This window comes from Onychomys torridus, chromosome 10 (assembly GCF_903995425.1).
Source record: "Onychomys torridus chromosome 10, mOncTor1.1, whole genome shotgun sequence".
In the NCBI taxonomy this organism is placed as follows: Eukaryota; Metazoa; Chordata; class Mammalia; order Rodentia; family Cricetidae; genus Onychomys; species Onychomys torridus.
In genome coordinates, this window is record NC_050452.1 from 31,374,844 (window position 1) to 31,517,308 (window position 142,465).

The 142,465-nt window shown below is 49.6% G+C and overlaps 3 protein-coding genes across 5 annotated transcripts in view; 2 read left to right on the forward strand and 1 right to left on the reverse strand.

Annotated features, from left to right (window-relative positions):
- Positions 1 to 14,302: 14,302 nt before the first annotated feature.
- C10H4orf50 (chromosome 10 C4orf50 homolog) lies at positions 14,303 to 76,134 on the forward strand. Its single transcript, XM_036201668.1, has 7 exons — positions 14,303 to 15,662; positions 21,581 to 21,754; positions 24,646 to 24,702; positions 25,855 to 26,037; positions 32,799 to 32,850; positions 34,342 to 34,463; positions 73,025 to 76,134. The coding sequence occupies exons 1-7, from the start codon at positions 14,463 to 14,465 to the stop codon at positions 73,109 to 73,111; spliced, it is 1,875 nt and encodes a 624-aa protein (XP_036057561.1). The 5' UTR covers positions 14,303 to 14,462; the 3' UTR covers positions 73,112 to 76,134.
- An 8,664-nt stretch (positions 76,135 to 84,798) lies between these two features.
- Positions 84,799 to 139,341, forward strand: Crmp1 (collapsin response mediator protein 1). Of its 2 annotated transcripts, none has more exons than XM_036200561.1 (14): positions 84,799 to 85,290; positions 110,858 to 110,946; positions 114,995 to 115,179; positions 119,420 to 119,584; positions 123,123 to 123,184; positions 124,362 to 124,442; positions 126,054 to 126,122; positions 126,901 to 127,021; positions 127,751 to 127,907; positions 130,124 to 130,265; positions 131,338 to 131,508; positions 133,616 to 133,795; positions 136,148 to 136,313; positions 138,320 to 139,341. In XM_036200561.1, exons 1-14 carry the CDS (start codon positions 84,910 to 84,912, stop codon positions 138,409 to 138,411), a joined length of 2,061 nt encoding a protein of 686 aa, XP_036056454.1. In that variant the 5' UTR covers positions 84,799 to 84,909; the 3' UTR covers positions 138,412 to 139,341. The 2 variants fall into 2 exon arrangements, with proteins under 2 accessions (XP_036056454.1, XP_036056455.1); XM_036200562.1 differs by lacking the exon at positions 84,799 to 85,290 and adding an exon at positions 88,599 to 88,926.
- A 2,730-nt stretch (positions 139,342 to 142,071) lies between these two features.
- Evc (EvC ciliary complex subunit 1) overlaps positions 142,072 to 142,465 on the reverse strand; it is a 41,354-nt gene continuing 40,960 nt past the window's right edge. For both annotated transcript variants that reach the window (XM_036200924.1, XM_036200923.1), the window contains exon 21: positions 142,072 to 142,465. This exon is cut by the window's right edge. The gene's annotated coding sequence lies outside the window, so the exon portion shown is untranslated.

The window sequence follows — 142,465 nt, forward strand, 5'->3', positions numbered from 1 at the left end:
AGTGCTCAGAGAGGTGGGCATCTCACTAATGTTATCCACCTGCCATTCTTATCCATCATAAGAAACCTTCCAGCAGGGTAGATGATTCAGGGCACACCAAGGAAGAAATAGCAGATGGGTCTGGATCTCTGCAATGGTACCCTGTGATGCCCAGGGCACGCAGCTTCAGGCATAACACTTTATTAAAGCATAGCTTCTGGATTTTGAGATTGTAGGGTGCAGCCCATTTGTGGGATGGGGACTCAATACAAACAGGTGGTGCCTGCACTAAAGGGGGTCTTGTTTAGCTGTACCTTTGTGTGTGCACTGACCTATGTGATGGTCCTGTGGGTCTGTGACAGTGGGCTGCCATGGGACAGCCTGGCAAGGAGCCTGACTCAGCTCAGTTCAGTCCTTGGGTACTAAGGGGTCAGTACTCTCGCCTTTCCCTGGACCGTTGGAGGCAGAATCACGTTAAATCGGCTCCTTGGCTCACAAGCCTTTAGCTTCTCAACCCCAGGAGAGTCTTCCTAGCAAGGTAGAGGCTGTGGCTGTGCCCTGGGGACATGTGGTTTCTCGGAGGAGACTCTGTACGGGTTTTTGAACCTTGCTCTTGACACACCTGGGATTTGCCAGGGGAGTCAGGGGGCAGTCCTACACGGAGATGCTTATAGCGTGATGGAAAAATGAAGGGCAAAACGTGCCATGTAAACTAGTTGTGTCGTGGGATGAGGGGTTCTGGGGAGCCTATATGCTCTTTCCACATGCTTCCCTGTTGTCATTGCTGTCTTGAACAACACGAATGCATTCAGACAGATCTGTGAAGAACCCTCTTTATAGATTCAGGGGCTAGGTCAGGGTCACATGTGGCCCAGCTGCAGCCCAGCCCCCACCCAACCTTAACCTCTAGGCTTTGATGGTTTTGGTGGAGATTTTGGCATGAGGGGGTCAGTATTGCAGGGTGTGTGAATAGGCTTTTGTCATCCTTTCATGTCTGATCTGTCACTGATGGCAACTTTGCTCTGGTCATATTCCCAGGAAGCAAAGAGGCTTCATTTCTGCAGTGAGCTCTGGTCATCCTGAGAGGTGCCAAAGGCCCACCCACTCATGCCGTGGATCCCCAGGCACGCAGAACCACACAGATACCCACTACAGAATTCACACCATCGTAAAGCCGGGAGACTTTACATCCAGGAAACACATCCAGTTTTTATTCCCTTTCCACACCCAACCAATAAACTACCCCACAGAGCCTGCCTGAGACGGCCTTTGCTTCCTTTCCGCTTTGCTAACTGTTCCTCCCATCTGCAGGCTCTCTGGCAGCAGAGGGTGGCAGGTAGCTGGTAAGAGAAAGCTCACCACAGAGGCAATGTTCATCTAGACAGATTGTGAACGCTGAAAACCCCTGTTTTTTTCAGGGTGGTGTTGCACCCCAGTCCAGTTCACTGTATGTGGTAGGGAGAAGGCGGGGGTCCAAAGATGGAGTAGTGTTCCCTGATCAGGCCGATGGCCGAGGGACAGAGGGAAGCCCTTGAGTCAGACACAAGGCTGCCATGCTGTGGCCCAGAGCTGGCTGCAAGAATTTTAGCTGTCCCACTATACAGGTAACGTCTGAGTGTGTGGCAGGACTAATGACAGCCCTATTGGGGGCATTCATAGTTGTGGACAGCTGCTGTGGTTTCCTGGCCCCTGCTCAGCTCATATCACTGAAATAAGAAGTTCTGGAAAGTTCTGTGGAGTTTGGAAATTGGTGTGGACTGTTCAGACTGAACAATTCCGGAGACCCTCTGCAGGGTGTACTGCCCTTCCAACGCACTGCACACACACAGACTTAGGGAACTCATGGAGTTCCTTGAGCTCAGACTAGGGTGAGGTGAAGGTGACTCTTGGCCGCAGTGCCAGCAAACTCAATAATCAGCATAACTTTAAAAATGTTTATTTATTTTGTGCGTGCCCATACGTGCCTCACAGTGGAGGTCAGAGTCCAGCTGGTTCACTTCTACCACGTGTGGGTCCTGGGAGACTCAACTTGGGTCTTCATGCTTGATGGCAAGTGACTTTATTCTCTGCACCATCTTTGGTCCCAGCGTGACGTTTTAATGCAAAATACCCACCAAGCACAGAGTACGGGAATGTTAGGAAGAGAAATCAGAGCGAGCAAGGCGTGTGGGATTCCCTGACGTCCCCATCACTACAACTCCTAGGTGCAGGAGGCGGAGAGCGCAGCCAGACGGCAGCGAAGGCTGCAGGAGCGGCTGCGGCACAAGGACGAGGCTCTGGCAAGGCAGGCGGCAGCCCTGGAGCGCTGTGGGTGGGCGCAGCGGCTACAGCTGGGCCTGGTGCGGGAGCAGGAGCGCGTTCTGCGGGCGCAGGTGCAGCGGCTAGAGCGCGACGTGCGGCGCCTGGGCCGCGCTGCCGGCCTCCTGCTGGCACAGCTGCATGCCCCGGATCCGTTACCCAGTGCGGGCAGCCCCCGGCCGCAGATCCTGGCCGGTCCCCTAGGCGCTCCCGAGGACACCGAGCTGAGCGCACTGCGGTCCAGGGCGGAGAGCGCGGAGCGGGAGTGGGCGGAGGCGGCGCGCAGGCTGCGGGAGCACAGCGTCACCGAGCGGCAGCTGCGGGAACAGCTGGAGGAACTGCGCTGCTGCGTGTATGGCCTGACGCTGTCGGAGATAGGTCTGCAGAGCCAGGTGGAGGAGCTCGCCCAGCAGAACAGGTGCCTGCGGGCCCAGCTGGGGCGCGGTAGCCCGGTAAGTGGCCGGAACCCAGGACAGGAATGACCGCTTGCCCTCCCTCCTCTGACTCCTGTCCAGCCACTTGATCAAGGTCGTTCCCCAGGATCCTCTCATCATTTATGTGAACTAGAGGCTGGTCCGTCCTTCACCATACCCAATCTCCGTCCCCACCATCTAGACATACAAGGTCACCACTGTCGCATGGTCACTCACTACCCATGTGACCATCTACTCATCTGCCAACCATTTGAAATCTACCCACTTGTCCACGCACTTGCAGACCCCCATGTCCAACTACATACTACACCCCACAGCCATCTTCTGTTGTTCTTCCCCTCACCCACTGTTAAGGGTTCGAATGTGCAATGGCCCACCTCCCCCACAGGCTCATATGTTTGAGCCCTTGGTCCCCAGCTGCTGGTCTTGTTTGGGGAGGTTGTGCAACCCCACTTAGACCTGACAAGCGTGCTCAGTCTGCAGCCCTTGCAGTCTCTCTGGGAGAGCTATGAAGGCGGCCATACCCAAAAGCTGAGACATACTATACACCATGAGGTTTTTAAAAAGAGCAATCATGTGATTCTTGAGCATGGACTTGGTAGCGAAAATATCGGAGTCACAATGCTGAAAGGTTAAAGACACCTGCTGGGAGGTGGGGCCTGGGTGGGCAAAGTGGGTTGCTGGGACGACTTGTAGTTCTAGCTCAAGGTTTCCACCTGCTAGAGGCTGAGCTGTGAAGAGGCAGAGCCCAAACTCCTTCCCCAGCAGCTCCCAGCCCCAGGCCTTTCTTACCATTGTTGTAGTCTCTACATGAAGAGAGAAAAAAAATCCTTCATCCTGGAGGATGCCTTGTCCAGCCACAGTGGCAAGAGAAAGAACCAGTGCATCTCCACCCCAACACGAGTCTAGCCTCTCACACCCAACGCAAGGCACCCACAGACTCAGGGGTAGGAGACCTGGTTTGTAGAGGGTACCTTGTGGCTGCCGAGTACTCACCTGGTGGAAGGGGCATGTACCTCTATAATGAGAGTGATGGACCACCTATGAGTTGTCCATTCCTACTTAATCACCTCCTCACATTATTGCCTGGGTGATTAGATTTCACAACATGAATTTGGGAGCACAAGAAACATTTGGGCCTCGGCAGCCGTCTGTCCACTGTCACCTGTGCTTCCGGGTGTCGCCATTCATCTATATCTTCCCCATCTGTCCACTCATCCAGCTGGTTGCCAGGCAGCCAGTTGCCCCTCATACCCTTCACGGTTAGTCCTTCTGTTCACCTATCTATTTGACACTGAGTGGGTCCCTACAGTGTGCAAACCCTGTGAGAGACAGATCCTCAACCCACAGTATAGGTCTCCTCTGACCCAGCCCCTTCCCAAGAGCACTCACTCCTTCCCTGTCTTCCCTAGTGGTCATTCCAGGCTGTGAGCAACTTCCTCCCCTCCTGCTGTGAACTTCCGGGGCAGGTCCAGCATCCACTGGTCTTTGCATCCTCCATTCCTACCAGCGGCACACAGGGGCCCAGGGCTGCCTAGGAGAAAAGCACCATGGGTTGGGCTTTTTCTGGATCTCTCCATTACTATCTCTTTAAACGCGGGTATGTTTCTTACGCTGGGGCAAGAAGAATGGACATTTATTTCCTCTTTAGTTGACGGAAGAGTACACGTGTGCATTTAATGTCTTCCTGCCATGTGCCAGATGTGTTCAGAGCTTCCTCTCAAAGCTTGTGGAGATGGGGGCAGCTGCTCTCAGCATCCTTGCTTCCTAGAGAGGAAGCTGAGGTTCCAGGCAGTCATGTCTTATCTGTGCTCACACATAGCTGTTGAGAGACAGACCTGGAAGTTGGCATCAGGGCAGGTGGCTCCAGCTGCATCAGCCCTGTGTCCCTAAAGTCATAGTAAACTCAGTTCCTTTAAAGAAGAGGGGACACTTGGGAGATAGAGGCAAGAGGATCAGGAATTCAAGCTACATAGAAAGTTTGAGGCCTCCCTGGGCAGTGGCAGACCCTGCCTCAAACAAAAACACAATGAAAACAGACACTACAAACCAATGGGAGTTGCTCATTTAAAAATTCAAACATATCTTTTAATTGGAACCTGGAATGCTCAAGTTCTCCGGATAATGGCCCTTCTCTTGCCTGGGCCAGCTTACCGATGGCGTCTGTGTTCTGTTGTGCATTTCACTGCTTTATCTCCCACCTGTCCCTCCCAGGCACCTCTTGTTCAGCCACCAAGAGGAAAACAAAGTGTACACTTACCATTGTCTCCTTGTAATTCTGAAAATAAATGATGCGCACACGGAACTTGTCACTTAGCATCTTTTCTGTGATTGCCGTACATGTGCTTTCGTTTAGGCCGTTTGCCTGAGGCTTGTCATCATCCTGAGTGTTGGGACTCCCTGTTCCTTCAAAACACTTCTCTGAGAAGAGTGGGATCCTAGATGCCTGGCAGGGTCTTGCTCCTATTTGTCCATTTCCCGTTCTCTCCTTTAATCCCTCGTGTGTTAGGGGTTGTTCCCACAGGGCTGATGGAGGGACTGCCTAGGAAGGCACAGACACCAAGACAGCATCAGGACCAGCAGGGAATCGCACCTCCCTCTGCTGTCCTTCCCTCTGGATCAGGGGCAAGAGTCAGTAGCTCTTTTGGGATCTGGGCTCTTCAGTGGCTGGACCAGGTAGGGTCTATACCCTCAGCTGGAAAGCCCTCACCAGTCATAAGCATCCACGACCTCACTGCTGCATTCAGCAGGCCCTGCAGCCCAAGGAGCTGCATTGTATGTAGGGCTTTGACTATCAAAGCCAAAAGATGTCTACTGAAGGTCCCCTATGTTGTCCACAAACAGTGGTCTTATGTATGGAGCAGAGGGAAAAACAGAAGCTGCTCTTAGGAACCCAAGGGACATGCACCACTACTCAGCAGGGGGAGTTGTGTGCCGATATGGGGAAGGTATTCCTATAGGGAACTGCAGGGGGATCCCACTTAGGGGCCAGTAGTGATCCAGGCTGGCGAGGATAGTCTTGGGCTTCTGTGCCTCAGCATCCTTATTATGAGATGGGACTGACACCCACAGACTGTGATGCTCAGTGAATGAGCCACTCAATGAGGAAATGATCACAAGAAGCCACTTCCCCAGTCATAGGGACTGTCTTCATGTGGCTGTATTGCTATAAGGAACAGAGGTTGGGAAACAAGAGGTATGGAGTGAGTATGTATAGGGACCTGTGCAGCAGTCTTCACAAAGCTGCCATTTACAGCCAGCTGATGAGAGGGTGGAGTTAGTAGCCCTCACTTTACAGGTGAGGGAGCTGAGGCAGGTGGGGAAAGTCATGTGCTCCAGCAAATGGAAGGAGCCTCGTTTGAAGGGAGCACAGGCCCCACTCTCAAGAGGGCCCTCTGCTTAGTCCATCTGATGGACTCTGGGAGCGGAGCTGTGAGCTATAGGGCGGGCATTATGAGAAGACATTTCAGTTGCTGCTTAGCCACGAAGCACTGGTCCTGAAAGGCTCCCTTAGATGTTGTAAAGCAGCCAGGGGGCACTAGTGCCTCTGTCCCTACGCTGAGTCTAGAGGAGTGAACTCCATTTGCCCAAACTCAGAGAGGCGACAACCTTCAGATAGGTTGCTGACAAGCTGAGTCACCAGAGGAGTGGGCCACTAGAAGGATTTTGGGGAAGGGCTCCTACAGTAAAAGGAGCCGAGGAGGATGGTGGGCGGCAAACTACCATTTGCCTGCTGGCATGTTGGCTTGGTTCTCTGAGAGTGTTCATCGGGTTTCTGCAGTGTCCCTGGGTCTGGAGCTGGAGTGTGTGTGTGTGTGTGTGTGTGTGTGTGTGTGTGTGTGTGTGTGTGTGATCTGAGTATGGCCCAGCTCTTCAAGAGTTTGGAGGGGAGATAGACACAGGAACAAGCAGGGGTGGTCCCGGCTTCTAAACAGTGACATCAGAAGACAGACCAATGGCCATGAGATGGCCTGGAGGGTCACTGAGACAGGCTTATGCATAGAGGTGAAAGTCATGTCCTCTGTCATCTGGGAGCCGAGGAGCTGGGGTGATAGGCCTTGCTGAATGTTTTCCCTGTCCTGCAGTATACATAGAGTGAGCCCTACCTAGCAACATCTGTGGGGATGTTTTCATTGCTGGGGAAGGACCCCTGCCTGCACCTCTGTAGGACAGTGCCACCACAGGTTTGCTGTTCACTATAAAGCAAACAAGGGCATTAAGAAATAGAGTCAAAGGGGCTAAAGAGACGATTCAGTGGCTAAGAGTTTTTGCTGTTCTTGTAGAGGACCAGGGTTTGGGTCTCAGCACCCACATGGAGTAGATCACAACTGCCTGTAATCCCAGCTTCCGGGAATCCAATGCTTTCTTCAGAGGGCTCCTACACACATATATTCCATCATTTACTCAGGCACACATATATACACAAAAAATTAAAATAAATAACTCTTTAAAAAAGACACTTGATCAAAAGTCAAGTGATAAAGTACTTGCCTAGCATGGGTGAGGCCCTAAGTCCAATTCCTAGCAACACACACACACACACACACACACACACACACACACACACAGACAGAGAGAGAGAGAGAGAGAGAGAGAGAGAGAGAGAGAGAGAGAGAGAGAGAGAACAGAAGGAAATAGTCAATACATGCAGCTATTAAAGGAGCCACTGCTATGCAGGGTTTGGGCCTTTGTAGACCTAAACCTTTGGGCAAGGTTGTCAGTCAGTGATCATTAAATGCTGTAAGAATGCCTATACTCACTATGTGACTGTGAACCTCCGTGGACAGGTGTTTGCTGTTCTCGTTGTTGTGACTAAACACATGAGAAGAAGCAGTGTAAGAGGAGGAGGGCTTATTTCAGCCCATGACTTGGGGGTACAGTCCGAGCATGGCAAGACAGGCATGGCAGGTATCAGCGACATGAGGCAGCTGGTCACATTCTGTTTGCACTCAGGAAGCAGAGAGTGGGTAGGACATGGGGCCAGCTTATCAAGTGTGTGCTACCACAAGGCCTGCCCCCCAGTAATCCACTCCTTGGGACCAAGGCTTCAAACACATAAGCCAGTGGGGACGCTTCACATTAAGACCACAGCACATTTTGAAGAAAGGAGTTAGCAGCTGCCAAGCAGATGTGCACAGCTGTCTCCACCTTAGTGCTGTTTGCAGCTGGCAGAATCCAAGGTAAGCCTCAGAACCCCATGAGATGGAGCCTGCATGGTCTCGCTTAAGCTAGGGTTTCTCAAATCGCTCATCACACATATCGCTTAAGACATTTTCCCACAACATAGGTATGCCAGCATATAAAACAGATGCACAAGGGCTGGAGAGATGGCTCAGTGGTTAAGAGCATGTACCCCTCCTCCAGAGGACCCAGGTTTGATGTTCAGCACCCACATCAGGATGCTTACAACTGCCTGTAACTCCAGTTCCAGGGGATCTGGTGCCCTCTTCTGGTCTCTGCACATACCCCCTCCTCCTCCTCATCACGTGCATACCCACACACAGACATCCAGATACACATAAATATCATTGTATCACAGAGGAATCACACACCAAGGCACACCAGAGTCCAGGCCATTGTTCCCTCAGGCTGAGCAGAGCACAGTGCAGGGAAGGATCAAAGCCACCTCTTCTCCTGTTTTCCATTTGACTTGCTGTGTGACCTTAGACAAGTTGTTCTCCCTCTCTGACTACTGATTCAATCACTCATGAAGTGTGTGTGTGTGTGTGTGTGTGTGTGTGTGTGTGTGTGTGTAGACCAGATAAACTATCATTTCAGCATCATAGCATGTAGTACGCCCCCTAGAGGTCTCCCTGGGGCAGAAAGCACATGCCTTTTCTGTGGCTGTGTCCCCAGCCACGGAACCAGGCCTGGTCCTTAGCTAGGGTTCAGGAAGCATTCCTGAAGCCATCTGAGCAGAGAAGCATGGTGCAAGCATGCAGTAAGTGTCGTGGTGAACGTGTGGCCTTGGCGAAACATGACAAGTGTCTCTGTGCTGACTCCAGCCTGCCTTCCTCCACCTGCCCGCTCCTCCTCTGCTCTACCCTCTCTTCTCCTCACCCTCACCTGGAGCTTGAGTCTTTCTCTGCTCATCCCTTCTTTTTTCCTGTTTCATTTATATTTTCTTTTCTGGTCTTTCTCTCCATCCTTCCTTCTCTCCATCTTTTTCAACCTTCCTACATCTGTCTCTCCCTTCATCTTTCTGATCTTCCATCTTGCTTTCATGGTGATTTTTAAGCCGTTAATTCTGAGCAGGTGAGAACCGAGTGGACAGAGACAGAGGCAGGTGATGGGGCCATGAGCACAGGTGACAGTGGCCTGTCTCGCCAGGCCTGTCTCAATGCAGCCTGTTGTCTAGTTAGGGTGTGAACTGTTGCCTGTGTCCTCTTGTTGCTATTGGTTGGGTGCTCTTGTCAATCCTTGTTGAAAGCTTCTAGAAGAATCTATGGTACCGCTGGGGGGCTGTGGGCCCTGACTTAGGAGCAAAAGGATCCAGCACAAACCGTTGCACAGACAGATAAGAGGTCGCAAGCACCGAGTAGCAGAAGGAGGGGCCGTGGGGAAGGTGATGAGGACTTGACTTCTGAAAAGGTCGAGGAAGGCAAGAGAAAGCCTCCTGGGGACTTGACCACTGCTCTGCAGGACACTGAGCCTTATTTACTACCATCTTGCAATGGCTTGCATGCTCCAAAGACTGAGCTGTTACAAAACTGATTCCAGGCGAGAGGCTGAAGTTTACTGTGGTGTGGTTTTGCCCAGGGCCAATCAGGTACCCCTTGGCTCAACCACAGCCCTGCCCCACGCCCTAGGGTCTACAGTCCCTGGCTGGAACACAGAACAAGGTGTATGTGTGAGACTGGGAAGATGGGATTTTTATCCTGCTGGACAAGAGCGAGAAGCGGGAAGCATCCTGATCTGTTTTGGTTTCCAGTTTAATTTTCTGGTCAAATGTTCAGTGGGGTGGGGCCAGGGCTGGAAGCCAGCTACAAAGAGGCCTGTATGATGGTTGGCTGGATGTTAGGACCCTTCCCTGCCTACAGTGGTCATGACAGCTGAAGCAGCTCACAGGTGGCCTCCAGAACCATGTTGGGCACGTTCCTCTCTGCTCACACAGCTGGACCCTGCAGGTCTGGGGGGCACTTTCTAGGTCACTGGCTACTGTCCCCTTTAGGACTTGCTCACACAGCAACATTCAAAATCCCTGGGTAGATGCCAGCTTTCCCTAGAGAGACAGAGAGATCATACAGGAGCAAGGCTGAGACCCCCAGCCCCACCCCCGACATGCACACAGTTTCTTGTCTGGATGGACAGTCTACTCCAAGGATGGACTGCCACCCTTATAACTTACTGAAAGAATCCCAGGAGTCAACAGAAACACTGTGGCCTGATAAACCCATGGCCCAGGTTAAGCTCCATGGCTTTGAGCTCACTGCTCTCTGAACCTTAGTTTGCTAACTTTGGAGAGGTCTGACCATTGCTATGAAGGCATCATAGGCATGGGCTTGGAGTGGACACTTCCACCAGGGCACTTGTGACTGTTCAATTCTCTGTCTCTCTCAAGGGTCCCTTGGGCTGTGCTCAGAGTTATTCTCTGCCCTCGCCCAGAACAGAGGTACCGGATCCTTGCAGCATCCAAGGCTGCCACAGCGATGCTCATGGACTTCAAGCCCCAGCAGGTTTGTGGATGCTGTGGTACACAGAGGGGCCACCTGACATCCATCTGATAGGCCAGCCCACTTAGTCCTCATGTTATCCTTACAGTGTTGGGCAGGGTGGTTTACTCCTCTTACAGACAAGCCAAGGCTCAGAGAGGCTTAAGGTCACCCAGCTGGTCAAGGCAAAATCAGGGTGTGATGTTCCAGGGGCCATTAGCTTAGGATGACTGGACACTTAAACTTATGCAGTCAGCTCTCAAATGGTGCCAGCCAGCTGCAGGTTAGATGTGGGGCCTTGTCCTCACAGAGACGTCTATGGGAAGCAGGGGCTTTCCTAGACACCTTCCACCCCAGACAACTCCTTGGGTTGAGGATGAGACTTGTGACTGTCGGTCTGAGAACTACTGGGCTTAGAGGTCCCTGGTCTCTAACTGTCAGACATAGTTTCTTACCTCCCTGCTATAAGAGACCCTGCTTGCTTATCCTCAGCCCTCAAGACATAAAAGCAGTCCAAGTCTCATGATACCTAGGGCTGCTGGTTGCAGGAGGAGGCAGCTGATGTCTCCTCAGTCATGTCTAGGGATCAGAGCTGTTGGGTGGGGCAAGATGGGATGTGACTTGGTGGAGCTGTTCCTGAAAGCTGTGCAGGGTGAGGATATCACCCTGTTGACAGATGGGGACCCTGAGGGTCCAAAGACTTCATGAGAATATTCCGGCTGTGGTCCATGGAAGTGTCTTGAGAACCAGTTCCTCTGCTCACAGTTGGTGGTCATTCATATCTTCCAGCCTCAGGTCCTTGCCTGGCTCATCAGAGTGGGGCTCATCAGGAGCCACCGTAGGCTAAGAGACCTGAGTCAAGAGAGACATCCGTCTGCTGACATGGCTGTTGGTCATTGTCATTGATCTTCCAAGAATGATTTTAACCTCGGGGTCTTGCTGTTCTAGCCCAGCTCTCAGAAGAACCCCACAGCTGTGTTGGAGATAGATCAAGCCCCTTCGTGGTGGTGCCAGCAAGGACCATAGACAAGCTCCAGGGAGACCTGCCAGGGTCTGAGCATAGACAGGTGAGGCCAGAGGGTTCTGTAGATATGAGGATCAGTGTGGCCTTGGTGGCCCTTGTATGTGCATGGTGATGTGGCCACCTGGGGAGGACCTACCTTCTTGTGAGGAAGCTCCAGATTTGGAAGAATATTCTGGAAATGATTGAGAGAGAGAGGTTTGAGGGGATGGGATGCAGTTCGCTGAGAGCTAGCCAAGAAGTACAGTAGGTCAAAAAGAAATCCAGCTAAGTGCCTGGGCTGGTTACCCCAAGACACTCATGATGCCTTAATGAAGCCCCCTGACCACCCACAGAACAAGTACTGCCTCCCTATCTAGAAATGATGAGACCCGAGGGATGCTGGGACTCCCCAGCTCTGAGGTGCAGAGCCCTAGTCTCCTTCTCTGTCACTCCAATGGTCTGATCTCAGGAGCTGGATCTGAATTCTTCCTGATACTGTGGCAAATCACTGACCTCGGCTTCTGCCTCTGGTCCTAAAGAACAAAGCCAAACTGGGAGTGGTGTCCTGATACGGCTTTGTGGTTCTGAACCACATACATACATACATATGTACATATATAAATACATAAATACATACACACACATACACACATACATACACACACATACACACACATACATACATACAAACATACATACAGATATACATACACACATACATACACACATGTGTACAGACATACAAACATACATACAAACATACATACATACATACATACATACATACATACATACATACATGCATGCATACATACATACATTTGCTCATTCATTCACTTCCTGAACCATCCCCTCATGCAGTTTGGCTCCATGTAGTGGAAGGAATTCCACACAATCCTTTGTCACTCTGAAACAGCATGTGCTCAGCTTCAGTGCCACATCCATCCCTCTGCTAATTCTGTCTTCTCTAATCTCATCACCGTGTTAGAACTGTGTTGCCGCTGCCCTTGAGGCCCAGGCTAGATCTTTTAATTTAGGGATATCCAGTTTACAAATGCAGATGTGTGACTCCAGAAGCCAAGCGATTCCCTCTGGATTAGAGGCAAAGTTTAAGCCTCTTCCTGCTGGTCAGAGTCCCTGCCAAGATCCTGTCCACAGTCCCACAGCTCCCTCTAGCCCCGGGAGCCTGAGAAGCTCAGGGGCTGGTAGAGAAGTTGACAGGAGCCCAGGTCTGTCACCCATTCTCCTGCATCTTCCTTTCTGGATAGACACGTGCTATAAATGACTATAAAGACATTCAGAGTGGTCTAGGGAGCCTCTCAGGTGCGCTTGGCACTGCTCCAGGCCTGGGACAAAATAAAGGCCAGCCCCTATGCCCCAGGGGAATAGATAGTTCACATAATACTGTGTATACTATGCCACAGGGTGGCTCATGCTCCTGCAGAATCGGACTTCACTTATAACTTCTCATTCTGTGGTGCTCATGGAGACCATATTAGATAGAAAAGAGCAGTGGGAAGTGTGGGCTACCCTATCGACATCTGTGTATGATCCGTTATGGTGTAGTATGCAGAAGTTAAGTGAGGGTGGCCAGGAGGTGCTCCAGGGGGTTGGGTCTCTGTGAGGAGGCAATGTTTGGTTTGAGATGAAGGGGTTTTTCTTGAGGGTATCTGGGAGAAGGAGAATCTTGGGCAATGAGAAGAACTCAGGCCGAGGCCCTGACGTGGAAGAGCAGGACATGTGTGTGGCTGTGTGAGCGGGTTCCGAGAGCACTGGGGGGTGGGACATGATCAGAAGTTGGTGGGGCTCTCAGCAGGCAGAGACGGTTGCATACCACATCTCCTCTCTCCACCTGCAGGGTGCTCTTGTCCATCCCTGTCTAGAAGGACAGACTCTTGGGTTGCTGTGCTGCTGCCTCCCAGAGCCAGGCATGGATGAACCACTCTGCTCCTTGGAGCTGGCAGGAGTTTTGGAGAGTCTTCAGGCTGCCGGAGCCCAGAAACCCCTTCTCTTGTTACCCACATCCATGCTCCCACTCTGGGGACCTGCTGGGGAACCACAGCTCCTACTGTCCCCTCTGCTCCAGGATCATCTCCTACAAGAACTTCAGACCCAAGAAGAGCTGGACAGCAAGCCCTCACATGCCCCTGGGGCTGTGGCACCCCCTGGCTGGCCTTATAATCTGGCAAGGAGCCATGTCACCTCCCTCATCCAGGAGTCCCCACTCATTTCAAATGGCCCATTTCCCACAAAAGGGTCCAAGGAGCCCAGAGACACGTGGGAAGAGAGCAGTGGACCTCCATTTGCAAGTGCAGAGAAGTGGGATGTGACGGGAACCTTGGGAATGGTAAGATCAGAGCTTAATGACAAGGCCCTGCTAGACCAGGAGAGCAGTGGGAAGCTGATCTTGGACACAGAGGTCCAAGCCCCAGAGGGCATGCAGGAAGGGAGCAGGGCTTCAGAGACCCAGTCCGTGGCCCACTGTCCTCGGCTCTGGCCAGAATGTCTCATACCGACTCTGCAAGGAACAACCTCTAGGCCACAGGAGGGTCCTGATTCCTTAAGAAAGAGAGGAAGTGTGGAAGGATGTGGCTGGGAATTCTTGGGAAAACTGTCACCAGAGAAGGAGGAAGAGGCCAGGGCCCATGAGACCAGAGAGCCAGAACCAAATGGTAGCCAGCTTCCATCAGGAAAGGGCAAAGAGGTCTGGAAGAGGGCACAGGGCAAGCAGGACCACCATCTGTGCTTGAAAGACACTCATCTGCAGAAGGGGAGGTCTGGGGATGAAGGACAAGAGGAGGAGAAGATGCAGCTTCCCAGTGGCACCCAGCCTGGCTTCTTTGGGAGTCCCTGAGCAGCCTGATGTCAAGGCTCATGTGGGTCAGGAACAGTGCCTAACAATGGGTGATCAAGATTGGCTGAAGTTTTCCAAATGGGCCCCAGCAGGGTGCCAGCAGTGAAGGTCCTTGCTCCTCACAGGCTTTGGTCACAGGACAGGACAGGTGCACCCTGCAGATAGATACACTGGAGAGGGAGGTGGGAGCCTGCTTCCAGCCGCTGAACAACCTGAAGCTTGTCTGTGGAGATCCCCAGCAGATGTCAGCATCGACGAGAGAGAGTGAGAGTGTCACTCATGCATGGTTGGACACTGAGGGGTGTGTGTGCCTTCAGCAGGCCTCAGGTAGCCAGGATCTGAATGTGAAATCCAGCAGGAATGGTGAGGGAGGGAGGCGGGAAGAGGATGTGGCCCTATGCACTGGAGAAGTTCCTCCAGGAGCAGCACTTGATGGGGATAAAGCCAACTGGGGCCCTGCAGAGCTGGGTGGGAGTCCACTCCCCACAACACGGTATACCCTCAAGAGGGTGGGGAGCAGGTCCCATCAGCTCCTAGCCACCCTGAAGAAAGAGAGAAGTCAGGTTTTGCTTGATGATGCCAGGCTTCAGGAAGCCCAAGAAGGATGTCACCATGAAGGACGCCATTGTGAAGAAGAGCTGGCCAGAGAGGCAGCCAAGGCACTGAGGCTGGAGCAGGCGAACCACACACTGCAGGGAGAGCTGGTCCACCTCAGGCACGAGCTGGACCAGTGTCTGCAGGCTGTGTCCGACCTAGAGGACTGTAACGGGAAGAGTTACTGCAAGATTTCCCAGCTGGAAGAGGAAAATGAGAAACTGAAGGGGGACCTGGCCCAGCTGCACAAAGCCATGTCCCAGAGTGTCAGGAAAGCCGGAGGCAGGATAAAGCATGCCACCCAGGAAAACAGAGAGCTCAGGGCCCTGATCTCAGAGCTCGGAGTCAGTTACAAAGGGCTCATAAAGGACACTGTGCTAGGGATAGAAGATATGGTCTGGGCTCTGCAGGGGGAGAACAAGCACCTTGTAGGCAGAGTTCAAGGCCTGGAGCGGGAGGTCCTGCAGAGGAGCAGGGATCCAGGGGAAGAAAAGCGTTGTTCCCAGGGAAACTCCAAGATGGCAGGAGACGAAGGACACACTGAGGACAAAGAGGTCCAGGTGACTCCATTTTCAAGACAACTGATCACAAGAGCCTGTGGGCCACCCTGGGATGAGAAATTAGGTGTGACTTGGGGTCAGGCAGGACCTTCCTTAGATTTGGAAGATACCAGATGCAGGGCTGTTGCTAGTTCTGCCCCATCAGTTTGCACAGTCCCTTCAGGGCCCCAGGAAGCACACACCAATGGGGCAAGAGGAGACAGAGATCGGCTGCAAAAAGAACAGGAGACACCATGGTGTTCCATGCCACCAGGACAGTCTCAGGGGTCCCTGAGCAGAAGCCTCCAGGTAGGTTGACTTGCCTTCCCTCCTGTATTGCTGGCTCTGCAGTGGGGTACCCTCACCCCAAGACCTAGGTATCCCTATGGCAGCCTTAGGAAGGAGTTAGACCACAGCCCATTTTGACAGATGAGAAAACCAGGCAGAGAAGTGAAAGGGTTTGTCTGAGGTCACCCAGCTAGGGAGGGCTGCAGTTGGGATGAACCCAAGCAGGCTGACTCAAGGTCTCCCTACTGAGCGGCCAGGTAAGCCTGGCCCTCCCCGGGGATCCAGAGAAGAAAGGGAGGAGGAGGGGCTTGCACTTTGAGGTCATACCTTGGATTTTCCCAAGAGAGAAATAGCCCAAACAGCCCAAGGCATCACTCTTCAGGTTGGGTCTTAAACGTTGTTGCAGAGTAATCATGGGAGGTAGCACAGCAGGATGTCATTGGGCCGGTTCTGTAGAGATGTGAGACTTTGGTGCAGACATGCGATTGCCCCCTGCCCCAGGACAAATCTCAACTTTTATAATTCCCAGGGTGAAACGCCCACATTGTTAATGTCTGAGGACCCTTGATGCTGGGACCCTGTATCACTCCAGCAGCCTGCCACTTTCTCTCCCTTTCTGTGTCTCCATCTGCTCCCTCCCCCTCACTCTCTATTGCTGGCTCCTGCTTCCCTCTCTCTCCTCAGCAATTCTAGTCACTATCTCAAAGAACAGCTTTTGGATTTTTACTAGTTTCCTTTATTGTCTGCACTTCATCTTATTGGTATGTGTGTATATGTATATGCATATATATATATAATTCTTTCTCTTACAATAGCTTGTATACTTTATTATTATTGTTCTAGTGGCCACTCTAGATCAATTATTAGATTAATGCCTTTGTACCATGTCCCAAATCATGCAAAAATATATTTCAGTAGCTTAACTTTGCTAATTGTTTATTAGCTTGTTATACATTGCTTCAATGTATAATAAGTCTCAGGAGTCATTGTTCCTGCTGATTTGAGCGGCCATTAATCTTTCTTGTAAATATATGCGTGTTTTGTGGTGTTTATTCTTCCACAAGAATTTGGAGGAACAGGTTGTTGATATTTCTCATAGTGAGAGTTAGCTGGTGACTGACTTTGTTTTTCTCTTTATGAAACATTGATTCCCCTAGCGCTGAAGATCTCTTCTCTTGGATTCAGAACAGTGGGTCGGCAGCTTCCCTTCACACTGCACACTGAAGGCTGCCTTCCACAGCCTCCGCCTCTCACCAGCTCTGCTCAGAAACCAGTTGTCATTATTTCTTCCAGCCCCGGAAGAAACTTATGTCATCATGTCTGGCTGCTTTGAAGATTTCCTTTTTATCTTTGATTTTTGATGGCTTGATGGATCTAGCTATGGTTCTGTTTGTATTTTTTATACACATTTTCCCAAGCTCTTTGAACTTAAGTATTTATGTCTTTCTTCGGACTTGAAAAATCTTTAGTTATCATCTCCTTAAAATTTTTTTCCAGGTTCAGAGGTGCATATATGTGTATGTGTATAGTGTATGTGTGCTTGGGCATGTGTGCTGTTGTGTGACTGTGTGCGTGTGTGTGTGTGTGTGTGTGTGTGTGTGTGTGTATGTGTGTGTGTGTATGCAATGCATGTTTGTATGCAATGAATGTGTATGTGTAATGCATGTGTGTGTGATGTGTGTGTGTAATGCATATGTGTATGCAATGCATGTGTGTGCAATGTGTGTGTTTGTGCAATGTGTGTGTGTTTGTGCAATATGTGTGTGTGTGTGTGTGTGTGTGCATGTGTGTGGTTACCAGAGGTCAACCTCCACTGTCATTCTCCTGGAGCTATCCACCTGCATTTTTTTCCAGACAGGGATCCTCTGGGACCTAGGGCTCACCAATTAGGCTAGAGTGACTAGCCAATGAGCCATAGGGATCTGCATCTTACACTTCTCAGTGTTGGGATTAGAGATGTGTGCCACCACACTTGGCTTTTACCATGAGTGTTGGGCATGGACTCTAGTCTTCAACTCCACAGCAAGCGTGTCAGCCAACGAACCATCTCTTCAGTCCCCTGGTTGTCCTCTTGTCAAGTATTTATTGTCTTGTTTTTCTTTCACCTTCTTGAATTTTTGACGGAATCTTTTATCTTTGAAAGAAATTTGTCTTAGTCTTTCAGGCCTGTGCTTCTGTTCTCTGTTTTCTATTGACTTTAATTTTCTAACTGTGTGTTCTAGTGTGACCCACCTTTTGATAAATTTACCCAATGAGCTCCTGATTCATTGTACTTTGTGCATCTAGGCTACCTATTTTATTATTTACAAGGGAGAGATGCTGACTGTGTGCTGAGATAGTTAATCTTCTCACCTACTCAATCTATCTTTCAAATGTGGAAATACGTAGCCCCTGCCACTCTGCAGGTCTCGTCTCCACTCTAGCGTCTGGATCATCTCTTAGTTCCTGTTGGTCTGATTTCTTGGCAGATGTCACGTTTCACAGTTTCTTCACATATCCAGCCATTCAAAGAGCTCTGTGGTGCTGGACCTGCATGTGACACGTGGTAGAGGTCCCCGGTCACCTCTTCCTCCTGCACTGCTGTGTGTGTCTCTTCCTGGCCCCTCACAAGGTGATTTCTGGTCATCGTATTCCCACACAGTCTCTTTCAGTCCTAGGGTATGCAGTGACTCTCATGGTGTGGTACTTGCTCCTAGGACATCCACCCTTCTGTGATGTTGGCTGAGTTCCCAGAGTGTTCAGCAAGATGGCTTTACCTTGGCTTAGCCCAAACACTGCCACCTTCTCAGCGCTGTGTGACCCTGAGGTCCTGGTGGTTCGCCCTCCCAGCGAAGGGTGGAGGATGGCATTTCTAGGTCACCATTTTGTTTTGTTTTGTGTGTTTGTTTGAATGCAGCTCTCTTTCCTCACGTGGCTGTCCTTACATACTTGAACTCCATCCTCACCCTTTCTCCTGGCCTTGCTCTCGTGTTGGAACTAATTTCCTGAACTGTGGTCTACAATGTTTCAGTGTTGCGGAGAGAAGCCTGGGGTTCCCGCATTTGGCTGCGTTTCATCCCCCGAACTCTGCCGTTCCCCCAGTCACTTTCCAGGGCTGGCAAGGAACTATTTTTGTGTTTTCTTCCTGGCTTTCTTAGTTTTTCAAGAATAGCTATTCTGACTTGACCAGGCGAGAACTGGACATCCAAGGAGATGAATATAGAGAGTTTTCAGGGCATTGCAAGAGGGCTGCCAGGGCTCTGATGCAATGAAAAGCCAGGCTCGTTGAAAAAGAAAGCCGAGCTGGTGTGACCATCACAGCACCCAGGGCTGTGGTGTGGGTGTGATGGAGGATGAAACTCTGTTGAGAAAATGTCAGAATTAACCTGGGGTTGACCCTGCCTTGAGGTGGTGTGTGTGTGAGTGTGGTGTGTGTGTGTGTGTGTGTGTGTGTGTGTGTGTGTGTGTGTATGTGTGTGTGTGTGTGAAAGAGACAGAGACAGAGAGAGTTTGAGGACCACAGAGGGAGTTTGGGGATCCCAGCTAGGGGGTGACATACAGTTGAGAAATGCAGAATTAATAACTAGAGATGACATCCACAGGATTTAGGGTTGATCAGGGACAGAGGGTAAAGAAAGGTCCCTCTTTCTGTCACTCTTAGGCCTATAGCCCTCTCAAAGCTTCCTGTCATACTGGACATAAACCCCTAACTCTTATAGTAAGCGCACACACAGCTGAGAGTCTCCAAGGCTGCAGCTGCCGCTGTCTACATCCCACCGGCCGTACCCTTAACTGCAACGTGAGTTCTTTGCTTCCTTCACTGGCCTCTCTGCACATCCCAGCTTTCACCTGGGAACTGCTACTGACCTTTGGGTCTCATGTTCAGGACAGCCCTGCATAATGGGCTTAGGGCAGAGGGGTATTGGAGCTGCCTCAGGCACAGCGCTTTGCAGTTCTGCAATCATAAGCATCACTGTGACAGGGATTTTTATCACCAGAATTCATGAATGCTACAGATTGGTACTGGACCATAGTGTCCGCCGCCACTGCACAGATGGGGCCAGATACTCTGCTCAGAGCCTCCGAATGGTTCCCAGAGCCCCTGGACCTCCTTTTACCAACTGAGTTGAATGACCTGTATCTGTCACTCTCCCTGTCAACCAGGACTCTTGTGGGACAGTGTCCCTGCTATCCCGAAGCCCAAGCACAGCAGGCAGTCATCAGTGTAGGACAGACTCAGGCAACAGGCAGGGTTTCCCCTCCACTACCAGATCACATTGTGGGCACTCTCTTAGGACTCATGGGGCAGAGCCCTTGTCCAAGCCAGCAGAGGTAGGAGGTGGCAACAAACCTCCAAACTTCTCAAAAGGCCACGTTGTTTTGGAGTCTGGAGCTAAATTTTATGGAACCATCCGGAGCACCCATCTGTTCCTGACAGGCCCCAGCCTGTGAGTCTCAGGCCTACGCGGCAGGAATTTCTATTAATTAAGAAAAATATTACATTCTGCTATTGTGGTCCTTGTTCACAGGGAGATGTCCGATCAGTCCCAGAGTCACATGGACCCTGCTCCCTCCTGCTCCACACTTCTCCTCCCCTCCTCCTACTCAGAATAGCTTGGGATCCCTTCCACCCTCTCCCACTGGAATGTGGAATGGTGGAAGTCATGAGATGAACGAGTTGCTTTGAATAAAGTGAGGGACAAGGGTGTTTGTGAGTTTCTGAGCTCCCCAGTCCCATCCTTAGTGTTATGATCAGGGTTGATCACACCTCGCTCATGGGTTCAGAAATCCTCCCACTGTGATCTCAGGTCAACAACCCGCAGGCGTGAGCCTGTCATGGACAAGGTCTATCTCCCCATAGCATTAGCACAATCAAGTTGAGTACAGCTGCAGATGGTACCCCAATACTAACAGGGGAGATGCACATGGCACATGATGGGAGAAAGAAAAATGTAGCCTGTATCCAATTTCATAGAGGAGCTGGAGAGATGGCTCAGGGTTAAGAGCACTTACTGCTAGTCCAGAGGACCCAAGTTTCATTTTCCCCAACACCCATGCTAGGCAGCTCACAACCACCTGTAACTCCAGCTCCAGTGGGTTGACGCCATCTTCTGGCTTCCTTGAGCGCTGCACTCATGCGTTACACCTTCACTTGGACATACACATACATTAGCATTTTAATCTTTGAAAATGTATAAAGAAAAATATGTGTATGTGTGCATATGTATGCATATGTAAGTTAGTAAAACAACGAGGACTTACCACACAGGACCATTTGGGGGCAGCACTGTCCCTACTGTTGAGCCCACGTCCCTGAGGGTTGAGCAAGCTCCTTTCTCCCTGCATCTCCTGGTATCCCTGTGAAATCTGTTACCCTGGTGTTCCATCGGAGAATAAGAGATAATTTGGAGCTGGTTTAAACCAGTACTCATGGGAAATTCAGCATTGTCTGCCCTATCTAGTCATGGAGCTTTAGTGGAATGAGTGTCTATTTGTGTGTGAAATTTCATCCATTTCTCTGTGTTTCCATACAATAGTGACTGACCGAGATTAAACAGGACCCTGGTTGATGGATCCTATTTTGCATATTTTTGAGAATAATATTCTGGGATGTTGTTCTGGGGTCATATACTCTCCCAGCCCCTCTCAAGTTATCCCTCACGACCCACACACTCATGTGTGCACATCGAGGCACTAAGGGCAGGCTATGTCAGAAATGGATGGTAGCAATCATAGGCGGGGATACAGAACTTGAGATGGTGGGTTGCTCCTTTCTTCTCTCTCTCCTTTCCTGCCTGCATCCATCCCTCATCCCTCTCTCTTTCACTTTCCTCTCTTTCTTCCTTCTACTGTGAGAAAAACAAACAGGACAGACAGACAGCAAGACCATAGAACAGGTCCTGGTCATTGGCTATGGCACATTATCACCTGAGAACTTCACCCACACTTCCTTCTCTCAGCTCCAGACCCCCAAGACCGATGTCCCCGAGGAAGACCCCAAACTGTGCATACAGCGGCTCCACCACCAGGTGCGGACTCTACAGTGCCAGCTCAGGGACCAGGGCTGGGCACTGCGGGAGTTGCAGGCGGCTCGGGATGAGGCTGTGGGCCTCCAGGAGAAGCTCAAGGGAGAGGTAGGCTGGGCCAACCCTTCTCGCCCTCCAAATGTTTCCAGACCTCAAGGAGAAAGTACTAACAGCTTGATGGTGTTGGCTAGAGATTTAAAGACTAGAGTGATGCGTGGCAGAAAGGCAAGGGATCTGGAGCCTTGCCAGGCAGCTGTTCTCCATTAAAAACAACGTGTATATATGGTTTTTAAAAAAGCACCAGGCACTGTCTTAGTTAGAGCTCGTATTGCTGTGATGAAACACTGTTGACCCAAAAGTAAGTTGGGGAGGAAAGGGTTTATTTGCCTTGCACTTCCATATCACTGTTCATCATTGAAGGAAATCAGGACAGGAACTCAAGCAGGGCAGGAGCTGATGCAGATGCCACGGAGGGGTGCTGCTTACTGATTTGCTCCCGATGGCTTGCTCAGCCTGCTTTCTTATAGAACCACTAGTCCAGAGGTGGCACCACCCATAACGGGTTGGGCCTTCCCCTGACAATCACTAGTTAAGAAAATGCCGTACAGCCAGATCTTGTAGAGGCATTTTCTCAGTTGAGGTTCCCTCCACTCAGATAACTCTAGCTTATGTCAAGTTGACCCACGACTAGCCAGCACAGGCACATTTAAATACTTTCGAGAGGACAGTTCAGTCCTTTCTCTGTAGGAAGACAGAGAATCTCTGGAGGACATTTGGACCCACACGGGGCTTAGCTCACACAAAGTGGCGGAAATCCTGGCTGTGCTGACTTCAATCCCCTCTTCCCCTGCAGCTTTGTAAAATGTTCCCATTGGAGGAAACCTGATGGAATGCACAGGGGCTCCTCACCTGGTTTCTCATTATGTGCCAGCACTTAGTTCTGGCAGTGTTAGTGAATTAATTTTAATCAATACGTGATACTTACATTCATAATTGATTACACTGAAAACCCTAAAGATCCCCCCAAATATTATAAATAAGGAAAGACTAGACACATGACTTGAAAATACTCTCTTCTAATCCTCAGCTTTTCTTTTTACTCTCTTCTCATCCACTTAAAAAGTCATTAGTTCTAGATGGGTGGTGGTGGCTCATGTCTTTAATTCCAGCACTCAGGAAGCAGGGACAGGCAGATCTCTGGGTTCAAGGCCAGCTTGGTGTACAGAGGGAGTTCCAGGATAGCCAGAGCTACACAGAGAAACTCTGTCTTGAAAAAAAAATCATTAGTTCTTTGATACTCTTATACAATGTGTCCCGATTTTATTCACTCCTCTGCCAACTCCTTATAGATTGACCTCCTCCCTTCCCTACCCAGCCAACTTTGTATTTCTTCTTTATTGAATTCATCAAATACAGTTTGTGCTGCCCATATACTCTTGGATGTGTGGCCTTCTACTGCAGTGTGGTCCACTCACTCGGGCCTACACTCTTAAAGAAAGCTGAGTCTCCCTCTCCCAGAAGCTAAATTATCACTATCCCCTTGGCTAGTGGTGGGATCCGTGCTCATTTTTCTTCTGCTGGGCTTCAATCTGACTTGAGCTGGCGTGGGTCTCATGCACACTTTCACAGACACTAAATTCCTATGTGCAGCTGGCCTGCTGTGTCCCTAAAACACTCTTTCCCTGGAGTCATCTGTCCCCTGGCTCTTCCACTCTCTGTTTCCTCTTCCACAGTGATCCCCGAGTGTAGGAAGAGATGAAGGGTGAGACATGGATGTCCCATCTAAGGCTGAGCTTTCACTTTTTAATTGCAACTGTCCTGTGCTCATTTCATGGAGACACATTCAAGCTATTTCCCAGACTGAGGCAGGGAAAGGTTACATCAAAGCCTGTATACACTGAATCCCTGTGAATACAGGTTAGTCAGCCTGAAGCTGGAATGTACACTTTGACCAGTCCTGGACAGTTACACCAAACAGATACACAGAAATACTGTTTGTAAAACAAAGAAACAGATCAATAGTACATATTCCCATCAACAGAGACCTGCTGAGAAAATTCACACTACAGCTGCATGAGGAGAGAGTGTACAAGATTTTAAAGGGATGAGGCCAGTTCGTTTGCCTGAAAACATCACCAGGATTTTCTATTCAATTACCAAAACAGGATGTGAGACATTCTCCATGTAGCAGATTTTCATGTGCCTGTGCACACACACCCTGATTCGTGTGAGTGTGTAAGGTTGACAGAAGAAAAAAAAAAGATGGGTCAGAACTGGTCAGGGGTACAGGTGGAGGGTTTATTTAGGTCACTACAGACAAGATAGTGTGAGGGGCTATCTATACAATTCCCATTTTCATACATTCTATGGGACAAGAATTCAGGCAGAATTTGGCCGAACAGAAGGGAGGTCCTTTGGTGGATGCGGGGCTAACGTGGAAAGTCTGAGGTGACCTTACACAAGTGCCTGGTGCCTGCTCCTGGCTCCTCCCTTGCTGTGTCGGGTCTCATACTTGGTCCTTTCCAGCAGGGACTGAGGTCAAGTCAGGAAGGCACTCCTGCTGCATGCCCAGAGCTGAGGGCTGGGATGTGCCTCCCATCGGGAACTGGAATCCATGTTGCTAATTTGCCCCAAGTAGTAACAGAATACCATGCCTGGCACTAGGTGCCCTGTATCAGTGAAGCTTCATTAGGACCCTCAGCTTGGGGTTAACTGTCACTGTACCCCACTGCTCCCCACCACCCCCAATGCTCAGAAGACACTAAGTGGGGAGAATAAGTGACTCACAGGTCACCATGGGCAGCTGGGTCAGGATTATGTCTGGCTCAGGGACCCAAGTTTCATACCAGATTGTGTCTCTGTGGCTCCATCTCCGAGGGATCAGGATGGCTGTTCCTCGGCACCCCATCTCCACACAGGGACAGGTTATGGAGGCCGGCACCTGCACTTTCCCCTAACCAAATCCACACTACTAATCACAAGCATGCTTCTCCTTTCAGCTTGAGGAGCTCCGGGAACAACAGCGTGAAGCGTGCCTGGCCGTGAGTCCCCTGAAGGTAACATACTGCCTCGTCCCTGTTTTGTTAATATTAGAGTGCTTAGTATTTTATAAAAATACCTGAGAGTGCCAGGGACAGATGGCATCCAGGTCCCCACGTGAACAACGCTCCATATATCGTCATCTGGCTTCTCATGTGTTCGAGATCATCCTCGATGGCATGTGTCCTGATCCCACACGCCGTGTCCCACTTTCTCCTTGGTGCAGCCTAGAAGGTGGATGGGTTTAGAGACCGCCGCTTGGTGCTCAGATTCCCACCCTTGCTCCACATCTTCCTCTTCTCATCTTTTCTTCTGCCTTTTTCTCTCTCTTTCCCTCTCTTTCTCCTCTCTCTCCATCTCTTCCTGTCTCTTCCACTTTCCCATTACCGCATACACACCAGTACATGTTTCCTTAGGAAGATTCCCCATCTGTCCTTTTATATTTATATTTGGGACACACCCAGGAATGGCCCTTGGTGTTCCACATGGTCTTTGCTAGCAGGAGAAGGTGACATTTCATCCGGGCTTGCATTTGGGAAGAGGCAGACGTTCACCCCGAGGTCCTGGTCTCTGTGTGGGTGGACGAGGAGGAGCCTTGATTAAACAGCCAAACACCACGACCCCCTAGGACCCCTGTTTCTTGTCTTCTCCTGTGGGCTCAGTTCCCTCAGCTGTTATGTCAGAAATATGAACCACGTCCTCTCCCATAGTTCCTTGTCTGCCTTTGTGTTGGGAAAACAGAAACTTTGAGAATTCCTGCTGAGACTCTGAGATGCCATCTGGGACACCATAAACAGCTCAATGAACCCCATGAAGTCAGGACCATGGGAGTGCCCTCCCACTAGGTTCACACTTTGACAAATCCCTCTCACCTGAAGGAAAACTCCAGGACTTTGTACATTACCAGTGAGAAATCAAACCAAAAGGCAGGGCTCTACCAGGTGGGTCCTGGTTCCCTCACAGTGCATTACACAGATGAGTGGGTTGAGGTGTGGACAAGAGCCTTGTCACAGCACCACAGCACAAGAGAGCCTGAGTCTGTATCGTTGTCTCCCTACTGCTGTGAGCCTGTCGCCTGTCAGTAACTGGTGTGGGGGAGGGAATCACGCCAGGAATGGGGCACTGCCTTGGCTCCCAGCTCAGCCTATACCACATGCCCCACGTTCCAGGCCAAGCTGGCTTCCCTGGTCCACAAATGTCAGGAGAGGAACCACCTGATTGAGCAACTACTACAGGAGCTGCCAAGACAAGAGCCCAAGAACCACATGCTCTGTGAGCTGGCACAGAACATGCTGGATGACGTGGCACTGGCTGAGTATACCGCCACCTTCCTGACCCCAGGGGTCCCAGAGGTAAGTTGCCATGGACAACCCTGTCCCTGCTTATAGGGATCAAGAGTTGATCCAGCCCAGACCACCTGATACCCTGTGCTGTCTTGGCTACAGACCCACCAGTCACCCTCCCTGGTTCCTTCTCTAGGTGGCATCTGTATTCTGGGTGCTGTGAAAAGTTCTGGGGGTCCTCTGCCTCTGAAGTGCTTATGATTGTGGGAACAGACATAAATGTATCACATAAGCACCATCATGCTGCGTCATCAGACATTCTTGTCACCCACACTGCATGAGCTCTGTACATGTAGCCCCCTCCGCTAGGATGCTTGATTCACCGGCAGCCTTCCGACCAGCCCTCAAGGCACAATTCCAAGTGCCTATCCCCAGCAACTGGTCTAAATTGCAATGATCACAATTCCCCTCACACCCTTCTGCCCTCCACTGTACGTGGGCATGCATGATAAAGCGTACCTACAGGAGTCAGCCATGTCTGCACCAACACAGGAGGCCTTATTTCTGGGTTTGAGCTGGAGCTGCCTCTGAGACTAGCCAGGCTACTGATGGTGCGTGGTGGATGTAGGTCGGAAGGTAAACACAGAGAGCTGTTTTCCAGGAACATGGCCTAGGCATTGCTCCTGGCTATACAAGGGTTGACATGCTCAACCCTTCACAGCCTGCAGGTGTACCTGGTCCAAAATTTCCATGCAGCTGAGGAGGTGAAAACCCGAGGCCATGGGGCTGCCCAAGGTGTATAGTGACTTGGTGCAGGGCCAGAGCTCAAATCTAGAACACCAGATGCCATGTCTAGTGCTCCTCTGTTTCTGTGGCTATAGAAAGCAGAGAGAGAGAGAGAGAGAGAGAGAGAGAGAGAGAGAGAGAGAGAGAGAGGACTCTAATTGAAGTGATTAAGACAGTCACAGTTTCTGGGACACAACTGGTGCCTAAAAATTGTGGTGAGTGAGGCAGGACTGAAGCGAGGAGGTATCAATTACAACATGAACACTGGGGTGGGATAGGCTGATTTCCAATAACCAAACTCAAAGAGGCTGATGTCTAAATCAGAGCATAATTACCTAAGAAAAACAGAACTAGTGTGTGGCCTGGCATACTCTAGTGGATGGACATACCAAAAACGTGGGCACATTTTCCCCTACAGTTATCAGAGAGGCAAATTCATTGATGTGTTCATTTGTTGGTCAGTTACCATCTGTTGTCAGAAGGTCATGTGGGAGCTGAAGAAAAATGGGGGTGTGGGGTGGGATGGGGGATGGGGAGTGGGATAGGGATGGGGAGTGGGGTAGGGATGAAGAGTGGGGAGTGGGATGGGGGTGTGGAATGGGATGGGGGTGGACAGTGGGTGTTAATGTGTTCCAGGCTGGATGCTTCCATCTATAAGGAGATTTCCTGGGCCTGAGATGCCTCCCCTTGGCCTGGGGTGTAGATCTTGGGGAGGCCACACAGCAGGCATAACTGTCCCCGATGGTCAGCCTCTCTGTCCTGCATTGTCTATTCAGTGTCACAGCCCTGGCTCTGCTCCTGACTCAGCTTGGTACTACCCCCAGCTTTGAGGGTATCCTAGTTTGGTTTCTGTCACTGTGATAAATGCTGTGACCAAAAGCAGTTTGGGGAAGACAAGGACTTATTTGGCTTACAGATCACAGTCCATCATCAGGGAAACCAAGGCAGGAACTCAGGGCTGGAACCTGGAAGCAGGAACTGAAGTAGAGACCATGGGGGTGGGGTGCTGATTACTGGGTTGCTCTCTAGATCATGCTCAGATTGCTTTCTTACACAGCTCAGGACTTGCTAGGGGATGGCGCTGCCCACAGTGGGCTGGACCCTCCCACATCCACAGTCAAGACAGCAAGACAGTTCCTCACAGACAGGCCAGTCTGATGGAGGCAACTCCCCAACTGAGATTCTGTCTTTGTAGGCATGTGTAGGTTTGTGTCAAGTGGGTAAAAACCAGCCAGCGTAGAAGGTGACTCTGAATGTAACCTGACTGGATTTTTGGAGTTCATCCCTGTGCTGTGTTCTAAAAATTGCATCAGCCTGCTGTGTCATTCCTGGCCAGGAATGTTGACAGAGTTCCTGCCACCCTGAGGTGTAGATCTGGGTCCTGGGGGAGAACCAAGTAAGCCAAAACATAGCAAACTAACCAAAGGGTCAGGAGAACAATGGGACTGACCAGGGCTCTGACCAAGGCTGGTGTACACATGAGTGGCTCTGAGTCCTCTGACCTTAGTTCACTGGTCTGTACAATGGGAAGGGCACAGTCTGATCAGTACAGATGCTGAGAAGCCAGAACAAGATAACCTGTCCACAAGAAGCTGAGATCAGAGGTCCAGTGTCACATCTCCACTCCACCACCCTCTGTCCCTTTGACTTATGACTATATGTAGGTGATGTTCTAAGTGCTTGCTGCAAACTAGTGGAGTGTCCATTATCCCACAAAAATGGCACAGTTCTCCCACATTCAGAACACAAAAATGAAACTCAGAGAGGGTCTTCCCTGCCCAAAGACTTGCATCCCTATGGAGCTTTCCAATTCAGTCCTTTCCTTGCCTGTGTGGTAGAGGGGGGACTTGAAGCTGATGTGGGAACCTGAACACAGCAATGGTCACTACAGAGATGGGTAGGTGGGAAGAAGTTGCTGGTTGCAGCTTGGGTCTGGCACCCACTGAGACAGTCCCTCTTGTCACAGGAAGGCCAGTCTTCAATGTGTGGGTCTCTTCTAGCATAAGGAGTAAAAACTACTGAAATGTGTTGTGAAGACTAAGAATATTCCAAGGGTGCCTTCCCTGGCTCCTGGGCAGATCCTGAGACAGGCACACAGGAGGTATGGCTGACTGGAGTCCGTGGTGTTTGCACTGGCTTCATTAGCTCCCAGGAATGGGAGTGTGGTGTGTTGGTGCAGGATCCCAGCAACTCTAGAGAGACAATTTCCTTAAGAGTCCGCTAGACAAGTCCCCTAGGCTGAGGTCTGAGGAGCTGGCTATGCACTGTGTGGCCCTGTGTTCCTCCAGCAGTTTGTTCTGAGCCATGATGACCCTGGTGGCCAAGTAGTGTCTAGAGAGGGACACTGAGCTTTTCCTTGGTGGTGGTGACAGCTCTTCCCTCTGGCAGCTGGACTGGAAGCTGGTCCAGAGCACTTGGTTTTATGGACATTAGCTGTTGTATCAGGGAACACAGATGGGAGTCCTGATGGAGGCCTTTGGGCTTTGGCTGACAGCCGAGAGGGCTGCCTGGTGGCTGAGGAGTTGCTGATGGGCTTGGGCTAGGCTGTGCACAGCATCAGGCTGGCAAGTATGGAGATGATTTGTCTGACAGAAGCCTTCTGGAAACATCCCTGGAGAATCCAAACCCTGAGGCGCCCACCAGCCCTTCCTTGGAAACAGAGAATATGGGAATGGGACATAGGGTCCCACCTAGGCAGGCCATCTGTGTTTTATATCTGGTCATGTACCTATCGTGCCCTACAGGCTGCCACTCCACAGATGAATTCACTCAGTCTTCCCACATCCCCTTTCCTGAAGGAGGGCCCTAATAACGAGAGCTGTCAAGGCCTGGAGCAAGGGGTGGATACTGACCCCCTCCCTTCCCAGAAGAGGGGTGTGGCCTGGCACCCACTTTCCATCATTGCAATGGTGGAGATGCCTCTGTTGGCTTTTCTGGCTGGGAGAGAGGGGTGGAACCCATCTTTGTCAGCCCTTCTTTCTGGTGCACCATTGTGATAGCCAGCCCAGTGCACCTGCACTGTTGGTGCTATATCTGGTATGCAGCTTCCCCAGAACAACAGATACTATACATGTGGTGTCTCCCAGTGGGACCCCTTCCTCCAGCTCACATGTCCAGGATGGTGGTAGTGGGTGTCAGGTCAACCAGCTTTCACCGTGGCTCTGGCTGGGAGTTCAAGGTCTTGACATTTTCCTGGCTTTTAGATGGGGATAGGAAAAAGAGCAAGGCAGATTCCCCACTCCTAAATCCACCTTATCCTTCTGACTCATCTTGAGTGGGCCTGGCCCAGGGAGATTAACAGTTCTTCTGTATCCTTTTCCATCTTCCCCTAGCCTGGCTTACATCTCCTGGACTTAAGATGTTGACGTTCACAAGTAAAACTAAGTCTCTTCTTCTTCTTCTTCTTCTTCTTCTTCTTCTTCTTCTTCTTCTTCTTCTTCTTCTTCTTCTTCTTCTTCTTCTTCTTCTTCTTCTCCTCTTTCTCCTCCTCCTCCTCCTCCTCCTCCTCCTCTTCCTCCTCCTCCTCCTCCTTCTTCTTGCATGTGGCTATGTTGTCCCCATGATCTAGGAAGCTTGGATATCAAAGAGGCTGGGGGCTCATCCCTGAGGTGACCTGCCTGCTGTGCCACATACTCCTGATAGCCTGGCCGAGACTCTGCTCAGCAGAGGGAAGGGTGGTTCCAGCCCAGGGCTCCTGAGCCTCCTGTGTACATATAGATGCCATAGTCATAAGGAACACAATGTTGGACCCTCACCTGTCTAGGCTACTTGTGTTTTGAGTCAGTAGGGTTCTCTGTCCCCCATGAGGCTCTTTTAGGATCAAATGACACCCCACAGAGCCTAGTATGACACCTTACAGACTGTGTCGTAGTTACTTTCTTTTGCTATGACAGACTATCCCAACAAGCATAACCAAAGGAGAGCGTTTATTTTGGTTCACAGTTCCATGGGGATAGAGTCTTATCATGAAGGGGAAGGCATAGCGATGTCATAGTGGCGGCCAAAGCTGGAAGCTGGCTTGTTAGCATTTTTATCCACACACAAGAAGGAGAGGGAGTTGCTTGAATTTCTAACCGGTCTTATAATAAAAATCTGGGGCCAGACACTGGGGTAAGTATCTGACTGGGGCAAAAATGCTGAAAGATCAGAGAGACAAAGGAACAAGCCACTGCCACGTCTCACCTCACCAACTCCATGAATCCTCTGACTGGATGTCTCTGGGTCCTCAGTCAAAAAGGGTCCAGTCGAAAGAGCTTCAGCTGAGAAAGCAAGCTTAGCCAAAAGTCCTGTCTCCTCATGCCTTATATACCTTTCTCTACCTGGCCATCACTTCCTTCCTAGTGCTGAGATTAAAGGTGACTCCTGAGTACTGGGATTAAAGGTGTGTGCCATCACTGCCTGGCTCTGTTTCTCTCCTAGACTGAGTCTCCTGGACTCATGTAGTCCAGAGTGGCTTTGAACTCACAGAAATCCAAATAGATCTCTGCCTCCTGAGTGCTAGGATTAAAGGTGTGTGCCATCACTGCCTGGCCTCTATGTTTAATCTAGTGGTTTGTTCTGTTCTCTGATCTTCAGGGAAATCTTATTAGGGTACACAATGTATCACCACAAGAGGGAGAAAGAACAGGAAGAGGGGGGAGGCTATAAATCCCCAAAGCCTGTCCCAAGTGACTTACATCCTCCAACAAGGCTCTAAAACCTTCCCAAACAGCTCCACCAACTAGGGATCAAGTGCTCACATACGTGAGCTTATGGGAGACATCTCTCATTCAGACCATGATAGGCACCCAGTAGGGGATAGGACACCATCCGGGAACACTGAGGTTTCATCTCCTTGGGAAAGCCAGGGCCTTGGCAGTGCTCACCACAAAGACACCGGGGCACGCACAGGCAGCTGTCTTGGAAAGTAGAAGAGAGGAGAAGGCGAGCTGAGAGGAAGCAAGCATGCACTTGTTCTCTTGGTTCACGACTGCGGATGTCGTGTTACTAGCTTCTGGAGCTCTGCCTTGACTTCCCTGAACTGATGGACTGCCGTTTGGGATTGGAAGCTGAAATGGACCTTTCTTCCCCTGTTGCTTTTTCTCAAGGTATTTGTCACAGCAAACACAATGAAATAGAACAGGGACATCTACTAAGCACAGCAGCAGAGCAGGCATCATCATGCCTGGAGCACAGGACTCCTGCAAGGTGGGGAGGAATGGGTTATGACCAGAGCACAGCTAAGTCAAATCCAGGCCTTGGTTACTAGTTACTGCCTCAGTCTGTCTATTTTGGAATCTGTCACGGAGCCCGGCTGTCACATAGATCCTGGTCAGGGCAAGTAGCAAGGCAGGTGGCTGAACTATGTCAAGAGGGAAGGTGATACAGGGGCTATGACATTTGAATTAGGTCTTGAGGTTCACACAGAGGTTTGCCAATGAAGGAAAGAGGGTGGGGCTTCCAGGCATGATGATGGGCTGTGCCGGTGCCTGGAGCATCATGACGAAGATGGGGGAGAAGAGATGTCACAGGGTCACCGCACACAGGGCCCCGCCCCACAGAATTCAGGCTTCAGGCCCCAACCTGCCTTGAAGATCTAGCAGATAGCTTCTTTTTAGCCGAAAGGGGCTGCTGGGTGGAATGTGAGTTCCTGGGGCTGCCCTGCTGCCTACAGATGTAAATGGTCATTGCAATAGTGCTGGGGTAGCCTCAGGCTCAAGGTCCCCTCATTATCTGGGATGAATCCGTGGCCCCTGGCGGTACCCGGTGCCCCAACTCTTTAAGTTTTCTCTTAATGCATTTTTGAAGAGACACTTTTCTCTGCATGTTGAATCTGAGTGAAGGAGTCTGAATTGTCCCTGGCATGTTGTGTGTTACCCTTGAACAGACCTGTCCTGGTCACCTGTAAGGTGGCCAAGGAGGGAATGTGGGCTGCACATCACCACACCTACCTTCCAGTGCAGATGGAGCTCAGCTGCCCAGGGCGGCTAGCCTCACTCTGGTCCTCTGGGGACCTTCACATCCTGTTCTACACAGTCTACCCACTGAACTGTCTTTTCTTCCAGACAGTCTGCCACCTGGATGTAGGCTCCAAGGGGATGACAGCTGGAGGAGGAGGTCAGTGCACCTGCCAGAAAAATTTCTGTGTGTTCAGCAAAGGTCAGGGCTGGTGAGCCAGGTGCAAACTGCCCAGTGTTGGAGTTTGAACCGTGAAGGGGACTTCCTATTTCCTCCTTTCCTTCTGCTGCTCAGCCCCACCTTCCCACCTCATAGTGTCAGGACACACCAGAAAGAAAGAAGAGCCCCAAATTCCTCAGCTCTGTTCTTCATTATGAACCATTACATCCATGGACATCCATTCCCCAACCCTGGACATTCATCTCACATAAGTAATTCCCATATAACATTAGGAACAAGCTCAGGGGACAGGTGTGCTCACCCTATGCCCTCAGTGTTGTGAATTAACCTATGTCCTCTGTGGAATGTAGCACAGCCACTAAGGTGGCTGAGAATGTCATGTCATAGTGCAATGTGATGATATTGCAGTAAATTCAAAGACGGTAGGACATGGGATGTTTGATACTGCCAGCTGTATCATGAACACACATCCACGTGTGGTCAGCAGTGCAGCCTAGGAGATGGAGTAAAGATTAACTGTGGCTGCTCAGAGAGAGGGACATGTTGTTCTGTTGTCTTTAATGTAATAGAGAAACGAAGGTGCAGGGGACCAGACAGACTCTCCTCTCCTCGGGCCTTAAGTGCCCTTACTAGCAGTGTGGGGCTGGTTTACAGGCGTGGGCCCGAACAGGGTTTCTGAGGGCTTGTTGAGGCTGCGCTCACAGAAGGACTTAGCATTCTCCATGTCTGTTTCCTTCATGGCTCATCTACTAGATTCTGTTCTTGCCATCCCTGTAGCTGCGGATGAGTTAATCAGCCTCTCTGAACCGCAGACCATTTCTAAAAGGAGGAAAATATGATGATGCTGTATCGTGCCTGGTACATAACAGGATGTCAATACATGAGGAAAAAGGCTCTTCTCATTAGCTGGGGCTGCCCTCTGTACCCTCACTGCTCCCCCTCTAGCCTGAGCTAGCATCTGTTTCCACAGCTGGAGAACTGTGCATTCTAATGGCCCTCACTCTGCCGCTGACTTCTAGCAGTCTGCCTTCTCTGAGCTCAGCCTTCCCACCCACTGCAGAAGGAAATGCTTGTGATTAACGGGGCTGTTTGTACTAGGTTTCTGGAGGCTGCCTGGCGCCCCCTGCAGGTGGTGCACACTAGGTGTGGGAGCTACCAGAGGGAACATGGGGGTGGGGGTGGGGCATAGGGGTAAGTGGGGGGATAGCCCCACCCTGGAGGGGCTGGCAGCTAGCAGGGCATTAAGGAGACAGGCAATGGTCTGAGGTGCCCCAAGACCATGATGATACTGTTACTAAGTGTGGTGCTCAAAGAATTCAAAGGCACCAAGAGACCCTCTGTTTCAGAGATGGCCATCTGGGAGCATCTGTGGATAGCAAGTGAGTGGAATCATTATGATAAAGTTTAGGACCTGTCAGTTTTAAAGATGGATGCCTAGCCTGGGGCCTGACTGAGGATTTTCTCTTCCAGCTCATGAGTACCTGCTTAATTCTGAAACAGACAGTATCCTTCAAAGCCTGTGGGGTATGGAGTCTTGGTCCCTTCTGGAGGCTGAGTGGGCATCGCAGACTGCTCCACTCAGTTCCCCAAAGGTAAGCACACAGCTTTACCTCACTTCTGAAATGTGGTTTTAATTGAAAGTGGAATACGTTCACAGATGTGCATGCTCGTGTACACACACACACACACACACACACACACACACACAGATATACAGAGAGGGACAGAGATAAAGGCACAGAGAGAGACAGAGACAGACAGACATACATGAGTGCATACACATACACAGAGAGAGACAGACAGACATGAGCCTCCTCCTGACACATACATGCATGCATGCATGACAGCCCCAATAAAGCCCACCAGTTTAAGAGCTAAAATGTAACCTAGTATCTATTATCTGCTTTTCAGTCTTTGTTTATACTGACATCTCAGCCATGTCTTCTTATTTGTCTTGAGTGATGATGGCCCTTGTGTGTGGAGACCGGGCACTCTGGTGATCTCTGCCTCTGCTTCCCTTGCTCTGATAGGCTGGCCAGGGCTGGCCAGTGCCTTCCTCACCGGGGGCTGATTCAAAGATGATGCCGCCAGAGCAGCTCTGCTTTCCATCTGGCTCACACTCACTTCTGGGCACAAAAACCTTTAGGGTCCTCCAAGTCCTCTCCCATGGTTCCTGATGTCCCATAGGCTATGAGAGCCCTGTCCAGCATCCCACCTTCAAGGCTGTCTGGACCTCCCATAGACTGCCACTGCAGGGAAGCCATTGACACCCACTGGACTTCATGGGACCATATCCCTGCTGTCAGTCAGTGTCAGCCCCATAAAGCTTCCCAGGCTTGGTCCATTGCAGATCCCAGCTGACATTTTTGTTTTTACCTTTTGTCACGATTTTCTAGTTGTTTCTACTTTGAAGCATCTGAACCAGTTTTGACTAGAAACACACCACTGGCTCCAGACAAACCATGTGATTTATTAAATTTGGGGCCTGGCTGACCTGAGTTCAAAGCTCAGTCCTGTCCTTGTTAAACCAGTATGGTGGGGATCAAAGCCCTTCATCCGTTTGTGTGTCAGTGCCCTTCTGTTTAAATGGGAGTGGTGCTGCCCAGTGCTGTCATGGGAATGGAAGCCAGTGTGTGGCGCCCTGTGTTTGCAGGGAGCCCGTAGGTCTCACAGAACAACAGAAGAGCAGAGAAAACAGCTCTCCTCCAAGGCATCTCAGCATACGATTTATTCTCTTCTGTCTTCGATTCTTGGGATGCCTCGCCTTCCTCACCATGTAGATTACATTTTTATCGTAAGCATGAAGACAGGACATTTGCATGGCGGGGGTCTGGGACAATTTGATGACCCCACATCTATGAAGTGTTTGTTAGTTTCCAGCCCAGGAGAGGTGCTCACAAGTGTGCTCCCTGGGCTCAGCGGCTTTCATCAACTTTCTGCCTGGTGGCTTCACTGCCCGTTACCTGTGTAGGTTCCATGCCTAGAAATAAGAATGCCTTCCTACTTTTCACCATCTCCTGGGAAAACCACCTCTGGTTTGCCTTGCTCTGACCTGTCCCATGTGACCTCCCCAACCTGGAGGCATCACAGGCAATAGTAGCCTTCGTTGTGTGTCTATGGAGCAGGTGAGCAATTGCAAGCTGTATAGACATTCACAGGAGTGATCATGGCTGAGCATATGGAGATGAGCAGAATAGAGACCGTGAAGGGAGGAGTCCCTACATGGAGTATCCTCTTCATTCCTATGGGATACAGGGACCCCATAGCAACATCATACCCACTCTGCCTCTGAGGAAAGGCAGGAGGTTAGAAATGGCTCAGGCTCACCCAGGAGACCCAGGCTGAAGGCACTCACAGTGTTGCTGTGTGGCTGCTCCCCATCCCATCCCTGGGGGAGTGGAGGGATGGCTCCAGTCTGCTGGTGAGGCTGGAAGGCAGATGCATGACCACATCTGGAGGATGCTGGAGAGGCAAAAGAGCTTCCTGCTGCTGTGCTCCTGTAGCTGGTCCTTCCTATGGGTTTCCAGAGGGGAACATGTTTTCAGAGGTGAGACACTGATATGGATTGTCTTATGCCCAGGAGTGGCTGATGGAGGGCTTGCAGACAGGGTAGAGGGTGAAATCACATGGCCCTGAGTGATGTGGAGTTAGCAGCTTCACAGCCACATATAGTTACAGAAGATGTCTGGGGTCATCAAAATTGCTTGGCTTGTCCCATTGTGCAGAGCCCTGAGGCAAGCCTATGGTATAGATACAGTGCAGGGAATGTGGTATGCATTTGGAGGGCCATTGGGGACACTGGCATGAGACTACCATGCAGGAGACACAGGGACTTTCTGTGTGAAGGGCATGTTCTCCTGCCATTGAGAACAAAAGCCTTTGCTTCCCCTCTGCCACCAGCCCAATGCCTGCATGTCATCACTTGCTCACTGGCTGGGTGGGACAACCCAACTGGTCCCCATCTCCATTTCCTTGACTATGACTTGATGATGATGGCCTCTTAGAACTGCCATGGGAGGAAGTGAGCATGTGGTAAGTGCTTAATAAGCATTAGTTGTCATTGTTATATCTTCCTTGAATAAGAGGTGTGATCTGCAGTCCCATAATCAGGGGACACAGAGACCTCCTTTTGTTTTCTCTTCTCCAGCTGTCCCCATCTTCGGGCTCAGCCTGGGTTCTGGACACAGCCCAGTAATGGAGAACCAGAGCTTTCCCCCACCATGTCTAAGGGGCAGAGGCAAAACATCCCCACCCCCTCCGCTCCTAGCCAGCGGTTTCTTGACACTCTGCAACTCCTGGAGGAGGCTGGCTTTCCACCAAGCACTCAGGCAGTGTCGGCAGCAATCCCCAAGCTAATAAATCACTGCAGCAAGAGTGAAGCTGACAGGGCCACTCACGCTCTGGGGCCACTTCACAGCCTCCATAAATATTTGAAGCAGAGCCTTGCGAGAGCACTTTAAGAAATCGGTCTCGCTCGCAGCCCTCGGTGAGTGGGAGAGAGCTTTTGTCTTTGGCTCAAAGGCCTGCAGTTGTGGGTGAAGCTGGAAGGATGCGGATGTGCCTTGCAGACCCAGTTCAGCTTTGGTAGATACAAAGGCAGTGACCGAAAGGGTTTGCTGTGCCTGGACCTGGCCACTGTGTCATAGCCAGCCTCAAGCTCACCCTTCAGGATGAAGCCTAGCAGGCCGCCCTGGGGTCCTTGGACCTCATGTCCCAGGCCTTGTTCCCAGCTCTTCCACCATGTGTCTTCTCTCCTCCTGAAGGGAAAGTCAGAACTCCCTGCCCTACTCCGTTCCTTCCTGGAAGAGAGGACAAAGACAAAAGATAAGAAAGTGAGGCACCTCAAGATGTAGGTGGAGCCCATGGGCTTAGTCTGGGTAAGCTTTGGCTTTCAGTCTGAGAGAGAATGAACTGAGAATTCCCATTTGCTCTTTCCTTGACTTCCCCAATATTAGTATCTCATGAAACTACCATAGCACGGATCTAGGAGCTGGTGGGTTTGATTTCCGGGAGAAATGGAAGCCACTGAAATGCAAGCAAGGCTTACAGAGCTATGGCCACTTGGCTTAACTTGGGGCTTGAGAGATGGAACCATGTCCAGGTTAGGTCCTAGAGAGGCTGCCAGTGAGCCCACATCTCATCCAGGCATCTGGCTGTGAGGGTGGCAAGGTGACCATTGTCTGCTGTTGTAGTGCTGGGGACACAAGAAAAGTGTTCTTCCTCTTGGCTTGGGGATCACTAGGCATCCTACTGGAGCCTCCCTCCAGATAGGAGAGCACTGTGATGTGAAGCATTTTACAGTTGTTTAAAGTTAGCTGTTAAGCTGGGTGTGGTGGTGTACACCTTTAATCCCATCACTAGGGAAGCAGAGACAGGCAGATCTGTATGAGTTCAGGGCCAGCCTGGTCTACATAGCAAGTCTCAGGCTGGCAAGACCTCATCTCCAAAATAAATGAATAAGTTACCAGTTAATGTGAGGTCCCATTTGGCATGCCAGCCATCACTTTTGATGATGAAGTACCCTGCAGAGCTGGGTGAGGATGTTGGCTTGGGGCCCCTTCTTCTGCTCCTCCTGTCCCTTTGTCTTGGGAATGCATCCTTATTGTCATGAGTTGGAGCATCAAGAATGTGATGGAGAAAGGATGTGCACCTGAGGTACAGGCAAGGGTTCAGCTCGTCCTGTGGGGGTGGTGCCACCTGTCTCCAGCTTGAGGCATTATCTGTCACCTCAGCTCCTTCCAGCCTGTGCCCATGTTCTGGGCCTTGGTGAGAGGCCATCCAGATGGGTTACTCCAGAGTGATCCCTGCTGCTCACCATGGTCATTGCCCACTAAATACACAATACTTGTAAACCAGCACCCCTGGGCTACGCTGAGGTCTCCAATTGGGGCTGCTTTGTGCTCTGACTTCTGATCACTGTTGCAATGGATACTGGCAGTCTCTGGCCTTGTCCCAGGCCTGCAGAGCTTTAAGAGGCACAAGGAGGCCCTGCCACACTCTCAGTCGGCTATATGTTATCAGAGGTCAGGGCAGGACTTGCATCAAGGATGTTGAAGGCCAGGCAGGAGCTTGGTCTGCAGGAGCTGGAGGCAGCCACCCCTCTGCCTAGGCCCCTGGAGAGGCTGACAATCAGGCTAGCTCTGCCACTGCAGCAGAAAAGAATTCATCAGTCAGTTGTCAGCAAGCCACGTGGAGCACTTCCCTGGGAGCCTAGCCAAAGCCAGTGAGGTAAGAGTGCCCCTCCCCCTGGCCATGAGGCAAGTCCATGGGGAGGCCTGACTTTGCTTGTATGGCCAAAGGATGGCTGTGTTGAGTGCGGTTTCTCTCCCTGGGGCCTCATTCATCTTCCTGTGAATCTGGGAGGTCAGGAGGGACTGGAGCTAGGTCTTCTTCGTCTCCCGCCAGCTCCTGCCCTTGGGCTTCCAGGCAGACAATGTGTGGACTGGGGCCCAGTGGCATAAGCAGGTGGGACACAGGATGAGACTATGGGGTAGGAAGCTGCCTGTGAGAATACCTGGCAGCCTCCTGGTGGAAGTGTGCACTGTGCTACACCCTGGAAACGTGTGTGTGTGTGTGTGTGTGTGTGTGTGTGTGTGTGTGTGTGTGTGTGTGTGTTGGGGATTACTGCCAGAGAGGGGGAGGGGTGAAAGTGGAGCATCCATAGGCGCTAAGTCCCTTCCCTCTCTCCCCAGGGTGAGCTGTTCCTACAGAGAGCATGGGGTGCTGTAGCCCTGTACTGTCATACTGTGGGACACGCAGTTTGCTGTCACAGACAAGCCTTGCCCAGGGGTATATTAGGAGAGGGAGGCTAGCGGTCAACCCCTAATGGCAATCAGACTCTCTCCAATGGTGACAGTTTCTCTGGGGTTAGCTGAGCACTGTGTGGGCTCATGAATTCCCGTGTATGAGGTAAGGGGAAGCTTGTAAAAGGAAAGTGAAGGGGTGCACAGAGGTGTTGGAACAGTAAGCTGCCATTATAGAGGCCCATACCTAGCCTGGTGCTGTCCAAAGTGGGCAGGTGTGAACCTACAGTGTTGTGCTGGCCTCTGCCCATGACTGCACCTCCAGCAGGCCCTGCAATAGTGCTTGGCACCAAGTGTGTGTGGCAAAATGTCCTCTCTCATCACCTCTGGCTTTAGTTACGATTGCTTTTGGTGTTTATGAGCGTGGCAGAAGTGACTCCATTTCTTCTGGCAGCTTTCACATCATAAATAGGTGTTTGCTTCTCAGTTCCAGCCATGGCTGTCCTGCTTCCACCTGCTGGGCACCCAGTTAGGAGGAAAGGACCACAGGGGATGCTGAGAAGTTGTGAGATAGCCATTGGGGACGGATGCTAAAGTGTTGGAGAGAATGTGTGGCCTCCGCTGCGCCCTGAGGAGCCATCATCTGACAATAGAAGAAGTGGTTGGCTTCGGGATCAGGCCAGTGGGGACCTGGAGTGGCAGTTCCATGTAGCACGGTGTTCAGTTGCTGTTTCTTTTGGAGGCAGAGAACCTGGTGTAAAACCACAGGAAGCAAGGACCAGGGCAGACAAACCAGAGTGTGTGCCCTGAGGACAGAGCCCTGTGCTCACCTTAACCTGGGCTAGCTAGCCAGCTGTAGCTTTCAGCAGCAGCCCTTGGAGGCCTGGTTTCCACCTGACAAAAAGCCTCAATGGTGACGTCATCTTCCATCATCCTTGCTGACACAGCCTGGTGACATGCTTCATGATGTGCCCCGAAGCATTCCTGACTCAGGCAGCCTCTCGTTTTCTCTGCCTACGCTGAGAAGCAAATGACTTAGGGGCTAAGCGTACCTAACTCCCACCCCATGCTTTAGATTCTGGTTGTGACCCTCGCATATCTCCAGGGTCCCAGTGTTCTGGCCTGTGGGATGGAGGTGTCTGGCTTCCAGCATGACTGGAAGGAGTGAGCCACTCTATGCCATACTCAGAGGCCTCAAGCATGGAAGAGCTGCAGTTTTCTTTCCTCTATGTGACTCTGACAATGTGATCTTTATAACCCAGGCATAGGAAACTCTAGGGTGTAGTGATGGAGAGGTGAGCAGGACTCAGCCACACAGGAGGCCCTTGCAGAAGAGGTTAGGTTAAAGTACATGTATTGCTCTGGGCTTTGTGTGGCAGTGTGCAAGTGTCCCCTGGAGCAGAGCTGGTCACACTCTTAGGACCTAAAGTGCCATATCCATGCCATGGTTGAAATGTATGGTCAGTGTGCCATGGAATATGGGCCACATCACACACACACAGGAGCCATGATCATTGGGCTCAGCACTGAGAAGCATCTCTGGAATCCTCCAGAATCATAATGATGATGAGAATAATCATAATCGGCACTACCATAGGCGCTCTTCTGGGCAATAGTGAGACTGCAGGGAATGTGGTTCTGGCCAGAAGAGGGGACCATAGGAAGGCAGGGAGAATCTGGGCTCCAGAATGTTCTTCTTCCTGCCCTGTGAGCAGTGGGAAGGCCATGGCTTGGGATGACAAGAGACTCAAGCTGAGTGCTAGAGGCTGTGGAGAGTGGAGGAAGATCAGGGTGGCTGATGTAAAAGTGGCTGAGGAACTGGTTTCCAAGCTAGGCATAGTTGTGCACCTCAGCACTTTTTGGGTGGAGGCAGAGAGATCTCTGTGAGTTTGAGGCCACATAGCAGGATCCTCTGTCACAGAAAGTTGGATGGGGAAATGGAAGGAAGTTTAAAACATTTTAGCATGAAAAATGTCAACTACTTACAAAACCAGACAGAATAGTAAAAGGTTCCAGTGTGCTCATCATTCAGCTTTGACAAAGATCATCTTGAGAGCAGGTTCCTTCATCAAGACCCGGCCCCGTCTCTCCTTCCACCACATTATTTGGAAGTAGGGCTAGACATGCATTATTCAATTCATAATCATCTCAGACACTGTCCCATTATCATGCCCCAAATAAGTGATAACTCTTTAATTTTATCAAACATCCAATTGGTTCAATTTTCTAATTATTGTACAAATTATATGGGCAATTTTTTTATGGTTTACTTAAAACTGAGTCTAAGTAGTGTCTCACTATAGATGATTGGCATGTCTTTTTTTGAGATAGATGTATGTAAGACAAACTTACCTCCTTAAACAGAAGTGTGATCACCTGCTCTGTGGCCATTTTCTCTGTCTCTCTCCAAAATATTTCCATCTTCCCAAACTGAAACTCTGTCCCCGTGTACCATGAACCACCTACCTACCCTGGTAATCCCCAGTCTACTTTGTGTCTTAAAGTGACAGTGACTAGGCCCCTCATATTGGTGGACCCTATGGGATTCATCCCTTTGTGCCTAGCTTTGTTAGATTTAGTACAATGCCATGAAGGTGTGTGTGTACAATAGAGTGTCATGAGTTCCTTCCTTTTAAAGGCTGAATATGCTTCACCTGGATAGACTTGCCACAGTTTGATCCATGTATCTATCTACCTATCTACTTTACCATTCATTCATTCATATACCCACCCCACCTATTTACCCACCTATCTATCCATCCATCCATCCATCCATCCATCCATCCATCCATCCATCCATCTGTCCATCAATCCGTCCGTCTGTCCATCCACCTATCAATCTATCCACCTTACCATTCATTCATTCATTCATTCATTCATTCATTCATTCATTCATTCATCTATCCACCCCACCTATATACCTACCTACCCATCCATTCACCCATTCATCCATCCATCCATCCATTCATCCATCCATCCATCCATCCATCCATCCATCCATCCACACATCCATCTACATATCATCCATCTGCCCACAAAAATGGCCTTTTATATCTTTTAATACAAAAGTTTTTCCTCCTCTCTTTTCATCTGTGGAAGAAATTGGGTCACTGTCCTGTGTTTTGCACAATGGGTCTCACTGGTGGGTCTCAGTGGTGTGGTTGGAGTCCTACCCTTCTCCATCTACCCTAGACTTCCCATCATGGTGATGGGAACATGTGCATCACTGTCAACTGTACAGATTCAAAAGGCCACAGCAATAGAGGAAGCATCCCTGGCTGTCTTGCAGCATTCACCTGTTCCCCCAGCACTAGGAAAATTGGCATCTAACGTTCAGTTCAGAGAGGTAGCAGGCTTAGGACAGAGCATCGGGGCAGGCATCCTTGCAGACATATTCCTTACACAAGGCTACGGATCTGGTAGGGTCTCTGTGATAGTTCCTGCTGGCAGGCTTGCATGTGTGGTCCTCTCTTCCAGCACCTCCTGGCTTCCTTTATTGTTGTTGGTTCTGTTGTATACTGTTAAGGTTCAGCAGGAGTCACTCCATTTTGAATCTGAGGGCTCTCAGAAGGTGAGGAGAGAGCTGTTCTTGCAACTGAAGTATGCTCCTAAGGAACTCAAGTGCTGCTGAGCCTATTTATGTTGGATGGAAAGTAAATTCTAGAAACATCTCTCCTCTCTCCATTGTGTTTCCCATTAGATGAACCAAACTGGAAGCCAGAGGCCAAGGAAGCCCTGGTGATACTATCCTTAGGGCCAGCCATTGCAATCACCCTCCCTGGTTGGCCTCCTGGGCCTTGAGAACAGATGGATCTACGGTCAATGTGCAGGAAAAAACAGATAGCTCGTGGTTAGTCAGGGCCTGGCACAGGGATCAGCATACATTAGATGCTCATGGTAAATTCAAGTCTCCTCCACACAACAGAGAGCAGTTCCCTCTGAGCCACCATCTCTCTCTCTCCAAGGTGAAGGTCTCACATCTGATTTAGCCTCCAGGCCCCTCCTGTGTCAATGCATTCCCTGACCTCTTTGCCCACTGAACACGTTCCGTGTGATAACTGAATCTTTAGATGCTCCATGCTCACTTTCATGAAGCATGTTTATGAGTGCAGATGGGATTTTCTCTCCTTCCATCTGAGAGATGGCACTTGGACCCAGCTCATCCAATGCAGCAGAAGACAAGGGAGATAAAGTGAGTCTGGTGAGATTTAGCCTCAGCTGGAACCTGGGTGCCAGTAGCCACTTAGTCCCCCGGGAACTTGTGCCAACCCGAGTTGTGAATAGTCCTGAAGGATGATGGATGGGGAGGTCCTGGCCTTGCATGGCTCTGTAATTAGACTGGTGCTGTCAAGGGACACCAGCTAACACACACACACTCTGGCTTCCCTTCACGGTGGGGGCTGGGAGTTGTGGGAAGCCCAGGGCCTCCTGCTTGATGGGAGGGCTGCACAGAGAGCCACTCCCTCCCCGAGTAGGGTCAAGAACTGAAGCCATAGGTTTCCATTAAAATTCACTTTAGAAACCTAAGTGCATAGCTCAATTGGTAGAGTGATTATCAAGCCTGCAGGGGGCCCTGGGTTTGAACTCCCTTCCCCCACCAAATAAATCATGCGTAGAAACACATGCCTGTCATCCCAGCACTTGGGAAGTAGAGGCAGGAGGATCAGAAGATCAAGGTCATCCTTGGCAGCATAATGACTTGGGGGCTAGGATGGAATGTGTGAAAGAGGCCGAGGGATTTGAGGATGGACTGTGTTTTGGTGGTGCTGGTCTTGGGAGGGACAGCATAATATCGATAGTGCTTTAAGCTGGTTAGAAGATTTCCGAGCATTGCCTGGAGACCATGGCCTCCTACACAGTGCCTAACCACTCCTGGCATCACAGATAGAAATAAGCATACTTTAAGCAGCATGCTTTTCTGTTTATCAAATCAAATATGTTTATTTGGGTGAAGTGGGGGAAATGCAAACAAATAAAGTAACAAACAAACCCACCAGGAATTCCTGCACTGAGAGATTGTGAATTTACTCCCGGGCAGCTGTACTTTTGCAGTCATTGAATTCCCACAGTGGTAAGGAACTAATGAACGGTATCTCTAACACTGCATGCTTCACCACTGGAGCACTTTGGAGAAGCGGGAGGGCGTGTTGGTAAAGACGGTGCATCCGGGAGCCAATCAAGCACTTCATAAATGTGATAGATGCTCTTTATCCTTCTGTGCCTCCCTTGTCCCATCAGCACCTGTCGTGAACGTCAGTAAATGTGTTCCTGTATAAAGGCTCAGGACAGGGTATGACACGCCGATGAACTGTTCTCCACAAGCACAAATGTTGAACATTTGGTCCCCAGCTGGTGGCACTATTTTGGGAGGTAGCAGAACTGTAGGAGGTAGGGCCTGGTGGGGGAAATAGGTCACTGGGGGATGTGCCTCCTAAAAGTATCGTTCCTAGCTCTCTTCCTGTTTCTTTCTTTCTGCTTCCTGTGCACCAGGAGGGGATGCTTTCTGCTATGATTAGCTTTACCTTAGGCCCACAGCAGTGGAGCCAGATGGACTATGGAATGAGAACTCTGAAACTGTGAGCAGAGGCGGTCTTTCTCCTTCAAGCTGTTTTTCTCAGGGACTGGTCATAGCCATGCCTCTTAGAGTTTCTATTGCTGTGAAGAGACACCATGACCACAGCAACTCTTATAAAGGAAAACATTTAATTGGGGCTCACTTACAGTTTCAGAGGTTCAGTCCATTATATTTATGGAGGGGAGCATGGTGGTGTGCAGGCAGACATGGTGGTGGAGGAGTAGCCGAGAGTCCTACATCTTACAGGCAACAGGAAGTTGACTGAGACACTGGGACTATCCTGAGCATAGGAAACCTCAAAGCCTGCCCCCACAGTGACACACTTCCTCTAACAAGGCCATACCCACTCCAACAAAGCCATACCTCCCAATACTGCCACTTTCTATGATATTATGGGGGCCAGTTACATTCAAACTACCACACCTTGAGAAGCTGCATCAGTACAGGCATGCACCCTCTTTTTACTGGACATCTGACATGGAGAGCATCTTCATTTGAATACATTATATATATTTATCCCTACTGTGTACTGACCATTTCCCCAGGTTTCACACATATTGCTATATTTAGTTTCCAAATTGACACCCACAAAATCAGTTTCACTGATAATTAAAGCGATGGAATGCTTGGAGCAGAGAAGGTGCTTTGCAAGTTATATAACAACTATTAGGTCCAGAATTTCAGTCCTTCAATCCAATTGGACCCCCAAATCCCTGGCCTGCTCCTAGATTGCTCTAATAGGACCCTCAAATCCCTAGCATGCTCCTGGATCACCCACTCCCAGTCTTGGCTCCAATAAAGTCAGATTGATACCCAGGGTGTCGCTGCCCATGTTTCTGATGCTGACCATTGCTGCTTGCTGTGGCTTGTGTGTGTGTGCCATGAGGCCTTTGTGGTTCATTTATGACCCACTCACTCCCCTCCAGGGATTTCAAACCAGCCGTGGTCTCTCCCTGAAGCATCATGATGCAGCCAGGGTGGGGCGTTCCCCGAGAGCCATTCCTTTCCCCTAGGAGGCACAGTCTGAAAGCTGGTCTTTGGGTGGGAAAAGTTGTCAGGGTGTGAGTGCTCCTTAAGTACTAGAAAGGGGTGTCACAGTAAATGGGGAGAAGTCTGTCTGGCACCAGGCCAATCTAGGTAAATCCTTTGTGATACTGAATGATTTTTCTGCCTCAGCTGTGACATGACAGGAAGGTGCTGCCTCCCCAGCAAGGCTACTGTGAGGAACTGGAGTGTGTATGCTCAGGTGTCCAGTGTGTGTCAGCATGGGTTGTGATCCTTTGGAGCAAAGGTACCTACTATGTTCTAAGAGTTGGCCTTCTAGGTACAGGTGTGAGGAAATGTCACCCAATAGAAAACACCCAACAGACACATTTGTGCCCCAGCTCCCATCATCCTGAGTGGAGTCCAGGGGAAGAGTTACAGCGTACAGGAAGATGGGACATTAGAGAAGAGAGAATCTGTGTGAGTAGTTATGATAATTCTAGAAACTGGAGCCAGTACACTGGTGTCCAGAACAATCTGGACATGATGGCCAGCACTGGAGTCCCATGAGACCAAAGAAAAAGGCCAATAGATAGGTGTAGGATTATGGAGTGCCATTTATGACAAGAGCATTGCCCTGGATTGGGGTCTGGAAAAGGTGCATTTATATCTATTAGGACAGAAGTGACATTATCTAAATGACAGTGTCCTTGGTTTACCTTAACATAACATGAGCAAGTACATTCTTGGTGCTGGGTCTCATTGCAGATTTCCACATAGCATTCTAGTAGCCTTATCTGTTTTGAATGTGCTGGGAAGCTATGTGGGCAAAACCCAATGCAGTTACCTGGGGCAATCACAGGGTTATAACTCAACATGGCTGTCCTGCTGAATCCACACAATGGAAACTATCTACCCGTGAGCCCTGCAAGCTTCAACAAATTACCTCCTAGGGTCTCCATTTCCTCATTAGCAAATAAGGAATATAACTATACTTAACTCAAAGGGTTACAGTTTTACACTCATTAAAACTGTCTGTGTGTGTGTGTGTGTGTGTGTGTGTGTGTGTGTGTGTGGTTACAGTGATAGTGATATGCATATAATGTGCAGGCCAAGTCATTCCTAAGGAGCCATCCATCTTGGTTTTGAGGCAAGGTATCTCATTGACATGGGGCTCATTGACTCATTGAGGCTGGCTGGCTAGCAAACCTGTATGTATGTCTGCTATCTCTGTTTCCCAGAATGAGGATTACAAGCACACATCACAATCTTTTATGTGGCATCTGGGGGATTGAACTCCAGCCCTCATGCTTGCTCAGCAAGCACTTTATAGACCAAGTATTTCCCCAGCCTTCATTTAATCTTTAAATAGATGCATCACCAAGCATGGTACAGAGGAAACACCTGATATGTGAATCTCCGCCATCACCACCATCATCACAACACTGAATGATTTGGAAAAAAAAGGAGGGTGTGTTGTTAAATATCATTGGGCTATTGCTACCGCAAACTTACCTCCTCAAAGCCCCCACCACTTCATTCACACAGCTGTAAGGCTTTGCTCTGCAGGGTGGTTTTCAGCTGGTCTCACCCTCATGCATCAGATGGTTCACTTGGGCTGTGGAGTCAAGCGGGGCCTTGTGGCTGGTGACTGATGGTGGCTGGTGCTAGCTTTTGGTGACTGTCTCTCCAACAGGGATGCTCCTCTTTTTTTTTTTTTTTTTTTGGTTTTTCAAGACAGGGTTTCTGTGTGTAGCTTTGCGCCTTTCCTGGAACTCACTTTGGAGACCAGGCTGGCCTCGAACTCACAGAGATCCTCCTGCCTCTGCCTCCTGAGTGCTGGGATTAAAGGCGTGCACCACCACCCTCAGCCTCGTGGTTACTCTTTCGGGTTTCTGCATATGGAGGTGTAGAGGCTGGGTTGAGAGAGAGCAGGAACTTGAAGGTCTCCTGGGGCACAAGCTTGAAATTCTCACAGCGACACCGCTTCTCTCTCTGGTGTGAGGAGATGTCAAGCTGCTCCAGACCTGAGGAGAAAGGCTACCTCTTGCCAGGAGGAGCAGGGCAGGTCCCACTCCAAATGGCTGTGCACACAGAGGTGGGAGGGATCTTTGTGTGGGACTTCACTAGAACCACCCCTCATCAGGACTTACATTCTGGGGACCCTGTTAATGGGCAGTGACATGGACTTCTGCAAACGCTGTCCATTCAGCAGTGCTAGCAGCCCAGGGAGGTGACAGCTTTGCTTTGTCACTAGCAAATTTTCAGAACCATGAAAAACAGTGGTGGTGGTAGGAGTCCTGCAGCACTCTGGGGCCAGGAGAAGGGCAGCTGGGTGCTTTCAGTGAGAGTGCAGGACTGTGGGGACACCCGTCACAGTGAACTGGGCTGTGGGTGAGAATGTACCTGCGGTCTTTGTGAGTAGATTCCCACCGAATGGTAGGTTTGAGAAGGTGTGTTGACTTTCATTTATGTGTCTACCAGCAGGGACACTGGGTTCTCATGATACCCGAAGAGCATTGTGTAGGTTTTGGGGGTGGTCTTCACTGGCAAGGGAACTAGCCTGCCTCTAGGAGACCTTGGGGAGCCAGCTGTCAAATGTCCCTGGTCTCACTTCTCCATCTGCTTATTGATTGCCCCTGCCTCGAAACTTCTGAAGCCTGCGAGTCTGGAGTTGAAAAGGAAGCTGCAGTTATGGTTACATAGAGAGGCATAATCACATAGCTATGCCTTCAGAAGGTGGCTGTAGAGACTAAAGGAACCATATGTGTGCCAGGGGAAGCCTAGTCTGGAGTTGAAAAGGAAGCTGCAGTTATGGTTACATAGAGAGGCATAATCACATAGCTATGCCTTCAGAAGGTGGCTGTAGAGACTAAAGGAACCATATGTGTGCCAGGAGAAGCCTAGACAATCTGGTGCCCCCCCACCATGTGGGGCAGGTACAAGTAAGAGAGTTGGGCTTGGTGATGGAGTTTGGGATTTGGAATGTTCCTCAAAGGCCCACATATGGAAGACTTGGTCCTCAGCCTAAGGTAACATCTGGAGGTGATGACTTCTTTAGGAGGTGTGGTCTGGAGGGAGGAAGTGAGTTCATTGGGAGCATGTCCTTCAGTGGGATTCTGAGACTATGGTTCCCTCCTCTCTTTTTGGTTCTTGACTGCCATGAGGGGAACCATTTCCTTCACCATAGGTTCTTGTCAAGATGGTCTGCCCTGCCGCAGGCCTAAAGCAATGGGGCCAAGTGACCGTGGGGTACCATGGGATGTAACTTCAAAGGATTTTCCTCTTTGTAAGTTGAATATCTAAGGTATGTTTTTACCAGTAGGAGAGCCAACAGGCACCCCTAGTCCAGGCTAGGAACCTTGCCAGAGACTATCTGTGGCAGGCTGGAGGGGCTTCCTACACCTGACTGGCCACTCTTACTGGTGTAGACACTCAGTAGAGGATAATGCTGTGCAAGGAGGCAGGAGGAAGATGAATAAGTCTCACAAACAGCAGAGCCCAGGTCTTCACAGTCTCCAAGCTGAGATGAAAAGGATGGGCCTTCAGGATCAGTCAGAGAAAGAGGCTCAGTGGATAGCAGCAGATTTCAAGCCCAGAGCTACCAGGCAGCTGAGGGAAAGCTTTGAGAAGCAAGCCGATCTCCTGTGGCTTCGGAGATCCATTCAAGATCCACTGTGGAGAAGCGAATTGGTGCAGAGGGGACATGAGAGACGCCACTACCTCACTGGGCTGGCGGTCCGGGTGGCAACTAATTTGCTTGGTTTTCCCCATAAATCAATGAAGCAGATGAGCACAGGCATCGAGAGGAGGCGTGCTCCTTGATGGAGGGGCCATCTGTCTCCGTGGCAAACTTGGAAGATGGGGTTGAAGCAAAAGCGGAAACGAGGCCTCATTTGTCTTCAGTGACGAGAGGGGGATGAGAGTTGACAGCATATTATGAAAGGGCTGTGACAGGTTTTTGCAATGAATAAGAAGAATTGGTCTTGTGTGATATTAAGCAGAATTGAAACTGGATGGATTTAAATTTAGTTGAGAAAACTAAAACAGTTATCTGAGACCTGGGGGTGAGTCAGCCCAACTGTCTCACTGTAGAAACTGAGACCCTGGGAGAACTAAACAGTAGCTTGATCAGGGATCTAGTATATTGATCATAAAGCTGTTCTGTTTTCTTTCGTGTCTGGACATGTGTGTGAGGGTACACATGTTTGTTCATGCGTGTGGAAACCAGAGGTCAAAGCCAGGTGTCTTTCTCAGACACCTTCCACCCTCCTCCCCAGCATTTTTTTGGACACAGAATCTCTTGGTGATCCTTAGCCCATGGATTCAGCTTGAGTCATTGGCCAGCAAGCCTTAGGGATCATCCTGTCTCCACCTCCTCAACACTAGAGTTACAAGTGCATGCTACAGCGCCGGGCTTTTTGACATGGGTTCTGGAGGAGTGGACTCAGTTTCTCATGTTGTGTGGCAAGCACTTTACTGATTCCCAGACCTTATTTTACCTGGTGCTGTAAGGGAAATGGGTCCTTGATGTTCTATGTTGGACCTGGTCCTTCCCACATCTCCTTCCTGGCTGTCACGAAGTGAGCACCCTCCCCTTTCACAAGCTCCCACCGCTGTTAGAGCCTGCCTCACCTTGGCAGACTGTGGATGGAGCCAACTGACCTCGGAGTGAAAGCTCGGAAGCCATGAACTGTAGCAAACCTTCCCTTGTTCAAGTTTGCTAGCCCAGGCTGTCATTTCACATGCCCTCTGTCTCCCTTCATTTCTCCTTCTTCCTGACACCCCTCCCAGCCTCTCCCCACTGCAGGTGTATCCCCAGGATCCTAGTCAGGACCTAGCATTTAGGATTATTTTCTGTCCCAAGGAAAGGCTTTCATCCATCCTACCTGACTGCCTCAGCACCCTGGGGCTGTGTGGCCTCATGCGGGTCAGGACAAAGGAAACATTGCTGTTGCCCAAGCCACATGACACGGACCCAGAGTCCTTGGCAAGTGCAAGTCATGACCATGTTGAGATTGACTCCTGAGGTCAGCCTGGACCTCATACTTAGAAGCCGAGCCACTGATGGCTGGTGCTGGGGAGGCACAGAGGAGCAGGGATTTGAATCCCAGGAGCAGGTCCTTGGATCTGAGCTGGCTGTGTGTCAACACAGTAAATAAGTGAACAAGGGGCATCTGAGCCCAGGGACAGCTGGTGAGTGTGGGAGGGGTGGACACAGGAGCTGCCATCCAAAGGGCCAGAGCACTCACATACATGTGCATGCGCAGGGGTGGGATAGGGAGAGTGGACAGAATGGGAAGACCCAAGCACTAAATTCCTTGATGTGACCAGCCTGCAGGCTCAGCCTCAGATCTTTCCTGAAGGCGACAGGTAGAGTCCACACCATGACTCAGGCCGTGGTAAACCTGCCCCATGAGACAGCTGCTTTGGCCTTGCCTTACAGAAGGGTATCACAGGCACTGTTGAGGTGGCTGTGATGAGGTGAGGAGGTGACAGCCACTCCGGAGTGTGGAGCATGGAGTCGGTCTCACAAGGCAGACTTGCAGTTCTTTCTGCCCGGCCTGTTCAGAGCGGCATTCCTGGGTAGGGGTGGGACGCTTTGTCTTCCCTGTCCTTTCCTTTTGGTGACGTCAGAGCGCGGGCACTCCCCAGCTCACAGCAGGTTTCCATCCAAAGAACTCAGCGTCACTGTAGCTGGAAAACACTGCAAGAGGGAAATGCTGGGACTCTACCTAACTATGGAAGACCTAGCTTGGCAGCAGTGCAGGGTCCCTGTATGTTCTTGAGCCCTGGGGCCAACTGGGACACTTTGTTTCTGCTGCGGGGCAAGGAGGGAGGACTGGAGCACCTGTCTCTAGTATGGAAAAGGTCAACAGTCAGTTCAGTGTTCTGTTTTGGCTGAATGCACAGCAACATAAAGTTTAAAAAGGCCAAGTCCTCAAACCATGGCACCATACCATCTGTGATGGCTAGATGGGTCTTCCTATCTGAGAGAGTGAACTGAGACTTCCACACCAAGCAGACTTCTGAATGCGCGTGCATGCGTGCGCGTGCGCGTGCGTGTGTGTGTGTGTGTGTGTGTGTGTGTGTGTGTGTATAGTGTGTGTGTAGTGTGTGGGATCTTCACTCTGGAGCAAACACCCTATCTCCTGCTTCATCTGTACTTTCTAAGACAGAGCTCTCATGGCGTTTTTTTTTGCTCTGTTCATCAGTAGTAGGGACTGTTAGCTAGTTCTTCTCTTTGTCCAGGACACAAATTGTGTGGAACTCAGGAGCATGCCAGCCATGTGGCCTGGACTCTCAGTGGGTAGAGCCCACCCAGGGGCCACCCTAGCTCTCACTCTGTCCCTGGGATTTCTTTTTAGTAGAGCTTGAATCAGCCCTGGCCAGCCACACATCTGTCTCACTGGACTAGGACCAGACTCTCGCTCCCACCATGAGCTCTGCTAGGCGGCCAGAGAGGCTTGCTCACTAATGCAAGGGGCTTGGCTGCAAGCTTTTCTTCTTGTTCCATCCAGGCAACATGGACACAGAAGTGAATTTAGGCAGGGGATCCAAGGAGATCAACACTGTAGCTCACAGCCACATAGCAAACTGGAAACATGTTTGCATGCCCTCGTGGGGAGGGCCAGGTTCTGGAGCAGGCCCAGGGGTAGTTCTCTATCTGCTGGTCCAGATGGGTTGTAGATCAGTAGTATCTGCTCTGTACTGATCAAAGCTACTGCCCACGCACACCCTACAGGATGATTCTGGGGAGGGTTAGATAATGTGTTGTTTAACATTCTTAAAAATGCCTGGTGCTCTGAGGTTCTCAAAGCTTGTGTTGGCTTTTCTGAAAGCTTTATGGGAGGGGACAACTGGAAAAAAATGGGCTCATTTATATATATTAGGGGATAATACAGTTGGTACTACTGACAGAAATGACCCAAAGATGAACCTGGGACTGAGAACCAGAGATGAGGAAGGTGATCTCTGTAGGGAAGTTGAAGTATCACCTGGCCATGAAGAGCAGCAGCCCTGCCTCTGATTGCCAAGCACCTGGGTGGTACACTCCTACATTCCAAAGAGAGAGGGGGAAATCTGTGTCCAAGAGAGATAGGCGGTCCCTTGATTCTCAGTTCTGTGTCACATCACACAGAGCAGCATCCTTCCAGAATCCAGTCTTTCCTGGACCTGCCTCTTACTTTCCCTGTGTCTAAAGTATCTGCTGAATCCTGTAGACACATGCAGGACAACATTGAAAGGCTGTGAACACTCAGGAGACTATAAATCAATCATGTAAAAGCCACCACAAGCTTTTAGTCTTCCAGGCCTGGGAGAGCCTAGGGCAGCTTGCTCACTGTGGTGTGGCTCCTATGGAACCCATCATCATCACAACAACCCTTAGTGATGGGATATCTTTGGCACTTCCACATCCTTCATGAGAGGGTAGTACAGGAAGGTCATTGCATGGGATGTTCCCATGTCTCATTGACTCCTGTTTCTTCAGGAGCACAGACAGATGGAGAATTCCAAGGGCAATCTTTGGGCTGGGCCTACCTGAGTCATCATTGCATGTAGCTCCCATGTTCATTTTGTGCCTCGAACTGCTCACTTCCCTTGCTACTCTGCTGCTCACAAGGAGCTCACAATGAATCTCATTTTCCTTCTACTTGGCTTCCAGTTCAAGCTGCTGTCATCACTGGGCTAGGGATGAGCTGAGGAGTCTGAGCTCTTGGTTCTGAAAAGCACATATGACTCACTGGGCACTAGAGTCAAGCAATGAAGTATTAATACATTGCCTGACAAAAAACAGTGTCCTTATGCTTAGCTGGATTGCTGGGTTTGGGTAAAGGAGTGATTTTTATGTAACTTCTCGCCTTGAGATGGCACATATCCAACTTGGAAAAAAATGTCTGCTGGTAAATAAGTCAGAGGTCTGGACAACATCCATACCCTTTCCATAGGTAGAGGCCTGCCTCTACTAAACCAGATGGTGAGCCTGGAGTTCCCAGCTTCTTGTGTATTGGAAGCCTTAAATGAAGGCCCTTGGACAAACTATGATCTAAGTAGTTGGGGTGGTTGGAATGAAAATGGCCCCCATAGGCTCATAGAGAGTGGTTTTATTTGAAAGGATTAGGACATGTGACCTTGTTGGAATCAGTAGGTATTTTTGGATGAAGTGTGTGACTAGGGATTTCAGAAGCTTAAGCCTGGCCCAGCATCACTCTCTTGTAGCTGGAGAGTTTTCTCCGGGTCCCACCAAGCCCCGGCAGTCCAACAGCCCACTTATAAAATAAACACACTGATGCTTATATTATTTAAACTGTTTGGCCTAATGGCTCAGGCTTCTTGTTATCTACTTCTTCTATCTTAAATTAACCCATTTCTATTAATCTATAAGTTGCCATGTGGCTCGTGGCTTACCGGTACCTTACATCTCGCTTATCATGGCAGCGGCTGACAGTGTCTCTCTGCTTCAGCCTTCCACTTCCCCCAATGCTCTTCTCTTTGTCCCGCCTACCCTTTCCTGCCTGGCTACTGGCCAATCAGTGTTTTATTAATTACCCAATCAGAGCAACACATGTAACATACAGGACATACCACAGCACTCTCCCTGCTGCCGCTGATCCAGATGTAGAACTCTTGGCTCCTTCTCCAGCACATGTCTGCTTGCATGCAGTCTTGCTGTCCACCATGATGACAATGGACTAAACCCCTGAACTGTAAGCCAGCCCCAATTAAATGTTTTTCTTTATAAGAGTTGCTGTGATCGTGGTGTCTCTTCACAGCAATAGAAACCCTAACTAAGACAGTAGCTCAAGGTTCATTCTCTGACACAGCATTATTCCACAGTAAGACTGATTTGGAAAGCCTCCATTTTTATAGCTATAAAAGCATCACCATGTTGAAAAGTTTATTTTGCCAGGATTTACAAATAGAGCTAATGGGAAAGTGTACATGTTTGTGGCCACCAAGCATTTAGGCATCAGTGTGATTTCTGTGGGGGACAGACTGTGGTCCTTCATGGTTCAGAGAGCATTTGGATGCTCAGGCTTAATGAGAGCCCAGCCCTTTATCTTTCTTACTCTTGACAACCCTCCGCTCAGAAGTCCTGCTGGATGTTTGCCTTGTTGGCTTCTCCCCACCAGTGACAAAGCATCTCATAACCAGGTGCTTTGTAGCCTGGGTCAGACTGTGGCAGCTTGTTTACCACAGCCTCAAGCTACCAACCCGCTGCCCGCCATTGCTTTGCCTGCCAGTAACAACCCACTCTGGGGTTTCTTGGTCATTGAGACACAGGTATAGCTAATTGTACAATGCATCACGGTCTGACTTGTAATAGAAAATTATCAGAAACAGAAAAGACATCCAATTGCATTAAGCAAACAATGCTCTAGCACAACAATGAAGTACTGTTTCATGTCCCTGAGTACTGAGAGCTGTATGTGGTGAGGACCATCTTGGGATGTGGGGACCCAGTGAGGAAGGAGCTGTGGATAATGGCTCCTTGGATGATAATGCTGGGGGAAAGGTAAAATGTTGAGTGCAGAAGCTTCCCATAGCTTTACAATCTCAGCTCTGTTAACACACAGCCCCAGGAAGGTTGACTCAGTGTTTATTTTAATCTGTTTCCCCAAGTGTCTCGAAGGGGAACCTAATACTTACACGGTGGGGGGAAAGACAGAGCAGCTTTAAAAGCATCTGCCATATAGACTTCAATGAGCTTCTGGGGGTGTTGTGCCTGTGTATCAGAATCACTGACCGTTCGGGAGCAACACAGCCACTCCCTGTAAAGTTGACGGCCTGGGGTAGCAGTGTATAGAAGCATTTGTGCCCACAGCGCTTCCTGCAGATTCTCAGGGAAGTCTCCATCTTTCAGTTCCCATCTCTATCCCCACAAGGACTTGCTCCTGCTTCCACGAAACACTGTCTGAGCAACAAAGGCGATTTGTCATCTGCCCCATGTGCTCTCTGGAGACCCAGAGCTCAGCTGCGGCTGGCTGTGGTAGCTGTCAAGCTGATAGCTGTCCTGTGCGTGTGAGTCTGATGTGTAGGGATGTGTATGTGTGCCCGCTGAGAGCTCCATTCAGTACTTGCACCTTTGCTCTTACATGGTGAATGCCCTTGCTGCTCTGATTTAGGACCCTCCCATGATAGATATTCAGTAGATGGAACATGAGCACTGTCCCAGGGCCTTTTGTGACCGAGTTTTATTTCTGACTTAATGAGCTTCTTTGAATTCAATCATCATGTGTCTCATGAACACTTGCCATTTATAGATGGCTATAAACATTATGTCTCTTAATATCGTGAGTTCCATGTGTTAATTTCAGCTTCGTGTTTGTGGGTCCCTCAAAGGAGTTGGAACTGGGACTAAGAGAGGAGTGGGGCTGGTCCCACAGTCCACCCAGGGGCACAGAGCAGGAGTCAGTGGCAACTCTGCACAGCAATTGCTGGGAGGGAACCTGGGCAGCAGAGGAGTTGGGCAGTGCCACTGAACCAGGGTCCAGGAGGAAGCCCCACTCAAGCTGAACTGGGAGCTTGGGAGATTGGGATTAGTAGACAGGAAGACTAGATGGCTGTGTAGAGCAGGGAATGGGCAGCTATGGATGGAGGAGGGCGAGGGCTGGAGGACCGTGCCTTTGAGGAATTCGGGGTCCCAAGGCTGGCCTTGGACAGTGACCATCAGACCTGCTGTTGTGTAGCTTCCTTCTGACCCCCTGATGCCCAAGCTCTGGTTCTCATGCCCAGCGGGCTGCTTGGGCAGCTGAGATAACACTACTCCCTCCTAGTTTCTCCTGCAAACCCTGGTCCTGCTTGTTGCTTAAAGTAGTCCACACATCTGACCAGCAGGCAGACACACATCTGATGGGCAGACAGACACACATCTATTGGTGGCTGCTTCTTCCCTCTGCACAGAGCTAGCCAAGGAGAGGCTGAGGAACAATTCCTGAATGAGAAAATAAAACAAATTGAAATGAAATGAAGCAGTAGGAAATTTGTGGGGCAGGAGGGTGTGGAGGGATGAATGTGACCGAGGGTGGAGGTGGGTGGGGAGGGGAGGTGAGTACTGAGCTCTCGAATGACAGGGGTCTGGGCCTGGTGCTGTAGAAAGCAGCTGGAGGATGAGGGTAATAGGGGAAGGTAGATGTCCTTTATGATTAGAAACTAGGTTCAGTCAATTCATCTGGCTTTTTCTGTGGATCATAAATATGGTCTCCCTGCCTGAGGGCACAGGCACTTTGCTGGCTGCTTTTAAACCAACTACCACTTCATTTCAATTCTCATGTTTGTTTTGTTCTTCTAAGACAGAGTTTCACTTTGTAGTCCAGGATAGCCTTGAAATCATGGCAATGCTCCTGCCCCAGCCCACCCAGGGTTGGGATTATAGACGTAAAGGGACCAGCATTATGTGGTTGAGTAATATTTATGGGTAGATCCTGGCTCAGTAGTCAATTCTTCAGTTGCTGATTGTTTGAGTTCTTTCCATGCTTGGCAGTTATGAAGATTTAAGTTACCAGACTGACCAAATTCCACCTTCCAGAAAGACAGACAAAGAGAACACACCCTGGGCAGTCACAGTCATCCCCTCTCCACTTCTCATTCATGCAGAAGGCTCAGCCTTCTCCATGGCCAGGGACCCCAGTTGTTAATGGTCGCTAGACCCCTTGCTGCACTGGTACAGCGTTCCTTGTGGGGTCTCCATGTTTGTCGTCATGTAAAGGACTCTCCCTGCTGCTGGTCTCTTCTTCTCTTTCCGGGTTCCTAAGACTTCCCTACCAGCTTCCTTGCCTCCGTAACTCCAGCCGGTTCCTGCTTCCCAAGGCCAAGGCCAAGTCGTGGTACTGTCCTCACCCCGCACCCAGTGTCTCTCCTGCTAAACATGGCTCCAGAGCCAGAGATCACTCTGTTGACTGCGGGCCCTTTGCTGTAAACATTTGTAAGCGGGCAGGTTGCCATAGAAACCCACTTTCATGATGACAAGATACAGTCAGCCTTCAATAACGGAGCCCAAGCTGGATATGGTGGCAGATGCCTGTACTAGAACTCAGGACATGGGGACGGGAGAAACCAAAGTTCAAAACTATTTCTCTGCTAAGTAAGGAGGTCAAAGCCAATGGACGCTATGTGAGCACCTGCCTCAAACAAGTGAACGCAGGACCTTCCCCATCATGCCACGCTCCCCACAGCCTTGTCTTGAGTCTGTATCTCCAGTTCTCTGGTCACAAGCTGAATGGTCACCACTTCCTAAACAAGCTACAAGGCTCTCCATCCCTCCATACCTGGAAAGGATGCCTCATAAAAAAGCATGGAGTTTGGAGACCATCACCCCGCCATGGTTCACTCAGCCTAATCAAGCTTCTAGAAGCCTCTACTCAGCTGCTCTGCCTTCTGCTCCTGCTCCCTAGAAGTTTCCTTCCTGACCCCTAGCCTTGGGAACACTGGGAACCTTCTCCATTCCACCCCACCCTATCCCTGAACTCTCTGGCTGCTTTTCCAGACTCGCCTCACACATGCATTTAAGTACCTTAGCACTGAACTACATCCCCAGCCATATTTTTTTCTTCTAGATCTTAGTTACTCAAGTTGGCCTTGAACTCATGATCTTCCTGTCTTATCTCCAACCCCCACATCAGTAGCTGGAATTATAGGCCTATGCCACAAAGCTTTGGTTAAAACTGCTTTATATAGGTTTAGCAGACTGTCCCCTCCCCACCCCCATCCCTACAGTGGTGGCTCCTGTTGGCATGGGAGCAGAGACCTGTAGTTAGAGTTTTCCTGCCTGGCCCACAGTCAGGACAAATCTCTCTCAACTGCCAGGCCCATAGACGCTCAGACCCAACCAAGTAAACACACAGAAACTTACATTGTTTACAAACTGTAAGGCGGTGGCAGGCTTCTTGTTATCTACTTCTTCTATCTTAAATTAACCCATTTCTGTTACTCTATACTTTGTCACGTGGCTTATGGCTTACCATTACCTTACATCTTGTCATGGTGGTGGCTGGCAGCGTCTCTCCACTCAGCCTTCCTATTCCCATAGTTCTCTTCTCTCTTGTCCCGCCTATACTTCCTGCCTGGCCACTGGCCAATCAGCATTTTATTTATACAGAGTGATATCCACAGCAGAGACCCAGATTCCAATTATGTCTAGCCTCTGATTTCAACAGTGTTGACAAGGGCATCCACAGTTCTTTTTACTCTCTTGTTCCAATGACCCTAATGGTTGAGGCAGGCAGTTTGGCAGGGTGGTGGGTGGGTGTCATCTTCAAGGCAGAACTCCAAGGATGCATGACCTGTAGTTGGTCCAGTGGCCACTCTTTTGGGCCCCAGCTCTGGACTACAAACTCCTGTAGTTTATTAGATGCTCACAGCTTTGCCTTACAAGTAACCATAATGCCAGTGGGCGAGGTCTGTCTCAGGCTGGACCCAGGATGAGGGGAAATCTTGGGTCAGAGACCCCTTCCAGCTTCCAAGGCCTCTACCTAGGGCTCACACTACCCAGAGCCTGTTTCTCCACTCACCTGCTCAGACTGTGTCCCCATCTCCAGCTTGGGCCCGACTCAGCTGTGCTTCTCCTTTATCCAGCCTTCTGCTCCAGGGTGGTTCCACTGACCTCTCCACCCACTTCTGCTGGCACTCTGCCTTTCTTTCCTTGTTAGCTGTGAATAAGACGATAGAACATGCCAAATGCCAGGCTCTGTGCTTGGCTTGGGGTGACATCAGTTGGTATCCTGTATCATCATTATTATCACTGTCCTTACAACCTCTTGGAGTCAGACAGATGCAGGGTTGAGTCCCGGCTCCACTCTCCTTTGCTGTGACCCTGGAGCACGATGCACACCTTTCATAAACATCGGATTATCATCCAGAGTTAGCAGTGATTGAATTTCCTGGCATTGTTGCTTGGCTGTGCAAAATAAAAAAAATAGCAGCTTCTGTAAGAGTTCTAGTACTTAGAGGCCACAGAGAATGCCAGGCCCAGCCCTCCCTGCAACAGGCAATGCCCTGGCTACCATCCAGAAAGCAGCTCATTCACAGGTCCCCATGTACAGAACTCCATGAGTTCCCAGGGAGATAATGCGTGCAAAGTGGTTTGTAGATGCTCAAGTACTCTAAAATGTTTATGATGATTATTGCTAATTAAAATTTAGGACAGCCTGGAGAGAGGCAGGGAGTGAGCTCCAGATCTGCCTGCCTCCTTCGGAGGGTCTTTTAGAGACTTGAATGAGAAAGCTGCATGTGTGAAGACAGCCTGTGAATGACTCCCAGGTCCTTGTCCTGAATCCTCACCCAAGCCTGGAACGGGTGATGAGTTGTCACTCTAGGTACTTCTCATTTCCTTGCTTATCCTCCATGCCATTGCCTGCCCAGTGGGAGGCACTGAGCTAACAATGGCAGCTGGCAGCTGACCTCCCAGCAGGGAGTATTACCAACCCATGGAGCAGCTCTATGAGTCTTTGTAAAGGGAGCATAGAGTTACACTGATTCTTGCCTGGCAATTTTTCCAAACATCAACTCTTGGGACAGAGATGATGAGAGGGTTCTTGTTGTCCCATATTGGTTGGTCGCTGAGAGTCTGGGCATGCTCTGTGGCTCCTGCCGACACTCTGGGCTCTGAGAGCCTTGTCCTTGCCAACCTGTCTCTCTTGGAGCCATGCTGCCCTGTCATCTTCCATGTTTGCCTTTCCTCTGTGCTCCCATCCCTCCTATGGCCAAAAGCTGGTCAGCTGGGGAAGAGGCTCGGTTGCCACTGCTTCTGGATGCTCGGTTTCCATGGGGAGACTTTTGGAGTAGGGCCACAGAGATAGTATCTTTCAGATTAGATGGGGGCTGTGTGATGTAGGGCTCCCCAGACCCCTACAGACACTATACTGTCCCTTTTTCTTTTCCTCCCAGATCCTGCAGCCATCTCAGTGATGGCTTTTTTTTTTTTCCTCCCTGGGAAATGGAGGACATGCTTGTCCCAGTGAGGATCAGTGGGAAGTGCTGTTTGAGAAGCCCTAAGCCTCCAGCCTTGAGGAAGTCTGTGGCACCTGGGGGTCTGTTTCTCCACCCAGGCAGGGGAACATGGCCTGGCCCAGTGATTCTCAGCCCTGGCTGCACAGGAGGGAGGTGGAGTTTTACCAGATCGCATATCTGAGTCCCTCAGGACACTCTGCCCACCTGGCCTGCAAAGATCTGATTGACACTTTCAGAAACCTTCAAGCAGGAGGTGTCATGGTGTGCTGCCAGGCATAGGGGCCCCAACAAGGTAACTGCAGAGGACTGCTGTAAAGGGGGATAAATTAAACTGAAGTCACAGAGGCTGTCTTGCAGTTTCCTTAGGGCACCCTCCAGATGTGCAGGCACTAAGTGTCATTTCCATGAGCCAGCTGGGTGGGCTCTTCTCTCCTCCCTCTCTGGCTCCCCCAGCAAACACCCCAAGGCAAACATCACCTGCCAACTCTGAATCTAGCACAGCCTGAGCTCCATGCCTCCTTGGCACCTGCCCCCACACAGAGTGTGGTCCTGGGTTGTGTCCTTGGTCAGGAATGTGGCTCAGGAGCGAATTACCCCAATCTATACACGTGACGTTGAACCTACTGCTCAGTGCCCCATCCAACCTTCCTGAAGTCGGAGCCTAGAGTCTTCGGGTCCCTTCCTGAGCCATACTTTCCTGGGCTGCATAATAAGTGGGCATGGCGCCCTGTGAGAGGATATTTCTTCTTTCACTTGTGGCTGAACTCTGGGGTCTCCTGTGGGGTCTTCCCCTTAGAACATGGCTAACCATGCGGTTTCTTGTTCAAATGCTGCCCTTTCCTTCCAAGCATCTCCCTGAGGGCCACAAATCATTTTCTCTTCATCACCATCTGTGCCCCTCCAGCCCCGGCTCTCCAATGAATGGCCTGAGGCCTCTCTTTGCACTCTGTGTGATTTTGCTGCTGCTGTCCTGAGCCTGGGCTTCTGCCAGGCTGCAATGATTTATGGGAGTTGGTAGAGGCCCAGTGACTCCCAGTGACCTGTGCAAAGCAGGGCTTGTGGTGAGCACAGTTGAAATGCTGAGATGCTCGATAATTAAATACCTTGCTGGGGCTCAATGTACGCTTTCCAGACGCGAGAATGAAATGCTATAGCTCTCAGGGGAGACTGGGCTGAGGCTGCCAATGCTCTGGCTTCAACAGCTCAAGGTTGTTGTTCTTTCTGGATGGATCCCTAACAATTTTTGTTGTTGGTGGTGGTTTTCTTTTTCTTTCTTTCTTTTCTTTTCTTTTTTTTTTCCAGTTAGGCTTTTCTGCATGGAATAGTTCAGGTTCAAAGATATATTTGAGTTTAAATGAAAAATTGTCTAGTATTTGCAACCCCAGGCTGGCTGAGCAGGGCTGTGTGAGGAGGCTGCCTGTCAGCAACTGTCAGGAAATCTCATTCTAATTTCTCCTTCCCTTAAGGTTTCTGGGGTGGAGCTAGGGCTGGTACTCTTGGGGACACCTGGGTTACAGAGAGAAGGAACATCTGGATTCCAATGCCCTCTCCCAGCTGGATGGCTCTGAGGAAGTTACTTAGAGTCCCTGAGCCTCACTTCTTTATCTAGAACTCGGGACTGAATTTAATAGGCATCACAGGATTAGAGAACTTTGTGGAATAATGTGTGGCCACCAGCAGGACAGCCCTGAGGCTGTATCCTGGAAGTGCCTTTCTTTGACTGAACTGATCCTTGTCAGGCTAATTCCAGTCCTGGTCTTGTATCCTCTAGCCTGTGGGACAGAGGCTTTGGGGCTATGCTACACCTCCTAACCAGCCTCTACCCCAGCGTTCTGCTGGCCAGCACAGCTCTCCTGGGGCCTCAGGCACCTGTCTGCCCAGGAAGCAGAACATCCCAGTGGTTTTCTGTGGGCTTCTCAGAGAGTTCTTGGCGTCATGGTCTGTTGTTACAGGAATGACTTCCATCCTTACCTGGACACTGGCTTCTCTGCCTTCCTCCTCACACTTGGCTTCTCCTCTTGTACCTACCTGTCTGCACACACTGACTTCAGTCTCTATGTCTGAAGGAACCCAAGCTGTGACTATTGTGGAGGAAAGAGTTGCTTTTGCCCTGGAGTGCCATTGCCCGGAAGATGCCCTGGCCCCCCTTGGTGTCTCACAGAAGCCTGTGCATCATATGGCTTGAGGGACGAGACCAGAGATTGGTTCAGCTTTACTCTCAGCTCCGCTTTCTTCTCTGCAGTGGGTGGAACTTAGATGCATGGCTGTGTCAAGCGGCATAACTCCACCCCACTCAATGATGATTGGTCGGCAGCCAGGAAACCGACTGACACTAAACCAATCAGAACTCTTGCAGGATCTGTGCTTCTCAACTACCTAGAACTCCAAACTAACTGGAGCTGGGCAGGGTGTTCTGAGAGAAAAAGAGCCACAGGCCAGAGATAGAGGGTGGAGTGGTGGGCATCTGTGGGACAGGACCTAGTCACAGCCTGAAAGCCTAAGTCTACTCAAGGTAGTCCATCCTCCCCTGAGTTTGGACTCATTCACAGGCGACCACATTGTATGGACATAATATAACTGGTGTATCTCAGGAAAATATATGGTTCCAGGGCTGGAGCATTCCCAGAAGATGAGTTAGAATGGCCCAGGAGGAGCACTCGGGAAGAAGGGGAAAGAGGATGAATGGGGATTACGGCACCTTCTCAGGGCTTCTCTGGCACCTCCCTGATGCTGCCCACCACCTATCTGTGCCCTGTTTCTTTGGCTCACTGCCTTCAGCGTGCTCGCATCTCCTGGAGTGTCGTCTGATGGTTATAAGGTGGCTGCTGCAGCTTCAGGCTTCCTATGTCTGAATAGGAAAGGGGATTGCATACCTTTCCTACAACTCCCTAGTGTTACCTTGTTTCTCATTGGCCAGAACGGCCATTATTACTGCTCCGTAGTACCCTTTCCTTCCTGACGGGAGTATTTTCCTTTTCAACATCTCAGATAAGAGGCAGCTGGGAAGGCAGGCTGGAAATAGCTGTGAGTTGGCACGCAGACTGTCTTTTCCTGGTGGTGTAACAACACTTAGCACTATAAAGAGCAAAGGCCTCTGAGTGGCAGAAACTGGATAGGACTAGAGCTCAGACCGTGGGGCTGGGGCAGCTTAGTGGGGGAAGGACTGCCCCTGATTACACCTTCTGGAACCTCCAGGCTGGCTATTGTCTGGAGGAGGTCAGGGTAGCCAGACTGGAAGCAGATGAAAGGCGCTCACATGCTCAGGCTTGTTGATGCTGCTGGCAAGTATAGAACATAAAGTAGTGATGAGATGGGCGACAGACACTGTCTCAGGAGAACTCGAATGTGTCCTTGTAGGACCGGGAAGGGTGAAGTCGCACTAGTTTCTGACTTTCAAAATCTTGGGTGTGGCTGTTATTTGCAAACAGGCAGATTTCAGGCTGTGTTACTCACTCAGGTGTATAAAACAAGCGCGAGGTTCCCGCACCTGAAGAAGATCAAGAACAGATTCCCTTGGGATTGTAGACTAGGGTAGATGCCGGACCGTTGAATAAGGGAAAGGAGTAAGTATCGCTGCTCACGTTCCTTGAAGTAGGTCCGCTGGCATTGGGACAGAAGAAGCCACAGTTAACGTTTGCAGCTATCCAAAGCTTCCAGTTAGAAAAAAACAAATTTAAGTGATGTTTACTTTGCACAGGAAAAAAGAGAAAAGCGGGTAAGAAGAAAACTGAAATTCATAAAAACAAAATCACAATTAGTGTCTGGTCTCTGTCATTTTTATCCCCACGTGTACATTTCCTTGTGATATCTATGGCCATAATCAATACCCGGTTTTATGAGCTGCATTTGTCGGGTCTGGATCTCATAGCCATCCCCCTGAGGTCAGTGTGGTGTTCATACGCTTCCCTTTTCATGGTTGCATAACCAAAAGCTATTTTGACCCCTGTGACCCAGCATTGGGCCGTTCTTTTATTCTATAATAACGCCATGCTGATTGTTATTATTTATGAACCTGCCTTTGTAGAGAGGAACCTGTTTCTGGGAGGTAGTCCTAAGAGAGACATCCATGCCTTGTGCCTTCGGCTGGTTCAAAAATGTCAACCTGGGATAGGCGTGAACTTACAAACTCAGGGCTGGAGAAACCCTGCTTTGTGTGTTCACTCTTGGTTGTTGCAGGTTTGCTTATAATGTCTATGGGCGATTTATTGCCTCATTTCTAGAGGGAATCGATCTGCCCCAGCCTCCCCTCCTCCCAGTGTAATGTAATGAGATTCAGAGCCCCGCCTCCAGGACAGACCCATGAATTAAAGCAGAGCTTGGAGAACAGGAGAGTGGAAACAGCCCCATGAATCTTGCTATTGATACACAGATTAGGGCACGCCAGGAAAGGAACACTCTGTCTTTATCTTTTCAGTATCTCACTCTTCAAATAGCTCCCAGAGACTGAAGAGCAGTTCACCTGGTTCATAGCATGAGCTCTCTCCCACTGCACACCAGTTTGTCGGCCCCCGTATCCCATGAACAGTCACTGCAGGTTTGCACTGTTGATGGAATTGAACTTCAGTCCCTGTACCAGGGAGTCCCAGCTAAGATTCCAGTTTGGTCACTCACAGAGGCCTCTGAGAGTCAGCTTCTTTCAACAGCCTTGTAGGTAGGGATGATCACTCTCAATTTGCAGATGGGAAAACTGAGGAAGAACATGGCTCTGGAGCCTGCCTAAGGTCCTAGGGGTAACAAACCTGGAGTTCCTTATTTTCAAATTCTTTATAATGTCAGGGATTTGTGGAAGAGGTGGCCTTGGCGGGGGTGGGGGAGTGGGGGTGTCAGAAGACTCCCTGTAAGGACACCTTTCGTATTCAAACCAAACTGAATCCCCACCCTCCTTCCTAGGGAACCCACACTCCAGTAGCCTGGAGACCCCACATTGTTTAGACTGTCCAGTCTCAGGCTATCTCAGGCTGCTTACCTTGCGTTTCCCACTCATCTAAATTGGAAGATTGGAAACCCCTAATAAAGGCTTTCTGCTGCTGCTCCTTTCTCCTGCCTGACCCTGGTGCTCCCCATGTGCTTCCCCCCTCCTCTGGGGAGCCATGAGTAATAGCCTGCCTTCTCAGGCTGCCGTCTCTGTGTCTGTGATGCTCCCCTAGGCTGATTAAAACTCCTGGGCACTTTACCGTCATGCCTCTGATAGAAGGGCACATGCATTTTGTTTGTTTGCTTGTTTATTTTGAAAAATTGGAAAAGTTATAATAAAATACCTCTTGTGCTGTTCTTCATAGAGACACATCTGGTGTAGTTATGAAGATATTTTGCTCAAGACAGTTTCTCCCTATCAACTTTTTAAAAATTGGTACCTCTCTTTTGTTCATTTGCATACTTGTTCATTCTCTTACACATACAGTCTCCTCTAATGCATGCCTACATGCACACATATGCATACACAGAGGTGTGTGTGTGTGTGTGTGTGTGTGTGTGTGTGTGTGTGTGTGTGTGTCTTACCAACCCTCCAATCATGTGATTGGCTCAACGTCAGCAGTGATTTCAATTTTAGGTCAGATTTCACCTGAGAGTTCATTACTAGGCCTGTGCCAGCTCCCACTGTGGTTCTATCCTGTGCCCTGCCAGGGTCCAAGAGCAGCAAGTGGGCCCATGATCTGCTGATCCTGTAGCAGGTGAAATGGATCACCTGGGTGAGTGAGCAGGCAAAGGCACCCTATTTGATGCTCTGACCCTATTTGGAAGAAGCACAAGACAGCCAGAGAGCACCACTAACTGGGCTCATCACAGTGTCTACGGAGAGCCCTTTCTCTGTTAATGGTCCCCAAGTGGCACATGGAATAGTCTTTCCAAGCCTTCACACTCACCTTAACACGGCCCACTTTAATTTTCCTCATGGGCTGGTCTCCCAACAGGGAAAGGTAGCCACTGGGGCAGCTTGCTTGATACAGGTGGTGAGCTGCCCGTCAGAAGATAGGAGGGTTTGAGCAACCACGGCTCATGGATGTTCCAGCCAGAGGATTCTGGATGTAAGAAGTAGATGGTTATAGGGCATTTTCAGCATGGGGTGCACTTAGAGTTCATCAGAACCACAGATAAACAAGAGGCGCTGGGTCCCTCCCCTGTGGTTGGCGGCTGCTTGTCTAGGGACTCTGAGGATGGATCAGAGCCCAGGATCAGAGAAGTTGTGAGCCCCACGTTATTCATAGATAAGGCTGTGTCCTAAGCCAATAGGATGGAGAATCTGGGGATAGGGCAAGTCCTGCTTATGGGGAACGAGGGCAGGAATTCCTTGAGATGGGACCTAAAGACAAAACAACAACAACAACAACAACAACAACAAACAAACAAACAAAACAAAACAAAACAAAACAAAACAAAACAAAAACCACTGTTTTATACCAAACCAACATGAGTGCCATTGTTACCCTTTTTTTCTATACTGGTGTCCCTTTCTACAGAATTGTATATTAAAAGCCACTTAGTTTTCATTAGTCACTTGCATTTATTATCATCCTATTTCCAACATGGCTTTGAGAAGGGCCAGCAAACTCCCCAAGTTCAGCAGACAGAAGGGGAAGAAGCCCACAGTTCTGCAGGGCTGCCTGTCGGCAAAAGGGGAAGGGGCCACCGCTTTCAGGTGTGGTGGGCAGGGCCAGACATCAACTGACCAGTCAAGAGCAGCTTACAGGGACGGACTTCATTTTGAGTCCTCCTGCACTCCCAAAGAGCTTCCTGCCCATTGTTGGGTACATAGAGGCCTGCCTGCAACCCGGCTCTCACTCTAAAGGGGAAATAATAGGTCACTTATTCTGAGCCAAATTCGGGTTGCCCCAGATAACACATTTCTCCATGGAAGCAGTTTTGTGAGCTTTTGTAGTCGGAGAAGAAAAGGAACCTGCAAATCAAAGCATCAAATACAGTGGTGGGAAGCGTGGCTGGGCAGTTTCTGCTGCAGGTCTCCAGTGCTAGCTGATGACAGTCTTAGCTTAGGTATCCCAAAAGGCTTTCCCTGACAGTCACAAGGATGTTAGGTCAGACAGAGAGGTGGGAAAAAACGACATGGCTTTTGTCTGGGTGCTTGCAGGTCATGGAGTTCTGGATAAACGTGGGCCGGAAGTAAGGTGGAGAGAGTGTTGCCTGGAGAATCAGAAAGTGATTTTGAGTTTGGCTACCACTCTGGGGCCTCTTGTTCTTTGGGGCCTGTTTCCTGAACTACCTATGTACAGATGATTCTGAAGGGTGGTCCCATAGCAAGAACTTCTGTTCATTCAACCACTGAGATTCGCATCATTCCTATTTGTAGCTCAGTGCAGACCAGAAACACCCAGATACTTGAATACAGGAATTAAGGACCTGATGGAGTAGACAGGGTAGAGACTTAAATCTTGAGACCTTGCATTTGGGGCTGGGTGGGAACCATGAATCTTATGTTTGATTTCCATCATTTGGCAGAAAAATGCTGTCTGTTGCCCTAGGAAATGTCTTGAAACCTGCTGCCTCAGAGGGGAGTCTCCTTAAGTTGACCTGGTTTAGCATGTTTAGGACCCACCCTGTTCATAAGTGTTTTCTTTGGGTGTTGAACAGTTCTGTGTGTGTCTCTGTGCCTTACTTAAGGACACCAGTCCTGAGACCTTCCAGGCCCCTTCAGGCTCCTACTGTCACTATTGCCTGGATGAGCCTGGCTGTATGGTCACAAATGAGGATAAAGATACACGTGCATCTTAGGGACCACTAACATTCTGGGTGTGACAGCTGTCCAGGGGCAGACCAGTCCAGGCAGGTGCCTGAAGTACAAGCCTCTGGGATGGCACGCTTTGACCTGCCAATTCTCCATCCTGGGACACTGGGCTGACTCCTACATGGAGGGTTTCTAGGGCAAGGGCCTCTTGAGTGCTCCCACATGATTCTCCTTGAACTCCAGGCTCCGCCCCCCCCCCCCATGTCCCTATCACTGTCACTATGGAAGTTGGTGTGCCTCTGTCCTAGGAGCTGCAAGCACCAATCCCCAGCACCCAGCCGTGTCCAGACCCCAAGCTGAGCCAAGCATCAGTGACCATGCTGGAGGTGGCATTCAGCGGAACACTGGAAGAACTGACGAAAAGGAACAGCCTAGGAGAACACAGAAGAGAGCACAGCTGAAACTCCAGCCAACCCAGCTTGTTCATTCCCACTCTCTGGGCACCTATGGTGGCCCCAGCCATAGTGGTCAGCAGGAAGTTCAGGCATGACTGGGAAGGGCTCAAGGTTGGAAGGACAGCTAGGAGAGGCAGGCAGGGCTAGACATCATGGAATAGTCTGTCTGCTTCCTCGGAGCAGTGCAGCCAGAGACTCGGTGGTTTGAGGCAAGGGGATGACATCATCCTCTTTCTAGGAATTCTGGCTGCTGTGTGGAGAAGGGAGGGACCAGCCTGGGAGCAAGCGCCTGCCAGGAAGCTGTCCCCTGGCAGGAAGTGGTGGTGGCTGGGCTGAGGTTGGCAGTGTGGAAGAGAAAAGTGGGACAGAGTCCCCAAATCTGTATTTCCGGGTGCCTGCCTTCCTTTGTTGTTTTCTTTCTCTCTTCCCTCCCTCCCTCCTCCTCTTCCTCCCTCCTCATCCCCTTCCTCCCTCCCACCTTCCCTTCTCTCCTCCCCCTTCCCTTCTTTCCTCCCCCTTTCCTTCTCTTCCTCCCTCCCCCTTCCCTCTCTCCCTCCTCCTTCACTTCTCCCCTCCCCCTTTTCCTTTCCTCATCCCCCCTTTTCCTCTCTCCCTGCCTTCCTTCCTTTCTTTTCATTGTTTTTGAGACAAGGTCTCATAATGTAGCTCAGAATGGCCTGGAACTCACCATTTAGGCCAAGCTATCCTTGAACTCAGGGCACACCTCCTGCCTCACCTTCCGAGTGCTGGGATTCCAGATGTGAGCTCCTGGCTGCTTTCCACCAGTCAGCAGCTCAGGTCTGCTGGGGCTTTCACTTGAGTATGGTGGTGAGAAAAGCCTGAGAGAGGCCGGTGACAAGGCCACCCTGTGCGTCCCCATTGAGATCCATGACCTTGTGTTCTGGTGGAGCAAATGGTGCCAAGGGCAGGCATCTATGCCAGTCTCCTGTCAGGCTGCATTCTCTTGTGAAGGAGCTGTCTTCACAAGGGTCTGGTACTAAGTAGGGCATAGATTATTGTCCCCATTTTTGGCCTCATTTCCTGGTACCCCAGGGCTTCTCCCTCCGCATTGTGTGGTTGCCTTCCTGCCTGAGCCTCCACCATGGTCTGCTCACACAGATGCTCCTCCTTCTGATGACGCCCTGAGGCTGAAGGCTGGTCTCATGTCCAAGCCTAGGGTGCTGTTTTGCTGTACAGAATCACCACACCTCAAGGTTTGGAGGAACCTCAGATGTCCCTGGATCAGTGTTTACCCCAAAGCACGAGTCCTCTTGACATTCACAGCCACCACGTAGGATGCTCTCTCTTTTTCAGACTTCCACCTGCCGTCTCAGGTGGCTCTTCCAGGTCCTTTTTTCTCCCCCTTCCCACTACCCATTACAGTTTGCTGAGCCAGTGGCCCTCAAGGGCCAAAGTATCTGGTTTTGTTTATCTGACCATTGACCATGGCCTAGAGCACACATCAGGCATGTAGTAGGTGTTTAATAAGGAACAGATGAATGAGTGAGGAAGGGAATGAATGAGTGAGTGAACGGGTAAAAGAGTGAGTGGGAGGGTGGGTGAGAAAGCTAGTGAGGAACAGGTCAGCCGGTAGGCAAGCGCTCAGCTCTCAATGCTCAAAAGTCCTGGGCCCTCAGCTGGAGCAAATCCTGTCGGTCCGTGCCCAAGCTTGTTCCCTCTTCCTACAGCCACTTGTCACACAGTGGGGCCACAGGTCCTCCTGTCTGTCCTTCAGGCCCTTGATTCCACTCCACCAGAGGGCCTTTGCTCTCTGATGCCTGGGACCCTTTGCCTTGTTTCTCTCCATGGCCAGGTCTCTTTTGTCACGGGGATTTCAGCAGTCTAAAGGACTCCTTTCCACACAGCTTCTTATCTCTCTGCTAAACTCCGGGTGATTTCCTCACATCTGTCTGCCCGTTCACTCCATCTCTATGTCTTTGTTTATTTGCTGTTTAGCCTGCTGAGAGGGGTCTTATATAAGTTATTCCAACTTTTCTCTTTACAGGAGTGTGCAAACTTTCTCTTTCACACACATGCACATGCGTGCACACATGTGTGCACGTGTACACACACAATGACTGTTGAAAGCTTCTCATTTTAACATCCTTTCTGGGATCCAAATTTCTTCCTAAAACCGAACGTGTGAACATCCCACATGGACTTTGGAGGTGACCCTATGGTCCTCATTAATCCTGGGACAGTTATGTGTATTTCTCAGTGAATACAAGATCAATGTGAGAATTTAAGCATTAACCCTGTGTGAATTGTAAGCAGGGGCGATACTGTCTTGAGCATAATATCACTCAGCCTCTTCTAGGGACAGTGTTCTGTGCTCAGAATGGAACCCGTCTCAATGCAGTCATACCCAAGTACAAAGTACTGAGGCTATGAGATACAGGATGCTTGGGCAGGGAAGAAGTGTGGGGCCCTCTGGACATACAGACTTCTGGGATCTACCCCATTGACAGGGCCCACAGAGCTGTGAGCACCCCTAGGACCTGAACACTACTGAAGTTCCCCAGAGACTCTGATGGGAAGAGAATTCTGGCCCCAGAGATCTTACAAGGTCAAGGATTTGCACTGAGTTTATTTTTGTCTCACTCCCCACCCCACCCCCAACATGTGATAGAGCGCACAGAAAGAAAGCTATAAATACATTTTGAAAAGCAAAGCAGTCTAAAACCACCTACACACACACACACACACACACACACACACACACACACACACACACACACATACTTCACTACAGGACTGGGGCACTGAGAATGATGTTGGGAATGTCACAGTCCTGTGAGGGACGCAGCCACCGAGTATGTGCTCCTGCTGTACAGCTCCATAGACCTTCAGCATCACAGCAAAGCTGGCCTTGCTGACATCAGCTGTGGGGCTGGCCGAGGAACTGCACAGGGATGCTGTGCTCTGGTTGGGAGTCACTTTTCAAGGATCTCCCTCTGGGCTGTCACGCTGCCCAGATAGTTGAGTGAATCTGGCAGCTTCCCTATGGGGCTCCTCTTGGCAAGCTGACTCTCCAGCCTGCATTTCCCCAAACCCACCCAGTTCGCACCGACTCCCGCCTCTTGTGTGTTCTCTGCCTAGAAAGACCTGTATCCTATAGGTCTCTGATATCCTGCTCAGATATCAGCGTCTTCAGGCATTCACCCAGTCTCATAGCTTCCTTTCTTTTTTCTCCTTCCTTTCTGAATCCTCATCATGTCCAGGCCTGTGCTAGCAGGCTAACACCCCCCCCCTCCTCCTGCCACACAGCCCCTCTGTTCTCTGTTCTCACCATACTGGCTTCTTCTCTCCACAAGACCCTTGCACAGGCTGCCTGGCAGTCTCCTCTCATTCACATTCTTGCTCTGCTACCTCCTTGGTTCCTTCCTGGCCCAGCAGTAGCTGTCCTGCTTCAGTTACAGCTGAGATGTACACACCTCTCTCTGTCCCCTCCCGCTCACTGGAACCGCCACAGGGCAGTCTGTAACTTCTGAGCCTGGCACCAGGCCTGGCAGAGGCTAGGGTCTGGTAACTCTGCTGACAAAGCACTAAACACATCCCTAAGACCCTGTTTTTCTCTTCCTTCAGTCAGTTCTCCAACCTTCTTTGGGCCATTGGCCTCTTTGAAGGCCTCATGAACACTAGAAAGCCTGTGTGCACCAGACTTGGTCACGTGACACTTCCATATGGCACTCATGGCTCACAGACACCCCAATAAAGAGGCTGCTCTCTGGAAACACTAAGCAGCTTCTTCTTTTTTTTTTTTTTTTAGTTGTCCTGCAGGCCCTGTGCATGTGGAAATACAGGGCAAGCCCCCAGCAACCCGAAGGCTGGCCCATCTGGACAGCTCTCTATGTAGCCACATGAGTGACCTGCTCCCTTCAGAGACTCATCTTCCTGCTTTCCCTGTTGCAGGAAAGAAGACAGCACCATCAGGCACATCACGCTGGAAAAGATGAATGGCCGTCCCAGATGACCAGTGGAACAGAGGTAGCCCTGTGATTTACGGTCCTTTCAAGAGCTGAGTTACAAGCTGCGTCACCACCCCCTACCCCAGTCATCATGAGGGGATGTTTCTGTCTGCACAAGACCAGTGAGAGCCCCAGAAGCCCTCAGAACTGGCATGGAGCAATGGCAGGATCCTGGGATTTGGAGTTCCCAGTCTGGCTGTGTCACTTGTACAAACGACTTCACCTTTTCAATGTCTTCTTCTTCTTAGCCTGTTTGGGAGTTTTTCTGTCTATCTGACAGTCATGTATGATGGTACCAAAGCTGGCAAGTCACCCTGACACTTCAGGATGGTGGCTCATGTTTTGGAGCAACTTGGTATTTGTGAACTATCTTCTGCTCACCTCCCTGACGTCCTTCAGGACTTGCTGCCTCGAAGCACACACAGTATCACTGATGTCTCTTTTACCTGCGGTGGGAGACAAAGCCTGCAGGGGATGGTGGTAAGGTGACTTTGGTGACGATCTGGACATCATGGAGGTTCTACAGAGTCCCAGGCTGAATGGAGGTCTCACCCATCCTGGGAATTGTCTAGGGAGAGACCCCCAGCTGTCATCATGTTCTCAAAGGAAACAGCCTCAGTATCAAGCACCCTAGTCTAGTAAGGAGAGAACTCCACAGGGTATCCAGGCATCTGACTCTGCTCCTACCTTGCTGGTGACCCTTAGGCTATTCCCTGGCCTCCAGGGTCCTCGGGTCCTCACTTGTGTAGCAGATGCGCCCATAGGCTTTCCAGTTCACCGGCAGCTGAAACAGTGCCCAGTCTGCAGTCCATCCTGGCATCATGGCTCACTCCCTCCTGGTTATGAGCTGTTGATTATGAACCAACCTGTGCTGGTTTCTCCCAAGGAGCAGGCTCTGGCTCCTGGGAAGACTCCAGGTAGCCTCCCTGCTTCCAGGAGGAGGGAAGAGGGCTGCTTATCCAAACACAGGCCACTTCTAACAACTGTGTCCTTCACTTGCCCCCTAGGTAGTCACAGCATCCCAAGCAAGCAACCCATACCAATTCCGTGTCCTATTTCTGTGTTCTCATCTAGGGACTTCACTTCCTGTGTGTGGGTGGGGCATTTCCCTTTAAGTTCAAGGGTAATGGGGCTGGCTTGTTCAGGCAGATGGGTATCCAACAGGACCGTTTGAGATCTAAGTACCCCCAGAAGAAATAGGACAACCAAGATTCTGCTTGGGTAATCCTCCTGGAGCAGCTTCCTAGCCTTTCTGCTGTGTGTCCAAGAAGATGGTAGGAGATGGGTAGATTCAGCAAGGGTATCTTGGGCTTGGGAAGAACCTGGGGCTTTGGTCAGTGAGAGAGGAGTAACAGACAGGTATAATAACCTATGTGCTCAAACAGAGAATCTAGCTCACAACAGACACACAGGCTACTCTTGGAGGGTCTGGTCAAAAACATGTCTTTGTGACTTGTGTTTTTGATTAGGTGGAAGGTACAGATTATAAGCTTAGTGTCTTGACCATCTCAACTACCCAGTTCACTGCATTGAACGCATCCACACTCAATGCTCTGCGGCTGTCGCCTCTACCGTCTCCAGAGCTCTTCTGTCTTCTCAACTGAAACCCTATGTCTGTTACACACTAGCTCCTTTTCCTCCTTGTCCAGACCCTGACAACCCCATTTCTCCCATGACTACATGTCTCTCTTGTCTGATTGCCCTTGGGACCTCATATAATATGTGTCCTGTGACTAGCTTCTTGGGTTCCATATGACATCTCCAGAGTTATGTATCAGAGCAGCCTTTTATAAAGCCAGTCCTGCATGTATTGACCACATTGTTTGTCCTCTTACCCAGCAATGACACTTGGATTTCTGCTACCTTTTGAATGTAGTGAGTGTTGGTGCTATGAAGGAGAGCACACAGATACGCTGATATACATACATACATACATACATACATACATACATATATGTAAATTTGGAACTAGTAACATTTAAAACCCAAGACTTTTCCTAGGAAGTCAGGACATTTGAGTTCTCCAGGAAACTGTGGGATCTGGCCAATTTGCTTCCCTAAGCCCTTGTCTTCTTGACCACCATGGGAGCTGTGTGAGGCTGCTCTGTTGTTTTCCAGTGGCAAGCACCTGTCCTGGTGCTTTGGGAATAAACTATTCTCAAACCACTGCCAAGGCCAGCTGGCTGCCACCTGACTGTGATTCAGTGATGGTCCCTCAGCAATGTGCATGTTAGTGGCAGTGTAGATATCAGAAAGGGTCAGAGCTTTAGCTTAGGCCCCAGGCAGGGAGTGATGCCACCATGCTCTCTGGGACAGACTAGACTCCATACTGTCCATCCCCCCAGGGCAAAGTCCTGAGCTATCTGAGGCTCAATATAATCTTGTGGAGGAACATTGGAGGAAGAGTCCTTTCTCTGGCAGCCTGGAGGAGCAGAGACAGAGGTTGAGGTGTTCAGTGACTGAAGTGCACTTGGAAAGAGCTAATAACAGCTCAGACCCAGACTGGAGGCTGGGTGTGCATGAATGGGGACTCCTTCCCTGTGCTGTAAAGTGGGAAAGGAGGCGTGCACACCCTAGGACTATTCCGAGGACCCATGAGGCCTGTGGGAAATTAACTTGGCTTATACCAGGTACTCCATATTTGTTGCTTTCCTGTCAGTGGGGCCACATCTGAGTCCCAATCATTTTCCCCAGAAAGAGCCATGAAGTCTAGGGAGCACCTTGGCTTTGAATTTGCCTACCTGATTTCAAACCAGCCCGTAGTGGGCATCCTCCTTGTCGTCTGCATATTCTTCACAGTACCAGGAGGATAGAATTAGAAGGTACTTGGCTCATAGTTCAAGATCAGCAAAGCCTGTGCTATGCATGGTGGCACATATCTTTATTCTGGCATTTGAGAGCTAGAGGCAGGTGGATCTCTGTTAGTCTGAAGTGAGTTCTAGACCAGCCAGGGATACACAATGAGACCCTCTCTCTAAAACACAATTCTCCAAATACTTCTTCCACAAGGAGGAGCGCACAGTATAGGTGGTCTCTAATTCCTGTTGGCTCAATCTAGGACTCATGTGCACTTGATGCTGTGACTTAATGCTTTCCACATTTTATTTATTCATCCAACCAATAGCATTGACGAAGAGCCAGGCTAACCCTGGGTTCCTGCAGCAGGAGTCCACTGTAGCCATCAATCAGTGGTTTTGCTGCATACTCCTTTTGAACAGTCCTTCTCCCTGGCTTTGCCTTCAAGTCAGATCCATGGCTGGATGGGAGCTTCTTTTCTTCCTGGTCCAAGTTCTTGGTGGTCTGCTTGTCCTGGTGTCCCACTCTTCCCGCTCAACACTGATGCTATTTCTTCCTCCTTTCCAAAGCCTGGATGGAGACATATGAAGCACCCCCTAACTGGAGGTACCCCTAACTGGAAGATGCCACATGGGGATCCATTGAGGTCAGACATGGACCCAGCAGAGCCCAGCCTCTTCCCCCTTGGGCTTTGGATGAGATGGGACACAGATGGAAAAGCCTTTTGTCAACTTACATTCTGTGGAAATAGGACCAGATTGGTGCTGCTTGACTTTCATGTGCTAGCTAGAAGACAGAGACCACCTGGCAGAGGAGGGACAAAAGATATTTGAAGCCAGAGCAACAAGGCTGCAGTGGGCAGTCTGAAGCTCTGACACTGAAGACACATGCTATCCCATTTCTTCACCCGGCAGTCCGGGTTCTAATGCACCCACCTACACCAGCATCTGCTGGGGGGCACCGATGAACAGGTTGGGAAGGGAAAGCACTTTGCAGGCTAGAACACAGTGCAGACACTCTGCTCAGGTCATTACTTTGGTATGCATTTATGGTGTACCTACTGTGTGTGTTGTAAGCATGATCTGTCTGCCTCGAGATGATTTGGAAAATGTCCCCGGACTGAGACGAATTGCCTGTCAGATGGCTGTACTACACATTCATAGATTATGACTAACAACAGCCAGAGAGTTGGCATGGCAACGTTTTCCCCTGAACTGCAAGGCAGTATGCTTAAAATAGGTACGCTGGAGGTGTGGCAGCAGCCAAGATGGATAGCTCTGCAGCCTGAAATGGGTGGTAGGCTCAGGGTGGTCGTGTCCTTGTCCTTTCCCAGCAGGTCAGTGGTGCAGGGAGTGAGATGGTAGACCCAGGCTCATCTATGTGGAAGCTGGAGAAAGACTAGGACTCACTACAAACACCCCTCCTCCCTGAAGCCCAGACTACTTAAAGTGGGACACCACTGGCAAAGGGACCCCAGATGGGACTGAACCCGGTTCTGATCTCTTGTGGCCCAGCAGTACCAGAGTGCAGCTGCTTCTGATCGAGGATGCAATTCATTTTCTTGTGGGTTCCAATGTGAATGGCATCATTTAACACTGCTGAGTTCGAGCCCTCCTTTTCTGTGGAGTTCATGTGTGGGATCCTCCTTGGGAAGTCCAGAGTCCTGAAATAGCTTGGAACTCTTACTTTTTGAGCTGGACTGGCATGACTGAGGTTTGAATCGGCCTCTCCCTACCTCCCCAGTGTTCAGATCAGCAGAACTGATCAGAAGTTCATGAATCATGAGGTTGAAGCTGTAGCTCGGCTGGTAGAGTGCTTGGCTAGCATGTGTGAGGCCCCGGGTCCCATCCCCAGCACCATAGACACTGGTTGTGCTGGTGAACTACTGTGACCCCAGCGTTTGGGGTGGGGTGGGGCAGGAGGACCAGAAGTTCAGCTTACCTTCAGCTCCATAGCAAATTTGAGACCAGCCTGAGAAACACAAAAACAAGACAAAACAAACCACGAGTTGAGCAGGGTGTGTTGTTACATGCTGTAATCCTTGCACTTAGCACTTGGGGGGTGGAGAAAGGAGGATCCAGAGTTCAAGGCTAGCTTGGGCTATGTGAAACTGTCTTATCAAATGTTCCTGAACCATTTTGTGATGAGATTCATCTGTGAGTCTGGTTCACCATCACTGCAGAGGATAGGTGCCCAGGTCTCACACGAGTGCCCTGTGCTCCCTTTGCTCAGCGGATGGTTGAGTGAGGTTTGTTATTTCAGAGGCTGTTTCTCCTATAAGATCTGAGCTGCTTGAAAGTGATTCATGACTCGTATTTGTTTCCAAGTGGAGGATCTCAACGGTGAAACTGAGAGAGGCAGTTGGGGACATAACTATCCATTTTCAGACAGTGGACCCAAAGTCCCCCCCCCCCCCCCCCCCCCCCGCCTGTCCTTCCCTACACTAAGTTCCCAGATGACGCTGTGGGCTTCCCCTGTGCTCTATTGTATTGATTTTTACTCTCCACTGGGAAAGAACTCTGCAGATAGGAAGTTCCCATCTTTGGAATATTTGTGACCACAAGGCAGTTTGGTAACGTGACTGTTGAGGCTCCTTCTGAAGCCAGAACACACAGTGAGAGAGGGCCTTCACTTCCCTGTAACAAGCCCTGATGATGGGGGCTTGGTGGCCAATCGCTGCAGAACTATCTGAAAATCCAGGGGGTGAAATGTACCTCTGGCCCCTTCTTTCTATCCTGAATTCTTCTGGGCTAGAAGTACTGAAAGAGGCCAATCTACCAATTGCTCAATAAACAGAGCAGATTTCTCTCCTGCATTGGTGCCACTGGCCAAGTGTACCCCTGCTTGGCATTGGCATAAATACTTTGAGATTCTCTGGTGCCTTATAGAAGCAGAGAGGGGGAAATCCCAGAAGTCTGATGACATATTTAGCTTCCTTTTCCTTGTAATGAAAAAGTTCATTCCTACCTTGAACCCAAAGCTGTTTGGACTAAGTCAGTGTACCATGAGATTGACGGGCAGAATTTCCTTTGTTTCATCTGATCTTCACTCATGCTCTGATTTCATAAATCCTGGATGCCCCACAATCTGACTCTGGCATCATGGAAAGACTGAACCCAGCCACAAGAATAAAAGCATAGTTGTTTTTTATTTATTTATTTTTATTTTGGTGGTTGCTTCTATGACAAAGGGTGGCCGGATGGTGTCTTTATGTGATGAGCAAAAGGGAAGCGAAGAATGAATGAGATCGTCAAACATGGCTGAAAACTTGATTTCAAGTCTGTATCGTTTTCATTTCCACCGGAGGTAATACAATGCAGTGTTTGTAAATATGACTTTGGAGGTGGTGGGGGAAATGGAAGCTAGGTCAAGTTATAATTCTCACTTAGAGTCTTCACTGGGGCACGCACAAGGCCGGCAGAGGTAGGAATGTAAATGAGGGGCCAGATGCACACCCTGGGCTTGAACTCTGACAGGGCCACCAACCAACCAGCTGTGCAAGCTCAGACTGGATCCCTCAGCCTCTCCAGGGCAACAGTGTGAGGGTGTGAGCATTAGTGCATGTTTCTGAAAACACACAAAGAATGTTGATGGATGCCAGGGACTTCTGTCACTCCCTCGAAAGTGAGCTATCTGGAGACACCTTGAGCAAGTCAGAGCACAGGCTACCCCCTTGACCTGGGGACTAAAGCTTAGGTTTTTCTCTATCAGCTTTTCGTGGCCCATGAGAGAAGCAGGTAGGAATCATTATCTGGGGTGCTGAAGAGAGTCCCTGGCCTTCTCAGTCCTTTGTGGCAAGAACTGGGAGGGGACAGAAATCACAGAACAGCTGTGAAGCGCAATAGCACTTGGGAGATTGTGCGCGTTCCAACTAGGTCACAGGCACACAATAACCTTACAGTCCACTGCTGGAATCTAAAAGGACTCTTCCACAGCCAGCTTACCAAACTCAAGGTCAAAATTTTGGTAGGCCCATCACGTCCCTCTACCAGTGAGCCACTCTGGTCCACAGGGGTGTGGTCCAGTGATATATAGAGTCCTTCCCTGTTGGGTGTTATGCAGCAGGACCCTCACTGAGTGATTGGCAGTGGCTGTCCCATAGCACCCTGCCTGCAGTGTGGTGAACAGAGTGATTGCTGTTTGTCAGCCCTTCCCTTCACCACTCAGACCTGTGAAACTCAGGCTAAGTTGCCCCATTAGGATTTCTAATGACAATTCTGTCTTCTGTAAATTAGCACAGGATATTCTCTTGTTACCCAGAAGTATTTTTCTATGTCAGTGAAATGTATACTTTGTGTAATTTTGTACATTAAAACATATGCTTTTTTCATAATTAGTTTTTTTTTCTTTTAGTATTTGGTGATGGTTTTGTTACTTAAGGCCTGGTCTAATATAAGAAGACAGTGAGTTCAGGACTCTCTGTTTCTGGTGGGGAATAAACTATTTCCTTGTGAATCCAATCTACTCAGGACGAACAATGGGATAATATCCTTTCTACCATGTTAATTTCTTATTGCCAAGAGACTACGGGCAAAAGCCAACACCTCTTCATTTATTTACAGACTCAAAGTCCTCCTGCCTCTACCTATTTTAGGTGTGAGGCCCCGCCCCACAACACTCACGATTTTCTAGTTCTGGCAGCCAGAGTCTGAAGTGGGTCTCAACATCAAAGTGTTGCCAGAATGCATTTCTTTCGGCTTCCATAGAAGAATACATCTTTTCTTTGCCTTCATCTAGAGGCTACCTGCCTGGCTTGGCTTTGATTCCTTATGCATCTTCAAGAGCAGGACTGTAGCTTGAACTCTCTGCTTCTGTTGTTACGTTACCATCTCGTTTTGTCCCTCATTCTCTTTTTCATATTTTCACTTGGATGGTGCCACCCAGATATTCTCCCACATTCTCTCCATCTCCAGATCTTTAATTTAAGCACACCACAAATCCTCATTTGGCATGTGGGTTAGCACACAGGTCCCAGAGATTGTAGGAGCATCACCGAGCAGTTTTCTTCTACACTGTATATTCTGGGTGGGAGAAGCAGAAAGAGAGGACATTCAGTACTCTGGATCTGTGACTCACACTGGCCTGGCTGCATGTCTCTGACACACCACAGGAAGCTCCCCCACCCACTCTGAACATCTCATGTCTCAGATGAGCACATGACTTTGCCTAGAAGACTTACAAAGAGCAATATACCTCTGACAACAAATTGTAATTCCATTTTCTGAAAATATTCCCTTTCCCTCCCCAAACAGGGTCTCACTGTGTAGTTCTGGCTGGCCTGAAACTTATTATGTAGACCAAGATGGCCTCAAACTCACAGAGACCCAAATGTTTCTGCCTCTCTAGTGCTGGGATTAAAGGTGTGTGCTACTATGCTCAACAAAATATTCCTTTGATTAATTGTATTTTTTGTATTTGTTTGTGTAACCAAAATATTTGGAGTTGGGCTTGTTCCCTCTGCTACACTCTTGAAGTGTCCCTCTCTGCTAGTGCCCTGGGAGGCTTCACAGATTCCAGAGTGAGCTCAGGGTTCGGTCTTCTCATATTTACGGTGTATTTAATTGAGGACAACTTTTTCTTTGGAGGATGGAGAGGTCACAGCTGTCTACTCCAGGATAAGCTTTATCCAGTACCCTGGATGTCGGTGGCCATCTGCCAGCCACGGTCCCTGGCTCCCTGACATCTACTGGTACATTTTTTAGCTCAGTTCCTGCCTGTTTTCTGTCTTTGATTCTCTGCTCCACGTACCTTACTGGCTTTGATTGAAGAGATGCTGTGGAAAGGCCTCTAACAAGTCTGACTAGAGGGTGTCTCAACCTCTTTCCTACTTGGAGAACATGGGTGGTAGGTTTACAGTGTGGCCTCCTCAGCACAACAACCTGAAGGTGGAGGCAGCAAGATTGCCATTGGCATGGCTGAGGAGCCAATGATGGTCACGGTAGAGCATTCACCGGCATACAAAGAATGAACGACGTGAGTCATGGATGTTCCTCTCTGCAAAGAGGGAGGAGAGGTGACTGGCCCAGACAATGACCACACACTGGTGCCCCAAAGCTGTGCTGGGTGACCACTGCCCAAGGTTACACTGAGGACGAGTCAAACCCTCACATCCATACTCTTCTGACTGTACTTCCCTCATTCTTTTCTCTCTCCTCTCCCCAGTCAGACATTTTGGGGAGAGCAAGGGCCTACAGTTAGAATGCAGCCTCAGCAGGAGACTATGTTTTAACATCCCTACCGTCTCCTTGCCATCTGTGCCTCTAGGCAAAGGATTTAATCTCTCAGCCACATTTTCCTAATCTGGAAAATGAGGCTAAAATAGTATCTTCAGGCTTGCGGGGGTTGGGGGTGGGGGCCACACAAAGCATTCTTGTTGGTAGGGTGCCCCAGGCAGGTGGTAAACACTTGGTAAGTGGAAGCTGATTTTCCTTGCTTCTGCCTAAACTTAGTGCTTCTTCCCATCACACCCTCTAGCTTCACAAATTGGGCTGGCTCTTTCTCATCAAGAAATGAGAAAAGAGCTTTCTATTTCTTTCTTGAAAATCTATTTATTTGTATGTGTGTGAATCATCATGAGTTTATGTGCAACACATGCACCTTAGCATAGGGGCCAAAAGAGGGTGTAATGTCCCCTGGAACTGGAGGTACAGACGTTTGTGAGCTTCCGTGTCAGTGTTAGGAGCAAGCAAGAGCAAGCAACTGCTGAGTCCTCTCTCCAACCCCTTCCTTTCTTCCCTTTAAGGGATTTATTTTATTTTTCACTTATGTATATGTGTTTGTGGTGTGTGTGTGTGTTTGCAGGTGCCCACAGAGACCAAAAATGGATGGCATAGGATCTCCCAGGGCTGTAGTTACAGGCAGTTGTGAGCCACCTGACATGGGTGCTGAGAACCCAACTAGGTCCTCTGCAAGATGGCAGGTGCTTTTAATTTCTAAGCCATTGCTCCAGGCCTAAGATTTCCCTACAAAGCAGTAAGATTTCCATCACCATTGGTAATTCTAGAGAGACTGTGTCCCCCAAAATGTTGACTGTAGAATAGACACTTACTGAGGGCAAGGGCTTTATAAATACTTTCCGGTGTCCCCAGCATTAGTCCCTGTCAAGTATGGGTGAGGGGAGGAAGGAAGGAACTTTCCAACTGCCTACTGACCTCAGATGATCATGAAGTCCCAGGCAGACAGGCAGCCACATGAAATGGACTGGGCAGGCAGCTGTTTGCTTTTCCTGGCTCCTTAATCTCACAACTGAAGGGCCCTACTTGAAGCACAGACTAGCTTGCTCCAGGTTTCAGAGGAGACATGAGGTGTCAGCTGATGTAGACCCTATGTGATAGAGGTCGTTATCTCAACAGTCATGTTCATTGTCCTGTCTATCCGGGGTTCGCCAAAGTTGTTCAGAGTTCTGTGACCTTTGGTGTGGTGCTGAAGGGACAGCTCCCAGCTCAGGGAAGCCAACTAAAGGACAGCTGCTGAATCAGGCTTCCTACTGCTTTCCCACCAATCCTGACTGCCAGTTTGGACTTGTCTGCCTAGGGGGCTGGCAGCTTGCGAGCCTTCCATCCAAAAAGGACAGCTGAGATTCCTAGGTCCCCGGGGACTAGAAAGTCACAAATAAATGAGGGGACTGTGACTGTTGCCTGGCCTCTGCGAAGGGAAACCCAAGTCTTCACACTTCTTCCTGGTTAGAAAGGCTCCTAAATCTCCAGGCATCAAGCTCCAGGCACATCTAGAGTGGACTGTACTCAGGTTGCAGGAGGTACTCATAGATGGATGCTGTTGTCTGCCTGGGTGATTGCCTGCTCTGTGTGTGTCTGTCCCTGGGTGTCTGACTCCAAAGCGTTTCTGTTTGAGAATTCTTTCCACTTCCCTCATGTCTGGTGGGGATGTGTGTGGGTTCCCTGTCAGCAGTCTACAGGCTAGTATGTGTGGAGGAGCTGTGTGAATTTGCCTTTGGAACTGTGTGGAAATTCTCCATCCTGAGGTGTCGTTGGAGTGTGCATCCAGCAGGCGTGTGGGTCACTGGTTCATGTACAAGCACCTGGGAGTTAATACTAACATGGCCCCCTTGCTGTGCAGTAGGGACCTCTGTTCCTGAGTTCTGCAGTTCTTGTATCATTTCCCCTCAGAAGGTTGGCCCTTGAGAACAGGGATTTCATTATACTGTTAGCCCAGTCCTCAGCATTACTAGTACCAGTCCCTATTAGGCAATCAGTGTAGTAGTGTTGAGTGAGCCAATGGGGAGCTGGATGTGTATGCCTCTGACTGTGCATTTAAGTTCACTTAACTTCTGATTTTTGTGATGTGTGGGGTTACCTGACAGTGAGAATCTCTGGTGTGTGTGTGTGTGTGTGTGTGTGTGTGTGTGTGTGTCCATGGTGTGCCACTGTCTGGAAGGAGTGCCAAGGTATCTGACTTGGGTAATATACCAGCATGCCTGTGCAACTCTGCTGTGTGATGTGAAGCTTCACTGAGTGTGTGTGTGTGTGTGTGTGTGTGTGTGTGTGTGTGTGTGTGGTGTGCGCGCGCGCACCGCCCCCACCCGGTCTCTGTCCGCGCCCTGCGCTCCTCTAGGAGGCGGAGAGCCGGGTGTGTGGAGGGCACTGCGGCTCGGCCGCCCGCCCTCCGCGCTGCGGCGCCAGAACGTCACCACCCCTCCCCGCCCCGGCAGCGGTCTCCGCCCCCGCGGTCCTTTGTAGCTGGCAGTGGCGGCGGCCTCGGTCACTGCAGGCCCCGCCCCGCCCCGCCCAGACCCCGCCCCCCGCGGGCCACGCCCCAGTCCTTCCTCCCTCCCTCCCTGCCCCACCGCAGTTGCGCTTGGGCCGCCACGGGCCCGCACCGAGGCGCGCAGCGCGGAGCCAGAGGTGGCAAGGGCTGCCGGGCGAGGACGGGGATGGCGGAACGGCGGCGCGCGTGGAACACCGAGGACGACCTGCCGGTGTACCTGGCGCGGCCGGGCAGCGCAGCGCAGACCCCGCGCCAGAAGTACGGCGGCATGTTCGCCGCTGTGGAGGGCGCCTACGAGAACAAGACCATCGACTTCGACGCCTACAGCGTGGGCCGCCGCGGCTCTGCGCGCACGCCACGCAGCGCTGGCCGGTCTGACGCCGTGGGCCTGCCGTGCCCCGGCGGCAGCGAGGACACGGCCAGCGATGTGAGTGAGCCCTCTGGCTCTGCCGTCAGCTCGCCAGGCGATCGCGATGACAGACCGCCGGCGTTGCGCATCCGATGCCCTGCGCCCCGCGACCTGCCACTCGGTCGGGACAATGGCCAGGTACCCTCGGGGCGCGTGAGCCGGACGTGGGGGGCGGGGCCCTTGGAGACCTAGGGTTTGGGCGGCGTGAGGACGAGTGCTAGGGCCCATTGCCACCAGGTTCTGGGGACTGCAACGGCCCCTCCCCCACTTTATCCTACGAGAGGTTCAGAGAGGTTGGAAGCTAGGCCAGGGCTGGCCAGCATAGCCTCTGGACTCCGGAGGAACCTGTCAGGTCCAGGAAGCCAGAGTCAGGTTCTGAGAGGGGAAGTAAGTTGCTGCAGCTGCTGCTAAGGGACCTGTAAGATGAATTTAAGCCTCATCTCTCCTTCTGCGGTTCTGTGAACAGGGAGCGTTCTCTATCTTCCTCCATCTATCTATTCTCTCACTCAGTGATTGTGGAGTGCTTACGCTTCACCCGGCTCTGGGAGAGGTTCACCGAACGACTCGACTCATAAGGCTGTTCCCCGACCCTCCCTCCCTGCGGGACGATTTAGTTAAGGGTTTAGATGGTGGGCAGTTAGAGATCATCCAGGGTGTGCAAGTTGAAGGGGAACCTGAGATTTGAACTCCGACTTCTGAAAATGAGGAGGGCTCTCGGGGAAAGGCACGACCAGGGTTTGGGCCCTATAGGTTTTCTTCTCTAAGTTGAGATTTCCAAGGGAACATGGTTGGACTGACAGAAGAGTCCTGGCCTGGTGGGTGAGGTCAGAGCCACGTGCCTGGAAAACAGAAGTTGGAGTAACGCGGAGAGCTGGCTGGCCTGGCTAGGCAGCTTGGCCCCACCCTCCAGAAGTTCCCAGGCTGGGACGAGCTGTGGACTTCTTTCTAGGATTGAGTTCATTCAAGTAGAGAGTGATCAATAAATGCTTGCTGTTGAGTTATATTATCATTCTCTTTTTAATTATTTAGCCCTTCTCATTAACGCTATGAGAGGCACAAAATGAACCAAGAGGGAGGGATAGCTTGAACAGAACTGTAATCTGGACAAGCGTATTGGGGAAGGAAATGGGCTGGCCTGTGGGTGGTTGGAATCCTTGCCTCTGGCGCTTTCCCCCTGATTAGGAGCTCTCCGTGGTCCTGAATCTGGGGCCTGGGAGTAGGAGGCGGGGGTGAGGAGTCCAGCCTTTGCTTCCTTATCCCTTTATCTCCTTCTTGGAAGTTGGACCTCTCGTGGGAAACAGGATCTCTGGCTCCACCAGAGGCTTCAGGGCTCCGAAACCCAGCCACCACCTGAACCAGCCGAGGTGTTTCAATTTCTTTAAGCTGCCTCCATCTGTGACCCGAGAGTGGCAGTCTGCTCTCAGCTTCCCTCAAGGGGAGTGCCAGGGAGGCCAGTGCTCTTTGTGCCTGGCCCGGAGCTGTCCTTGGCTAAGCGGTGGTGGTCAGGGTCATCTACACCAGGTTTGTCTCCAGCTCTGCCATGGCCGGTGAGGCAGCTGTGCTTTGGTGTTTCTGGACGCTGGTCACTTCACCTGCTCCTGTGTTCTTCCCTCCCGGGTCCCCTCTGTGCTTTCTCCCTGGCTTCTTAGGGATTGGACAAAAGGCCGCGTCCGAATCCTCTCCAAGTACTCCCTGGTAGAGATTGTGGAGCGGAGGAGCTCGCGGTCTCTCTGGATAGAGTAATTTACTTTGTGAAAACCGCAGGGCTTGGGTTGCAGAGGACTGGGGATCCGGGGCTGGCCTCACCACTCCTGCAAAGGGTGCCCAGGCCCCTCCCCCGCCCACAAGGCTCTTTCCTAGGAGGGAGGAGGGATTTCTACAGCGCAGGCGCAACGTTTGCAGTTGCCAGAGGCTGATGGCTGCAGCGCTTTGTAAGGGCAAAGTCTGCTTGGGAGCAGCAATCTGTTTGGCCAGTAGCGAACACGGCTCCTCCCTCTGACTTGCACGAGGCCCAGCCCCTCGAGGTAGCTTGCCTGCCCAGAACCCCCTGACTGACCCCCGGGAATGCCCGGGTACTGGAACCCATGATTTAGTACTGAAGAAGGGAATCCAGGAGTCAGTTTGAAGGATGCCGCTGCCATCCGCAGCTTCCGGTCATTAATGAGAATTTAGGAGCCAGAGCACTGACAGGACTTAATGAGTAGGGAACCCGCACCGAAATCTGCCTGGATCTGGCTTCCAGACGCTAATATATCTCATTTTATCTCTGCATATGTGCGGAATTTTACCTCTGGCAAGCTTTAGTTTCCCATCTGTAAAAAGGGAAAATAATGGCCCAGTGTGTTCCCCGATATAAGCTTGTTCGCTCGGATCCTATAACCTCACCTGGTCTCTTGCAATGGGCTAGAGAACCGGCTTTCTCCGTGTGGTGGAGGATGCCAGGCCCCAGCAGGGTCCACAGATTTTTTTTTTCCCCGTGCCTCACCTTCCATGGCAACCCGGAAGTGGAGGAGAGTGTCTATGCACAGGGTCAGTGGAGGGAATTGTGCAGGCAGGAAATGAGCTCATTGGTAGGGAAATGGCTTACTTCTGCCTGGGGGCAGCTGCCCAGTGCTTTGAGGCCGGTTAGGGCTCCCTCATCCACCTTTTGTCCTCTCTTGGTGAAGTTTGGCAAGCCATGTCCTGCCTTCTTGCTTGTCTCTCCTAAAGCAACATCGGTACCATGGGTCCCCTGGGCTTTGAATACTTAAATGAGAGGCAGGAAAACCTGCATTCTTTCCCTGTCCCCAGAGCTAGACACCTTGGTGCCAGTTATAGCTTTCCAAGCACTCATTGCCGGGCCACTGGACACAATGACAGAACACTGAGGGGAGCGAGCGGATGAAGGGTCAGAGCCCATCACCCATGGATTCGGGCCTCATCCTTTTTGCTGCATTGCCTCTTCCTGGAAGTGAAAATAGAGAGTCAAGAGAGATGAAGGCTCTGGAGATGGGCCCGGGAAAATGAGTAACCCGTGATTGAGGTGCTATTCAAGGGTACAGCGTGAATGAAGGCTTGGATTTGGATATGGTAAAGGACCCATTCAGGGGACGGAGAAACTGAGACCATGGAAGGAGTGGCCAGAGGGGTCTTTGAGTGCGACCCTGAAGGGCCTAGGATGCTTCCAGAAATTAGGGAGAGTGCTGGCTCCCTGCCCACACTCCCTCCCAAGCACAGGTTACACACAGAGACTCAGAGACACCTGTGGCGCTGCTCAAGGCCTTTGCCCGCGCACCGGAAGGCTGTTTCTTGCTTTTAAACAACACAGAATGGACAGCAAATTGTCCTAATTGCGCGAGCAAGGCCGGGGCGAGGGCGAGGGCGCGGGGCGGGGGTCGGGGGCGGAGTAGGGGGAGATCGGAAGGCAAGCGCTTCCTGGTTCGAGCCGAGAGGGGCGAATCCGGTTCTGCTGCCGCCACCGGGAGGAGCTGTCTGTCTTCAGCGCCCTCCTCTCGCCCTGCCTCTCCCTCCTCCTCCCGCCCTCCTTGCCAAGCCGGGAGGTGCAGGCAGCCGGAGCAGCGGCGGCGGGCCGAGCAGCGGGGAGTGGGCAGCGGTGGGCGCCGAGCTTCTGTCCTTTCTTCCATCCCTTTCGGGCCTTTGTCGCCGCTCCCACGAGTATCTCCGCCGGGAGAGAGCCGGGTAGGGCGTCAGACAGCCGGCAGGTCCAGCAGCCAGGCGGAGGGCTCCAGGGGGGCCATGTCTCATCAGGGGAAGAAGAGCATCCCGCACATCACGGTAAGCCCCCACTCCCCTGCCCTGCCCTGCCGCGGTGCTTTGTGGCGTGGGGGTGGTCGCCATCAGGGTCCAGACCCGTGTGGGGGGGACAGCAGGGGTGCCCCCGGAGGCTTCCTGCGTCGCCGCGAGTGGGGCGGGGCCCGTTTCGCCGATGCCGCCCCCTCCCCCTCTGGGGACAATGAGGGGAAGCCCCGCATGGCAGGGCGGGGCTGGAGTCTCCGGTCCCACTCCCCGCGGGCGTGCAGCCCCCTCCCTCCGCGGGATGTGCCGGGAGGATGGCGTGGCCGGGAAGGATGCGGAGCTGAACAAAAGAGGGAGGGGCGCGGGGTCCCAGCCCACTCCCTTGGGCCTCACGCGAGGATGGAGAGGGTGTGCCTGGCCTAGTGCACCAACATCCCTCCCTTGCACCTTGCAGCCTTCAGAGGACGGAAAAAGATGTGGCTCTTCACTCCTCGCTTGCTGAAGGGGTGAAAGGCCGGAATTGGAGCTGCGCCATGATGGAGGCACCGCTCCCACGTCTCACTGCAGCTAAAAATAACCCAGTGGTCCACACTGGCAGCTGCGGCTTCTTAAGGGTTAACCGCAAAGCCTGAGCAGCCCGAAGGTGGGACAGTAGTGTAGGCTGAACATCTGGGCTGTGTCTCGGGGTGTGGCCGGAAACAAAGGAGGGCTGATCTCTAAGCTTTGTCTAGGCTGGGAGCTAAGGGTGATGAGGTCAGAAGCTACATCCTCAACTGAGTTCCTGCCTGGTATTAGAACCAGCAGACAGTTGCCCAGAGCTGGCAGCCCAGAGACTGGGGTGGCAATACTGGCGCATTCAGGTGCCGGGATACGGGATTCCCAGAGCTGGCATTCCCCTGGGTGAATCTTGAGGTTTGAGGGTGGAGACTCGGTTTGATTCATGCAGGTTCTGGCTCAGGGTCAGCTCCAGGGCTCCTTCAGGGCAGCTTGGGGTAGGAGATGGGTGCTGACTATTCTTAGGCACCTGTCAAATGTGATACCCTGCTAGTTTTATAGTCCCCGGGAGAACCTTTCAGGGAAGTGCTGTTAGGAAGCAGGGGGAGATTGGAAAGTGAGCTGTGAGTATGGGTGATAAGGAGAGTGGAAGGAGTCTTGGTTCCCCACCTCTGTTTTGCCCTGTCTGACTTTCACTCCTCCTGAACCCAGCATCAGCTCTGGCCACCAGACCTCTTTTGAGTTCCTACTTACTGATGTGACTCTAGGGGCTGTAGGCTGAATCATATCTATCCAATTTGTAAGCCCTGTAGCTAGGAGAAGCCCTTGGAGGGAATGTGGTGGCCATCTGCCAGACAGCGAGGGAAGAAAGCCTGGGATTATTTGAGCAGGTTCCTGCTGGAGGGCCTGCTGATCTTGGGCCCCTGCCAGGGGAACTGAGGCAGGTGATGAGATGGGGCTGATGCAGGGACTAATAGCTTGGGGTCCCTCTGTGTTTTGTGTTCCTGGCAGATCTAAGCTTCAGGGCGCCTATGTCTCAGGTTGAAGTTCAACAGATGGCTGCTAGGCAGGTCTGCAGGAAGGGCTCCATTGGAGTCATTCCTATGGCTCTCAGTCTGTTGAGCTGCAGGGCCATCCTGCTGTGACCTTCTGCAATGGAGATGAAGGGCTTAGCCTTTACACCAGATGGCTGTGGGTATGTGTCCTGTTATGGTGGCTCTCTGAGCCTCAGTGCTTTGATATCCATAGCAGGTGCCCCCACAAGACTCATGAGCAGCCTGGCCATCCCAGCAGAGCTGTTAGTGAGTTGGCACACTTGACCTGTGAAAGGCCTGGGTACCACTGGTCTGTCTGCTGCTTTAATCCTTTATGCAAAGCAGGCAATTAACCTATGGGACTATTGCAGAGATGCTACACCAACCTCAGGAAGAGGTTCCAGTGAGTATGGTGAGGAGAGATGCAGAAATGGTATATAAGATGCAAAATCCTTTGGAGCACATTGTCTGCCTCAACCAAAAAAAAAAAAAAAAAAGTGGTTTTAAGAGGAAATAGCAAACTTGAGAAGCTCAATGTGAATGGCTCTAGCTTGTAAGACCCTTCCTATACCTGGAGACCTTTTGCTAATGGTACATAGACTGTGATGGGGTCCCCTTTTAAAATGCCACTGTGGCTTTCTAAATACTACAGCCCTCACCTGTTCCCCAGCAGTCACTGGGTAATTTATAGTAAGTGCCTGGTCTCTGTCAAGCACAGGGACATTGGGAAGGAGATGGCCTTAGCTCCCACAGTTAGCAATAATTGATCCCTAATCCACAAATGGCCATAAAGGGTGGTGGGTAAGTTAAAAGCGTTAAGGGATCTGCAGGCAACTTCAGCAGGTGCATAAGGACAGGGGTCAAAGGAGGTGGCTTTTGGGGGAGGCAGGAGGAGAGCCAGCATTGTGGAATGCCACCTCTGCTACCTTGTGGCTTCTCTGCACACTGAAAGCAAACCTTGGAAAAGTCAAAGGTGTTTCAGGCAGCCCCAGGAGAGGCCTGAGGTGCAGGAAGGCTCAAGATGCAGGCCACAGAAGCAAGCAGAGAGCACAGCTGCAGCCTCAGATCCCTCCTTCAGGGGCCTAGATGGCTCCGCAGGCCCCTAAATCTCTGTTATGGGGAGAGATCCACAGAGATGGAGATCTAGGCTTTAGTGGGGGAATTCAGAGGTGTGTGCCAGAACAGGAAGCATGGGCACACAGACTGTGTACCTTACGGACAGACATGGAGATGGAATTAGGAAAATGCTCTACTCTGATTGGCTCTGATGTGGAGTCATTTCTTCTTTTAAGCATCCCAATCCTTCCTGACATGATGGGCAGTCTGGCCTGATGGAGAAGGATGTTGGGAAACACACACTTAGTCTCTGTCCCTGGGGGCTGTTTAAAATATTGATGAAGCTCTTTCTTGGGTGGATTTTACTGTAATGAATAGCACAGATTGGGGGGGGGGGTTTAACATAGCTGAAGCTATTTACAGGTGCCCACCGTGTTTAACAAGTAGAGTGTGATGGGTGTGGCTCTGAGCAAACAAAGGCACTGGACTCCCTGGTCCTGCAGAAGCTCTTGGCTCTCAGAGGAGCCATGGTTGCAGGGTCGGAGAGTGAGGGAGGTTGTGTGGTTGCTCAGCTGGGTGCTGGGGGAAGAGTCAGGGAGCTTGCTACCTTGCTACCGAGCTTCTGGTTATTATTAACAATGGGACTTGCAGCTCTTGCTGTAGTCTGCATGACTCCTATTATCTCCCATGTGGATCTTAGAACCATGGGAAGAGGGTAGCCTGGGAGTATCACCAATCATCATTGCTTCCCAAAGAGAAAACTAAGGCTCGAAGGTATCAGTGGTGGGTCACTGGGCTATGGAGGAAAGATTTACATTCAAGTTCACATTCAAGAAGGCAGAGTGAATGGGTTGTTCCGCTTGCTGAGACAATCACTGGGTGGATGTGTTGGTATGTGAGCTTGTATATGTGAGTATATAGTGGTGTGGAAATGAGCGTGTGTGTGTGTGTGTGTGTGTGTGTGTGTGTGTGTGTGTTTAGTCAAACAATGAAGGCAGGGAAGAAACTTATACTGGGCTGAAGTTGTGACTGTAATGTAAAACATACAGGGAAAAAAAAAAAAAAGAAACCAAAACCAAAAATTGCAAACCCGTGAAGCATATGGTGGGCTATCCCGAATGGGACATTCATATAGAGTAAATGTTCATTTATTCCTCGAGTCTGTACACAAAGGATTTGGATACTTGTACCATTTGGAAAATCAGTTAGAAGCCACACACCAGCACTGAGGACCCAGGAGGAACAGAGGGCAGCATGCCAAGGCCACCATGAGCTGATCCGAGCTTCTGCCATCCAGACAGAGACAGAAACCCCCAGTCATGCCAAGTTCATGGGCAGGGGGAAGTGAGCCAAATTCTAAGGGAAAATATTTTTATTACAACCAAATTCTTTTTTTTTAAATTTTTTTTTTCTGGAGCTGAGGACCAAACCACATTGTACTTGCTAGGCAAGTGCTCTACCACTGAGCTAAATCCCCAACCCCCCTAAAGAGGGTTTCAGAAGGGACACAAAAGTAACAGGGCATTGTCACAGCATGGTGGCACCAGTTTTGAATGCTTATCCTTTTAAATAATTTTTTTGGTTTTTGAATTTTTTTTTTTGAAACAGGATCTCACTCTGTAGCTCAGGCTAGCTTCTACTATCAATACTCTTGTTTAGTCTTTCCAAGTGCTGAGGTTACAGGCATGAACCACCATTCATCATAACAGTTGTTTCTTATGTTCATTACAAAGTGAACTTGGCTGATACTCAACTCATGGAACACATTCAGTGTCATACTCCCAAGAGTTCCTGGCACATAGCTAGTGTCTAATAGGTCAGACATAGCTTGTGCAAGCTGAGGAAATAGAAACTTGATTTTCACCTTTGTGGCTAGTACTGTTCTAATAGTGACTGTACAGGATGCCTTACCAAGCTTGCCATCCTTTTGACAAAGCGCACACACCTGAAACGAGTTAATAGCGGCCAAAGGACAGGTTGAATCAGAGCATGCCAGAGGGAATTCTAAGATAAGGACCTGGCCTTGGTTCTGGGTTTCACAGTGGCATGGAAAGAAGTCAGTTGCTGGGCACAAGATAGAACAGTGTAGATGAGATCTGAGTTGGGAGAAGAGCACCGTCATCAAAAAAGATGAGTTTTACACAGAAGAGTCAGAAGGGAGGGACTTGAGAGAGATCCAAATTTCTGGGCAGCTGAAGATGCTTCAGGGCTGTGGATGTGTGTACTGTGCCCAAGATAACAGAAATAACACAGACTCTGAGGAGGCATCTGATCCTGGGCAAGTAACTTCCTCTTCTTATAGATTGAATTCCATTTCTTACTGCAAAATAGGTGACGACATTGAGATTCAACATTACAGGGCATTCTGACACCCTGTGGGTCATAGGAAGGCCCTGGGAGATGGCTGGTGTGTTAGAAGAAACAGTGATGATTCTCAAGTCAGGATGTCCGGGTTTGAATCTTGGGAATTCACAAGGCCTCTCCTTTCATCAACTTTTCTCTATGGCCATTTATGGAATGAGACTAGTAAGAGCAGCCACCATGCCCCCCCCCCCCCCTGAAAAATGCATAAGGTGCTGAGAACAGTTTCTGCACAGAGGAAACACCACATGGGTTAGCTGTCAGCACCATCACTGTGGGACAGTGTATCGGTCCTCATTGTGCAACAGTATTTAACCCTGAGATCTAGCTCATGCCAAAAGCTGTAACCTTGCCCCTGCTGCTGTTAGAAGGTGCATCTGCCCCATGTATCTCTTCACATTGAGACCCTGGCTGAAGGAGGAGCAGAACATGCAGACTGGAAGCCACCTAAAAGACCTTTGGGAACTTCTGCCCCATCATGGCATATATTATGTTTCAAGTCGTAGCACTTGGAGCCCCGAGTCAGGATAATCCTGGAGTCAGTTTCCTGGAGGTGAGCAGAGGATTTCATGGGCCAGTTCTGGTCTTGAAGAGACGCTGGTAATCATCTTTGGAAACCGATGCTGATCTTGTTATGGAAATGTAAGAGTACTGGGGAAAAGGCTCAGTGCTGGTTCTTAGGTGCAGTTGGCTCAAAGGGCAGTTAGCAGTACAAAGCCATTCCAGCTGTGGTGGTCCCCAGCCTGTGGGAGTGGAGTGGTGTGCTGGACTGCAGGTCAGCGGTCAGCAGCAAAGTTTACAGAGTGTTTCAGGAACATCTGTCTGCAGCGCTCGGAGTACCCACAGGTGTGAGTAGAGCCTGGTTTAATGCTGTGAGCAAAAATGAAGCATCTGGTGCTGACAAGACAAAGAAGCCTCAGAAGATGTCCCCCACCCCGCAGGACCAAGGAGGACTAGGTCAGGGCAGCGGACTGTGGGATGGTGTTGAAGTACAAATCTGTGCAAATCAGCTGCTAAGGGCCTCCAGGAGATCAGGAAACATGGCTGCCTACCTAGATGGTGGTGTTTGGTATTTAAATCCCTCAGGAATGCTGCTAGGTTTTAGACCATTTTGACCATATTTCCTGGCTAGAGGGGCTGAGAACCATTTCCCTGGATAGATATGATGTCTAGATCCTGAGTTTTGCTCTGAGCAGATGCAGCTGTGAATTGGTGCTGGTGGTTCATGAAGTGGCGTGGGAGCTGGGATACTTGACAGAGAATGTGGTTCAGCAAACTTAAGTGGGGCTGGGGAGGTGGCTCAGTGTGTAAAATGCTTGCCACACAGCATGAGTCTGTACCCCTAACACCTGTGAAAAGGCTGGGTGTGGTGGTACACCTCTGTAACTCCCGTTCTGGGGATTGTGTGGGGCACTGGTCAGTGAGACAGGCAGATCTCCAGAGCCCACTGGCCAGCCATCCTAACCAAATCCATGCGCTCCGGGTTCAGTGAGAGACCCTATCTTAAATAATATGGTGGAGAGCAGTTGAGGAAGACATCCCACAGTACCATCTGACTCTCCACATATACGTTATCTGATGGACACTTGCACGTATCCACTTGGACGGATTTGTGTAACACACACACACACACAAAGCAAGAGCAAACAGGTGAAAGGATGTGGTTGTGTGAGCTCTCAGTCCTATAGACCTCATTCAGTCCTCCGCTTCAGGAGCCTAGAGCTCCCGCCTTGGGTAGTATCACTTTGCCTAGCATTCTACCTTTACCATCACGATCTCTTCTCTAAGGAGCACCTTTCTTCCCAAGGTGAGAGCCATGAGCTCTTTGGTTAATTTCTCATGCCCATATGCTCCACTTTACCGTAAGCCTGTGGAGGACTGGGAGAATCACCCCTCTTCAGCCTCTCTTCAGGAGCACTCCTGACTGCACTTGCCAGTCACCTCAGGGGCTCCTTATTGTGTGTGGGGGATGGATGAGTCCACATGGTGAGCCATGCTTCTTGGCTGAGTGAGATTTTAGCTACCCCCCTGCATGGATTCTCCTTCTTTCAGTCCTGCCTGTGGGCTTAGCTCTGAGCTAGTTTGCACCATGAAGGGCGTTAGAAAGGGAGGCTCTTCTAGAGTGGAGCCTTGGCAGTAGGGAGAGGGCAGATCTGCTTCGCCAATAAGCTTCACCGGCTTTCACACTGGGATATGCTTTCACACTGGACAGCATCCTTTCCAGAACTGTTCACATTCAAGTTGGGACATGTATGCATGACTGTATTCCCAGAGGCTTGACTCAGTAACAACCTGGTATCAGAACGGGGTAGTTTCAAGGAGGACTCAATGGATCTGATACAGAACCAAACCATGTAGAGCAACACACAGCCACTGAAGGGATGTAGTGCCTATCATCAGACCAGGCTGGTGTGCACACATGTGCAGACATGCATGTTGGTGGAAATGGAACCCAGACTGTGATGCATGCCAGGCAAGGACTCTACCACCAAGCTAGATCATTAGCAGAAAGGTGCTTTTTGTCATAACAGATCCCCAAGAGTGAAGTGATAGTGCAGTCTCCACAAATATTTGCATTCTGTAACCTCTACATTGAAGGGAACCTTATAAACGCGGGGAGGTTTCCTGTGTTTATGTCGGGACATGCCTGACATGATTGATGCTCCTTGTTCATGCAGGAATTCCAAATGCCTTCTAGAATCTTTAGAGTTACAGGAGGTCACCACCTCCCACACAGCTGGACTTGCTCTGGGACCACTCTGTGTGGCAGATGTTTCTTGTGTGAAGCGCCCTTGTTTTGTCTGAGAAATGACCCAGGGCTCTACTCTCCTGCTGCTGTCAATACTGGGGGAGGTGTTCTTCAACTACGAGGGCCTTCTCTTCTCCCACCACCCCAGTTGTTCTTCTGTGCCAAGAACGGCATGACGTTTGGCTTCTCTTCCTCTCTGTCCCAGCTTCCTTTTGGTTGCTGTGATGAAACACTCTCACCAAAAGCAATTTCGGGGAAGAAAAGGGTTTGGCTTACACTTCCAAGTCATCATCTGCCGCTGAGGGAAGTCAGGGCAAGAACCAAAGCAGCAAGTTGAAGGCAGGTTTGGTTGATTGCTACTCTATGTAGTGTTCTCTCTTACAAGGGAACTTCCTCACAGCCAAGGAAATATAGCAGAAACCATGGAGGCATGTGCTGGCTCATTCACAGGCTCATGATCAACTAGTTACTTTATACAGCTCCAGGACCACCTGCCCAGGGAATGGTACCACCCACAGTGGGCTGGGCCCTTTCACATCAGGTAGCAGGACAATCCTTCATATGTATGTCCACAGGCCTGTCTGATCAGGGCAATCCCTTGACTAAGGATTGAGATTCTTCTCTCAGATGACTATAGGGTATGCCAAATTGACATTTAAAGCCATAGGATTCTATTCCTCCTTTTTTTCTTTTTCACTAAGGTTTATTTTGGGGCATATAGAGCAAAAGGAATCCAAAATTAAACTTGAACGATTTGGCATTGATTTTTAAATAATAAACAAGGAAAAAATTTTCCTACTTCCTCAAATGCCCGAATGCAGATGTGTGATCCTGGATCTCCTGGGCTGATGTTCAGTATATGGGCATCTTCTGGGCTTCTAGATCATATCCTGGTAATCCCATGAGGTCAGAGCTCTGACTGCTTCCATTTACAGAGGAGGGGCGCAGCCTGCAGAGGTGACATGGGGGATAAGCTGTGGTCTCAGCACCAAGTGGAAGATGTGTATCCTAGGAAATAAGGCAGATAAAGCTGAGCTGAAAGATGGAACACCTTGGATATGCTAGCCAAAGATACAGACCTCACACTGGGGGAGCTCCACATGGTGCTAGAGTCAGGCCACTGGGATGGGGATGGGGAGGCTGAGTGGACCTGGCAAGTGGCCCACCCTTCCGGGATGTTACCGGCAAAGACACAGGTAGCATTACTAAGTAAGTATGGTGGTTCTCGGCAGAGAAAGGGCAGGCCAGGCATGGAGGACCCTGGTAGGGTCCTTCGTCCTGTGGTGGGAGACACTGTTGAAAGTTTGTGGAAAGGTGTGAGACAGTTGAGTTTGTGCTTTAGAAAGTCACTTTGGCTGTCGTATGGTAGAAATGAGAGGCACATGTGAGGGCCAACTCAGGCCAGGTGCAGTAGAAGGTGGAAAGCATCAGATTGTTGTGAGGACCTTCCCAAAGTGAACAGTGCTAGGCTCCAGTGCTTTGTTTGCTCCATTGGAAGCTTGATCCCCAGTGTGTTGTGTTGGACACACGTCTCATAAGAGATAACAAGGGAAGTGGGCCTAACAGAAAGTGGTGATGCCATGGAGCTGTGCCCTTCTGAGTGGATCAGTGTAGTCAGCACGGGGACGGACTAGTTCTGAGAGGGAGCTGCGTACACCTCTGGCTGATGATACTCCCTTGCCCTTCTGTCTCCACCTTGGATGATAGCACACAGATCCTGTCACCGGTTGGCACCAGATTCTTGGGCTTCCCAGTCTCCACCATCACAAGCAAAATAAACTTGTACTGGTTAATGAGCCACCTGTCTCAGGTGTTCTGTGACAGCAGGCAAAGACAGGTGAAGACAGGCTGTGAGAGGCGGGAACAGCTGAAGTTGAAAACACACATCTTTGTATAATCCAGCTCCCCACAGAAGGACTCTAGGCAATTACTATGCCACATATTGCCCTTAGATGAACCACACCAGTTCTGCATCATGCATAGGTCCTGAAGCACAGGTGGAGATGCCTATGTGACAGGGTCAGGGTGGCTGGACTTGCCTGGTGTCTGCAGAAGATGAGCCATGTTCTCTAATAACACCCATGTTCAGTGAGATAATGAGACATTTCCAGTGTTCTTAACTCAGTAGGGCTTTATGTCTGACTCCCAGAGAAAGCATCCTTTGAAATGGTCAGAGCTTTTTAATGGGACTTATCCTCTTAGACCACATTCCCAGCCAGAGGTAAGCTGAAGTGTGGGATGCGGTGTGCCCTGGATAAATGATTCAACCGATGTGGAGGGTCTATTGTTGCTTAACCTATTTAACAGGGGGATAGAAGCTCATGCACAATCATTAGGGACAGTGAAGATATCCTTATTCCTAGATATCCCCCAGGAGTAATAGAATGGGGAGGGGGAGTTACTGTATAGGTGCCAAGTGGAACAAGATTCAAATTCTGGAACCATCTTGGTTGTGTGACTTGGAGTGAACTACGTGCCTTCTCTGAGTTTCTCCATTTGCAGCAGCTACTCTTGCTTCCTATGGGGATTTAAGGCTTAAAAATGAAAATGGAGACCCACGTGGATTTAGCTAGGGCCACCTCTTGTAGGCAGCAGGAAGGGCCTGCCCACTGGGGTCTTTGGAGAATGCGCCATTTTACAATGAAATATCCTGTCCATTTGAGTGTTTCCTGAACATTGACCAGTAGGATGCGCCTGAGGTCCTGCTGTTACAGCTGTAGTTGTCATGGAAACAGGCCTGAGCGCTATTCCCTGGGGCCCACCTACATTTCTGATTCAAAAAGGAAATGCCACCCTGCTTCCATCCAGGCAAAGGAAGGGTAAATGGGTGTTAATTAGATTGAGTTCCACACTGGTTTCCACTCCCTGGGTCTCTCCTGACTGTGGATGGATAGGCTGCCACAAGGATGGTTTTGTGTGAGTGAATACACAGATGTGTGCAGCTGTGTAGTGGCACTTGCTGTTGCCGGGCAGCCTGGTGGGAGGTGTGGAGGGATTGAGGCTGTGGCTACTGAGGGTAGGAGCCCTGCTGTGGCAGTGTGAAGTGTTAGGCTGCTCAGCTGTCAGCCGGCCTGTGTGTTCTGCACTGTACTGTACACCAAACACACACACACACACACACACACACACACACACACACACACACATACACACACACACTGCAGCTCACAGCAGCGACTGTTTACTGCATCAGGGGTCACAATGGCACTGTTCAGCTAGATGTGTCTCTGGGATTCTGTCTGGGTCAGGTTTGCTCCTCCAAGCATCTCCTTTTGGGTCACATATCACGTGGGGCATGTGGGAGGCAGACTAGAGAGGGCTGGCCTGAACCACCTGTGTCTGAAAGTCCTGCTTGGCTCATGCATCCCCGTCTCTTCTTTTGCTATTCAAACCTATTCACAGGGCTGGTCCACATCCATCACAAAGCATGACCAGGGTGGGTGGGTGGGGAATCAGGATTGGGGGTGAAAAAGCACAGCCTGTTGCTGAGAGTTGACACCCAGAGAGCTGGGAATATTTAGTGATGTCGTCTGGACAACAAGAATCTTGCTAAAGCACCTGGGCTGGAATTTTCACCAGGTCACCCCAGAGTGTTTTGGGGGCCAGGTAGTTCTGGTGCTGTGCTGTGGTCTGTCTGTCTGTCTGTCTCTCTGTGTGTGCATCATGTGTGTGAACACCTACATACTCTACTGGATTTTGGAGCTTTGAACACCAGCCTTGCTCACTGGTAGGGTTTGGAGGGTTGATAACTTTTTTAATTCGAGTTTCAGCTTCTCCCCTTTCATAAGAGAAGTCAACACCACTTGTGTTCATTTCCTGACAGGTGTTTCTCCTCCAAGGTAGGGCTCCCTGGTCTCTGTGAGGCTCATTTACATGTTTGCTCCTTGAAGAGGATTTCCCACCCCCATTCTTCTCTAAGTGGGAGTGACTGCTCAGTTACCCTGATCTCTGTGTTCCTTTCTTTCTTGCTTGTGAATCTGGGAGCCTTCCCAGAATCTAAGACCTGAGGACCAGTGATGACACTCAGTCATTGACCCCAGGGACGAATCCCAGCATCATCTGAGCTTCAGAAGGGAGGGTACCTGTATCCACCCTTTGGAGAATTGAAATGCTGAAAGGGTGATAGGAGACTTGGCAGTATTTGATGTCGACACCATCCATCACGAAACAAGCCATTTTTACTTTAGTTCTGTAGGGATGTAAAAGTAAAAAAAAATTCTAGCCAGCCCAGAAAGAAAAGCAGCAAGGACTTGTAGTGCTGGATGATGGTGAAAAGAGGGATCTTAAGGTGTGGGGGAGTCTCAGTGTTCAGTGGACCATGTTTCAGGACCATGGACAGCATCCACCGCGCCCATCCCTAACTGGAGCACAGCGCACAGGACCTTCAGAGGGCTGTGCCTGTGGACACTGTTTATGGAAGTGTTTGCCTCCCTGCTTTTACAGCTTTGCAAATTTCTACTCATATTTGAGAGCCCAGCCCAAGCACATCCTCTCTGATGACTCAATCTCTGTCTTTCTTGCCTAACCACAGCTTTAAGTCTCCGCTATTTTTTGGATTAGCCACAGCTGACCAGTCAGTAATTTTTCCATAAATGTTAGTTAGGTAAGAATAGCACCTCTTTGCTCTGATGGGTCCCAAGTCATAGTGGGTTTTTATGCTGTTTCTGACAGCTGCCTTTGTGGAAAAGTCCGATTTCATTCCCACTGTGTGGGAAGAGAGCAGGACTATGGGAGGTGGATTCTGTAATGCCTCTTGGGAGCTGAGGTGCTGTGTGATCTAGAGCCACCTCAAGCTGAGCCTTAATGTGGATGATTTTTCTGTTGTGTGGATAAGAATGCCTGAAGTGTTGAGCTAATTTTTATAGTATAACTTCACAAAATACTTCACATCTGGAGGAGGACAAAGGCCTCCTGCCAACTGCCCCCTCTCCAGTGGGCCTGGTAGCAGATAAATGCCAGGCTTGGAGCAGAAGCCCATCCCCTGGCCTGGGCCACCATCCAACTCACAAGACTTTCGGCAGTAGAAATGCCATTGCTACCTAGGCTCAGATGGAACCTTCGAAAGAGGCATCCATCAGCCCCACCCTCTTGTGGGCCTTGCACTCCATAGGGGTCTCTCTCCAGTGGGGAAGGCCTCCAGAGACTAAAAGCTGGAGAAAGAGGTGCATCGTCTGTTTGTCTCCACCATCTTCTTCCTGTCTCTCTCTCACATCTCTCCTTTATAAATCATCTTTTATTTCATTCTCTCTCCCCAGTCTACCCTCTTCAAACTTCTTTCTTCTTCCTCCCACTTCCATTATTGCTGTCTGACTCCTGCCTCTCCTCCCTCCCCACAAATACTTGTTAAATACTGTGCAGCTCCGGGCTGGTTCTTGGGAATGTAGGGATCTATGCACAGGACTCCCTGGCTATAAAGTGTGGGCAGCTCATCCACAGGTGTGTGTGCTTGTGTGTGTGTGTGTGTGTGTGTGTGTGTGTGTGTGTGTGTGTGTACAGATAGGTGCAGTGCAGGGATGTTGGGAAGGTGTGCATCTTACTGCAGTGATGACATGGAGGACACCCAGGGTCATTTACATCCAGAAAGACCCATTTCCTCTCCAGTCACTTCCAGGTGGAGAGATGTGTTTTACTTTTTTTCTCTAACATTTTATTATTTGTTTGTCCTTAAATCTTCCTAGAAACTATGTGAGCAGCCAAGTGATAAGCCATTGGTGGTATGACTATACCATTATACTTGCTTCTGCACCCCTTATTGTATATACGTATTTGACATTTTCCTGAAGACAATGTCCCAGCACTCAGTTTCCAGGATACTTAATGCATGTTGTAACCCCTTATTCCGACCTTCAGCTCCCAGGAAAATATAAGACAACCAGTGACCTTCCTTTCACTTCATCTTAGTTTTCCCTCCCGTGTTACTATCATGTAGAGCCCAGACACCTTTTTGTGAAGGGCATTCATGTCCCCAGGGTCTCACAGCTGGCAACATCTCCATATTCCTTACTCTGAGGTTACAGTCAGTTCCCACATCTGTGGGTTCAGTGTTTCATGCTTCAGCCAATCGCAGTTGCAAAATGGCAGACAGTACTTTGCTCCTGGTTTTAGCATGCACCACTCATGTCCCATCCCCACCCTGTCATCTATGTTCCTTATTACAGCCTAATGACTAGTGCTATGGTGTCTCCATTGGACTCAGTGTTATGTGTAACCCAGGGATGACATAAATATTTGGGAGGATGCACACAGGCTGGATGCCAATACTGCATCATTTGTATGAGGGAGCAGAGCCCATGTGGACTGTGGCATTTGTGGGTGCTCCTGGAGCCACAGCTCTCTAATATATATGGGGCTATACTCAGCTAAAGACTCCACCCCTAGACCTCTCCCCAGGTTCCATTTCTCACGGGGCCCCCTTTCTCCAGAGTCTCTTTCCTTCTTTGCATGGCCTCATTCAGGTGGGAATGAGTGTTTTTTTCTCCTGAAAGGACATGAGTGGAGACTTCCTCTGTGCCCTCCTATCTCTCTGTCATCATGGCTTTTCCACACTGGACAGCAAAGGCTGCATGGTTAGTGTCCCCCCACTAGACTGAATGCCCTTAGAGACCAAAACCTGTTTCTTTCAGCCACACATACCCCTTCCACAAACTACTGTTTCTGTGAGTTTTGTGTGTATGTGTGATGTTGGATATTGAACTTAGGTCTCCCGTGTATGTGAGGCAAATGCTGTATCACTACACCTCAGCCCTGTAACCTGTAAATGCTTACTTATTAGACAGTTCTTATCATAGGGAATGGCTGAGACTACACATCTGCCAGGCCTGAGTTCAGTATCCTTCTTACCCTCAGTTATTCCCATTCTCCAGATGAGGAGAACAAGATATAGAGAAGGTAACCAGATATGTGGTGAGGAGGTAAGGAGTGGGACCCTTGGCTGTCTGCTCTCACACAAGGCTGGAATAAATATGTGGACTATGTTGGGCATAGTTCCCTTCTGCCTACTGTCACTGTGGAATGAGCCAGCAATTCCCAGAATATTCCATTCAGCTGTTGAATTTTTTTCTTGAAGTCTTCTCAAGGTGTTTCATTTTCTGCCTATTTCCTGAGACAGTAGTGCCATATTCTTTTTTAAATGTATGAATGTTATGCATTGACATTTAAAATATGTACTTGCGCATAGCTTGTGTAAATGTAATAGTTGTTGTGTAATAAAACTCACCTGATACCTAGTTCTTGAGGGGTTATTTGTGTATTGATTTAGTTTTGCTGTCCTGGAGATGGAGTCCAAGGCTTTGTGCATGCTTGGCAAATGTTTTCTCACTGAGCCGCGCAGTCTAAGCACAGTGGTATTTTTCATGTGCATACGTGTGTGTGTGTGTGTGTGTGTGTGTGTGTGTGTGTGTGTGTGTGTAGGTGTATATACACATGTGTATGTTGTGTGTAATTCACTGATTATGCTAAGTTGGTTGGCCGGTGAGCTGTAGGTGGTTTTCTATCTCCTCCCTTATGCTGGGATTACAACCATGTGCCACCATTCCTGGCTTCCTTTGTGTGGATTCTGGGGATGGAACTCATGTCCTTGAGCTTTTAAGGCAAGCACAGTTTTACTGACTGAGCCATCTATTCCTCCCCATGAGTGAGTTTTTACTCACAAGAAAAAGGAGTTTTAGAATGCAAGGTCCTTGGATCAGAGAGTATTTCTAAATTCCATCTGCTCATGAGGTGTCATAAATTCTAAAGTGTGAAGATATTTTAAAATGTGTCAGCAGTGTGGTTTGGTGGATCCCATGTGGACAGGAAGTTGAGAGTCCTTGAGTCTGACCTGCCCCTTGATTTTTTGTGCAAAGCTGGGCCACCCATGCTCTTGAGTTTAATCTGTCCGATACACAACATTCCATGTGTCAATCACAGATAATGTGACTGTCCAAACACTTTTCCCAGGGTGTCGTCTGTGGACATTATCCCACCCACTAAATTGGCCCGCCCCCACTCTGCTCATGGATGGCGTGAGTTTGAAAAAGCTTTATTAAGTTCTTTGGAGTCTTCCTTATGCACCACGCTGGCAGGGTTAGGGCTGTCCTGAAGAGAAGCCTTGCTGCTGTGCCACATGGGGTTTTCTGAACTTGCCACACCTGGGAACCCCAGTCCGTGATGGCATCTTCTGGATGCCCCTGAGCTGGAGTTTTGCAGAAATGGCTCTGAGAATGGCTGTTAAGGCCCAGGAGATGGTTCATTTGGTAAGTGCTGGAGTGAAGAGTAAACGTAGTCCCTGGAAACCACATTAAAAAGGCCAGACAAGGGGGTGGCTCAGTTGGTAAGTGCTGGTGTGGGAGAATTTGGTTCCTGGAAGCCACATTAAAAAAAAGCCAGACATGGTGGTGTGCCTGTAATCACAGCACAGGGGAGACAGAGATAGGTAAATCCCTGGGGCTCCTAAGCCAGCCAGCCTAGCCTAGTTGGAAAGGTCCAAGCCAGTGAGAGTGTCGCAAAAGAGCAAGTTCAAAATCTGGAATAGGACACTCGACCCCTACACATCATATGCACATGCACTTCCTCCAGAAATGAACAAATGAACACACACACACACACACACACACACACACACACACACACGGGGGTGGGGGTGTAGCCGAAGTTTTCCTGTAAACCTGGGGTGACTGGCTGTTTCTGCCAACTCACATTTTTTTTTTGGAAGTTGCTTGTTTGCACTTCCTGTTTTACTAGGTAGTATTATTTCCTTTTTGAGACTCTGAGGGAATTGAAGATTAGATATCTGTAGTTACAGTTTTCCTTGTTAAGAAATTTCAGAAAAGAAACTCACTAAGGAGGTATAAAATAAAATAAAAGTCTGAAAGACATCATAGGATAATTTTCTGTTGATAATGCAAGTTAGCATAGGAAGTGAATTAGGTACATTTTGGACTCACCAAAATAGGTTAGACAAATGGCATATTTTCTCTGAATTTGTCAAATGCAAATGGGCTAGACATTGCTGATGTATTTATTGCTTGTATATACTGTATATAGTTATTGTACTTATTGTATATAGTTTTTCTTATATTAGTTATAACTTTTCTATTTTTATTTTTATTAGACAAAAAAGGGAAAATGTGGTGATATTTTATTTGTGCTGAAATGTGCTGATATTTTATTTGTATGTTAATAAATAAAGTTTGCCTGGAGATCAGAGGTAATAGCAAGCCATTAACACAAAAGTAAGGCAGTGGTAGCACACGCCCTCAATCTGATCACTCTGTGTGTTCAAGGACACCCTAGGGAACAGCCAAGCATGGTGACATCCGCCTTTAATCCCAGTACCTACCATAGAGACCTGGAGGTCTGTACAGACAGGCAGTGACAAGGAAGTGAGGTAGATGGGCTAAGAGCCAAGGGGAGGGCAGAACAGCAAGGCAATAAAAGCCTGGGTAGACAGGAAGTAGCTCACTTGGGAAGCTACAGCAGTGTGGTGAGTTAAGGTTAGCTGGTGGCTCTCACTATTTCCCTGATCTCTAAGGTTTTTCTTTCACTCCTGTATTTGGCTCTGTGGTTCATATTTAATAGGACTGTTTAGAAATTTGTCTACAGGGAAGGGAGGGAGAGAGACAGACAGGCTGATGAGAGGACTGTTAAAGGCAGAGTAGCAGTCATTTTCAGGAATGGAGGAAGACAGACAGACAGACACATCAGTTCTTGCCTTGTGTATATATTTTCTTATACAGATTTCCTGGTGCCTGTCCCCTGGTGGTCCCTTTCACATACACTATCTGGAGTTAGATGGAGGGACGTGTTTGAGCACGGGCTCTGCCATGTGACGCTGGAAGCATAGAGCAGGCTGGGGCTGACCCGGCACTCTGTGCATTTAAATACCTCCTTTCAGACTGTGCCCGAGAAACCCACTATTAAATGTGACAAGGCAGACACTACTCCCTGCTGTGTACCAGCTGTGGGTGACTCATGTTTGCCTGCTTCTCATGCTGGGGAAACCTTGCCTCCCACTTGTCTGTGCCACCCATGCAGGGCCCAGTCCTCCTCTATCTGATGTTTACACTGTCTTCCAAAGTCTCAAAGGTATTGGTGAAATTATTAAGGCCACTCCACGTAGTTAAAAGGGAGGTTTATTTTGTGGGATAACTTACAAATGAAGGGGTAGGTTGCAGGGTCTGGCAAAGGTATAGCGCAGTCCGGCGGTGTTCTCTGGAGAACTCTGCTTGGTCTACCTCTTGCGTCCAGGGTCCCCGAACCAAGCGCGCGACCTCCTCTTGATCCTCGGTCTTCCGCTCCCTCCTCTGCCCCGCCTTGTGGGCGTGATCATTACTGAAGCCTCAATGGGGGATTGGAACTTCCAGGCCAATGCTGGGATGGCTATCCACTACACAAGGGGTTGCAACATCCTTGTTGCCTACTGCATTAGGAATACAGGACTGGAGGTTGCACTTGAGAGCGACTGACCTTGAACCCCTCACTCGAGGCATTCCAGATGGGGAGTGGGGGCTGTTCCACACTTTTCTCCCTTTAACAAATGTTATCATCTCTTTTCTTTCCATCCTTACCCACTCATCTTTCAAGGACCAGTTCAGAAACCTCAGGATGCCTATCTGCCCATCATCTTTCAGTCTATCTATCTATCTATCTATCTATCTATCTATCTATCTATCTATCTATCTATCTATCTATCCATCCATCCATCATGCTTTTATCTATCCATCCATTCATCTACCCAATAATTCATTTATCATTGTCATCTATCCATCCCTTAATTTTTCTATTTACCTTTCCTTCCTTCCTTCCTTCCTTCCTTCCTTCCTTCCTTCCTTCCTCTCTCCCTTCCTCTCTCCCTCCCTTTCTTCCCTTCTTCCTTCCATAGGTGGATCTGTGCTGCTTAGGTTTTACTGCCAAGTTGATACAACTTAGAATCACCTGAGAAAGGGAAACTTAGTTGAGGGATTGTCTCCATTAGATTGGCTCATGGGCAAGTCTGTGGGGGCACTGTCTGGATTAATGATTTTATGTGGGAAGGCCCATTCCACTGTGTATCCCACAGCACCATCCCTAGGTAGGTATCCTGGGATGTATAGGAAGGCTAGCTGGACCTAGCAGAAGTCAGTGAGCAAGCCAATAAGTAGCTTCCTTCCATGGTTCTTGCCTCTAGGCTCCTGCCTTGAGTTCCTGGTCCAACTTCCCTCAGTGATTGATTATACCTGGAAGTGTAAGCTGAAGTGAAGAGCCCTCTCCTCCACCAGCTTTATTGTTTTATCATAACAGCAGCTTGGAATCTCGTGGGGCAAGCCACACATTAGCCAGACCTGGATGTAGCCCATGTGACAAACACTCTCACAAGGGCTGTGGAAACAGAAAGCAGGTGTGGGGTACAGGTTCTGCTGGCAGGTGGTAATATGTGATGCTCTCTCAGCTGCCACTGGCACAGCAAGGTCTGAACCCTGCTGCAAGCTCAAGATCCCATGCTTTACTTCTGCGCATCACGCCCCAGCTTCCTTGGCTTGAACTCTTCACTGGGCTTGCTCATCTTCTACTTCCCTGCCACAGTAGCTACCATGGCTGAGGGACCGTTAGGATCAGGGCCTTGGGACCACCAGCTTGTCCTCAGCATTTCAGAGTTCTGGTAGGCTCCAGCTCCACCTGCACACTGTTTAACTGGCTCCAACTAACTGTATTTGATATGTCCACATCTGCCTCCTTTCTCTGCCTCCTCTGCCAGCTTCCTAGGTTCCTCTCAGATCCTTTGCTATCCCCCAGGTCGTCCTGTCATGCGCTGTTTCAGGAGACTGGGTTCTTCCATTTCTCTGTCAAACTCTCCCTTCTCAAGGAATGGGGTTTAAGGCGCAGCTCGGGGAACCATGGAAACAGTAAATAAACACACGGGGAAAACGTATAGCCTCAACACTACAAATGATCAAATCTTAATGATGAACAAAGCTCTTGGTAAAGTGATAGCACAATTATGTATCTACAAGGCAGAGTATCTTATAGGCATATAAAATCAGAATCATGAAGAACATGTCATAACTTGGGGGTATGCTTATGGCAAAATGAAAAGGCAGAACTCTTTACTTGGCTGCCTCTGGGCTTCGAACAGCCTTTGGTATGTCTGGAACTCTTAACACTGTCCCTTCTAGCCTTATCCTTTTCCAATACTTTGTATGGGCCAGTCTCCCTCAGCTTATTTATGGGTTTGAACTTGCCCTACCTAACCCCGATGCACTTGGAAGACCCACTCTTGCCCTCCTGACCCCCATCAACCCTGTGACATGTTAAGCTTCTACCTCTCATCTGTCAGTCCAGGGCAGAAGAACCATATGCCCCTGTGTCCTCTGGCTTTTTGGAGCCTGACCTTGACGGGGAGCTGAAATAATCAATCAGCCACCATGTGACCCATGCAGAGGGTGAGGGCACAATGGATGTTACAGAGTTAAAACACCAGAACATCTGGCCTTGGCCACGTGTGAGGGGAGCAGGATTTTTAATCTTTTCATTATCTTGTGTTATGTTTTGAATATGATTATTATCATATTTAAGAAGTGGCTTAAGAAATTCTTATTTTACAAATGACCCAGTTTCTCCAGCTAATGAGTGGAAGTCATGAGGGAGAGGCTAGTGCAGGCAGCAGGGAGTCAGAGAACTCAGTACAGGTGCACTGGAGGCCGATCCCCCCCACCCCCAAAGTAAGAACATTTCTGAACAACTCAGCAAAATTGAATATGATCTGATGGGAGATTGGAATAAAGGAAATGGTATTAATCAGGTTAGTGGGAATTGTAAATCATACTTATTTTAAAAGTTTTTAAAGAGGGATTAGGGAGATGGCTCAGTCAGTAAAATTCTTACTAAGAAAGCAAAGGATCTGAGTTCATATCCACAGTGCACATAATACAGGCACAAAGCCAGGCATGGCAGAATGTGCCTGTAATCCCAGCATTGTGGAAGCAGAGACAGAAGGATCCCTGGAATTCACTGGCCAGCTAGCCTAGCCTAATTCATGAACTCCAGGTTCAGTGAACAATTCTCAAAAGCTAAGGTGGAGAGTGGCCAGGGAAGACACCCAGTGTTGACCTCTGTCCTCTGCATATGCATGGACTAGTGCACACACCCATGCAAACACCTCCCCTCCATGTCCTTAGCAGAGACGTATCCTAAAGTTTCTATGGGTGGAATGAGGTGGTGATAGTATTTATTTTTAAAATATTCATCAGGAGCTGATGAAACAGCTCAATGGGCAATGACACTTGCCACACAAGCCCCACAACCTGAGTCCAATTCCCAGAACCTATGTAAAGGTGGAAGGACAGACTAATTCCTGGAAGTTGTCCCCTGACCTAGACAAGCACACATGGTGCATGTACACATCCCTCCCTCCCACTGTTAATGAAAGTAAAATGAAAGCTTTGTAAATGTGCAACAAAAGCAAAAAGCATTTGACAGTGGGAAATGAAGCAAGCCAAGGATGGTGGGGTATCAGACAGAGGAGGGGCCATGCATGGATCTCGGGGCTTTACCTAGTGTTCTGTCTTCACTTTTTGAAGATATTTGAGACTTTTATGTCAAAAGTTAAAGGGATGTGAGGTGTGGAGAGGTGATGCAGTGGTTAGAGCAGTGGCTATTCTTTCAGAGGAGTTTGGGTTTGATTCCCAGCATCCGCGTGGCAGCTGACAGCCATCTGTAACTCTAGTTCCCTCTGGCCTCCAAGGGCACGGCCTGCGGTTGTACACAAACATAAATCCAGGCAAAATTCTTGTTTTAGCTACTGTTCTATTGCTGTGAAGAGACATCTCAACTAAGGCAACTTATAAAGGAAAGCGTTTAATTAAGAGCTTGCTTACGGTTTTAGAGGGTGAGTCCATGACCACCATGGTGGGGAGCATGGCGGGCAGGCAGGTAGGCTTGGCTCCAGAGCTGAGTGGTTACATCCTGATGTGCAAGTTGGAGGGAGGGAGGGAGAGAGAGAGAGAGAGAGAGAGAGAGAGAGAGAGAGAGAGAGAGAGAGAGACTGGGCTTAGAATGGGCTTTTGAAGCCTCAAAGCCCACCCTCAGTGACATGCCTCCTCCAACAAGGCCACACCTCCTAATCCTTCCAGAAACAGTTCTATCAACTAAGTACCAAGCATTCAGATATATGAGCCTATGGGAGCCTTTCTCATTCGCTCTATTACAAAGCTCATGCACATAAAATAAAAATAAATAAATCCTTAAAAGCCTCCAAAGTTAAAAGAATATTGAGGTCTTGTCTCTTGCCAACAATCTAACACCTTGCTTTGCTTTTCAGAGTGACCGGCTCCTCATCAGAGGTGGACGCATCATCAACGATGACCACTCCTTCTACGCTGATGTCTACCTGGAAGATGGACTAATAAAGTAGGTTGGCTGGAACAGGCCTTTTAAGAACTCAGTCCCTCTAGGCTCCCTGTGGAAGGTTGATGTTCTGCCCCTGAATCAGTCTCCTGTGTTTCTGCATGTCAGGCCTGTAGAGCAGGAGGTCAAACTGGGTGCAGTGTGAACTGGCATGCATGGAGGCCCTGCACATAAACCTACTCTCTGCTCCTTAGATGCTCATCCCTCAGGTGTCTGTTACAGATGTTCATCTCTGGTTACCATGGGAGTAGCAGCTTGCCCAAGGTACAGGGTGGGATAAGGGTAGGACCCACATCCCATCCATAGTGTCTGCCTGAATCATTAGTTCTGTGTCCTACCTGCTGATTCCTGGGACTGGGCTGAGGGTACCAGAAAGGAAGATGACTGTTGCCATCCACACCAGAAAAGCCTCCTGGTATTGGAGTTTCCCTGACGTCCCTGTGGTTTTCTCTTCTGCCCTATTCATCACAACCCAAGGCTAAGATTAGCTCTAGGCTGCTGTATCAAAATGCCATAGACTGAGTGACTGGAAAGACAGAAATCTATTTCTCCTGGATCTGGAGGGTGGAGGTCCTGAACCGAGGTGCCATCCATGTTTGATTTTGGTCAGAGCCTCCATCATTGGCTCTAGATGGCTGCCTTTTATTTATTTTTATTGTTATCTTTTATTTTTTTTTTCTGTGTCCACAGTTGTTCTGTGTGACACAGGAATATCTCTCTTTGTAGGATACTGGTCCTTATCGATTAGAAATTCACCCTAGGGACTTCATTTAAACCTCATTATATCCTTAGCAGCCACGACAGATGTAGAGTGAGTGGTGGCTGGACTTCATCGTGAATTCTGAGGGACCCATTCAGTCCATAACAGCAGATGGTCACATCTCTGTGGCTGTGACAGAGCATTGCTGCTCTCTGCCTTTGATATGGAGTGGCCTGGATTTCCTACCCAACTCTTCCCTTGGGGTTTGGATGAGGAGAGAGGGAGGAGAGGAGAAGGTCACCATATGACCACCCTGGGTATCTGGTAGAGAAGCAAAGGGGAGGAGAAGATGGGAAAGGTGAGTATTAGGTTGGGAGGGGCCCTGTTAGTAGGACTTGCCTGGGACCATCTGTGCTTTAGGGAGAGGAAGAGGATGGGAGGAGGAGGCTGGGGATGCTGGGTGCATTAGAAGAGACCACATATGCAAAGCATAATGAAGAGCAGGGCTCAGGAGTATGGCCTGGCTCCTGCTTCCCTTCTTCCCAGTCCTAGGAAACTTCAGAGCTGGTAGGGAGGTAAGAATGGGCCCCACCATGAGTGCTTCCTGGGCACCTTGGCAAGGTGCTGAGCCACACCTATGGATGCCCAGGTGCAGGGCAGTGCAGGACCCATGCTAGACTCACTGGATTGTCCTACCTCTATGTGTGTTGGGGAGGATGGGGGAGGGGGGATATGGGCATATTTAGATCTTTTCTCTTCCATTTTGAAAGCATCCTGGGTACTAAGTGAGATGATCCATATGGCGTGAATAGAAAATTCAGCTCTGCTGAAGGGTCCCATTGCTCAGTAGGGCCACTTCTGGCCTTAATGAGCCGCCACATGTCTTCCTGAGCCCCCTTCAGTTTCCACAGGATCCCAGGTGTTTAGAGGAGAGACTGCAAGCTCAGGTGGGAACTGTAAGGGAGATGGACAGCACTCATAACAGCTGTCACAGTTACGTTTTGGATGTCCCCTTGACAGATCTCCTCACACTCCACTCCTTCTAGCTGTGGGGTAGCCCTTGTATGATGCCAGGCTCCTCAGAAGAAACCAGCTGTTACAGTCATTCTGTGGGCCTGCACATCTGGCCATCCTAACTCTGTCCATTCTTACCCGAGAGACCTGAGGACTGAGGCTTTTGCGTTCTACCTGGGTTGGGTGCTCACTGGGGCTGGCATTATGGTCACCATGGCAATACTCTCCTCTCCATTACTGATGTCTTTATCTAACTTAGAGAAGTCCAGAGGAGTTTGGAGCATCTGGATTTGGCTTTTCAAATAAATTTGCTGTCACCTTGATTTAGTAACATTAACCAAGTAATGACTTTGGAAATTGCTGAGCCCCCATTCTGGTCTGGTGGAGGATCTCCCTGGGGGTCTTGACATCTCCATGGGGGGCCAGGCTGCTAGTTACTATGGTTGTCCCTCCCAGGCCCCTTGTGAGGTTCCCTCCTGGGCCACAATTCTAAGCTCTTGTCTCAGTAGGGACCAGATTGCTAACCAACAGAGCATGCTTAGTCATGTTGGCCTAGCCTCTGGGAAGCTAGGAGCCCCTCTGGTTGTTATAGCTTGCCACCAGCTTTGCCAGGTAGCCCTGGTAGCTTTTCTGCTTGCTTAAACTGCTCAGATTTCTTGACTAAGGTGAAGGAGCTGTCCCACAGCCTGGAGCTGCAACACACAAATTGATGTTCAAGCTAGAGTCTCACCCAGATCAGGGCATGGCAGGGCAGGTCCCTCTGAAAAGGCTTCTCTTTGGTGTAGATAATATCTTTGCTCTGTGTCTTCACAGGCTCATCCCTCCGTGCACTCCATTGTCCTAATGTCTTTTTAATAAAGTTATTATATTGTATTTTTGAGATTATAATAAAATTACATTTTCCCTTTCCCCCTCCAAACCCTCCCATATACCCCTCCTTGATTGCTTTCAAATTTATCGCCTCTTTTTTATGAATTATTACATGTGAATATATATATATATATATATTCCCAAATATAACCTGCTTGGTCCATATAATGTTGCTTGTATGTATGTTTTTGGGGCTGGCAATTTGGTATTTGATACCCAGTTGGTGTACCTTTCCCTGGGGACCACTATTTCTCCTGTTTTAGCATTCCTCAGATGCCTGTGGTTCTTTGTGCAGGGTTGAGTTCTCATGGACTTTTCTCTGTCCCTCTTTGGCACGTTAATTGTTGTTGTCCTTGCTCAGCTCATCTTTGGGCAGTCATGTCAGTGAGACTAAGATGTAGTGCTTCTGACATTGCTAGGGGACACAATCTCAGGACAAATTCCCTGGTCCTTTGCCTTGCAATCTTTCCACCCCCTCTTCTGCAGTGTTTCCTGAGCCTTGGGCAGGGGAGTACTTTGTACATGCAGCCACTGGCACTGGGCTCCACAGCTCTGTGTTTTGATTGGTTATGGTTCTTAAATGAGGGTTGAGGGGTTGAGGACGACACTTACCTGTGGGTATAAGGACAAAGGTTTAGATTGTTTTTTAGGAATTATGCTGGTTTAGTAGTGATTTGAGGTTCTCCTCCAAGATCCATGACTTCATTAGTTCTGGGTTGTTGGTTAGGTTTTCATTTCCAGACATGGTTTCTCTCCTTTGAGCATTTTTAAATTCTGATTAGAGAGCTATTGGTTACCACGGAGGTATGCACATCACTACTGATCATTGAGATAGGGTTAGGATGCCATGCTGATCACTGATATAGTCCATAGGTGTCACAGCTGTGTAGGGCTGTTGGTTACCTTCCTCCTGATGTCTTTTTATGTGAACACTAGTACTGTTGGATTAGGGCTCACCCTAGAGACCAATTTATCTCTGTGAAGACCCTGTTCCTATTACAGTCATATTCTGGGTTGTTGGGAGTTAGAGTTTCAATGTAAGGGGGGACACATTTCAGTACCCACCAGTGTCTGTGAAATCTTGTGGGAATGATAGGTCCTTCAGCAGCTCTTCTCTGTGTCGTTTAGAGAACTGTCAAAAATACCTAACCTTCTCTGGGGCTGGCTTCTTTGTGGAGAGCCTGGTTTCTCCTCAGCTCTGCCATCTTCCCTCCTGGAGTCTTCTAGAAAGCCTGGCCAAGTGACCAGCCCTCCTGTACTTCTGGATTTGTACTCTGCCGAAGTCAAATGTTAGACAGCGGACTCTGAGCCCGGGAGAGTGCTGTGCCTGAGTTCTCATCCTCAGCCCAGTGCCTTGTGTCAGCCTGGGTGGGAAACATGTCCTTAGAGAAGCTGACATTGTCCAGTTGGCTGCCATGCTTGGTTTTCTTTTAAAAACCAAAAGATTTCTCTATTATTTGCTTCTAGACAAATAGGAGAGAACCTGATTGTTCCTGGTGGAGTGAAGACCATTGAGGCCAATGGACGAATGGTCATTCCAGGGGGCATCGATGTCAACACTTACCTGCAGAAGCCCTTCCAGGGCATGACCTCAGCTGATGACTTCTTCCAGGGCACTAAAGCAGCACTGGCGGGTGGAACCACAATGATCAGTGAGTGACACTTTCCCTGGCCTTAGGGATGTGGGCTGTGAGCTCCCCTCTCACCATTAATCCACACTGGTGTTTGGTGCACCAAGCCCTGTACTCAGGGTTCCGTGAAACTCCTCATCACACCCTGAGACAATAGATATAGGCCAATGCTGTGTGTGTCTCCTGTCTAGCATAAAAGGAGTTCAGATACATGGGCAGTAAACCTTTACAAGTTACTTTACTGCATATCAAGGTGAAATTGTTACCCATGTGGGGTAGTCAGGTGGGGTGTTTGCAGGTTCTAGGCCTCTTATTAAAGGAATGGAAACAAAAGCTCCCACAGGTTTGCAAAAGTAGAAAAGACATGTTATTCAAAACAGAGCTAGAGAACAGGTCAGAATACACTGCAGGAGACACAAGGAAGCTACCCAAGGGCCCCGTTATTGTTCAGGGCTTCTTTTTAAGGGGTTCCAAAGAGTTTTGTTACTAAGGGCCATAGTGAGGGTGAATCTATTTTGATTGATAGATTAGGTCACACAATTATTTTCCTACTGTACATATTCTTCCTCATAATGCATTTGATTCTAATCATATAAATTCCCAAGCATGCATAGACATAAGGTGGTAAATGGGAGATCCTCCCTAAAAGTTCCCTTTGAGAACATAGTTTGCCTTATTGCACATGCACCCCAAACCAGTTCAAGTTGGACAGGTCTTTCTGGCTACCTACCTGGGCATAAGGAGAGTGTGACTGAATAGAACCTAAGACTGATGGTTATTATGGGGAGGGAAAGCCTATTCCATTGCTCAGAGTATGCTTGGTGTCTTTTCAGTTTGTTTGTTTGTTTTTCTGTTTTGTTTTTTTTTTGAGACAGGATTCCTCTGTGTAGTTTTTGGTGCCTGTCCTAGATCTCACTCTGTAGACCAAACTGGTCTTGAACTCACAGAAATCCGCCTGGCTCTGCCTTGTGAGTGCTGGGATTAAAGGTGTGCGCCACCACTACCTGGCTACTTGGTGTCTTTTTAAGTGAGAGAGGGAGGTACTCCCAATGCATGGCAGACCATTGCAGTCCCCCTGGACCTGGGATACCCTCTGGTCTCAGGCTCTGCTCTCTCTGCTTTGCTTTAATTTGGATCCTGAGGTTTTCTTTGAAAAGGCAATAGTTGGTTACAATGTTCATTTGGTAAACCCTTCAATCTCAGGCCTCTCATTTTTGACCTTCCCTGCTGTACTATGCAGCTTTCCTTGCATTGCCTGCAAGAGACTCCGTAAGGCAGCTGCCAGCAGAGTCATACATTTGAACTGCCAGAACAAGGAGGGTGTGGCTTGGCTGACAAGACAAGTCAGGGCTATCTCTTTTCTAATAAATAGACTGTGAATCTACTGGCTAGGAGAGTGGATGACACCAGGCTTTGGACCAGAGTGAGCTTGGAATTGATCCTCAGAAACTGTACAAGGATGGACCGGGACTCAGCCTTGAGGAGCCTCAGCTTCCCCTACCTGCAGTCTGGGCTTTACAATGGAACTCCTTGTTATAGTCAGAGACTCTATTCAGATTCTGAATGGTGGAGCCTGGTATCCATAGTGATGGAGATTATAGTGGTGAAGGTGTCGATAGTGATGATGATAGTGATGATATCAACAGACACAATTTTGATGGTGATAACAATGATAATAGTGTTAGTAGTGTTGTTGACATAATGATGGGGTGATGGGGTGATGGGGTGTTGATATTGGTGATGGTAGTGGTGATACTGATGTGGGCATGATTGTGATGATGATAATGATGGTAATGATGATGTTTGTGGTGATGATGGTGATGATAGCTTTCTTAGTTACTTAGATTGTTTTTTCCATTTCTGTGCTAAAGCAGCATGACCAAGGCATCTTATGAAAGAAAGAGTTAACTGGGCTTACAGGTACAGAGGGTTAGAGTCTCTGATGGCAGAGCAGAAACATCTGAGAGCTCACATCTTGATCCACAAACAGGGGGCAGAGAGCACACTGGGATGGGATGAGTATTTTGAAACCTCAAAACCTGCCCCCGAGTAACACACCTCCTCCAATGAGGCCACACCTCCTAATCCTCCCTAAACAGTTCTACGATCTGGGGACTATGTATCTGGATATTCAAGTCTTATGCGGTACATCTCCTTCAAAGCACCACATTCCACTCCCTGGTCCCCAGAGGCTTGTGGCCTGATTGTAATGAAAAATGCATTTAGTTCAGCTTCAAAGTCCTCATAGTCTTTCAGTCACAACAATGTAAAAGTTCAGAGTTCAAAATCTCTTCTGATAGTCGAGGCAATCAATCTCTTAACTGTAATCCCCTGTAAAATAAAAATGCAAATCACATACTTCCAACATACAATGAATGGCACAGGATGTGCATTACAATTCCAAAAGAGAGGAATGGGGCCATAGTGAGGAAATATTGGATCAATGCTAGACTGAAACCCAGCAGAGCAAACTCCAACTCCTGTAGCTCCATGTCTGATGTCAAAGGGCTTAGGTGGCTCCACCCCTTCACCTTTGCTGACTGCAGCGTACTCCTCTGTCTTGGGCTGGTTCCTTGGCAGATATTCTGTGGCTCAGGCATGGCCAATTTCTTGGGGTCTCTAATTCAATGCAGGCTTTACTTCCATAGCTTCACAAGATGGCCTCTCAGAGCTGCTGTGCAGGGACTATGCATGCCACACACATGACCTCAGTGGCTCTCCTTAACCTCAGAGGAAGATTCCACACCCCTTTACTCCAGTATTTTTCATGACTCAAGCCAGAACCACATGGAAGACACTGCTAAGTTTAGCTGCCAATTTGGGGTAAACCCTGACCCCCTTGGATCACATTTGCAACAGTTTAGATTTGCTGTTGCTTTTAAAACCCATTAGTCCTTTTCTTCTCATGAGGTGAAAGCCCTTGCTGGATGGGGTCTAAGGCATCCCTCCCTTTATTCCAATTCAGGTGGGGCTTCTCCCTGACTTCCTCATCTCTTTGAATATAGGCCTTGGATCCAACATCAAATTTCATGGTGCTCTTTTCACACTGCATATATATATATATATATATATACATATACATATACATATACATATACATATACATATACATATACATATACATATACATATACATATACATATACATATATATATACATATATATATATATATATATATATATATATATATATATATATATATTGCCCTACTTCCTCTTGCCCAAGAGCAATTACTAATTACTACACGACAGAGTCAATATTAGACTGTCTTGAAATCTCCCCCACCAAAGAAATTCCTCTACTACTTTTCACTTTAGCTTCAGGAAAATTCTTAGGGCAACAGCAGATGATGGGCAGATTCTTTGCCAAAATATCCCGGGAATGACCTGTAGCCTAGTGGCTGTCAAAGTGCTCGCTCCTCTCTTGAGCTGGGCCTCCACACTGCCGCCAGCACCGCTGTCTCCCGTGCTCTATTAGGATGATGCATTAAGCTCTGCTTACAGTGTTCATCTGCTTTCCTAGTCCCAAGTCTCAGTCATCGACATTCCTCCAAATAGCAACAATGTCAGATCTGTTACTGCAATCCCCCATAACCTGGTACCTGTTTCTGTCTCAGTTACTTTTTCTATTGATGTGATAAAATATCATGACCAAGGCACCTTATAAAAGAAAGTGCTTAATTGGACTTATGGTTCCAGAGCATTAGTGTCCTTGATGGCAGAATGAAGGCATGATGGCAAGAATAGCCGAGAGCTTGAGTCTTCATTGCAAGCAGGAGGCAAAGAGCACACTAGAAAAGGCAGGAGTTTCTTAAAACCACAAATCCTACCCCCAGTTACATACCTTCTTCAACAAGCCTCACCTGCTTACTCTTCTTCAGAGAGCCACCAAATGGGTAATAAGTATTCAAATGCCTGAGATTTATGGAGGACATCTCATTTAAACCATTACAGTGGTAATAGTGATAATAATCATGGGCATGATGGTGGGAATATGTTGACGGTTGTGGGTTATGATTGTGGTGTTGGTTACAGCAATGGTGATAGTGTTATGGGGGCTGATGGTGGTGATGGTTATGGTGATGATGATGGTGGTGGTGGTTGTATGGTGATATGGATGGGAATGACGGTGATAGTGTTGATTGATGATTGTGGCAAAGATGGTAATATTGATGGGGTGGGGGTGGGAGTGGGGGTGATGTGGCCACTGTTGGAACAGCTTGGGTTCTAAGCATCATGACATATGTCTCTCTGTATCAGTTGACCATGTTGTTCCTGAACCTGGGTCCAGCCTGTTGACTTCCTTTGAGAAGTGGCATGAAGCAGCAGACACCCAGTCCTGCTGTGACTATTCCCTTCACGTGGACATCACAAGCTGGTATGATGGTGTTCGGGAGGAGCTGGAGGTGCTGGTGCAGGACAAAGGTCAGTGAAAGCCCCAGATGTGCCATAGAATCCCTTCACCCTCTCTGTGAGCCCAGCACAGAGCCACACACTTGTGTTAAGTGATGGAAGGGGACACTCCCTTTTCAGCGTCTGTCCTGTACCCCATGGAGCCTTGAGAAAGCATTCCTAGCCCAGAATAAGTCCTGTCTCTACAGCCTACCATGGAGGCCTTTGCTGGTCTATCCTTACTCTCCCGACACTTGTCACCATGGCTGCAATCCCCTGCCACCTGCCTCACTGCTGGCCTCTGCTCGAGCCATTTTCTCCACAGCAATGTCCCTTTTCTACCTGTCCAATACTCTGTCAAGACCCAGCTCAGCAGAGCAATTTTCCCTTAGCCTGTCATAATTGCTTTACTCCTTGAGTACCTGAAAGCTGACTCTGGCCTTGTGGGGTACATCCTGTTCGTTGCTCTTTGTTTCTAGAACACTGGTTGTCTATCTGGCTCTGTGAGTAACTTTTGTGGCCATCCATCTCTGTATTCTACCTGGCCCTCCTCTGTTCTGGCTCACACCAGGTGAACCTCCCCATCGCAGACATGTTCAGTTGGTCATTGCATTGCATGGAATGATGGTCAGACAGACGACAGAAGGGAAGCGAAGACTGGTCAAATAGAACAAGCCAGGATATGTGTGGTCAGTTCAAAGGGTGCCTTCCAGAGAGCAAGTATCTGTACTGCAGGGGATGCAAGGGGTGCTGGGATATACTTTTAATGTTTACAATACAGGCTGTTTTCTCATTATAAAAGTATCATTGCTTCTAATACGTAAAGACCAGAAAAGCAAACATTTCCCCCTCTGGTTCTGCTTCTGATTGCAATGTGGCATTAGTTAAGCATCTCTGCCTTCAATTTCCTGTCTATGTCAGCAACTTTTCCCCTTATATGGCGTGCAGTCGCTGTAATTTGGAATCTTTCTTTTCACTTAATGTTTTATGAGTGACATTGCCCTCTACCAGTAGCTTTTTAATAGTGCTGTTTATAAAATGCAATGGCTAATTTGCTCAACAATTTTCTTTTTAGTGGGCATTTATGTTTTCTGTTTGTTTTATTATAAATGGTGTTCTGGTGAGCATCTCCATACAAAAGCATCAGTTTGCAATTTTTATAATTTCCTTAGATGTTGAGAAATTAAATTATAAAATGTGAAAGCTTTAACATTTTCTGGGACCATGGCTCTTATGGCCAATTGATTTCTTGAAAGATGCTCCCATCCATGCAGGCATAGCCCATATCAGAGTCCCTGGCTCCTGTGTGGTACACCACCGGGTGCCATTGCGTTTGTGGCGCCCTTGCTGATTTCAAGCCAGGGTGTCATTGTGGCTTTTATCACACTTTTTCAATCACTAATTATGCTTACTTTTTGTGTGGATTTTTCCCTGTGTGACTCTCCAATTGTCCCCTTTCCTCTTATCACAGATTCCCTGTGTCTGAGTGCCCTGCTGGCAGGAAGGCATAGTCCCTCCATGGTGGCTGCTGTGACCCTTAACTGTACACACAGTCATCATAAAGGAACCTGCCATCACGATCTCACTGTCCTCACCTAGCTCTGTGGTCTGAGTCAGTTTCTGTGTACCGAGAGGCTCGTGTGTGTTTGTGATGGGGGAGAAAGGACATGGGGACGGCAGGGAAGTGAACACAAGAGCTGTCTGCCCTTCCAGAGCAAGTGACTGCCACACTGTTAGGGAGGGGATGTTTGCTTAGATTTGGCTATCCACGACATTGTTCCCCAAGACTGGACAGCCAATTCCTTTTCTTGACTGGTGACTTGCAGGAACAACTCCAGGTTTCTGCACAGGGAGCATATCCTCTCCCTCCCTGTCCCATGTCCTCCCCTCCTGCCCTCTCAACTCTCTGAAGTGACCTTCTGCCTCTTCTTAGTCAGTTCCATTTTCAGCTGAGCTTGCTCCCTGGGGAAAGCCCTTCACAGATGCCACACAGGGTTTCCTGCTCATCCAGTAGCCCTTAGCCCAGGTCTGTCATGAGTTATAGCACGCAGTGAGCTTGTCTTTCCCCAACCCAGACCATGAACTGAGGATGGGAACTTGAAACAGTTTAGAGAGAGAAAAGCATTATTTCTTTGCAATCGGAGAGGTTTCAGCCAAGACCAGTTGCTCCATTGCTGTACCCGTGGCAAGGCAGAATGTCATTGGGACTGTGTTGTGGAGCAGAGCCGCTCACCCCCTCAGGAAACAGTGAGAGGAGAAAGGGGAGGGCCCGGGTGCATCCTCCATGAATGGATGGATGTCAGAGCCCTCAGGATGCAGTCATGACCCCAAAGTCCACCAGCTGGCAGCCTGGCCCCCAGCACACCAGCACATGGGAAACACATCACATTCAAACCATAGTGGAGAGCCAGTGTCCGAGTTTCCAGCTCACCAGATGAACCTGGATGTTGATAATGACAGTGGCATTGCTTCTGTGTCTATGAATATATCGAGGTTCTATATTTTCAAAAGCGCCCCTCTCTGCAAGGAATGCAGTCTCTTAATCACCATACTTGTGCTTCCCTCATACGCGTACTAATTGCAATATTTTTACTGGAGTATACTTGATTAGTCATTGACATTTTTATCCTAATTTTAGAGCGCAATTTTCATTTCTAATTTTTCTGATTATTTTAAGAGAAGGAATTTTTGTGACGGTCGTTTCCTATACACCAGAAGTCTCTGTCGCTGAGTGTGAAAGAAGTCTCATTCCCTTGAATACTTTGCCTCAGACTCTTTTTTTTCTTCTCCTAATGTTTTCATATTCTACCTACAAACCTGAGTCACACATCACAGGTCCCAGATGAGCAAGGCACAGTGATCCCTGAGGCATGCCTTGTCCTCAAACAGCTTGAGGAGGAATAAGAGACAAGCTCTCTTCTGTCTGTCCTGTGCTCCCCCAAACTGCTCCTCACGTTCAAGCCCTGTCCTTTCTGTCTTTTAAAATCCATGCCTACCTATGCTCTGCCTAGAGTCTTCAGCACCCTCCTCCTGGCAGGACTTCGCAGCCTTCCCAGCACCCATGTCCTCTCTCCTCACAAGACAGTCTCTCCATCACTGAATGTGCTCCATGGCACCCCCTGGTGGGGCAAGACTTATGCACTAGACCTAGCAGTTGATAGCATGTTGTGTGTGCCATGCACCAGAGTGTGGTTTGAACTAATTATGGCACTGGACGTCACCTTGTGTATTTGTATTACAATTTAAAAAAAAATGTGATCAGGAAGCACATGTTCCCTTTGCTTCAGCTGGAGGAAGACACTTTCTAGAAAGGAGCAGCTCTCCCCCTTGCACAGTTCCCAGTCTCCTCCTTCTCTGCCTCCTTCCTCCTTCCTTTACCTTCAGATCCAGCTCAGGTTTTCCCAGAAGGCTCCAGATACCGCCTGCCACCCCTAGGCTGGGTTGGATGCCCTATTGTAGAGTCTATGGCATCTTCTCTCCTGTGAGTTGCACAGTGTGCCTGGTCATTGACTTACTGCAACGACCTTCCTCTCGACTCAAACATGCTTTTCTCCATCTTACCTTGTGATAGGTGTCAACTCCTTCCAAGTCTACATGGCATATAAGGACCTGTACCAGATGTCCGACAGCCAGGTAGGCCCTGCAGCAAGCTGCTTCTTTTCACCTATACAGGCCAGAGCCAGCTGTGATGATCAGGGGGACCTTTATAGCCTAGGCTCAGGTCTCACTCCCAGCACTAAATGCAGTGTGCCCATTGCCCCTCCTCTACCATTGTTCCTACCTAGAGAGAGATGGGGATTTGAAGCCTAGGATCCTTGCTAGGGTATCCCTTACATAGATAGCTCTTCCCCAGCGTTCTCTGGGCAGCTTATTAACAAGCAGCTGCTTGGAGCCCATTGTAGACATTCATGAGTTGCCTTCTGCATATGTTATGTACTTTCTGCAGGCTAGACAGTTTCCTTGGGGCTCAGGGGAGGCTGGGGACCATCACACACAGGCTTTGCAGAGGCAAGCTGTGGCCTCCTTCAAGCAGATGCAAGGCACTGAGGAATTCAGAGTCTGTTTTCTCATCAGAAGGATGTTAGATCTCTGGCCCAGGGTTCAAGGAACTGTAGAAGACACCACAGTGTGTTTCCAAGGGTGGGCTTTCTGCTCACACCCTCCCTCCACCATTGGATCCCCTCTACCTCCTAGAAAAAACTGGACACCAGTGCCAACCTGCCATACCTGCTGCTTGCGGGGCAGCTGGGAACATATTTCTCACCATCTCTGGGCTTCAGGCTTATACTCTCCCCACCCTTGCAGAGGTTGTCAGAGTGCTGAGTGATTAATACAAGTGAAATCTAAGGATAGTTAGAAATTGCTCATTGGCTATTACTGCAGAATTGGGCCCATGGTGGCCTTTCCTGTCCTGCCCTCCAAAGAAGCACCTTGGAGCAAATAACAACTTATTTAGGATCCTTGAGGCCTTTGATGCAGACACCCAGAGTATCTAGAAGGAGGAAGTTGGTTGGGGCTCATGGAAGTGGTAGTGTGTAACACACGGGTGGAATTCTGACTGATGCTTCTTTCTTACATTGATCCATTGAGGCCCATGGTGTGGATGTCAGTTGTGGGCTTCAGGTTGGGGGTCTTCCAAGGTGCTTCCCGCCTCTGAGTCCCCCCACCCATATCTGCTCCACCCAACCTCCTGCCTCTTGATCTGCAGATCTGGGTCTGCAGAGGCTGTGGGAGTGAGCAGAAGAGCAGCCTTTTAAAGACATGGATTGCTGCACTTTGATGTCTCACCAGCCCCATTTCTCCTCTTTAGCTGTACGAAGCCTTCACCTTCCTTAAGGGCCTGGGAGCTGTGGTCTTAGTCCATGCAGAAAACGGAGACTTGATAGCTCAGGTGAGTGGTACAAGGTTCTCCTTCCTGCCATAAAGGGGTCCTCTTACAAAGTAGACTGTAAAAGAGGGGTGTATCCTCTATTAGTGAAGTGACTGGGTGGGGAAGGGTGGAGCTGAGCACTGGGTGTCATATCACATGTGAAGATAAGAGATGTTTGCTTGTGTGTAGTGTGCGTACTGGAAAGGCACTTGGCTTCTGGGACCTATTTTCTCCTCTGCATTGTGAGGTTCTGAACAAAACTGTTCTTCAAGTAGGAAAAGGGTACCATGTGCACCCAGCATCTTTTTAAAAATGTGGATTCTGAGGATTTTACTCATTCTTATGTTTGCGTAGTTATCACTTTACCAACTGGGCCATCTCCCTAAGCTCCCTGTACTAGTCAGGCTTCCCTAGAGGACCAGAACATAGACTGACTTGTATATTACACATGTCCTATATAATATAGCAAATCGTATGAGTGGTTTAGATGCTGTAGTCCAGCCCAAGAATCCAGTAGTTGTTCAGTCCACAAGGCTGGATTCTCAAATGGTCTTGAGCATACGCTAGAATCTCAGAGAAGTAGGTTCTGATACCAGTGAAGGAATAGACATGCCAGGAAGAGTGAGGGCAAGCAGGCGAAGAACAAAATCTTCCTTCTTCTGTGTTCTTTGTATAGGCTGCCACCCAGAAGGTGTGGCCCAGACTGAAGGTGGGTCTTCTCCCTTCAGATGATTTCATAAAGAAAAATCCGTCACAGGTGTACCGAGCTGCTTGGGTTCTAGTTAATTCTAGATTTAGTCAAGTTGACATCCAAAAATAGCCACCACACTTCTAGAAAGGCTGATTTTCAGTCTCTGTTCTGGAGATCAACAAGTGTGATGTTGGCCTCTGTTTGGCTTCTGAGGAAGAAGACTGATAGCTTCTTCCTGCAGCAAACCGGAAGATGGGGAGTGAGCTGCCGGGGGTGGGGGGGCATGAGGAAGGAGGTGGAGGACAGTGGTGGCTTGCCTGGTGACATCCTGCCTTAGGGGTAACTAACCCACTCCCCAGAGAGAAAGAGGCATAGTTCCAGCTCATAGTTCTGGAGATCTGAGAGTGTGGTAACTACCAGGCTCTGAGGAGCTTCTGGTGAGGGCCCAGGCAGGTGTGGGGAAAACCTGGGAAGAAAAGCAGCTGTGTGCAGAGGTCTGGGTGCGTAAAAACACAGGGGAGGGACCAGGTGTTGCGAAAGTCACTCTTGTCAAAAACGAGTCTCTTCCTGAGATGAAAGCCCACCCCACAGGAAAGTATCTCTTGGTGCCCATCACCTCTTACTGGCTTTCCTATTTCCTAGCACCCTCACATGGGGGCCAAACCACCATTGAGTTTTGAGGAGACAGGTCTTGTGCTTTCTCTTGTCAGTTCCTGGAGTTCAAGAACAACACAGATACTGCTGAGGGGGGGCAGAGGATGGGCATGGACAAACGGAGGGGAGGGTTGGTAGAGTCGGAAGAGCAGCCGGTCACTCTCAGTCCACTGGCTGGCCTGTGGGAACCTCCTCATCCTGGCCTCATCTGGCCAGGGTCAAGCAGGGGCTGGAAGAGCAACTCTTCTGAGCTCCCTCATTCTGGCTCATTGGTGATTGTCTCCTAGGAACAAAAACGGATCTTGGAGATGGGCATCACCGGTCCTGAGGGTCATGCTCTGAGTCGACCCGAGGAGGTAAGGACTCCCCACTCTGCGATCTGTAATTGCCAAGTGCTCATTCCAGAGTCCTTTAGCTGGAAAAGAACAGTTGCACCCAGCCCCTCCCACTTCCCCCTGCTCTGCCCTCTCCACTCCCTTCTCCCTACCCCTGCCCAGGGCTCTGGAGGATGCAATCAGAGAGGCCACAAAAGGCTTTGCCTATGCCAGGGTCCAGGAGCATCACCCTTGGACCCTGCACACACCCACGTGTCCTGACTTGGGGAGAATCTTCACCGAGGCCTTGGTATATATTGGCCACAAGAAAAAGGACTGAAGAGTTCCCTAGTGTCTTGTCAAATCGTTCCTCTTTCAGGACAATGCCTTGAGTGGTTGTAAATTAAAAACCCAAACCAGAAGTCACAGTAGGTGTTTTGGCTTGCTAATCCTGAGAGCGTGGCTGGTCTATGGGGACTGAGATGAAATGAATCAGGTTCAGTGGGTGAATGAGAAAGCATTGTGGGCCATGGGCGTGCCCTGATGTCATGGGGTCGGTCATTTGCCATGACCATTTGTGTGCCTTTTGGTACAGTTGTCCCCTCTCAGCCTGTGTAGCGTTTCCAAACAAGCGTGGGCATCGCTCTGTCTCCAGCTCTCCCATTGGACTCCTTTTAACTTTTTCTCATTCTTCATATGCTTTCCTCTCCTCCTGTTGAGTGGAAAATTTCCCTTTTGAGGACAGTTAAGAAGAAGGACATGGGTTCAGGGGTGGCTGTCCCCCTTCCTGCCCTGACCTTTGTATTTGCTGTGCCCCCAGCTGGAGGCCGAAGCCGTGTTCCGGGCGATTGCCATTGCAGGCCGGATCAACTGCCCTGTGTATATCACGAAGGTCATGAGCAAGAGTGCAGCAGACATCATCGCGCTGGCCAGGAAGAGAGGCAGGTGGTGGTTATCCTGAGGGGCGACAGAAGGATGCCCACGTTTACTCCAGAGCAGAGGTTGCCGGGAGCTGGTAGCCTATGGCCTCTAGTGTTCTGAAGGGATGGTCTGGGGTTGCACAGTACGGAGTTGGTTTTAGATTTGACTGCTAGTGTGCCACCTGTCAGAGACCTCTGCTACAAGCTCTGAGCCTCAGCTTCTTCATTTGTGACGATCCCTGCTTCCAGTGGCTAGCTGAGATCGTGTGGCACCTTGCTGGCTTTAGAGCCTTTCTCTGGATTTCACACAAGCTGATGATTAGTCAGCAATGGCCTGCAGGTCCTCCTGCATCCTGTCTCCCTTTTTGTGGGGCTACTCCCTGGGCTTTCCACCTGGCTTGCCCCTCTCCTGGGCTCTGCCTAGGATTCACACTGGGAGCTTATGCTCAGGGTTACCACACAGCCTGAGAGAAGGGAGCCAGTTGTGGGTTGGGAAGAAGGAAGGCATTGTCCCAGAGACCATAGTACAGGGACAGCAGGAGCTGGGTATAGATGAGTGCTGGCCTAGGTCGGCTGCCCTAATTAGATACAGAATTGGGCATTGACAGTAAGGGGTACTATGTGGTGCTGCCCCTGAGGAAGATGCCAGGCTATTGGCTTCTAGTCAGTCTCCTCTGCCACAGACCTTTCTTTTGTGCCAGCATGGACACTATTGGCTATAACCACACTCCCTGTGTTTGCCTCTTCAAGGCCCTCTTGTCTTCGGTGAGCCCATAGCTGCCAGCCTGGGGACTGATGGCACCCACTACTGGAGCAAGAACTGGGCGAAGGCAGCTGCATTTGTGACCTCCCCTCCCCTGAGTCCAGACCCCACCACTCCCGACTACTTGACCTCCTTGCTGGCCTGGTGAGAGCCATGGGGATGGGGATGCAGGGCTGGGGTTGTGGCTAGAGTCTGCAGCCAGAAACCACAAGGCTAGTTAGACACACTAGAGAAGGGAGCCTTGGGGTCTATGCTTAGAAAACAGTCCTCCATGTTGTTTATAGCAATTTTTCCTAGACCTACGGGTGTGTTTCACCTAGTGATTGTTCACTTAGTGAGCGCCTCCTCCCACCAGCTCAGCATTGTTTATGCACCTGCTGTGTTCTAGGAAGTTAGGTGCGCTTGGTAACCTCCAGGACTAGGGATGAGAGACCAGGATTCAAATCTTGCCTTGGCCACTTACTGGTCCTGTCATCTTGGGCTTGTCACAGCATATGTAAGGACTCCCTGTCTCACTTGGCTTACTCATTGGCCATGTTCACAATGCCTGCTTGCACAGGGCTCGTTGCGGCTCAGTACAGATGAAAGTTCATCTGAAAAGCAGCCACCGTCACTGGTAAAGCACAATATTCTTCACATAGTAGAGCACAGCCCTGCAATCCCTTCCGTAGTCAGCATGAGAGAAGAGGGCTTTGCAAGACCACACAGTAAGCTAAGGAGGACAGGCTGTCCTGGAAAAGGTAGATGGCTGGGGCTCCATGGAGGAGACGAGTTGGGGTTGGACTTGGGGATAAGACAGGATTTCCCAATATAAGGAACTGTGTGTGTGAACAAGGAGACTCCGGGATGTGCACCATGTGGAAATCTCTCTCCCAACACGACGCAGACACTATTTGCTGGTGAATTCAAGTGCTGACTCAGTGCCTAAGCCCAGAGCTTGTGAAAGTCTGACACCTCTTCAAACTACAAAAAGAGTTCACATCTCCCCAGGATCTGCTGTCCCACAGTCTTAGCCAACTCAGAACATGATTATAGTCCACAGAAATTGATGATGTCTTGCACCCTTGGTCATGGCCACTCTGGCTCAGTGTGCTGGTGCCTCTTGCCTCCACGGATGCCATCTGTTTCCAAGATGCCATCCCTATCCACTGTTTGTGCTTAGGCACTGTAAATATCAGTGGGACCAAAGGGAACACCCCCATGATTTCTCCTCCCAAAGTGGAGTCCAGAGGGCAGAGCAAGACCTGGACCTCACTCCTTGACCAGACTTTCACCTGGTCTTTCTCCAGGCTGACTTTACCTCGCTTCTGCCCTTGGCTCTCTCTGCCCAGCTTAACAGTCTTGGGCTGACAGTGACACCCCCTGCCCTGCCCCAAGAAAGCACCGTGTCTCAGGGCCTTTGCACTCTACCCCCTGCCTAGTACTCTCTCATGCGTCTTTTGGTTGGTATTTGCTGCTTCCAGACCTTTGCTGGAAGCTTTCTTCTCAGAGAGGTATCTTCTGGTCATCAGATTTAAAATGGCAGCTCAGCTCGCCTGTAACACTCCTGTCCAACCTGCTGTGGTCTTGTTTTTACACCCACCATGCCACGGTCTGTTGACGATCACCATGGCTTCATATCCTTCCAGACACACAGCATGTATGTGGTGTGGGTTTGCTAAACATCTAAGTACAGACAGTCCTAAGCAGGACATTTCTTAGGCACACGTCTGGGATCTAAGTGACTTACATATCCTAATACTATAATGTAGAGGACAGCCTCAGCCTGCATTTACAAGCACCGAGTCATAGCCCCTGTCTTCACTGATACTAGTCTCCAGGTTCAGGTTCTGGATGCATCCAATGGTCCTTGCTTCCCAACTCTCAAGGGACCAAATGACAAACCCAGAGATCTGTGTCACTCAGCTATTACCTACAGTAGAATTTGTTCTGTGAGCCCAGTGCAGAAGCCCCAGCTGCCATAGGCTGGTAACCTCACTCTAAGAGAGACATATCAGTGTGTGTGACTCTCCTGTGACATGTAGAGATGTCAGGCTTAGGTTGAAGATGGGAGGCTCCTGACATATAGGACATAGGCATGGACCAGCAGGCTTTGAGTTGACAGGCTGACTGACTGTATTATTGTCTATTGCAACAGGGGTGGGAACATAGCTCACTGGTAGGGTACTTGCTTAGCATGTGATACACCATGAGTTCAATTCCAAACACTAGAGAAAAAATATTGAGATAAGATCCCTGATGCCTCCTTCAGAATTTTCCATAGAACTGGGGCTTGAAGTACCACTTCTGGGCTGGGTGACCCATGCCAGGGACTGCTGTTCACAATGAGTGTGACTCTGCCTTCTTTCTGCTCTTGCCAGTGGAGACTTGCAGGTCACAGGTAGTGGCCACTGTACCTATAGTACCGCCCAGAAAGCTGTGGGCAAGGACAACTTTACTCTGATCCCTGAGGGCGTCAACGGCATAGAGGAGCGGATGACCGTTGTCTGGGACAAGGCAGTGGTAAGTTCATCCCACCTCTTGCATGGAAGATTCTAGATGTACCCTGCCTGGCCCATCTCTCTCTTACCTGAAAGTAGAGATGGGAACAGAGGACTTTTGGGAAACTAGTCCCAGGCTGTAAAGTCCTTCTTGCCTTCTGATGTCATAGTCCTTGAATGAAGGATGGGAAGTGGCCGGTAGATAGAAGGGTGCTTCAGCTCATCAGAAATGGCTCTGTAAATTGTGGGTGTCTATCCTCGTGTGTGCATGTTTTTGGGTGTACATGTGCCTCGGTGCATTGTGTGAAATTCAGAGACAGCCTGTAGGAGTCAGTTTTCGCCTTCTACCAGGAAGTGAACTCATGTCATCAGGTTTGGTGGGAGGCATCTTTACCTGCTGCATCATCTTGCCAGTCCCCACCTTATTTGCTTATTTATTTTTAATTATTACTGTTTGTGTTGTGGGTCTTTTGGCTGCATGCATGTCTGTGTACCACATGTGTGCCTGGTGCCCTTGGAGGCCAGGAGAAGGTCCTGGAGACCCTGGAATTGAAACGGTCAATGGTTGTGAGCTGATATGTAGGTGCTGGGAATGGGATCTGGGTCCTTTGGAAGAACAGTCAGAGTTCTTAACCATTTAGTCATCTCTCCAGCTCCTCCCATCTAAAATTTTTTAAGACAGAGTCGCTCTCTGGCCTAGAACTCACCAAGTAGGTATGAGACTGGCTGGTCACTGAGTCCCAAGGATCCTCCTGTCCTTACTTCCCCGGTGCTAAAATTACAGGTGTGTGTTGCTTTGCCTTGCTTTTTACATCAGTGGACATTGAACTTGGGTCCTCCTGCCTGTGTGTCAAACACTTTACTGACTGAGCTATCTCCTGGGCCAAGGTTTTACTTTTTATAAAAGGTGGGCCTAGAACCACTGACTCATCCCAGTGGCTCATGTGCAGCAGGCCTCTGCAGTTCCTTTGATCCCTGCTCTGATCAGGCCAGGCCCTTCAACAGAGCCTGGTTTCCATCTGTGAGGATCCCACTGGAAGGTCCAGGTCTGTGACCATCTCTCCTTCTCTTCAATGTTTGGGTCTTGATTGCAGGCTACTGGCAAGATGGACGAGAATCAGTTCGTCGCCGTCACCAGCACCAACGCAGCCAAGATCTTCAACTTGTACCCAAGGAAAGGTCGGATTGCTGTGGGCTCTGATGCTGATGTAGTCATCTGGGACCCAGATAAGATGAAGACCATAACAGCCAAAAGCCATAAATCAGTAAGTGCCAGTTCATCCATGATACTCTTAGTTTGGGTGGGCGATTGTTCCTTTGGGTCATTTCAGAAGTTTCTGGTTAAAAATGATGCAGGGTTTTCCCAAATCTGCCACGTGGCTGCATCAGCCACTCACACTTCTATTGGAGAGATTCCAAGAAGGTGCTTTGAGCAGGCTAAGCCAGGCTGTGGTTATGGTCTTGTGAGCATGCTCTCCTCTCTCTGCCCCTCTTTCTGCACACAGAGCAGACACATCTATTCCTGGCCAATGTGTTCCCTGGAATAATGGCCTGTGCTCTTACCCCTTAGCCATCCCTCCAGTCCCCAGCATACCTTTTTAAAATGACAGCTTTGAATGAAACTCACAGCACAAAATTTGGAATCTGCAGGGGGAATGGTTGTCCTGTTTGTGAGCAGGCTACAGAAAAAAGTAGCCAAAATTGACTGTATAGCTGAACAAAAACCAAAAACAAAACATGGTATGAGATATCAAGTTCAGGGAAAGAATTGGGTTTGGGGATCTGCCAGTTCCCAGAGGAAGGGTAGGTTCTTTGCAAGGTGAGAAACTACTGAGACTAATAAATTGAGTGGAGTGCAGAAACAATACACAGTAAGGGTTTTGCCTGTGTTGCCTGGGGGAAGAGACCGGCTCTCACTACCGGCTGCAGGTCACGGCATCGAGAAGGCTAGGGGCTGAGACAGGCTCCAGGGTGTAATGTGTGCCCCTAGGATACTGTGACAGCAACAGGGAGACTCACCGTGTTGCCAGAGCTGGAATCTAGTGTTACCTCTTCGGGTGATGGAGATCACATGACCACACATGCAGACGGCACGCACAGTATGTTTTAGCAAAAGCATCACACCAATGGGACATTTGTTTGATGTTGGGAAGTGGGTATATCAGTGGTAGCCCAAGTGCATGACGGGACTCAGATCAGCAGCTTGTGAATTTTCAAGGGTTCTCACACTTGAACTCATGCTGAGGATCTCTGAGGTAAGGGGTAGAATAAAGACTCCCAGGATGTGTAGACAGCACTTGTGTGGGGACAGTTAGAAGTAGGAAGGCACTCAGCTCCGTTGGAGGTAATAAGAGAAGCTTTTCTTCCAGATCCCTTTCATACCACTCCGATGGTTTTCAACCACGTGTGACCTACTGTTGTGATAATTGATAAATGATCAGCACAATTAAAAAGAATAGGTGAAAAGCCACTGGAGGGTGGCAGCTGGCTAATGGGACTGAGTACCTCTTCAAGTGCCACAAACCAAACGCACGTTTTTAGAGGTTGTCTTCTTTATTATTTTTAAGAGTTTATTTTTTAACTATTTGTGTATTTAACTGTGTGTTTATGCACATGAATGCATTACCTGGCCAGAAGAGGGAGTTGGATCCCCTGGAGCTGGAGTTACACTGCTGTGAGTAGGGTGTTGGTCCTCTGGGAGAGCAGCAGGATTCAGCAGCTGAACATGATCCTCTGCTGACTTTCTTTCTTTCTTTTTTTTTTTTATGGGGATATGGAGGTCAGAGAACATATTGAGGAAGTCAGTTCTTTCCTTCTACCAGATCAGTCCCAAAGCTCAAACTCAGGTCATTAGGCTTGTCAGCCAGTACCGCTATGCACTGAGCCACCTCACAGGCCTGTTGCCTTTTCAGTTGTTGAGACAGTGACAGCATGACCTTACCCTGTGCTCAGACTGTAAGTGTGCAATGTTCCTTCCACCCAGCAGTGCAGGATGGGCTCAGTACTTAGGATGTTATTTGCTGGTGCACTGCAAGTGTTTTAGGGAAGCCCATGTCCTTTGACCTTGGATTTTAGTTTAGGAAGCTCTCCCTTGCAAAAGATAATCTCACAGAAATGTGCATTACAGCCAGAACATCCATAGTGCTTATTCACAGAGGAGAGTACTCCTTTTCCAGATGCCCAGGGTGGGTGTTAACTGTCAGTACCAGCAAGTGCTGTTCATTGTCTGCTATACATGGTGGACTATTACACAGAGAAGAAGTCGTCACTGGGAAATGCTTGTAACAGAGCATCACATTATGTGTGTTATACTGATGCAAGGGAAGTGTTGGGTGTGATACAGAAGTAAATCTGGGCTTTTTGCATTCACAGACTGTGGAATACAACATCTTTGAGGGCATGGAGTGCCACGGCTCACCTCTGGTGGTCATCAGCCAGGGCAAGATTGTTTTTGAAGATGGAAACATCAGCGTCAGCAAGGGCATGGGCCGCTTCATCCCTCGGAAGCCGTTCCCAGAACACCTCTACCAGCGTGTCAGGATCAGGAGCAAGGTGAGCGCCTGAGTGGAGGAGGGTCCTTGTGCTGTGCCAACTGCTTCTTAGGGGAACTGGGCTCGGTCCTGTGCAGAGCTGATGAACATGTTTGTTTGTCTGAGAAGTGGGCTTGGATCTGAAGCCCAGGTCATCAGACGAAATGAAGGAGGTTGCAGCTCTTGCAGGTTGTGTTGTATACACCTGTGTGTAGGAGAGGTGTCCACAAGTCCTGCATGAGCTTGGAGGATCTTCACAAGGCCCACTGGAGGGTCATGGGCCTTGTCTCCCAGATTAGAACCTGATTCTCAGGGCCAGCAAAGACTTCCCCAGTTACCCAGATGTCACAGTGAGAATGTACAGCCTAGCATCCCTGAGGGCTGCCTCCCCACTGACCTGCCTAGCCCTCTCATCCCTCCTGCCAGATATGTGCCTACCTTCTCCAAGATCTTGAGGCTTAACCTCGGAAGGCCCCAGCCAAGCATAGAGCAGGCGCTGTCCTTGTCTGACTCAGAGGAGGGAGACTCCTTCCTGTGGCTGTCCTCCCTGTCACCATAGCAACTTGTTACTCACATGAGCCCAGTGTGTCAGAAGGGTCAGCTGTGTATGTTGCCTGTCTGTCTCTGTTCCTTATATGTAGTATGAATCCATAATTTGTGGTCTATACATCTGAATCTATCACATGTATTGAACACACATGCACATGAACCTACTGAGTGTACTGTGCATGCATGCATGTGTGTCCATCTGTTCATTGCTCATATTTGTGTGTGCCCATTATGTATTGTATACCCATGTATGTATGTGTTCACTTATCCATTGTGTATATTATTATACATGTATGCATATGTGTGAGTGTGTGCCCATTAAGTGCGCTGTGCATGCGTGTGTGTGTTTTTTGCATGTACTGAACATGTCTGCATGTGTGTGTGTGTGTGTGTGTGTGTATGTGTGTGTGTGTGTGTGTGTGTGTGTGTGTGTATGTGTGTGTGTGTGCTTTGCATACTGGGGTGTATATACGTGTGCATGCACATTTGTATGAGTGGGTGTGTGTTCATGCGTGTGCTCCCACTCTCGTACTTCACTAGCAGAACTACTGATTTAAACAGGAAAGTCAGACACCTTCTCCCCCAGCTCTAGGCCCCACAGAGTTGTCTTCATCTGTCAGCTGTCCCTGTACCTCTGCCACAGGGCAGCACGAGATAGACACATGTCACAGGCACTGTACATCAGGTGGGAAGACTAAGTTTGGGGAGGGTCAGAGTGGGCCTGGGGTCTTGGGTACCAGAATGGCTGGGATGCCCACTCCATACCGAGGGCCAGCAGCATCCCTTGCTGGGCTGTAGACCTTTCACCTGGTCTGCAACTGAGGCCCGTGGAGAACCTGGCCCAATGCTAAGGCATCAGTTTACATAAGGGGAGGGCAGGTTCCTTGCCCTTGTACCTGGGTAGTGGGCAGGAGCCAGGCTGGGAGCGGGGTACAGACCTGCGGCCACTCTTAGCCCAAGGAAAGGGCAGTGACCGAAGAAAGGGATGAGAAGCAGGGTGGCAGAGCCTGAGGAGGGGGCTCAGATCACCAGAGGTCTTGGTGGTCAGGGAGCAGGGCCGTGGGTCAGGAGAGTGGTACAGGGTCAATGGGGGCCCTTCAAGTGGTCCAAAGCTGAGCCTGCCAGCTTTGGAGGAGGTGCCTGGATCTGGGGTCAGGATATGGTCTCTTGCCACCCCGAACCCCTAGAGGACCTTGTATGCTTCCCTGGATGAATGCTGTTCTCTGAGGCCGTCTCTCCTGGTCCTTGGTGAGGTTCTCTGGGCTGTGCAGGATCTCCCAGGGGCTCCATGGGTCCCTTCTTAGCTCTGGGCTGTGTGGGCCTCCTTTCAATTCTATGGCTGCCAGCTTCTCTGCCTCAGGATGGTGGTAGCCTGTCCTCTTGAGGTCATCACTGAGGGGCTCCTGGTCTCCTCTGCCCTCCCTGTCTCTCCCTCCCTCACTCCCTCCTTTAACCAGTCATGTGCCCCAGTTGCTCATCTCCCTGTGTAATTTTGTAAAGACAGGAAGACTGGCCCTTGAATGCTGTAGTCTGGGTCTTAAGATTTACAGAGGAGGAAGTTGAAAGAAAAGTGTGTGGAAATGACTTGAGGTCCTTCATCATGAAGCTCTATGTGCATGTATACGAACAGATGTGTCCATCTATGGAGCATATGCATGTGTGTGAATGTACATCCATATTGCACTGTGGCACATGTCTGTGTGTACACAAGTGTGGCTTGTGCGAGCATATGTGTGATGTACAGCTTGATGGCCTCAGATCCGCTCTGTTGGCAGGACAGAGGCACAGACATGTGTTAACCTGACCCCTCCCTCTTTCTTTTTAGGTTTCCGGGTTGCATGGTGTTTCCAGGGGAATGTACGATGGCCCGGTGTACGAGGTGCCAGCTACACCCAAACATGCAGCTCCTGCTCCTTCTGCCAAATCTTCACCTTCCAAACACCAACCCCCTCCCATCAGGAACCTCCACCAGTCCAACTTCAGCTTATCAGGTAGTCTCATGGCAGCCAGGCTCCTGTGGAAAGGGGCCCACGGCCTTAGGCATAGGTAGAGAAGGCCAGAAGGTCAAGGGCACATTCTCTGCTGTGCCCTGAGGCACAGCATAGGCAGGTGTTTCTAGGGTGCAGCACAGCATGTTGATTTTTGACTCGGCACTAGTCAGCCCTGGGCTTAAGTGTGCCAGGGGATGTTACCACTCTCATACCATGAAGCTAAGTGTGGAGTCCAGGGATGGGTATGGAGCAGGGGCCCTGTCATTTGCTGGGTTCATGCTCTGTGCCTGGCTCTTGGCCATCCTCCTCAACTCCAGGCTTAGGAAGCACAATTGGGACTTTATGGTGGTGGTGTGTTTCTGGTATTGACTTAAGTTTCCTAAAATTCAGTTTCAAAGAACTAGGATTACATGTACATGCAACTCTACCAGATGGCCACAGGAGGGCACTCGTGTGTGTGCGTGTACGTGTGTGTACACACACACACACACACACACACACACACACACACTGGGAACATTGTGATCCCAGTTGTTTGAGTCGGTGCAGGGTTCTAGGGATTTGCTGATGAGTGGTGCACAGCTGGACAGCTTCTAAAGAGCTGAGAAGCCTGCTGAATTCCACAGTTCAAAGGCTGTGATGTTGCATTCAATGGCTTCCTAAGATGCAACCATTTAAAACATAAGCATGAGCTCACGAGCTCTGTAAAAACAGTCAGTGGGCTAAAGTAGGTCAGTGGGTCATCCCAGCAAAGGCATGTGCTAGCGACAGAGAGGGAGGCAGGGGCTGAGAGAAGGGTGAAATTTCAGTTTAAATTGTAAGGTGAGAGGTACCCTGCAGGGAGAGTGCAGTGAGTACTGGGTCAGGGGGTCCCAGGACACCTCACTTTCCACAATCCTTTCCTGGAATAGTTATCTGAGTGCAATTCTGGTATTAAAGGCGGCTGTTGATATTGCACAGAGACCCCAAGCACAACCCCAGCATCTTGTCTGGAGTGCCGAGAGAGCTGTCCTCCATGCTGTGAGGAGCCTTGGAGACAGTGGCATCTCACAGCCACTGCAGACTGGCTTTCTAGTGCCATCAGGCAATGAAATACTGTAGATCTGTCATTAGAGGTGGATAGAAACATCTTTAGAACAAAGATAGCCGTGTAATAACAAGCCTGTGTTAGGGCCCTCCATTCCCTCTGAGGCCCATGGCGCTGCCCTCGGGGCTTCACGGACATTTACTAAGTGTCACTATTGCTGCCAGCGACATAGCTGGTCTCCCCGCATGGCTATCCAGTTCACCCTTGTCCACTTCAAAGGCAGGACAGTGCCACCAGACATAGGTGCCGTGTGTCAGTCTGACGGGTGTTTTCATGGTATAGTCACTGGGCAAGCATGGTGCAGTGGGCCAGGAAGGGAAATGAGGGAAGTGGTGGGTGAAGTCCTGAGTTACCAGGAGGACAGAGAGCTGCCAACGTCTAGGAGAACCAGATCTGCACTCTAAGGCAGGCTCACCTAGACAGACCTGGTAAGGTCAGGGTCAGAAGGGAAGTTGGTTAGTTCACACCCAGGCACAGGACACTGTGCAGAGAAGGGTGGGCTTTGGGGACAAGCCAGTGTGGGCTTGGGTCCTCTCTTCTCAAGTCTAATGTCTTTTTCCTTAGGGCACTCAGTCTGAGCCTCAGCTCTCTTATCTCTGAGCTGTATCCATCATGGTATTGTGTGTTCTCAGAACAAACCTGTGCACCAAGTCTGCTACACACAGTAGGAACTCACTAAGTGAGGCCAAACTCTGCAGGGGTCAGAGATCTAGGAGGGGAACCCCAAGACTTGCAGGTACCCAGGAGAGGTCAGGCAGGTCTACAGGTCAGGGGGGCTTCCCTGAGTGAACCTGGACAGGGTCTTGAAGGTGGGTTGGTATGCTGAGCATTTTAACATGGGGTGTAATACCCACAAAGGTGGGGAGTACACCAAGGTGATGGAAACAGGTCTTATTCCACACACTTCTGTCTCTTTCAGGTGCCCAGATAGATGACAACAATCCAAGGCGTACAGGCCACCGCATCGTGGCTCCCCCTGGTGGCCGTTCCAACATCACCAGCCTCGGTTGACCTCAGATGAGCCAGATACGCAAGAGTGAAGGGTTCTGGGAAAATGTCCATTCCTTTTCCTGTCTGTGTTTTCGAAGCCCACAGTTTTAGTTGGTACTGATGGAGGGGAGATTGAGTTGATGCTCTTTCCCTCACTGTTTAGGAAGAAGTGGTACTAGTGTGGTGTGTTTGCCTGGAACTTCCTTGCCCACAGTGTGTGTTCACACCGACTCCACCTCAGAGCATGGTGTCTCCATTTTCCCTTCCTAGTGATCCCCAGGTGTAGCATCGTCCTATACCATCCCCTCCACTCCTTCACGACCCTCTGAGTGATGGTTCCTTTGCGCCCTGTAGCTGTTCTAGGATAGGATGCATGTTAGTAAGTTACGTATGCAAGTCTGAGCGCGGCTGATGGACATCGCCGAGGACCGACACGATGCCAAGACCTTAGCCCCCAGGGGAGACTCCCAAACTCTTAAAAATGAAGGCTCTGCCCTCAGAGTCTTCACTAGAAGGGTGTCATCCCCAACCCCACCCTGACTGAGACCTGTGAATATGCAGAATGACAGGGAAGCCTTCCACCTGGTCACAGAGCTTCATCACCCACGTCCTGCGTCAGCAACCCGCTCCCTGTACCTGGCCATGGTGTCTTTCTGGTCTGTGTGTTCTTCCAGCCAGCCTTGGGCTTTGGGCCCAGCCAGGCTCACACCCAGAAAATGGTGTCCTGACACACCTCTCAAGCCTGAGGATGGTGGGGTAACAGCTCTGCCCAGGCTGCCTGAGTCCCTGTCCCTCTAAGAAGGTCAGCGGGGCAGTCAGATTTTTAAAGTTTTGTACAGTTTTCCTTTGTATTCACTTCCATTTTTACTTAATAACTGACTTGTTGGTGGCTCTTATTTCTGAATTCAAAGCTTGTGAAAAAAGAAATAAAGAAATTAAATTGCCTGTTGACCTAAGTGGGTGTTTTCATTTGGGTGGATCAAATGCCTAGCAGTCATCCTGACTCTGTGATGGCCAAGTTCTGGGGATACTGGGGTGGCCGATGGGAGAGAACAGTTAGTACATGACTTGGAAGAGATGGGTCAAGACTCTGGATCTACAGGTGGGCTTCTGGGATATGTATTGATTGACACAGCTCAGCTCACAGCTGGGTCTGCATAGAAACTGGGATACCAAGCACAAAAGTGCTGAGTGGTTCTCCATGTCGCTCTCTAGAGCAGAGGCCCTGGGAGAATTCTGTACACTTCTGTAAGGAGCCACACTGCTCTCCAACCAAGTCAGCTCAGGGTTAAAGAAGAAGAGGACCCCCAAGTAGAGGGCACCCTTGCAAACTGATGTGGTGATCTTTCTTGACAGTTCTTGAGGCCCTGTAGGAAAGAATATGGAGCCAGACCAACTTGGCTTTAGAGGAAAGATCCTTATTCACAGTGGTTGTTCCTATGTGGGGAAAGCATTGCAGGACTCCATGAGCACCCAGGGCCTATTTGGGGTTTGCTGTGGATCTCCTGGGCACCCAAGCAGCCCTGTCTTCATGCCCAGATACTGACTTTAAAATCTCTGTCAGGCAAGGCTCAAGGTCTATTGGGCAGTGGGTCCCAGCAAATGCCTGAGTGCATAGGGGTCAACTTGCAGGGACACAAGCCCCACACTAGGAAGGAGGTTCTGTTCCCACTACACTTCTGTGTTTGGGGCTGTGTACCAGATGCAGAGGAGACCCCGGCATTTCGGAGATGCCAATACCCTGGGGCAACCACCAAGGACAGTAGCATGTGTGGAGTGGAGCCAGCCTGAGCCTAGGAGACCAGTGTGTGTGCTGTGATTGGCAGAGCCAGAGAAGGGGAGCACCCAGGCTCTCTGAACTCCTCAGGATTGTGAGTGGGTTGCAGACATCTGAACTTTGCTTTGTTTGTTCTGACTGTGACTGTGTCCTGGCTCTTCCCTCTTAGAGTAAGGACATATTTCACTTGGATAATTTCTTTTAGTCTTTCTTTTCCCTTTTGTAAAATAGAAGTCCATAATTAAGAGAGTTGTTTTAGAGACTTTGAATATTTCTTAATTAATAAATTAATTATATAACCTTGACTATAGCCTCCCCTCCTTCCTCACCTCCCACTCCCACTCTCCACCTCCCTCTGGCCCCCTCAACCCACCCCTCCTCCCTATTCACTCAGAAATGGCCAGGCCTCCTGTGGGCATCACCAAAGCATGGCATATTAAGCTGCCATAAGACCAAGCACCTCCCCCTGTATTCAGGCTAGGCAAGGCAATCCAGCATGAGGAAAGGTCCCCAAGAGCTAGTCAAAGCACCAGAGACAGTGCTGCTCCTATTAACAGGAGTCCCACAAATAGACCAAGCTACTCAGCTGTCACACATATGCAGAGGGCCTAAGTTGGTCCCATGCAGGCTCCCTGGTTGTTGGTTCAGTTCCTATGAGCCAGGCTCACCATTTCTGTGGGTTTTCCTGCGATGTCCCTGACCCCCCTGGCTCCTAAAATCCCTCCTCCCTCTCCTCAGCAGGACTCTGGATGTTTTAGAGACAAAAACCTTTCCAGTGAATTTTAAGGATGGTGGGACTTTTGAAAACCAGATATGCTGCTTTATATTGTGATACTAATGTTACCATGGCATCCTGGGTACAAATGAGAAAGCAAAGGCTGCAGCTGAGTAGTGATATGTTTGTGTGTCAAGTTGTGTTTGTTTGTTTTTCCAATATAGATATCAGTTGGGGTCATCCAAGAAGAGGGGATATTAATTAAGAAATGCATCCATAAGACTAGACTATATAAATCTATAGGCATTTTCTTGGTGATTGATGTGGAAGGGCCCAGCTTAGTGTGGTGGGGCCACCCTTGGGCAGGTGGTCCTGAATGCTATATAAAAGCAAGCTGAGCGAGCCATGAGGAGCAAACCAGTGAGCAGTGAGCCAGCAAGCGTTCTTCCAAGGCCTCTGCTTCAGTTCCTGCCTTGGGCTTCTGCCCTCAGTGATGAACTGTGACATGGAAGTGTAAGCTGAAATAAACCCTTTCCTCCCCAAGTTCCTTGTGGCCATGGTGTTTTATCACAGAATAGAAACCCTAAGAAACTCAGTCTACCCGGCCAGTCTCAGTGCTGGAGGAGGTGAGGGGCATGGTTTGTATCTGCCATATTCACACCATCAAACCAGAGGACTTAGGTGACAACAGTGATCTCTTTGCAAGCAGTGTTCTAGAATTCTTCATGAAGGAAACCAGAGCTTTGCCCTGTTCCTCGGGTGACATGCTTCATTAGAGCCACCAGAGGGCACCATGGACTCATGCTGAGAACACCATTCTGGGCAGGTTGGGAGACACAGTTGATCTAGTTGTTAAAACCAATGATTACAGGGGAAGTGTCTCAATCCTTAAAGTGCTTGGCCTCTAAGCATGGGGACCTGCTGGCCAGGTAGCCTCTCCTAATTGGTGAGTTCCAGGCCAATGAGAACCCTGTCCCCCTCACCCCCTGCCAAAAAAAATGGATAGAAGTTGAACTATATTGGATATTGTTCTCTGGCCTCCAAATGTACACACACACACACACACACACACACACACACACACACACACACAAAACAAACAAACAAACAAAAACAACAAACAAACAAACAAACAACAAAAAACCACACATGCACATGCAGAGAGCATGGCTGCTCTCCATGAGGGCCACTAGCCAGTTTTACTTTATATTTTAAGAACCTAAAATTCCCAGAAAGTCCAGAAGATTCCTGAGATGGTCTACTGAGTCACAGAAGCCAGTATATTCTAGAAATTCATTGTATGTGGGGTTTTGCAATGCTGGGCTTGCCAAGGGGAGGCACACGTTGACCTATCACTGAGAAACACCAGAGATAAATAGCTGGATCCAGTTGACATGGGTGGGTAGAGCCCAGGGTTGCTGCCCATTGCTCTACAATGCACAGGAAAGCCTGGGTCCCCACAGGCCTGAAACAGCAATAACAACTCCTGGGATAGAGGTGTTTATTCAGAATGCGCCAGGGATGGCTTGTGTGCAAGGAGGTTAAGGCCCGGGAAGCTGGAGAAAGGAAGAGGGGAAAGAAGA

Bases quoted from the DNA above. Each gene is read 5' to 3' on its own strand.
- C10H4orf50 (XM_036201668.1), top strand. From the start codon at position 14,463: ATGTCAGCATCGACGAGAGAGAGTGAGAGTGTCACTCATGCATGGTTG. The intron at 21,755-24,645 runs GTAGGCTGGGCC...TTCTCCTTTCAG, and splicing joins AGGAGAAGCTCAAGGGAGAG to CTTGAGGAGCTCCGGGAACA. The intron at 32,851-34,341 runs GTCAGTGCACCT...TTTCTCTTCCAG, and splicing joins GATGACAGCTGGAGGAGGAG to CTCATGAGTACCTGCTTAAT.
- Crmp1 (XM_036200561.1), top strand. From the start codon at position 84,910: ATGGCGGAACGGCGGCGCGCGTGGAACACCGAGGACGACCTGCCGGTG. The intron at 127,022-127,750 runs GCAGGTGGTGGT...TGCCTCTTCAAG, and splicing joins CGCGCTGGCCAGGAAGAGAG to GCCCTCTTGTCTTCGGTGAG. The intron at 131,509-133,615 runs GTAAGTGCCAGT...TTGCATTCACAG, and splicing joins CAGCCAAAAGCCATAAATCA to ACTGTGGAATACAACATCTT.